The sequence below is a fragment of the Homo sapiens genome, chromosome 3 (genome assembly GCF_000001405.40).
Source record: "Homo sapiens chromosome 3, GRCh38.p14 Primary Assembly".
NCBI lineage: Eukaryota > Metazoa > Chordata > Mammalia > Primates > Hominidae > Homo > Homo sapiens.
The window spans coordinates 166,069,854-166,214,032 of record NC_000003.12 but is presented as its reverse complement, the minus strand read 5'-3'; the positions used below and the strand labels follow the sequence as shown (position 1 = coordinate 166,214,032).

Here is a 144,179-nt window from a genome sequence, read left to right as displayed (position 1 = left end):
GTTACATGAAGCTAGCTTATTACCTACAGATAGTCAGGAAAGAGCAACAGAAGCCAAGGAGTCATTGTGTGCTGGTCTCCCAAGGGTCAGAAAGCAGCACACCTTGAGTTTTATGCCTCAGGATTAATGTGACACAGAGGCCCAAAGTGTTGAAGGACATCCTATTCTAAGTGGACTGGAACAGAGCTTAGGCTGTTACAGTCAATTCCCTCTTATCTCAAGATGTTGCATTTCCAGTAAATTCTACAGTTATTCTTAAGAACTGCAAGCCAGAAGAGGTGAGGAGGAATGAGTTAGTTCAAGGCCACCCAGGGAACTATTCTGCAAAAGTGGCTCAAAAGATTATGAGAAAATGGCTTAAAGGGATGAGTGAGTAATTATTTTCCTTTTAAGTTAGTGCACCATTTTAAGCAAATTGACTAATACTATTAAGAAATTAACAGCATGTTTTCTTTCATTTGAAATTCCCAAAGCTTTTGTTCTTTCTGACAATGTATTTAAGGCAATTAAGTACTGGCAGCTATTCAAATAAGTTTAAAAATATTTTCCAAAAGAAAAGCAATTCTTTCATATGTTGTATCTGCTACTCTTACATCATACAAATGGCCATAACTAACATCTGCCAGTGATACATTTATGGAAATAGGGGCATTACATTTGGCAGGGAAGAATTTCAAGTAGATAAACCAAAACAGAGAGATTTAAAAAAAAAAGTATATCTAGTGTATGTGACATTCCTTTGGGAAACCATCTTTTCTTGGCCAAGCCAATTTATAAAATACAAAATGAGGGTCTTATCATGTTAAAAGACATGAAATATACCTGTGAATGTTATAAACAGAATATTTTTATTTGGCAGTGGTTTGTAAAATTTATGTTTTGAAGTGAAAATTATTCTGAAATTATAGAATAAGCATGTAGTTTTTTTTCAAAGCATAAAAAAATGAGTTCCTGGAAAGGAAGGGAAGCATTGCCACCTGAATATATTTGTCTGAAAAAATAATTGTCTCCTTTTAAGAGTTGACTCTGACATTGGTGGTATGTATGCTAATGGAAACAGGAGTAGTTAACTGTTCAACTGGATCAGAGTATTTAATTCACCGATCAGAAAAATAAACATTTAGTTTGGGGAGACGTCAATCTTAATCTTCATTTTCTAAATACCCTAAGTAAAATTTCTCGATAATGTTGAGGTATTTTTATCCCAATAATATTTACACTAAAATACATTTTGACGTATACCACATGACATGTGATATATAAATGTATGCTGAGAAGCACAGTCCTGATTATATTTATATTTCACTTAACCTTAGAAAACATTTTTAAAAATTCAGATGAAAAAATATTTTGTTGAAAAGAGCATACAAAATTAATTCACGTTTTAATTTTATTTTTTATACTCATGAGCATTAGACTTACGTACTTTTTCTTAAGAATGAAGCCACTTACATTCACATTTAATACATGGTTATTAAGTTTATGCAATTGATATATTATTGATTTGTATTATTCATCAGTATTTTTGATTTTCAACTGATTCAGCTGGTGCATAGTAAATGGCAACTGCCAAAAATGTAAATTAGAAAATAATCACTTTTTCTAACACATTTCACTTAATCAATTTGGTGATGCGTTGATCTACTTTTCTCCTAGTTTTTGTTTAAGACCTTATGTTATAAAACAGTTGTCAGATAACTCAATTACATCCTGTGGTAACACAAAATTGGCCAGAGATTTATAGCATCAAATTAAATTTAGAAATCAAAAACTTGTACATTGATAATTATTTTATGATTGCATTATTGGCATATGATACAAAGCTCTTTATTTTCCAAATGATTATGAAAATAAAATGGCATTCTCAAATAGGTTTAAAATATAACTGAAAAAAAATGAGAGAGCAAAATTTTATACTGGCTTTCAGTTTGTAATCCTTGAAGGAGATAGCTAGACAGGGTAGGCCTGTTGCAACATGGCACACAAGAAGCAGAGAACTACCATGACAGCATAGGGCACTTTGGCTGTAAAAGGACATGAATTAGCTCCACTGCACCTCCCTTGATTCTTGCTGTGGCATGAAAGGTATCTCCATGTTCCCCAAAGCCCCACACAACAAAACATAATAAAACCCAGATTCAGCATCATGCAGGAGAGCCTCCGAAAAGTGGAAACTATCCTAGTCTCTTTGGGATACTATCAAAAATGTCATACAATGGGTGGCTAATAAAGTAAATAAATTTATTTTTTAACAGCTGTGGAGCCTGAGAAGTTAACAGCTGAAGTTTAACAGCTGTGGAGCCTGAGAAGTTTAGAATGCCAGCACATTTGGGGTCTCACATGGTGAAGGAGGTTAGTAAGCTCTCTGTGGTCTCATTCATAAGGCGACTAATCCCATTCATTACGGCTCTACTCTTATGACTTAATCACTTCCCAAAGGCTTTAGCTCCAAATACCATCACATAGGGGATTAGATTTCAATGCTGGAATTTGAGGCGGGACAAAAGCATTGTCTGTAGCAGAGAGATGCCCAATTTTAGAAGCTTTGCAGGGGCTAGGTGGGGGAGATTACCTGCTAAACGGAGGGCAGGTAGAATATGGCTGAAAGGCAAAGGTGTCTATAGCACCTGTGAAGCAAGATCAAAAGAATACGGGAAAGACACTGATCTCTGAAAAAGTCAAACAAAGAGACCATGGGTTCAACACTTGAGACTTCAATAGCAGATGCCAACAAGCCATACCAAAGCCTGAAGAAGTCACTAATGTGAAAGCCAAAGGACAAAGAGGAAAGTAGGTGATCCTTCATGTGTGCATCTCAGGTATTCTCTCTCCCCTTATGCATGCCCTGAGTGAACCAAATGTCTATTTAGGTAGTGAGAAAATTCCAGGAAGATGGATTTTTATCTAAAAGAGCCTATTTAATTTAGGAAAGGCTGACACACTACTGTATTGTAATTAATACCAGAAGCCATAATTTTTAAGATGCAATCCAAATTTAGAGGTGTTGACTTGATTAAAAATGTGATTTAATTAAGATAGAGGAAAAGAGTAATATTGAGAAAAAGACTATTAATAAGTATACATAAAATTTTATTTGCCAACCTCTACCATACCCTAGAATCTATTATTTGTGGCTCTCTTGCCTGAACTAGTAGTTGTAAGTCATATTTGAATGGGACCTCTTAACACATGGAATAATAATCTATAGGTATAATTGCTTATTTAACCAGGCATTATTTCAGCAGTCTAAACAATGTACTTGAAATAAGAAATATATTTAGAGTTCTCTCCAACCTATTCCATTTTTATTTTCTGAAACGCCCTACCTCCCTTACCTCATATATATCTGAAGTCATAGACTAAAGTGAAATTCTATTATCCCACTTTGTTCTAACTGCTTAGAAAAGTGGCTTGGTAAACTCTACTGAGAGTTTTGATATATCCATTAAGTGTATTTTAATGAACACCAGATAATTTCTCAGATAACAATTTGGGTTTGTTATACAATATCAATATGAGTCTAGAATTGCAATATGTGTCAGGGAACAATTAGTTGGTTCTTTATGAAGCATCAACTTTGATATATGAATAAATGCAATTAGAAGATTTTGTATGTTTATATAGTTGGAATGCTAAGATCATTTCCAATTAATTACTGTTTTTCTTAGCTATATTTCTCTTATTTCAATTTTAAAATCATTGGTTCAGTCTCCTTTTATAATTGCAATAGTCAGGAGTACACCTGATGCTCAGGATATTCAACTTTGCTCCCCAGGGGACCCTTTGTGCTCTATTTTGCAAATAGTTTGAAATTTGAATTTCCTCTTCATTATATCATGAAATACTCATCTAGATAGATAGATAGATAGATAGATAGACAGACAGACAGACAGACAGATAGATAGATAAATTTTTTAATATATATATTCTTAGATTCACTTTAAATGACTGAGCTGTTCTCAGGATTATTAATACACTTAAATTGGTGATTTTCATGTGTATTTTTTACTGCCTATTAGAAAGACACTTTTTAGATATTAGTGAGAGTACTTTTGTTTGTCAGAATGGCTGCAAGGACTTCTTACATTCAAGCACAGATGACAAAGGATGCTAAGTGTACCACGTATGCATAAGACTGTCTTACATAGATAACACTTTGCCACTTCCTACAGGAAGCAACTCACAGGATATTGTTCCAGGGATAAACCTTTTTATAAAAAACTTATCACTAGGACTTAACTGTATTTCATATTTGAACAGAAATATTTTTGCATAATTTCACATACACTAACCTGAAAATAAGTAATGAGGAAAGATTATAAGAACAGTTTCATTGTGGTTCCTGTTGGAAATTTTTCCAACAGGAATCTCCCCAAGCTTTTTCTTTCAGGCTGTAGGTGATTTAGTGTACACATTGATCCTGCTATTCTTCTGTGGGTATCTGTGGGCTGTAAGTTTGATTTCCAGCAAATTTGAGCAATGGTTGTTATTCCTGGCCTTAGTTCCAAGTTAGGAAAAACAAAGTTGACTACCTTGCATCAGTTTTTTAGCTAGACCCCAGACAAGTTACTACAGTTATAATTTGTGAATAATTTGTGAAGAAGGTCTGTTCTGCTTTCTTCAAAACCAAAGGTCAAAATTCTACACTGGAAACATGGTCTGTAGCCATTACAAGACTGCTACCATGCTTGGTTATAAATCTTTAACTGTTATCAAGAATTCTGAGAAAGTTGTTTCTGATACTTTCTGCTTTTTAAAAATTTAAAAACATTTTTAAAAATGTTTTCATGTGGGAAAGGAGTTTGTAGCTGCCTACTCCATCATCTTTTTCTGATGTTACTCCTCTACATAATTTTCATATTTCTTTTTAGCAAAAAATAGCAGCCTTATACATAATGACATTTCTGTGGCTAGAAGATGAGCCTAACAACCTTTGATATTTAATATGATTTTACTTTTCTTCATGTATACACCCCAATTCTTTAAACCGTCTTACTTACCTTGTCACATAAAAAAAGTCTTTTTAAAAAAATATTAAAATGTACCACTTTAGGGTTCACAAACTTATTATGAACTTTTATAATATTTTTATATATAGTTATTATATCATTTGTCATTAGGTTTTACTCAGAAAAAAACTGACAAATCCATAGTTATTCACTTTATGCTAAGTACTGATAATGCTTTTCCAATAATTATAGAAGTTAAGTTTAAATGTTATTTAGAACTTCTTTCATTGAATATGTTAAGATTAGTTACATTAGCTACATCTTTACTGAAGAAATATTGCTCATAAAATAATGATTTATTTTTCTGTAATTTGGATATTTCCACATTTTTCTCATGCTAAAAATAAACTTTATTTTTAGTCTTATTTTTGAACCCAACAAAAGAAAAGAAATATGGTGAGTTATTTGACTGTAAAGTACCTGGTTCTTTACCACATCAGTCTAAAAGTATCAAAGGGGCAGGTGTTGGAGTATCATTTCAATAGGAAAAATAAAAATAGAGCCTAAGCCTCTGTAGCAGATGTCAAGCATGCTGACAGCTGTTAAAAGAAAAATCATTTTCCTGATCCAGTGCAAGGAGACAGGCTGTAAGATTAAAGATGTATCTCTTTATCTATGTTTTTGGCAGATCATTTCCACTGAATAGGGCCTGAAAAAATACTTCAGATGAGAAAAGGACTCCAGGAATTTTCATCATCTCAACCACACAAAAGATATAATGAAAAGTCAGAAAGTAAAGAAACATAGAAAAATAGGAACAAAAACCTAAGCTGACCAATATTCCTGTGTAGTCTTAATCTCAAATATTACTAGGATAGTTTATTCTTGTTTAAAATACTCTAAGTACTCCAGTGGTAAAGAAATAAGACACCAAACAGTAAATGGCACATACTAAGAGCTTAATAAATAATTATTAAATGAATGAATCAAATGAACTTGATAATACATAAATATTTGTTTGTAATTCATGGATTACCTTAGTTTATCTTGTCATCCAAAATGATACACAGTATAATGGCTATTACCAAAAAGAAAAATATAGCAAATACTAGTGAAGATGCCGAAAAGGGAAACTCTTATGTGCTATCATTGGAAATGTAAACTAGTACAGCTATTATAGAAAACAGTGTAAAAAATCCTTGTAAAATTAAAATTAAAACTACCACATAATCCAGTAGTCCCTAACTGGGTATATATCCAAAGGAAATAAAATCAGTATGACGAAGAGGCACTTGCACATCCTTTACTGCATCACTATTTATAACAGTTGAATTAGGTTAGAATCAACCTGAATGTCCATCGACAGATGGATAAAGAAAAGATTACACACACACACACACACACACACATGAAGACACATACAAGGTAGTGTTATCATTTTATTCAGCCATTAAAAAAAAGAATAAAATCCTGTCATTTGCCACAACATGGATAAACCTAGAGAACACTGTTAAATGAAATAAGTCAGACACAGAAAGACAAATACCACATGTTCTCACTCATATGTGGAGTCAGAAAAAATTGATTTTATACCACTAAAGAATAGAATAGGAAAAATGATTACCAGAGGCTATAGAGGCTAAAGGGGAGGGATGACTGAGAGAGAGAGAGGTTGGTCAATAGATCCAAAAGTTATAGTTCGACAGAATAAGTATTGGTGTTTTATTACACACTAGTGTTACTATAGCAAATAACAGTGTATTGTATATTCCAAAATATAAGAGATTTTGAATACCGTCATCACAGAAAAATGATGAATGTTTAAAGTGATGGATATAGTAATTACCCCGATTTGATCATTATACTATGCATACATGCATTGAAACATCACATTTTACCCCATAAATATGTGCAATTTTTATGTCAATTATAGAGTTCAAAATTAAATTTTTGAATGTTACTGTTAATTCCTATAAATTGTATTAAATTCTCAATATTTTAATAATTTAAGTTTAGTTACACAAATGATTTTGTGCATATTCACTAGTAAAATTTTTAATATTAGAGTAAGATTAAAGTTGAAAATGTCTTTTAATACCCAATTCAAGACTCTCCTTTCTCTCCTAGTTTATTACATGTGTTGCTCCATTTATAAAAACACTTATATAAGAAATATAGTAGGTAGTACAACAGAGTGTAATGGTTTGTCTGTAAATTACAATGTTTTAAAATGTAAGAGTATATCTTAGCAATGTTTTCATATTAATACACATTGAGCTACACAATTTGCATAGTATTCCATAGCATGGATAAATTAGAGGTTAACTATCTTTTTCCCTGCTGGTAGACATTTAGTATTTATGACATTTTTACTATTGCAAATATTGCTACTATCAATGTTCTTGTATATATTTCCTTGCATTTTCTGAGTGTTCCTTTAAATATAGAAACTGACAAGTAGAATTATCGGGCAAAGAAATACATGTTTTAAATTTAAGTTGAAATTTCCCTCATTTTGTGTAAATGTTGTAATATAATTATTTTGTTATTTTTACTGTTATTAGTGTGTTCACTGATAAGCTGTCCTTACCTCACATGTCTATTCAAATTAGATATATTTTCAGATAAGATGTTAGAAGATAAATAAAATATGTTCATTTCCAAATATCCTTCTTATGTTTTCTCTGGCATAAATTTTCCATTTCAGGAGGAAGTATTATGAATTATACCTTGAAAACTTTTACAAATTTTCCTCCTATGTTAGTGTATGTTCTATGCTCTACTAAACTGCATTATATAGTTTGTTTAGGCTCCATTTAAAATTTCCAGCTTATTTAAAGGTGACTTAATCGCATGATAACATTCTCAGATGTCACCAAGGGTTCAAATCTTTACTTTCTAAATGTCAGACATAGTGCTTTGCATATGATCAATATATTCCAAATAAGTATAGCTTTATAAATATTAATTACACCAAGGCCATCTTTATAAAACTCAAATCAGTTTCCTGGGTTAGTTTCTTCTTATTAGTTTTGCTGTATATGGACCTGAGATATTTAAAAATAAAATACATATTCAGTAGAATTCAAATTCATCTGTTATTTTTGGCAAAACAATATTGAAAATTTTCAGAATATAGACATTAATTATTTTCATAAATAGTTTGTAGAAAAGATATGATGCAGTGTCATAATCATTAATGTCAAAAAGCTTTCTTAGTGTCCAACTTCTCTTTCTGCAATTTAAACCTATTATTTCCTATCTAAATGTGAGTTGGAACTTAGAAGAGCCATCTACAACCACGTATGCTATATTTGAAAATTACTAAATTCTCCCACCATTGTGTCTCTCAGTTCAGTTCTTTGGTTTGTTGTTTGTTTGAGAGAGTTTTGGTCTTGTTGTCCATGCTGCAGTGCAGTGGCGTGGCCTCCCAGGTTCAAGTGATTCTCCTGCCTCAGCCTCCCGAGTAGCTGGGATTACAGGCACACACCATCACTCCCAGCTAATTTTGTGTTTTTAGTCGAGACAGGGTTTCTCCATGTTGGTCAGGCTCGTCTCAAACTCTGGACCTCAGGTGATCCACCCGCCTCGGACTCCCAAAGTGCTGGGATTACAGGTGTGAGCCACTGTGCCCGGCCTCAGTATAGTTTTTTTTTTTTTTAATCTTTCCAGATGGAAACTATTTCCAACGTGACTCTTTAAAGTTTTGCAAACCATATGTACACTACGTAGAGCAAAGTAAATATAATATATTTCAAAGGAAGTTAGCCTTTGAGAGTCACATGCTGCTGTTCTTAAATTCAACAATCATGTTTGCTTTGGTTTTAAGCACGATGACCACTATTAAGTTTTTACTTTGAAAAGGAAATGAAAATGCCCAAAACACAGTTGCTTCCTCCTCTTATAAGCACTGAGTATGATGACCAGAGACAGCCACTGGAAGGAATTGAAAGGATATAAATATATTTTAAAAGTTGTACTTAAAATGTTACATTAATGGAATAGATCTTTGTGCTTGTTTAAGCATTCATTTTTGGATCACAAACATTTACGTATTTGGCAATGGCAATATTCATCAATACTTTGACAACACCCAGAGGAATGAGTATATATCTCTTGAAGAAAAACTATATTGGACTTGGATTTTACCTTTTAGTGTCCCTTTTTGTGTAAAGACATTCCTTGACTGTGTCGTATGTATCTTTATTTGAATCTTTGTAACTTACACAACACCAAACAGTGCCTTATATTCCTTAGGTATGTGTTACAGGCTGACTTGCATACCACCCAAATTTGTATGTCAAAGTCCTCACCTCCAGTCACTAAGAATGTGTCTGCATTTGAAGATAACATTTTTAAAAAAGAAATTATTACATTAAAATTAAGTCATTAGGGTGGGCCTATTCCAATAGAACTGGTGTCCATATAGAAAGAGATTTGCATATAGGCACACACAGAGGGTAGACCATGTGAAGACACAGGGAGAAGACAGCCATTTACAAGTCAAAGAGAAAAGCCTCAGAAGAAACTAAAACCTTGCCACCACCTTGATCTTTGGATTTATAGCCTTCAGAATTGTAAGCAAATATATGCCTGTGTGTAAGCCACCAAATCTGTGATACTTATCATGACATCCCAACAACAACAAAAAAAACAAATATGCAATTTAAAAATTGTGAAATCAACGAAGCTCGCAACAGGTAAAGCAGAATGGTGTAGGGGAAGAATGATTTTACATTAAATGATCTTTTAAAAAATGTATCTTAGCCTTATGATATTCAAAGAACTCTAAGTACTGTAATTAACAGATGCAAAACTTCTTAGGATGTGGCATACTTTTGTCAGAGAAAATTTTAAATAAGGTAATGAATAGTATGCCATTTTACTGTAGATTTGTTCCATATATGGAACAAACTAAGATATGGGTAATTAATATGATAGACTGTGTGTGTTTGACACTTGTACAAGATGAAGACATGAAAACTATACAATATTATATAATGATAATAATCTTAATTAAATCATGATAATCTCTCTCAATATAGAGGAAGAAAATGTATGCTGTATCCTTTTCCTTATGTACTTATTAATATCAGTTTCTAACTAGCATATTATATTCTTATTAAAAATTTTCATTGTGCCTGCCTTTCCCTTAAACAACTGGCCATGCATTGTGCTGACTACAAATTGTTTTAATTCACAGACAGAATTACAGAAATTAAAAGATAATTTTAATACTTTCCCAGCACTACAAATTATTTGTATCTGTACACACACATTAACTCTCCCCTGTAGTATCTCTGGGTGAACCATCCTTGCTCCTAAGAAAACTCTTTTACCCATTTGCTACAATCTATCTATCCTTTTCAACCTGACACTCACATGCTTTGGCAAGTTTCCCTTTTACATCTGTAACATCAGATTGTTTCTCTGCATGGGATCATTCCCATTGTAGTACAAACACACACTAAATTCTCATCTTAGAAAAAAAATCACATAGCTATAAATAAAAATTATCCTCCCTTGACCCTGATATTCTTCCACATCATTCCTAAATGTGTACAGAGAAGTTTTTACATGTAGAGCTTACATTTATTCAGTTCTTATTATCTCTTACACCAATTTTAATCAGGCTTTTATTCCCTCCAAGGAAGCAGCTCATTTCTGTACTGACTACCCACTTCAACTGGGCTTTTTTTTTTTTTTTTTTTCTTAAACAAGCAAGTTTTCAGCATTTCTTACTTGAAAGAACACATTTTGGACAATGAGATACAGCAATGAACTAAACAAAACTAAACAGACTAAACCAAGTGTCCTTTTTCATTGGTATTATAACATGGAAAGCAGTTGAACCACAAAAAAGAATGAAATTATGTCTTTTGCAGCAGAATGTTCAGAACTAGAAGCCACTATGTAAAGTAAGGTAACTCAGAGAAACAGAAAGTCATCCCACATTTTCTCACTGATAAGTGGGAGCTAAATAATGGGTACACATGGATATACAGGATAGACTAATAGACACCAGAGTCCCCAAAAGGTAACAAGATGGGAGGGAGGCGAGGGTTGAAAAATTACCTTTTGGGTACAAGGTAATTGTTTGGGTACTGGGTACACCAAAAACCTACAGTTTACCACTGTGCAATATAGTTACATAAACAAACTGCACTTGTACCTCGTAATTCTATACAAAATTTAAAAAATAATATTTAAAGAAATTAGATAGCAAGAAAAATTAGTTCCTTAGAACTTCCTACTCACAGTATATTCTGGACAACTAGCATTGGCATCATCTAGGAACATGTGAGAAACACAAGCTATCAGGCTCTATGACAAGCCTGTAGAATCAGAATTTCCATTTTACCGAGATCCCCAGGCATTCAAATAAACATTAGAGTTTAATTTAAGAAACAGTGAAAAACTCTTAACAGAAGATACCTACTTGGAAAATATAGACCTCTAATATTTTGTAAATTCGTATTTATGAATTATTTTAATCCATGATTTATTTAATGCTATCTTTGCTTGGTGTTATTTCTGTGGTTTGCATTATAAATTCCTGTTGGTTAAGATTTCACTTAGTTGCGAGAAACAGAATAGCCAGTACCACAGATATAAAATGTTATTGCCATTCTTCCAGCAGCTCAAACAGCATCACCGCTGATATTTCTCTGATTATCTCAAAAATTCAGTAATGTTGCAGGATGGTTTTTACCTTCAAGCTGGAAAAAAAGAGAAGGGATATGCCAAGTATGGTTTCTGTTTTCATCAGAAAAGTAGAAGCTTTCCCCAAAGCATTCTCATCACAAAATGTATCATCTTATTTGTTGTGTGCCAAAAGTGGGTAATTTGGCTACAACTAGTGGCAAGATAGACTAGAAAAGTAACTACATGGCTTTCTAGGTGATATACAAAAATATTATAAGAGCAAATATGATTAGAAATGTCTCTTGGAATAGAAAAGCAGCAGTGTCTGCCACAATATCATAGATACATTAACTGTGTTTTTAAACTATAAATAGACATTTATAATAATTATTTCTCACTACTACTACCACTAGCACATCCATCTCCACACTAATTATCACCAATGTAGATTTTCTCTTAACGGAGAATCTCAGGAACTACTACCTTTACTACTACTCTCATATGGATCCAATGGTTTAGGTCATTCCTAGGATTTAAGTCACACAATATGGGCACAAATAACATACAAAATATATGTTCTTTATGTTAAAAGTAAAAAGAATGAAATATATTTGTGGTGAGCAGATACTGCTTTGCTGTCTTTGAAGAAGTAGGCTCACATGTTTTGAGTTGCCTATGAAGATATGCGCATGGCAAAAACGGTAGAAATCTCTTGCCAGTAGCCACATGAAAACCGAAGCACTCAGTCTGACAGCCTGGAAACTTACCACCTGGGTTGCAGCTTTACAAAATAAGTCACCATGCCATGCCTGGACTCCTCACCCCCAGAACCAGTGAGATCATGAATGGGTGTTGTTTGAAGCTGCATGTTTGTGTTAATTTCTTACACATTGATAGATAACTAGCAACAAATTCAGTTTTTAAATGATATATAATTTGATATCTTTAATTTGTCCATAAATAATCCTTGATGAGACATTTTTATGAAAATACGTGGTGTGTATTTTAAAAATAGAACCTATTGTTACCAAAATATCACTATCAGTGCTTACCATAGCTTTTCTGCACAGAGTATACACCTGTTGCTGCTAGTCTCTAGAAGCGACTTTTATTTTTATCTTTTTTCAGTCATGCAAAAATGTATTTATTTTTGTTTTACCATAATTTAATTTAATTTATATTTCCTGCTCCTATTTTCCAAAATGAAAGAAATGCCATCTTAGTCAATTCAAATTTATCTCAGTTCTAGGTTTAGACATGTGCTATTTTTAAAATCTCTTACATTAGACATTAAAAAGAGGAGATAAATATACTTGGTCATCATTTTTAAACCCAGACATCTTCTGTTGTTTTTTTTTTTTTATTTTTAAACTTTTATTTTAAGTTCAGGGGTACATGTACAGGTTTGTTATATGCTAAACTCATGTCACAATAGTTAGTTGTACAAATTAATTCATAACACAGTTGTTAAGCCTCGTGCCCTGTAGTTATTTCTTCTGATCCTTTTCCTGCTCCCACCCTCTACCCTTAAGTAGATTCCATTGTCTGTTGTTTCCCTCCTTGGGTCCATGTGTTCTCATCATTTAGCTCCCATTTATAAGTGAGAATAGGCAGTATTTGGTTTCTTGTTCCTGCATTAGTTTGCTAAAGCAAAGGGCCTCCTGCTCTATCCATGTTCCTGCAAAGGACATGATCTTGTTCTTTTTAGTGGCTGCGTAATATTCCATGGTGTATATGTGTGAATTTTTTTTTTTAAATCCACTCTACCATTGATGGGCATTTGGATTGATTCCATGTCTTTGCTATTGTAAATAGTGCTGCAATTAACATATGCATGCATGTGTCTTTATGATGGAATGATTTATAGTCCATTGGGCATATACCCAGTAATGGGATTGCTGGCTCAAATGGTAGTTCTGTTTTTAGCTCTTTGAGGAATCACTGCACTGCTTTCCTCATGGCTGAACTAATTTACACTCCCACTGACAGTGTATAAGTGTTCTTTTTTCTTCACAACCTCTCCAGCATCTGTTGTTTTTTGACTTTTTAATGATAGCCATTCTGACTGGTGCAAGATGGTATCTCATTGTGGTTTTGATTTGCATTTCTCTAATCATCAGTAATGCTGAGTTAAAAAGCAACATTTAAAAAGAAACTCACAAATTAGGACACTGAGTGTATGTGTGTTTGGGGCATGTGAAAAGCTTTTTCCAAAGAAAAGCCTGCCATATGGTTCCTTATTTGGATATGCATCATTCTCATGATGTGAATTTTAATTCCAACTTAAAATTAATAGAAATTTAAAAATGTGGACTACATATCTGCTAGTCAAAGAGTAATTTTAAAAGTTATAAATGTTTATCACACCACATAGACCAGAAGAAGTGAGCATTTCCTAGAGGCTTTTGTGCCCCAGTAGTTGTTTCACCAAATTTATGTTTATAGTAGATAATTCTATTTTTAATTGTTCTATTATTACTTTCAATTAGCAAGCCATTACAGTGAACCTGTTATTTTACTTTTTTCCTACTTAAGAGAGAGTTCATTTTTCTGTATCAGGATTCAGACTATCTAAATGGCAAATCCTGCTCTGTTTTTTAATTCATCTATTCTGATTAATTAAATATTTAACATTATCATTATTTACATTTATCCAATAGAAAGAAAATCTTTTCAAAGTAAAGAAGTTTTGTGGCCTCAGGGAAGTGTGAACCATAATGACAATGCCAATAAAAATCAAGAAAATGAACTCTGGACTTGTTATATTGTATCTGTAATAAAAAGGCTATTCTCAGAAAGGAGAAACTAGGATTCTTATATATGGAATATAATTCAGAAAATCATATAGCTCTTCTGGTTTTCCATAGTGTCATTATTTTGTTTAAATTATTACATACTAGGAATTCATTATGTATAACCATGCTAAAGAGCAATAATAATAAATTTTTGAAACATAAGATTTGAATTATGAACCATTTTGTATTGTCCCTTGTATTTACATTGTAGAGTTAGCCGTACTCACCGAAGCTTAAAATGTGATTCTTCTTTTGGCATCATCTTCCTTTATAACTGTAGCACTAAATATTTACCTTAACTAGAACTCAAAACTCTTAGAATTCCTTACCTGATCTCTACTTAACCTTACTGTAAAAGTTTCTTTGAGAACAGCAGTCACAGCTATCATATTTATAGTTGTATTTTTAAACTCAACAAAGTGGGTGCTCAACAAAATATTTGATGAATAGCAGAATTCTTTTAGACCAGTAGGATTTTCATGCTACATTGGCAATTTTATCATAAATTTTAATTCACAAATTGCTAATTTGGAACTTCAGTTAATTATGGTTTCAGGTGTCCAATTTAGCTCCTCAAGAGAGCTTACAAGCTTACATATCATTACACAATTAACACGTAACAATTTTATTCATGAATTTTGAAATTCACACATGCTTTGAACAAGCACAGCAGTATACTAAGGGAATGGGTTGGGAGCAGTTCAAATTATGAATAGCCATTTGGGGCAGCATTGTCAGTAGACAATATAAAAGCAATAATAAACCTACTAAATTTTAGTCTGCTTTGTATTACCACCATGTGTTATCAATTGTAAACAATGTCAGCAATAAAATACTCTTCTTCAAAAGTATGTACCACTTCGACAGTCCCTGCCTTGGTTAAGTCCCTGAAGAAGAAATCACTAAATAAGGATTGCTGCATAATTCATGTATAAAAATCTCATTTGCTTCCTATCCCTAACGAGAAGTGTGAACTCTCAATAAGGAACAAATACGCATAAAGTCACGAACACTTAATTTAGGACACTATGACTAGAAAGGCATAAATTGAATGGGTGGGAGTGAGCAATCAATAAGCAGTCATTTGGGAATGAAGTAATTCCAAATTGAAAAAGAAAGGAAAAGTACAATAGTGTACTAAATGCTAATATAATTATATTTTAATTTGTTTATACAGTATATGCAATAAAATGGCTTGGGAATATTATTAGAATGTAAAAATTAAATCCCTTATTCTTGTTCATAGTTTTCTGTTTATTTTTAATCACTTTTTTACTCTTGATGGTTAGTCAGTGCTCTTTTTCCTTTAATTTGAAAAATATTTTATTAAAAACTAACATATGCTCATAGTAAGACAAAACCACAAAACATTTTACCACATATTAATACTCTTTTAAAACATGTCGATGCATACCCTTCAGACTTGATATACTTATGAATATGTTATAAAAGAATCCAGCAAATGGTTACTATTTCACAAATTGTGTTTTAAAAAACTAATATTTTATACAAAAATTAGCCGGGCGTAGTGGCAGGCACCTGTAGTCCCAGCTACTTGGGAGGCTGAGACAGGAGGATGGTGTGAACCCGGGAGGCAGAGCTTGCAGTGAGCCGAGATCGCGCCACTGCACTCCAGCCTTGGTGACAGAGTGACAATCGGTCTCAAAAAAAAAACTAACATTTTACTTTTCCATTATTGTTCTGTAGGCAATAAAATTCTACAATTACTTTCAATTACTACATGATATTCTATTATAAATATGAACTTTATGTATAAAACATCTCATTAAAATATTATTTTGCTATTATAGATAATAAATATTTGACAATAAGTATATTTATAGACTAACTATTATACTCATTTCTATTGTTTTTTTTAGTAAAGACTCCTACAGGTGGACTTTTCATAGCAAAGGATACGGACAGAGCCACTTAGTATATATTTTATGATCACTTTACACATGTAGGCGCTAATTTTTGTAAGCTTCTGAAGGTATGATGATGATGGTTGATTCAGGAAGTGAAAAATAAATTGGTTTTAAAATGTTTATATAAAGCAACAAAATCAAAATTAATAACTGCCTTACAGGTAATATTGTCAACCTAGTAACATGATTACATTTAATATTGCTAACATTTCTCCTTGCAAAAACAGTTTATAGCTTTTCTTATTTCACAAGAAATTCCAAGTAGGCTTGGTGGTCAAAAAATAAAAGTCAGGCAAGACTTATATATATATTATCATCAGAAGATTGTACCAATTTGTAAGTATTTTAAATAATTTGTTGATACATACAAACCAATGGAATAAATTTCAGTGATTCTTTAGACCCAGATGTCTCCTCTCTTTCCTGATAGAAATTCTGCAGTTGACCTGCATACCAAGGAGTAATGCTTTTTAAAGGTAATACACTATTGATAAGGAAGCAACACATTCTAGTTCAGAGGGATGATGATAGTTATCTATTTAGAATACTAACACTCACTGATTTAAGTGGGCTTTAAAAAATAATGTGCCAGTTCAGATACCAAAGTTAATGAAGACGTAAGGGGAATGGGAGAGAAAGTTTAGCCTGTCAAAATGTGACTCTCCATACAAATTTTTAAAGACGGAAGTAGTCTTTGATTCAACGTACATCAGCATAAGAGAGTTATGACACTAACCCACAAGTAACTGGTTAATTTCTCTTACATTGAATGTTTCTGACTTGTCAATAATTTTCTTTCTTCTTCTATCCATTTCAGATCTGAGGAGCTATAAAAGAGACATCATACCAGACTCTACTCCAGAATGGAAATGTCCAATGCCTAATCAGAAGCCAGGGAGTAGGGTGAATGCGATAGATAAGAGATCATCATCCCAACCTGCAGCCCTCATTACTGCTCGTTCTATGGAGTAGTCATTTTTTGTTTTTGTTGTTTCTTTACTTCTCTAAGAAACTTGCTTTTGCTTAAAAAAAAATAAAAATAAAGGAGATAAGAGAACATCCAATAAAAGAAGGCAAATGTTGTGTGCATAGAGATTACTAGGTTAAGGAAAGCAGGCCAACTAGCATTAAACCAACCCATACCTTTGTTCAACACTTAGAATGAAATCTAAATTTATTTCTCTGGCGTTGAATAAGCCTATGACATCAACCTGAACTACTCTTCTGCTCACAGCATTCCAGACACATTGACTATTTCATGCATCTTTGTCCTTATTGCTATACCTGGAATTCTATCCCCCACCTTCCCCACATAAAGAACACCTTTCTATTACTTCTTCTATTAGTCATTTTTAAACAAAACTCAATATTTCTGTCTATTTTACTGTGTCCAATACATACTTTAGTCAAAGAATCTAGGTCAGGGTTTTCAACGTTAGCGCTACTGACATTTGGGTTTAGAAAAATTTTATTTTGAGGGACTGTTGATTGAGCGGTTTGGAGGGATCGCTCACTGAAGACGGTTAGCCACATCTCAGGACTCTGATCTCTAGCAGGGTAGTAGCATCCCATCAAATTTCAACAAGCAAATATGTCTCCAGATTTTGCCATGTGCCTCAAGGAGGAAAGTCATCTCTGTGGCTGAAATTACTCATTTAAGCCCATTTTTATTGCACTTATTTGCATAGAAGCATAACATTTCTTCTTACAGCATTCTTTCTTGAGAGCAAAAATCACAATGCCTGAGTCATCTCTTTATCACCAAAGCGTATCCCAGGATAAGACTCCTGGAAAACACTTAAGAGGAGTTGTATTCACTACAAGACAATAATATCAAATAAAAGTATACTTAAATCATTTTAATTCTTAAAAATCATTTTAGATATTGAAGGATCAAGGCAATTTCCCCAGAAATTGCCCTGACCAAAGGGAATACCTTTCCCAAGGTTAGTCCCTTTACCTGGGAGCAGCTTGCATCCAGGGACTTGCTGATACAAACACACAAATGCCAAATCCCTGTGGCTCATTTGAGGTAATGCCTGAGAGGTCAACTCCTTATTAGATTGGTTGGCATGGCTGGCATAAGGGCATCAGAGTTCACCTTCTTCCTCTGCCCTGTCTTGTGTCTCTTACACCTTTGTAGGTATTGTTCTCAAGTGCACTCCCTAATGAGGATCCTTAAAATATCTATAGAAAAGTCTATTCTGCACAGAAGGTAGCCTCCTTACCTTGAAATCTTACAGAGTCAGATACCTTTTTGTCTCCTTTTAATTGAACAAAAGGTGTTCAATTAAAACATTAGGAAATACTCCCATTGATTGTCATATCAATGGAAATATATAAAATATCTTTCTTTATAACTTAAGGGTGATTAATAGGGAAACACATTTTCCCCTATTCACACAGTAGTTTGAAATCGTTATTTAGCAGCTTTAGAGCACAATGTTTGCTATATTAATGTACACTTTTTCCCAGTGAAATAATAAGTACATTTTAGTAAAAAAGCAAAAAAGAAAAAAATTCCCAGCCAGGATTCTTAAGTTAAGTAAAATCCCACAACATTAAGATATTTAAAGGAATAAATCTAATTTAGTTTTCACAAATATCATTGACATTTATACTAGCAAACTGTATTATATTTTAATTTTGATCACATATCAGCCTCAATTCTGTTTCTAGCATAACAGTTTACTTCAGTAATATCTTCATTTCTTTTTCTAATTTTGGAGCCATTTTCCTGGTAGTTATGATATTTCATAAATTAACAATGCTTATACTTAAAATTTTAAATCTATCTTCCAGAAGGAAAAAACACTTGATATCTCACCAATGCTAAGCCATATATTTAACATTAAAAAATATCAGAGCAATAACAAAGCTAGAAAATCATATAGAGTTGGGAATCATTAAATGCAATGAAACTTTATAATTAAATATTTCAATTAATTATTATACCAATTAATATTTACTATCCTTCCAAGAGTACTCTCTCACACAACTAAATACAACAAGGGTAGGTATGACACAATCAACATAATAAGGGAATTAGGCATAATTGTTGATGCCACAATTATATAAGGGATTGTATTATCATTTTTGTGATTAGATATTCAACCAGTTTGTTTTGCTTCTATACTACTTCCACACAGATATTTCAGCAAAAAACTGGCTCATTTTCAGACATTATGAGTTTCACCTGTCTTAATTATCATCATCTGCTACCAAGAAACTCAAAACAGAAGGATAAAGTAAATTAAGAGTAAATTTGGTGGCAACATCCACCTGTAGAGTTAGAAATTGAATTTATATAGACAAGAGTTTATTTCTCTTTGAATTTTGGTTTTCAATAATATCCACCTAAAAATCAGAGAAAAATATTACCAAATATGTTGAATACATTTGGGAATCTTTGTAAAAGTTTATATTATAGAAGCATGATTTTGGCACGTTACAGGTGCGTCCTTCAAGGGAAGAGTATAGGTGAAGCTTTTATTGGCGAAAGGGAGAAGTTCACATAACCTGCTGACAAACAGAGTTCATTAGTCCCAGATGCTCAAAGCCAGAATTGTCATCAGTTGATTGGTGGAGATGCTGTTACAGGACAAATGTTATTTTCTGGAGCATCTTATCTGAATTGCTGAAGCCCTAAAGAATGTCTAGTCATAAACCTTGTCACAGAAATATGTGCAGAAGTGTGCACATAACCTGCAAGCCATGAAAAGTGGGAGAACATGAAGAACATGAAGGGACTTCTTGTGGGGCCATTTTCAAGATATTTTTTTCTTTCATCTCAAACAGGTAAGTATGAGGTTTTCTCCTTCATGTTCTCCCAGCCACAATTTGTGTGGGTTTGACTAATGACTTCAAGTTGATAGCTGCAACTTTCACATTTCCCTCTTTTGGTCTAGGTATTTCTTCAAGAGCATCCTATTAATTCATGTTGTAATCAGGTTGTGAGTGCCCCTTGGTGCCAGAATGGACCTGTCCTAGTTAATTGGTCGGGTCCACATCAGGAAAGATAATGAATAGTTGAAAGTCAGTGTCAAGACCCTTTTAATCACTTTTGAGCAACAATGAATACAGAAAGAGAAGCTCTCAGTCTTAGTTAATGTAGATTGCATCATTAAGTTTGATTACTCTTACATGGCACTATCATCTCAAAGCACTGGGCCAAAATTATTTTTTCAGGAGTTGAATTTCTGAAGAGATTTAACAGGAAACAGGCAAAAATTTTAAAAAGAAAAATATAAAGCAAATATAATAGCAATATTACAATTCCAGTTTGCATTATGGTTTTGAGCCATGAACCTAGATTTACAGGCAACCAACTGAACAGATCAAATGACGAAGAGGAACTGGGTAAGACTTTTTATATTCAGATGGCTTATTCTTTTATATGATATAACTGAGCCTCAACTTTCCCAGAGGAATTTATCCAGGTACAGCATGTTGCATTAGCACAGGTACTATTTTACTCAGCTAACAAATGATCAAGAGCAATCCTGTTATCTAAGACTACCCTTACAGTAGAAGCTAACAAATGCTGTTACAAAGCAATAGCCATCACAGCAGAGTCTGCAAGAATTCCTAGGGTAGGAGATAAATTTCTTATTTATTCATTAGTGGCTACACCATACCATGATACAAAAGATCTGGCAAATCCAGAGGCCCACAACTCACCAGGTTACTCATGTTTGACCCTTTGATGTACTGAGAGGGAGCTAATCCATTGGTTATTCCAGTGATTGGTTTCAGATGTCAGTTGTCAATTATGTATCACAAATATGCCAACACTCATTGGCCTTTAAATGCATACACATTTGGGGGCACATTCTGAGATGTGTCACACACAAAAGTAAATATACCCAATAGGAGCTCAGACACTTCTTTCATCTGTGATTTTTCTGTATAAGGTAGAATTGAACCAGGGCCAATTGTATCACTGTAAGCTATAATAACCCCTCATCCTTAAATCAGTTACAATAATTTTTCTACAAATGTTAGGGAGTCTGAATGAACAATTTAGAAGTAACAATTTATTGAAAATCCCCGAGGCAGAATTAGGAGGCCACTAACAAGGTAAGGCAAAGAAGAGGAGTTAAGGGTAAATGAGGAAGCTTCAACAGAAGCTTCATCAGAAGCCTTCAACAGAAGCCTTCAACAGAAGCCTTCAATAGAAGGGTACAACAGTGCAATTTTTACAGGTGGTTTGAGACGAGATCTTAGTGAAATCTGTTATAGGTTGAAGTAGGGAGTTATTAGAGTCATAAACGTGTTGAAGTTTCTGATGGCACATCCAAAAATTATTAAGAATTCCTGGTGGTGACAGACTGGAAAATGTCAATAAGGGCATTTTCCTTTTAGGGGAGAGGGATATAAAATAAATGAGAATCAGAAATTAGAAAAAGATATACAGGCCTGGTCCATCTTGGGAAAAGTCGTCTATTCAGATGCTATCTTCTTCAAATCCCAGGCATTTTTAATTTCAATTTGTTGACAGGAATGCAGGTCCACAAAGAAGCTGATGTTTTCTGTAGATGAGATACATGTATCCAGGAATCAATTACTTTAAGTTTAGTAGCACAGGGGCTAGTCAACAGGTCCTTGTAGGAGCCTTTCCATTGAGGTTGGAGTAAGTCCTTTTGTAAATGTTTCCATCAGACAAAATTTCCTGATTGTATGTTATGGCATTTCAGGTCTCCAGGGGTTGCACTGTGGAAGGATTTTTCTGCCAGAGTATATTTTTCATCCATTGCCTTGATTATACTTTCACAATATTAAATAATTTCACCTTTTATTAATTTTGTGTCAAAATAAGTTTAGGCTAAATGTATAGGTTGTCCAGTAATTATCTGGAATGGTGAGAGATTATGTAATGCAAAGAAATCTCTCTTAAATTCAGAAGCACTAAGGACTTTTGTTTATGTCAAGTGTGAGGTTTCCATAAATGTTTTCAATTATGTCTTTAGAGTACTATTAGTTCATGTACCTAGTCCAAAGGATTGGAGACAATAAGCTCACGGGAATTGCTGTAAGATTAGCCAGATAGCACACACTTGTTTTATAACTTATTCAGTAAAATGAGTCACTGTGGAGCTCCAGGGGTATTCCTCAGGTAGGGATTCTCTTTTATAAAAGGACTTTAGTCACTGCTGAGATATTGGCTCATCTGTAGAAGAATGCTTCAACTCAATGGGAGAACACACAGATGAAGAAAAAACATATTTGTATCCATGCGAGGAAGTAAGCTATATAAAAATCCATTTGCCAACCTCAAATGGCTCATCTTGTAGATTAAAATGCTCATGGGTTGTGTCACTGGCCTTCTAGGATTAAATATAGGACAGGTGGGGCAGGCTAAATAAGCATTTTTGGCCACTTTATTGATGTTGCCTCACCAGTATTACTGCATAAAATTGATAATCTTTTCTGTAGCCCAATAAGTTATATTATCTATGTTAGTTAATGAGGAACATTTCATGGAGTCTAACAAAACAGGTTTTTTTTTTTTTAATCATTCCAAAACCAGAATTCCTCTTTATCACTCAATCAACTGCCACTCTTTATCTAAATTTGTTTTTCAGCTTCTGATGCTCAATTCTGTGCACCTTTAGTAATTGTTTTAGTATTGTCATTGGGAGTCTCTCTAGGAGAAACATGGCAGAGATTTGATTGCTAGGACCTATAAGGGCAGCATCTGTTGCTGCATTATCAGCAAGTTAATTTCTCTAGTTTCCAGAGTATCTAGTTTCAAGTGGCCTGGAACTTTGATAATGGCTAGAGCAGCAAGTAACTTCATAGAATCTAATAATTATTTTATATAAGGGTCATTCTTCATTTTGTCCCCATTGGAAGTGAGGAAATTTACTTGAATCTACAGAATTCCAAAATCATGAACAATTCCAGAAGTTTATCTACTCCCTGTAAAAACATTCACAGTTTTTCCTTATGCAAGGAGATAAACTCAAGCAAGGACAAATAGCTCTGCCTGCTGGGCTGAAGTGGCTAAAGACAAAAGAGCTGCTTCCACAATCTCAAAGGAAGTAGTCATTGCATAGCCTGACAATACTTACCAGAATCATTCTTTAAATATGAGCCATGTGTAAACAAAGACAATGCAGCGTTGTCCAGGGAATTTCCCTGTAGATTCTCCCATTGAGTTAAAAGATCAGAGTTAAGCAGGCATGTGGTGTCTCATCTGAAAGAAAGGGCAGGAGAGTTGTAGAGTTAAGGCTATTGCAGCATTAGAGAAATAAAAAGATGTAGCTCTTAGGAAAAGCTCATTGGAAGTAAGTTGCCTGGCAGAAAACTGTTAAGTGTGATGTGAGAAAGAGGTTGAGTAAGCTTCCCCAGCATGAGAAACAAATACAGTTGGGGGTATCCCATAACAATCTCTTCAGTTGCTTTGACTAATATGGCTGTAGCAGGAACTGCTCTTAGGTGGAGCAAAAATCTTCATGCAGTGGAACCCAATTGTCAACTATAGCATCTTAGAGAACAGAATTGGCCTTCATGCTTTTGGTTTAAAACCCCAAAAGTATTTTCTTTATTTTCATATACAAACAGGGAAAAGGGATTTTATAATCAGGATTAACTAGAACTGGAATATTTACCAATTTCTCCTTTAACTAGTTAAAGGAGAAATTTTTGCTCTTCGGATTCTGTCCAAATAAAAAGGTCACATTTGGTAACTTTAAGTAAAGCAAACAGTGATTCGACCAGAAGAGAAAAGTTACACATTCAGTTATGACAATAACCGGCAAGTTTAAGAAACCAACAAGTTGGCTTTTTTATTTTGACAAAGTGAAAAACTCTTTGAATCTTTTCTAGATCTAAATGACATCAATTTTCTGAAACCAAATGGCCTAAATATTTTACCTGAGGTTTTACTGGGTACAATTATTATGATGATGATGATTTTTAGTGACTTAATGACCTTTAACAGCCAGTTGTTTTAATAGATATACACACTGTCTTTTTCACAGGATACCTGTAAAGGAGAGCAAAGATGGAGGTTATCTACATATTGTAGTAAAGTGGAGCCTCAGGGAAACAAAACACATCCTCCAAGTCTGCCCTTACTATTTGACATAAATAGGAAGGACTTTAAATAAATCCCTAGGACATTACTATTGAAGTGTATTTCTGGCTTTCCCAGGTAAAAGCAAAAAGTTTTTGGATGGGTTGATCTACTGAAATAACGAAGAATGTGCAGATCAATGATTATGAAATGCCTGCTCTCAATGGGCATTGAGTTTAATAATGTATGGGTATTCGGAGACACTAGATGTGTTGTAATAACAATATAGTTTATTGCTTGTAAGTCTTGAACAAACCTCCACCCATGGTTGCTTGCTTTATTAAAATAGGTAAAATCAGGGTATTACAAGGACTAGTACATAGAATAATAAGGCCTTGATTTTTATGTTTGTCTATAATAAGTTTAGTACCTTGAAATGCCATCTGGTTAAGTGAATGTTGTTTAATGTTAGGCAGGAGTTTTGATGGAGCAATCAGGATTTCAGTAGGAGATGCACTATAAATATTGCCACTATTTATTGATAATTTTGCTCATAGGCAAGTATTTGATTCAGTAGTGTAAGTGTGGCATCATTTCTGTTTTCTGAAAAGGAAATGGCATATCAAATGTGGAAATCTGGGGAGTCAGGTGACTCCAAAATTGAGTGAACAGTTTGGTTGCTCAAATCCTGAAATTATTTTTCCCTGTCAGGAAAAAGAAAACCTACCATCATATTTTTTTTTCAGAAAATTACATCCCAAGAAGTGGATGAGGTGATAATTGACAAACAAAACAGAGGGGGTGTCTTGAAGAGGGCCAAGGTAGAAAGGAATAGACTATAAAACAAAAACAGTTAAAGACTCATTGGAAATTCCCACCATTTTTTTTTCCAACTTTTAACTGAAATAAAAGGGGTAAATGTGCAGGATGTGTAGGTTTGTTAAATAGGTAAATGTATGGCATGGAGGTTTGCTGCACAGATAATCCCATCACCCAGGTATTAAATCCAACATTCAACAGCTATTCTTCCTGATGTTATCCCTCCTCTCACCCCTCAGTACTTGACAGGCCCCAGTGTGTGTTATTCCCCATGAAATGTCCACATATTCTCACCATTCAGCTCACACTTATAAGTGACAATACATGGAATTTGGTTTTCTGATCCTGGGTTTTTTGCTAAGGATAATGGTCTCCAGCTCCATCAATGTCCCTGGCAAAAAAACATGATCTCATTTAGTTTTATGCCTGCATAGTGTTCCATGTTGTATATGTACCATATTTCTTTATCCATTCTATCACTGATGGGCATTTGGGTTGATTCCATGTCTTTGCTCTTGTGAACAGTGTTGCAGTAAACATATGTGTGCATGTGTCTTTATATATTCCTTTGGGTATATACCCAGTAACGGGATTGCTGGGTCAAATGGTATTTCTGCCTCTAGGTCTTTGAGGAATTGCCACGCTGTCTTCCACAATAGTTGAATTAATTTACACTCCCACCAACAATGTAAAGTGTTCTCTTTTCTCCACCACCTTACCAGCATCTGTTGTTTTTCATTTTTTAATAACTCTTCTGAATGGTGTGAGATGGTATCTCATTGTAGTTTTGATTTGTATTTCTCTAATGATCAGTGATGTTGAGCCTTTTTCATATGTTTGTTAGTAGCATATATTCTTCTTTTGAGAAGTGTTGGTTCATGTCTTTTGCCTACTTTTTAATGGGGTTGTTTTTTTCTTGTAAATTTGTTTAAGTTCTTATAGATGCTGGATATTAGACCTTTGTCTAATATTGCAAAATTTTATCCCATTCTGTACTTTGTGTGTTTACTCTTTTGATAGTTTTTTTTTTTTTTTTTTTTTTTTTTTTTGGTTTGCAGAAGCTGTTTAGTTTCATTAGAGTTTTTTTTTGGTGTGCAGAAGCTTTTTAGTTTAATTAGATCCAAATTGTCAATTTTTGCTATTGTTGCAATTGCTTTTGTTGTCTTCATCATGAAATCTTTGCCTGTGCCTATGGCATTGCCTAGGTTTTGTTCTAGAGTTTTTATAGTTTCGGGTTTATAGTTAAGTCTTTAATTCATCTTGAGTTAATTTTTGTATGTGGTGTTAGAAAGGAATCCAAGGGAACTTCCACCATTTTTATCTTTTTATTACTCCACAGCAGGAGCTAATTGAGAATGGTGGCATTAAAAACTGATAGTGTTGCTCAAGTATCTGTAAGTGATAGATGCAGGAGGCAGATAAGGTGGAATGTTCCCAGAGAATTTCCAACTGGCCTGCACACTGGGAGGATGGGTGGGGCCATGGGAAATCTGTGCCCTTTGCAGGGGGAAAGAGCTTATCCTCTCCTGTTCCCGGGTGGTTGAGATTCAATCTGTGAGATGGGGGCCTATTAACAGGAACCCCTCTCACTTTGCTGAGAGTCTTTTTCCTTTTTGCCCAATAAATTCTGTAATCCCTCTCCCTTCAAGTGTCAGAGTGCCTAACCTTTTCTGGTCCTGTGACAAGAACTCAATTTTTCCTACAACATAAGCAGAGGTATTCTTACTGCAGAACTGCTTCTAACACTGGATTACATCTGCCCTAAAAAACACATCAGAGAAAAAAATATTTCCAAATACGTTAAATTTATTAGCGAATAAAAATGTAGGATTACAATCTGGCATGAATGGCCATGGCAAGCCACAGGTGCTTCTGCTGAGAGAAGGGTAAACAGAAGCTTTAGTTATCAAAAGAAAGAAATTAAAGTAAGCTGCTTAGACAGAGTTCATTGGTTCTAGAGGCTCAAAGCCAGAGTTATAATAAATTTATTGGTGGAGATGGGTAATTTGTAAATGTCTTTGACCTTTTATTTTGCTAAATCTCAGGCACATAAACATGTAAACATGAGTTTATTTTCTTCATACTTTCTCAGTCCCAATTTGTCTGGATCTGACTAGTGACTTCATCTTGGTATGTGCAACTTTCACAATGAGTTATCCAGGAAAAAAGAATGACAGAAGTGAGTATATTTAGGCTTATTAGAAAGAGGAAAGCTATTAGACTTCCTCCTCTATCCAGAGAGTAATATTTTGTACTAACCCTGACTTTAACCTTGTAACTCTTCCCCTCACACAGATTGACAGGGCTGTGTTAGCTACTGGAGGTGGTCATCATTCAGCACATTTCCATCAGTGCAAGAAAATTCCAAGTAGACTCAAAGTATTTGTTCTCCATAAGCAAATATAAATTTCTCCTGGTCTCTCACATTCTCCAACACATTCTCATTTTCTCTCACACTCACTTTTTATCTCTAACATACATATCCCATTTTGTTTTTCTCCAACTCTCTTTCTCCCTCTTTCTCACTTGCTCTTACACTCAGCCTTTTCAATTCCTTTCTCATACACACTGCCTTTCACTGGCAAGCTGACTCACTTCACATCTTTAAGTATTCTCTTTGCTCTTGTACACTTTCTGTTCTTGCTCAGACCTCCTTCTTTGTCTTCTTTCACTCATTTTCTCCTACTCAACTCTAGCATGCTCTTAACCTATTTCTCTCTGTTTTACTCATTTAGTATTTTTCTTTCTTTCAGCTATTCTGACACTTTCACCTTCACACTTCTTTGTTCCTAAATCCTTTCTTAAACTCTCTTGCTTCCACTCTTACATCTTCTCTCTTTCACTCCCTCAATTCCACACTTTCACACCTTCTCTTCTCACTCTCTCTCTCTTATACCCCTACTCTTTTTCAGGCAACAGAAAGAAGAGACTAATCTGGACTTACTTCCTCCTCCTGCAAAAACTCATCAGCTTTCTCTCTTGGGTGTACAAGAAACTTGTTCTCTCTTAGCAAGATGGTGACAAGAAGACTGTCCTCAGGGGAAGGAAAAAATCTCTTAGGGCTCGAACATTGTAACTTAATTTTACAGGTCAGCTTTAGGGCACAAGACACAGTCAAAATGACACTTGCTCCAAAGTATCTGGATAACCATGTCTTTAGCTGAAATGACTAATAGAATTATTTTAATTCCATTATTACAGTACTCAATCTCGGTGTCCATGAACTGCTCTGCAAAATTTACTCAACAAGGTGAGTCAGGAATTAAAGCCTAAAAAATCTTCTCTTACATTTGAGAAACAACATATCATCAACAGTTGTCCCAGGTTTGCTAAAATTTGGGAGTCAAAACTGCCCCAATGTCCCTTAAAGCTGAGTATTCTCTAAAGAAACCATTGATATGTCAAACATATAATGCCAACAGAAGGCAACCCAAATATTTACTTTCTTTTCAAACTTTGCCAACTTAGATTAGTATTATTCTCTTTGTTCTTGTCAAATAGATTTCTAACATAACTTATTAGTAGATGTTAGTTTCATGTATGTATTATTATTAGTTGATCTCTTGATGACTAAGGCTTTGAATCCTGTCTATATCACCTTAAACACATGATCCATGCATATGGCTTTTCTATGATATCAATAATGATTAAAATTCAAATTTTATAATTTCACAGGAAAGTGATTACAGAGTCATTTTTCTTTAAATCTTTGGATTTATCATTTGCTGAAATCTTCTTCTTTTTTTCATATTTTATTTCAACCTGACGTAGATATTGAGAAGCCTTTAATCTATTTTTAATATAAATATCAAACTTTTATTGTTTCCCTACATGATCTGTAATTCTTCCTCTTTCATTTTTGTTTTTTCAATACCAAACTATTTTAATATTGAGACTATTTTTAACCAAGAAATATAGCAATGCTGTGGAATTTTTCAAGTATTTACAACAGTCTTTCAAAATCAGTGTGGCTAAGTAGGCGTTCAAGACCACTTTTACACTGGTGAAAAAATCTGAGGTTTGCTATAATAGTAATGATGTCACTTAAATTTAACATAATTTAGATGTAAATTCTGACTAACTTTCCTACCTTATTGCTGGGCACCTTTGACACATTGAACACATGCTAATTACAGTCATAAAGAGAATACATAATTCCTTAAATAATATGTCCAGCTCTTTAATACCACTATGATCTTTCTTAGACTATCACAATTTTTAGAAAAACTATACACTCGAAAGCTTGAAAATTTTTATTATTTTTTTTTAAATCTCAAAATATACTTAATCTTGAAGCTTTCCAAGATAACTACAAGGATACTTTTTCTGTACTCTCATAGCGCGTTGTTCGTAACTCTGGAAAATTACAGCTATAATGCTTATACTAAAATAACAGATACAGTATATTGAATGCTTACTATTTGTTTAGCACAAAAAGAAGTATCTTGTTTTATTTTAATGATAACATTATTTAATAGGTATAATTATTATATTTGGAACTGGTAGAGCTACAATTTAAATCTAGGTTTATCTGATATTTAAGAACGTTCCATTTTTCCTATGTATTTCACATAGACTATTATTTCAAAACATTGTCTCATTTCTGGCTTCCCTTAAAATAGACTAAAGTAAACCAAAATCCTACAGCAGAAGCCTTACCTATTATTGTTGACCGCTAGTGTCTAGAGTACTGCCTGGCTCACATTTAAAAAATGAAAGCACAATATAATTGTTTTCAGTACTGCCAAATAAAGTATTGAGTGTTCCATGCTGAGAGTTTATTCCAGAAAGGCACATTCACAGAAGCTTTTGTTCTAAAATCAAAATGTGCACATTATCTTAGTGTTCATTCTAAGATATAAAATTCTATATTAATATACAAAATGAAAGGTATTAACTTAGGTTATCAATTTCTGACTATCAAAAATTTGTTATTTAGACCATGACTTATTTCAGTTACTAAATCAGAATATTATAGTAACAGTGCATGTTTTGTAATGTAAAATTAAGGCCTTAACTATCCATGATCCTTGATATATTTCATAGAAAATATAAAAACAGTTTCAAAAGCCTGCATATATTCTAATGTGTGACATTTTCTTCTCCTCAGTGAAGTTTCTCCTGAACTTTCAAATCTTCAAATGGAATTTCTTCCTGTGCTCAGCTGTGGAGAAATTTGCAGTGTGGCATTATACAGCTGTCAAATTCTACCCATGGGACCTGATTGGGCAGTTTACACAAGCGAAGCTTCTACTGACTCTAGGGACACTTACCATTTTTAGCATTTGTTGAGAATAAAAGGTAAGAATTGCTTCGTTTGAGAAAAACTTCTTAGAAACTATTTTACACACAAAAAGGAGAAAATATACAAAGAATAAACTGAGCTTTTAAAAATGTGTTTTAAAAAATCAAAACCCAAAACATAGCTTTCTTTTAATTTTAAAAATTCATAGAAATGTAAAAGGCATGTCCATTTTATATCTTATTTTCTAGACAAAAAAAATGACCGTCTTATAACATGTTCCAATATTTGAGATGTAGAAACAAAATAGGCAAAAAAATCAAACAAACAAGCAAGAAGAACAGCAGAGTGTGATCAAACTCAATAAATTTAAAGCGAGTCATGAAACAAAGCACAATCAAAAATACATTCAGCAGAAAGGGTTAAAAAATAAAGGACAAAAAGCCTATAGCAAGATTTTAAAAGAGGAAACAATCTCTCCTCAAACTTATTACCAATCTTTACATTCAAAACAATTTAAATCATGTTTAGCAAGCTAAAAGTTGACAACTGGAGAAATAAGTTTTCAAGATAAAAGCCTCCTAGGTAAGTCTCAATTCTGAAATGCAGAAGTCGAGGTCTTTCACACAACAGTAGAGAGACAATGTGCTAAGGTAAAAATGTACTGAGGGAAATACACTGATAGAGGGTGAGAATGTCAGAAATTTTCTCCTATTTCCTCTATCTTGGTAAAGTAGTAAATTAGGCTCCACACTGAAACAGGACCCGTCATATCTAATGATATTAAACAATATGCTAAGAAGATTGCCAGCATATTGCCAATGACAATAGACTTTGCCAGTGCGTGTGCATCCTGTAGGGGAAGAGTGGAAGGGCAGACAGCTGGCTTACATTCAACCAGCACCCCATTCAGTGAGATCTCTGGTCGAGATACTCCACCCACATCCCTGCAGCCAGTAGGCAGCCTTTCCTTTCAATAAAGTACACTTAAATAACTTGTAGCAATTAAACATTATCCTTGTAATTGGAACACAAATCCAAGAAGTGTCAGACATTAAAGGATAGTCAGGAAAAAATTCCATATTGAAAACAAAATTCCACTGGGACCTTTATTAACTGCTTGGCCAGTTCCCTTTACTGTGGATAAACTGGGCTCATACATTCCCAAATCCAACTCCTGCTATCTCAACCTTGATCTCATCGTTCTGATACGTTCAGAGACTTTGCTCTCCAATGTATCTCTTTTCTCTAATAAATTATTACTGTTTTCCCTCAGTTACATTAGTCCTGTATACAAACATACTATAATACATTTTATGGGAAGACAAAAGGAAACCTCGCTTGACCTTTTATCCGTCTAACTTCCATACAAATGTTAAGCTCCAATATAGAGCCCAACTTCTAAGGAAGCAGGTTTGCTTCTTGTTCTCTGGACATCCAGCCCAATCAGGCTTTTACTTCACTTCAGCCATTTATTGAAGATCACCAACTGGCTCTACAATTCCCGACCCAAAAGTCAATTTAAACTTGGAGGCTGGGAGCACTCTAGCCAGTAGCTGACACTGATCATCTGCCCACTGACAGAAAGGGAAAGTAGTGACCGAAATTATGCCCTGTCCTACATGGGGCTTTCTGCGCGGCTTCCTGTTGGTGTTGGTGATGGGGGAGTTGCTACAGCTCTTGCCATCTCCACGGAAGAGATAATCCCTTTGTCAATTACTGCAGCTAGAGTGCATAAGGAGAGAAAGCATTTCTGGGAGCAAGAAGTTCTTTGACATCCGTACTATACTGGGTTTACTATTCATTAAGCAGAAATGTATCTGTATTTGTGTACATCGTGTATGACAACAAGGATGTCATCTACAAAGATGTCATCACCAAACTGTAGCTGAGAACTCTTCAGAAAATGCCTGAGATGGCTACTCTGAAAATGAATATGATTATTTTGCAGAAGAGTAAGTTTCAGTCTGCAAAGAAAATGAGAAAAAGATAATAGTTTAATAACATCAGTTTTAGACAATAAGTAATGGATGAAGTGATCAAAGTATAAATAAATTAAATATTAAACTTCAATCTAGAAACAAATTGAATTAAAAAATGTTGTATTCACCGAATGGAAGGAAGCTGCATAAAATGAGGACAAAAGTGGTAACACTGCATGCCCAGCATGATGGATCTCTCATCCAGATAAAGCAGAAAAGTGACATTACAGATGCTGCCTTAAAACCATGCAGGCATCATGCAAGGTTGAAAAGATGAAATATTTATCAGTCTTCATATTTACATTCCTACTAATAGCTGTGGGATTTTTTCATCTATGGATATAATAAAGTTTATATTTAAATACATTTCTGGATATTTTTACTAAAAAAATCTCTTTTTCTCATTTCAAAGTTTAATTCTGCTTTCACTTTTATGAATATTATTTTAATTTTATGCACATAATGGATACATGACCAGTGTAAATATGTCATGAACATAATAACAGTCCCTTTATCTTTTCTTCTGTGGTTGACTTTCTAATGCTGAATGTTGCTAGACAATGTCCATTCAGGTGAATGATAAATGTAACCTAACCTATGGTACACATCCACAGTAAATGCTTTCATTATATTCTACAATGTAGAATAATTTGCATGTATAGCTCTTGGGTGCTCCATTTAAAAGGCACAATACCTTCATTACATGAATCAATCAAACTAAACAAGAACAACAAATCCTCTTTACCTGTGCCCTAAATTATCAGCTATTCTTTGAACCACTTATTTGGTTTCAGAATATTCTGTAGTTGGTTGATGTGCTAATAATAATACAGCAGGGCTTATGCACCAAAGCACTTTCCTTACCATTATCCTAGTAAATTATTCTTTTGATTGCTTTTCATGTGCCTTCCAAAAATTAAAAGAAAAATCATGTTGCGTAATGAATGTTATGATATAATGGAGAATTTTACCGCTTTTAGAACACAAAATTTTTTTTCTGTGCCTTTCATTTTAGAGATGCACTAATTGTCCACGTGTGGCATCATCTACCAGGATACTTAACTGATATTGCCAGATAGCTAGACATAATATCAAACATTAGGGACATCAGACAAAATGTCTGCAAAAATAACAACTTTGGTTCTGGCTAATAAGGATATCGGCCATAGCTTAACACTCAAAATATACCTTGCTAATCAAAAATTAAAAATAAAAAAACACTGACATATATCTGAAACAGAATATCGAGTGAGTAAAATATTTATATTTCCATTTTATCCAGAAGTCATCCTTCTAGACTCTTTTGCTGTCCTACCTTTTCCTCTCCCCCCACTCACTCACCATCCTTTATCTTCAGTAAACACTTACACACTTACTGCTCCATTAATAAACATACGCTGTTTCTGTGCATGGTTAGTTCTTTATTAGATGTACTAATTTTTATTTTGGGGCTAGTTTTTTATTTAATTTCAGATTGGTTTCTTGTTTGATATATAGCAAAATTAAAATCTGAATGTATTCATTTTTTTCTTTCATTATACAAAGTGTCTCTGTTGAGAAGTTACAAGTTTAAGGAGACAAACCAGAAATGTTGCTGGAATTTGTATCTGAACACCTTAAAACCAAACTCCTTGATGATCATCAGAAGGTATGGTTGCATTAGTTTGGTGGCACAGAGTGGAATCCATTTTCTTCCAAGTGATTACTCGGGCACCTCTTAATGCCCCACTGTCTGATTTTGACAGTAAATAGACAACTTCAGCAGTTATAACTTGAGAATTGCATAATTGGCAATGGTTAACATCCTTCAGGAATGAGGGTTTGGGTTTCTTGCATGAAATAAGACACCCAGGACAACAGAAGTACTAGCTGAGGATAATGGGAATCTAAAATAGAAATAAAAATAGAGGAAGAAAAAGTCAAGTATTAATTGTGTTCTCAAGATCAGCTGCAATGACAGACGCTGTGATTTGTCCCACTAACTTTTTACTGATATTTTTCCCCAGGAAGAAAAGCCCATGAGAATTCTGCAGTTTCTGCTTCCAGAACTTCTTATAAAAATCTGTGTCTAAGCACTTAAAGATGACAGCCATTGATTTTGCGATATACTCTTCCAGTCTCCCTTTATAATTATATAGATTTATTCCCCCATATACTGCAGTATTCCAGACTGACTGTCCTATACCTTTTCTGATATTTTCCTTAGCTGAAGAGAGATATCTAACTCTTGGCCATGTCTCTTCCCAGGGGAAACCTCATCAAATGACTGCTTGATGTGGTCAGTCAACACAGAAAATTATCCTGTTAGAACTAAATAACTTTTCTCTGGGTTTTAGTGCATTAGCAAACTACAAAGTTAAGAGTTTAAAATTTGAATGTGAGAAATACAGCCTATCTCTCCAATCAAAAAATTCAACATCTGTGGATTATAGGCTCCTTATAATATGTTACCTGAGAAGATTTCATACAAATATTCAATATAATGATATATAAATTTTAAAAATATAAGTACATTTTAACTCCAGACCTATTAAGCTTCCCCCACTTCTCTCACAAGATTGCTTCACAATATCTAACTTCAAAAGAAAGAAATTCTAGAATAGAACTCTGTCCTGGTTAATTGTCTTTTCTTTAACTGGTATAATATTAGTATTTATTATCTTTGTTTTATATAGGGTCATGGTTATGTTGGATTATTTTTTAAAATCTTGTTGTTAAGTCTCACGACTTTAATGGCATCATTAAAGTTTATTGGGAAGAAAAGCTGAAAAAGAAATTCTGTCAGATTAATTGAGCAAGTACAGTTCAGGGATAGCAAGGGATAATCTCATATATATTCACCTGTCACCTGAGAAGGAAAAAAAATTGAGCCTCCACTTAGGTGGCAAGCAACCCCACAGGCAAGGTGAAGATAGCAAGTTCAGGTACTTGAATGCAATGCAAAGTTAAGTCAATCTATATGTGACAACCATTGATTTCTCAATTTTTACTTTTCAGTAAAATTTTTAAAAGAAGTTAAAGGAGAATGTTTACAAGAACTAAGTTATTTGAGTATGCCATATTTTTTATTAGAATGTAGTCCAAACTCAATATAAAGAATAATAACATATTAGAGATAACAGACAAAATGAACAATAGCTCAGTAAAATAAATATTAATTAAGGTCATCTAAAGCTACATCTAAAGACCTTTTATTTATTAGAGGTTTTCTATAATTATATACATGAGATCTGGGCTATAAGTTTTTCTATGGGTGAAAATATAAAATATATCTTATAACAAAAGTTATTTTTCTATTTTATTCTCTATATTCCCTTATTACTCCAAATGATTTAAAATTCATTTGTTGTATAAATTTTAAATTGAAGTTGCATAAGAATGTATGAAAATGTTTTCTTTCTCAAATTACTTCAGCCATCATGCAGAAACATAACAGAGCATGGTATTAGAAACAAATACATTAAAAGAATATAGCAATTGGCGCGTGCTCTCGTCACAGAACTGAAAAATATATAGTTCACCACTTCATTCAAAACTCCCTTAAAATAGATGTATTTGTCTATAAAATTGTGAAGGTTTTGGTTGTACCTAGTGATATGATGTATTTTAATAAATTGTTAAATAAATTTCCGTGTAGGGTCATGATTATGTTTATTTTTAAATGGAATTTAAAGGTTGCAGTAACCAGTTGGTATACACAAAATATATGAGGGATTTAGTGTTCTCAAATATCTATTCACCCTTTCTTCCTGTCTTTCACTCTGATTTTTATTGGGGTACATTGCCTTCAGCCAATGACAACATCTTTCAGCCTCCCTTGTAGCTGTCTGTGTCCATGTGATTAAATTTGGGTCAATAGAACTGAACAAAAGCGAAGTGTGCAATTTCTGAGTCACATCCTTAACAAAAAAGTTAGTTGCCTCCACTCTCTTTTTCTCTTTCTTGATCTCTGAAAAACTGGCCAGCACAGAAACAATTTCTTTAACTGAAAAGAATATGGTTTCATATTATTATGTTACTTTTATTATGTTATTTTTTGTGAGGAGCATCCATTACGTTTTTCGTCTGCCACACCTTTTTTTTTTAACAATCTTGCTGTATTAGAGGAATTTGTGGCTTATGAATTTGAAGCCTCCTCCTCAGTCTTATTTGCAGTCAAAGCACAGGCATGTTACTTAGATTTCAAATGGGATTCATTCACATGGCATTTAGATTTGCAAGACAGCAGCTTGGAGCAGGAGCATCTGTACACTGTCAAGGCAAGGTGACAGAGGTGCGGCCACCACAAGAATGCACACCAGATCTCCAACTCTGGGGAGTATAATTAACCACAAGGCTCAACTGCTGTCCTCTGAGAGCCACCTGCACTGAGGCCATACTCCCACATGGCTGCTCAATGAGTGTTGCAAGATACCAAGGAAGGGCCTATTCCTGTCCTCACAACTGACTTCAGCTGGAAGACACCCTGATGGACCTTCCTGAATAATCCTTAGACTGCAAAGCAGCCAGTACACCTCCACCTACCCTAACTCCCTTTTTCTGAGCTCAGACTTGGTTGGATGTCTGATGGTTCTCCCTGCTATTCTAGCATGCTGTCATTTACTCTCACGCAGATATTTTCCCTTAAAAATCCTTGCATGTTCCGTTCTACATAGGTGTCTGCTTCTAGGAGGACCGGGATCAGTGCAAGAGGCATTTAGCTTTGAAGGAAGTCAATGGCTGCAAGATGAGTCCCTAGCACCAGAGTAGTAACAAAAAGGGAACAATAGACACTGGGGTCTACTTGGGAGTGGAAAGTGTGAGGCAAGAGAGGAGCAGAAAAGATCACTATTGGGTACTGGGCTTAATACCTGAGTGATGAAATAATTTGTACAACAAAGCCCTGTGACACGAGTTCACCTAGGTAACAAACCTTTACAGGTAGCCCCGAACCTAAAACAAAAGTCAAAAAAATAAAAATAAAGAAGCTCCCGTAAGTGAAGGAGAGAGCTAGATAGTGAGCTGTGAGACTATGCTTCTAGGGGAAATTTCCCAGTCTATATGTTAGAACTTCCCTGATAAGGAAACATCTACCAAAGCCCTCACCAGGAACTGATACCAGGACCTTGACTTTTCTGCAACTCATCACGGAAATATATTAAAGGTGGCAGATGTTCCTGTGAGTTTATATTAGTAAGACTAATAGGGAAGTGGATTACAAGAGCTTTAAAAGTTCTCTTTTCAAGCAGAAAAGATCCCTGTATTATAGAAACACATATATTTGATAAACAAATATCATAAATTTTCATATATTTCTTTAATTGTGATACATTAATTTCCTTTTGAAAATGAATGGATTGATAAGAAAATCAAAGCCACACATTTGTATAAACTGGTGATTCCACAGATTTGTGAAAAATTCTAGTGGAAAAGCCAAGTCCACTGCACTGACAAGAAAACAGTCTAAATGCTTAAGGAGTGATCCCAAAACTAAAATTTGAAATGCTGTGGAAATGTTGATTTAAGGGATAGCTTAGTCCAGGAGCTTGGCAATTTTCCTCAATGGTTTCCATTTTCCAGCCTATACAACTCAATTAAAGATTTATGCTTCAAAAGATCCAAAGATTCAAAAGTAATCATTCAATTTGGATCATGGAACCAAACACAGTAGAAGGCATTTTGCAGTTTTCCCTTGTTTCACCTGTGGAAATATTTCTTCTAAGTTTAAATAATAATGTTTTCACATGGAGAACTTCGAATGGCATCAGTAAAAATCTGTGAACACTTATTTTTAGAAGGAAAGTGAATTATTTATAAGTTTTTTCTTACTTTCAAGTCAAGTCATGAATCATTGTGTATGCCAGATCTGTTCTGTTTCACTTCATGCCTCGTTCTTCCATAATCACTCCTACATACAGCAGCTCTAGTAGAAGATGTGAATCTGTATCTGTACATTTAATTACTGTTAAGCATATTTTATAAAATTTTGCATGCCCGATTATCTAGATAGGATCGGAAACTTTTCACATTATAAATTATGATGAATTATTAACATCAGGCATAGTAGTTTAATTTTTAAATGAACTGAAGAATTATTGTTAAAATATAGGGAACAAGAAAGTATAATAAAGATGTAGTGCAATAAAAGTGATTATCTCTGAGTAAGGACAATGGATATCTTACAATGAACAATTGATTATCTCTGAGTAAGGACAATGGGTATCTTACAATGAACTCATTGCACCACTAAGTGCTATGTAAAAATGAAAGGAATGGCAGTTCCTGGATTTTTTTCCTTTCTGTAACTGAGATGGTACTGAGAACATGTGCTTATTAAAAATAAATAAATCCTTTGTAATGAAACATAGATTTTATCTGTGACATCAATAGCAATCTCGCAGAATTTCAATTAAAATTAAAATAAGTTGTATACAGAATTGTTCTGTATATAGAGCATTGTACATTTTATTCTCACTAGCATGTAGTATTTACTCTTGTTAACAGAATTTTCCTCACCTGACATTATTCAATCTTCACAACTCTAAAGAAAAAAAAATACATGTTCCCCCATGTTTGCAAAATTTCTTAATAACTTGGCTCTATTATTTTTTACTTTTATAGGGCTTATAATTAGGGTATCTGTGAATTATACAGGTTTGTCAAAATCATGGCTTCTACCGCAATGGATTCTCCATCTCACACTTAAGGGAAAGTTTGGTCGCGTATAATTGATTTACTTTAATGTTGCCCATTCTTTGGTCCTCCAGATCCATTGTCTACTCAGACTCTGCCATTCTCTACTTTCCTGGTGTCATGTATCACCCGGGTTTCCTTGCCTTCTGTCTTTTGGTTAAAGTTGGTCAAACAGAGGTACCAGCAGAAAAGTCAACGGAAGGAAGAAAGGTCAGCTCTTTTCTCAGCTTTCCTATTCCAGAAAGTACTTTTTTCGGTGATTGGATTATTTCACATTCAGCTATATCTCCTGGTAGGAAATGACTTTCGTGACTATAGCTCATATTAGTTGCTGTTAAACCACCCTCTGCCTTTGGTCCTGTGGTCCTAGGGGTAATAATGACTTCCTACTTTTGATAGTCCCTGATCTCGCCATCCATTACTGGTTCTCATAAATTTGTTAATATTATTTTGTGGTTCCTACGTGAAGTTCTCCTCAACTAACATCTCTGAGTGTATCATCTGTTACCTACTAGGAACCTGATTGATACAATAATCTATACCCATCAATACTCTATCAGTTCAAAGACACAGATACTCTTAAGGAAGCGGCCAGATTCCTTTGAGAATGAATTCTGCAATGCAAACACTAAATGTACACTCTAATTCTTCCTTTTAGCCTAAGCTACCACAAAAGGGAACGTTGGCCATACATTAAGTTTTCTCTTTACTCTGAAAAGTGAAATACATCCTTCTGTCTCAGAACTGATACTATCTTGTATTTCCTAGGAAACCAAAATGCTACTAAGGTCTTTTAATTAGAGAGAGGCTAAAGGAATTTAGGTGACAGAGAGAGTCTTAATCTCAGTACTTAATCTCAGTCACAAAGGTTTTGGTGAGACTGCAGACATATACTGCAGTTATTTCCTCAGCTTCAAAACACAGAATGATTTAATGGATTTAGTGCTCTCTCTCTCTCTGTCTCCCTCTGTGTGTGTGTGTGTGTGTGTATGTGTGCGTGTGTGTGTGTGTTTGTGTGTGTGTGCGTGTAATGAGAGGCACCTCACAAAACATAGTTAGGGCTAATTTGTAGGCCAGGCAAAGTAGAACTACCTCTCACCCCTTACTAAAATAATAACCGAAGCCATATTCTATATCTGAGAAAATTGAAGATGTTAGCGCAGAAGCCTGAATGTTGCTAGGATGCTCATTCTTATCACATTTCTATTTAATTATCCTACTTGACCAGTGCCAAAATCTGATGGGTCCGAGAGATTAGATGTGGACTATTATAAACTTATACAGTGGTGACACTAATCATACCTGTTAATTCCAGATGTGATTTATGATAATTATTGCAAATCAACACATTCCCTGTTTTTCAACTAATGAATTAGCAAAGGCTTTCAGTTAATTCAAGAGCCAAGAATAGAAATCCTCCAAGCCCTGGCCTAGGTGATAGTTTTGATTACAAGGAGACTAATGGAGACAAGTAAGAGTATACTTAGAATTCAAGACAATTTCTGGGCTGCCTTTTGCTATTTTTGTTCTGTTAAAGAACACCAAGTAAAACTTTCCAACACACCAAGGGCTGGCTAAAAGTAAGGGGCACATGGAATGCTGCTAGAAGGACTCTGCGATTATCATCTTAGGTTTTAAGACAAAGGACAGATGTGGGGTTTGCAGCACTAATTATTTTTTATTATCTCCTGATTTTCCCTGCTTCTTTACTTGAAAACTACTGGGAATGATTGAATTAAAATCCTCCTTAAATGACACAAAGGCTTATGAGAGGTTTACATTTTCTCTTGGTTGTTGAGTTGATTTGCTTTCTACGTAAACAAAGGATAAGCATAGATTTTTTGCCCCTCAACTCTACCTGCTGTTAATCTCTGATCTTCTCTGTTTTCTGGGAGTTTCCCCTCTATGAACCTTATTATCCAGGCTTCCTTTTACCCTCTAATGTCTGGTTGGTTTTGACCAAGCGGAGGCACAAGGATGAAATTAAAGGGAGGAAGGAGGTAGAGCTAATAGTATTTCTCCACCTCCATTTCTTTCTACCTGGCCACTGCTTTTGCCCCGGCCTTCTCTTCTTTCTATGGTTACATCTCTTACTGAGAAGACCTCCCTCAGTGCTAAAGCTCCTGTTACCATCCAAGATGAAGTGACAATGAGAGGAAATTTTGATAAAAAAAAATTTGGATATTTCTTATCAGAGTGTGTTTGACCATCCCTTGTGGGTTCCCTTAATTTTGACTACAACAGGTCAACTTTGCCAGAACACTGACTGATGCAACATTAAGTTGAAAACAGCATTTCATTTAGAGGCTATAATGTACGATGTTCAAGGACTCTTTGAGGAGATTCAGATAAGGCATTGTAAAAAAATGTGACATAGAGGTGGTGATTTTAGAGTGACACTGACAAATATATAAAATGATCTCTGTTCAAAAAATGGAAGAAAATATAAAAATACATTTTCCTATAAAGTTTTCCAATATCATTTTCAATGTTAATTTAATTACTTTGGAAAAACCTTCAACATGAAAATTTTAGAACACGTTTTAGGAAATAAATAAGTAAATTTAAAAAATTCATAATAAAACAAAAAAGCCTAATTTCTAGTACGTGTAGTAATCAAGGCTCCATACAAATTTTTTAATTAGTTTTGATGATTCAATATTAATTCAATGTCCCTAAAGAATGTATAGCTCTTCCTCATAAATGTACCAGAAAACAAATAAACCCTCCTGGCAATACTAAGCATGACTATATAACAACCTCGCAGTAAAAAGTAAATAATACAGACACACAATTTTGTCCTGTATCTTCAACAAACTCTGTTTTTAAATTTAATCTTGACAAATTCCATTTTGTAATTTTTCTGTGACATAAGGGTAGCCGAATTTACTTGACAATTTTTTCTTCTCTAAAGTTTCGTGAATAATTATTATGAAACTTTTGTACATGTAATCACTCAAGGAGCTAGTTTAAAATACCACTTCCTGGGCTTCACCCCAAGAAAATCTGATGGAATGGATACTGAAATTTTGAAAATCTGCCTCTAACACTAGGTAGTTTATTCCCACGAAAAAACATTGCTATAGTCAGCAAATTAAATATTTAGGATAAAATGTAAAATGTCATACAAATTCTAAGAATAGGTAAGAAGTAGATAAACAAAAGGTAAGAAGAAAGAATTGGTCACAGACATCCAGTATATACAGATTTTGAGAGTTGGAGATTTACTATCCTTGAATATTGTCCTGCGTACACATAGAAGCACAGACTGTATTTATATAGCCATTCCCCAGTTTGTCTACTTGGTTCCATAATTTCTATCATGGGAAACATAATTACTGGTTTTAATAGATTCTAATGTATTATAATCTCCCTCCATAATCGGTTCCTAAAAATATCTTTTTTCTGAAGTTTAGTGTCAACTTTTTGTTTTATTAAAATTTAACTTTGTAACTCTTAGACAAAAATAGCTACATTTGTAACAACACAATCATTATGCTTTTACGATATATTTCCTTCGCTGTTTAAAAAGCACTTTTATGCACACTATCCCATTTGATACTAATATGTACTTGCTTATTAATCATCCACCGACACACAATTACATAATTATTATAAATAAATCTTATTGTTCCAGTGGCTAAGCAAGAATGAAAGAAGTAAGACAAACAAATATAAAACTCTAAAGGAGACAGTAACAGATCAATTTTTAGTCATTTGCCTTTCCTAAGTTTATGAAAAAGATATGTGATGTGTATATACATATAAACACATTTGTATAATTTAATTCTTTCAATAGGAGTTGAAAGAATGCAGTTGCTGCCTACAGAGGAGAATTTACAAAATGATCAGAAAAAGTATCCTGAAAAATGCTGTTTATGTCTCTAAGAATTGTTTATCCTTCCAATATTGGCAGAACACCTACAGCTTAGAGACTGCTTTTAATAATTTTGTACACTTATAGGCTGTCAAAAAAAGAGGAAAAATCAATCTCTTCAAAAAGTTTTATAAAATGGTCACTTGCTTTTTGAAATAGAATACAAAACAACAACAAAAAGTAGGCCTTACTTTCTAGCCAGGGCAATCAATGGCAATAAATGAAGCAAAACACAAAAATGTGATAATTCTCATTCTGAGAATAGAGAGAAGTTTGATGAAGTATGGATTCATTCAGGAGGGATGAATTAAGAAAATAATCATTGAAGTATAGAGTCTAAATTTAAAGATGCAGGTAGAAATTTAATAAAGGAAACTAAGGTATATCCTTCAGGATGAAATAAATTGTATGAACAAAATAAAATCAAATAGAAAGTAAAAAGGAAATAAGGAAATACTTTAAAGAAGAACAATGTAATACATAGTTACAAAGAGAGAATATACATTGCTTTTCATAAAGAATTTATTCAGTTTATGAGTTGCAAAGACAACAAAGTCTTATTTCAAGTGAACACTTATTATGTATGTATCAGATTTCTATGGCAAAATTCCCCACAACTTAGAGTGTTCAAACTATTATATATTATTCCCTACGATTTTGTAGGTCGAGAACTCATTCATGCATCAGCTGGGTAGTTCTGCCTTAAATGGTTAATTCTCAGGCCATACATGGAGCTGCATTCAACTTGAAACTTGACTGGAGCTGGGTTTCCAAGAAGACCTCATTCATATGACTGGAAGTTGATGACAGCTGTGAACTTTAATTTTCCTCTGCATCATCTCTTTTTCTCTAGTGGTATATAGGTGGCTGTCCAATGGAAGTGACGAGGTCGCATAGGAGCTAGGCAAACAACAGGTGAACTGTCACTTCTACCAATTTTAATGGTCAAAGCAAATTCAATACAGGTATAAGAAAATTAGAAACCAACTCCTTTAAGCATAGTGGGGAGAGAAATCTTTAGCAGCTGCCTTTGGAGAATATTTACCATGGCACCTTAGAAATAGTGTGTTATAGATCTACTAGATCCAGTAGATAATCTTCTTTTTCTAAAAACTCTGAAATGATGCAAATCCCAAATTTGTTTAAAAATCCATCTGTAGTTGCATAAACTAAAAATTGGCAGGCGAAAAAATTGAATGCTATAAATACACTACTGCCATATGACTCCAGTCAACTTCAGCTGGTAACATAAAATAGCAACCAAACTATGTAAATTTAGTTGGAAACAGGTTGCTGTTTATGTGGATTGGAATTTCTGCCACAACTTTAGCAAATGTTTTACTGTTATTTTAATATTCTTCTTATAAGTTAAAATCTTCTTTCTACTCTATAGTAGCAATTCACTAATCTAATGCTGAAAATACACCCCCAAATTTATAAACTTTAGAATATGTCAGATGTGATAATATATTATAAACAGGGTCAATTATTATTATATCAGAGAATGTGAATGACAATGTAGACATTTTTAATAAAATGAAAAGTGACTATAAATTTTTTAAAAATCTTCTGCAATAGTTTAGGATTTATAAACTAAGGACACTCTCCTTTTCCGACTTTTCCTTACATACTTTAGTTTTATTTTTGTGGAAAATTTGATTCAAAATAGAGTAACCATGTTTCTTTTGTACATGCATGTGAATACCCTGTATTATAACAGAAGGAAAAACTTAAAACCACAGTCTGGTCAGCCAATGTCAAATACAAGAATATTCCATTTTCTAATTTTTTTCTTATGTTGCCTTATCATGCAAGATAAGTGTATTTAATGAATATGAAGTAGAGCCCCACATAAAATGGATAAACCTCAGGAATAAGTATGTAAATACATCAATAAATAATTTTCACTTTTTGGGTGAACACACTAGGGATAAATGAGTTAGCAGTTCAGAAGCACACATATACAAGAAGATTCAATTCAGTGGTCATGCAAACATTGTGACATTGTGTGTTAATTTGATACACTGAACTCAGACTACACACAACTATTTACTTAAAACTACACAAAACAAAACAAAAACACCTAACCAGTCAAGGCATAGTCTAAAAGAGTTCCTTAATATTATAAGTATTGCCATTTATATCTGGAAGCAGAAAACTAGACTGTGAAATCACTGAATCTCAGAAACAAAGGTAACAGATTTGAGAGGCAATAATGAGAGGAAGTAACATGCCTTCCTTTATGTTCATTATATGGAGACAAATCTGTTTTTCTGTGAAAAACCTCTTTTAGAGTAAACTTGATCAGCATACTTGCAACAGATTATACAATAGTCAAATAAAGACTTCTCAGGCTATGTTAAAGAGATAAGACTTTTATCCTGAAGGTGGTGTGGAGACTTTAAAGGTTTTTACAAGAAAAGTGACAAGATTTAAAAGGTAACAGTGGCAGTAGTGTGAATAAAAATAGATAAAGTAGTTCCAGGATATTACAGTAAAAATTCATCACAAAAGTTACAGAGAAATAGAAAGAAATGAATGGAAGTGATAATAGAAGAGATGAAAAAGAATAAATTAATCTGAGATTTATATGGTAGGATTTTAAAAATCAATGGTTTATTTAATTAGAAAAGAGAGAGAGAAGGAGAAGAGTCCAGTTTGTTACATTTGGATGAAAATGTCATTAATCAAGATTCATAAAAAAGGAGAAAAAATACTAGCAGGTGGATGAGTCCATTTTTGAAAATAGAGAATATTTTGAAAAGAGAAATAAGTTATCTTAATTTTCTTTTTAACAACAAAAATAAGTTTTTATTCTAAATAAATATCAAAACATAAGATCAGAATCATTACATTTTATTTCAATGTTTATTGTGGGGGGATTAATTTATTCACATAATAACACATACTGAATAGTGCACTATGTATTTCTACTGACTTATATTTCTACCATTATATAATTGGCATAATTTCAGCTGATTCTAAGAAGTTATTACTACTCTTTGACTTGTTTATTTCTACAACCTAGAACAAATAAATTGCTAACTCTAACATATTTGTTTCTAAACATAATATGAATTTTATTTCTTCAGCCAACGAAAGCTGTAATTGAAAAAATAAATGTACTCACTCATTTTGTTCTGTGTTTCATTGAATATGTTCTCATTGATCTTGTTTAAAATAAACTTACTAGTATATAAAATGCATAATTATTCTAGATAGTAAAAAATAACACAGGCTACCATAGAAAAGAAGTGATAAAAATTGGGGAATCAATAAATTACTCAAAATGAAAATTGAGAGAAAAATAAAAAGTTTGATAAATAGCCAAAAGCATTCTTATACATTTTGCAGCTTGTCTTCAAGGACATGTATAACATATTGCCTGATTTTCTCATCACTAAAAATAAAAATTTTACTACTATGGTAATAAGCTTGTCATAAAATAGAATGAAAATCTACTATTCTGTACTTTCTAAATGAGAATGTTCCTTTATTAAAATTTGCTCTTGAAATTTTGAGGTTACATAAAAATTAATTTTGAGTTTTGAACCACCATGTTTTGTATGAATTATGTCTTATTAAAATTTTCTAAATTGCTAAATTTAAACATATATAAATATTGTATGAATTTTTGCAGTAGCAAGTCTTCAAATTACATATTTAGAGTTTCAAGAGCATCTTTTTTCAGATGTATATTAGTTTCGACTTTTTAAATGTATACTTATTTTTCAAAGATAGATTGTACTCTTATGGAACATTATTTTTTAAATAATTTGATATTGTTTTAAACACTGTGATAGCTGCTGGATATAACAGTGTACGAAGAAGCAATGGTTTCTACCTCCAGAGATTAATGTTTTAATAACAAAACTGCATGTTTCTATGTAAGTGCCTAGAATGGAGATTCTATATGAAAATCCTCTCAGATGGAGTGATGCTGAAGCTAATATAGGACAAATGAGATAGAACACTAGAAGAAAAGAGAGGTGAGGTTTATTTTTATGCAAGAGAAAGATATACAAAAGCTTAGAGATAAGTAAGAACATCGTGGATTCAAAAACAAAAAAGAACAGGGCATGAGCTCACATGCCTGTAGACCCAGCTGTTAAGGAGGCTGAGCCAAGAGAATCATTTGAGCCCAGAGGCTGCAGTGAGCTATGATTGCCCCACTATACTCCAGTCTGAGATCCCAAATCTTAAAAAAAAAAATACATTAAAAAAAGAAAAAATATTTTCTACATAGCTAGGGCTTGGAATGTAAGAGGAAGAATATCAAAATAGAAGAAAAAACATGAAGAGGAATTAGATATTAAACTGCCTCCTAAAATAGGTAAATGGGCTTAATCTTTACAGTAAAAGCAATCAAAACTCATCAAAAATGTTCAAACAGGAAAAAATAATTTTATATTTGCATAAAAATGAGATAACTTGCTGCAGTGTAGAAGACAACCACAAGCAAAAATAGGAGTACCAGAGTCTAATTCAAAGACCCTTTTAGTGGACAGAAATTGGAAGATTGTGGCAGAAACAGCATAGAGAAAAGTAAATGATTTAAATTAAGGATAAAATGTGAAAAATAAACAGAGTCAATTTTATAGTTGTAGTACTCAAGGCTGAGATTTTTCTTTATTCTGGATCTCTTCCTGTAAGAATACAAATAAACCACTTCTATCATGGATGACAGATTTATGTAACTTAAAATTTGCAAAAGTCAAACTTACTCTTGAGCCCCATTCCCACTATAGAAAGAAAAACATTTCTCAAGAAAATCAATCTACCCAGAGTTTTATCTAATATTAGAAAAAATTAGTACTTTTATTAAAAATGTTTATTTACCAGGAATTACCAATAAAATATAAATAAGAGCTGATCTCTCAGCAGAAACAATGCAAATAATGAGAGCGTAATAATATCATCATGATACTCAAAGAAAAAAATAAACTGCTGAACAAGAATACTGTATTCATCCAAGGTACCTTCAAAAATAAAAGCAAAATACTTTCCCGGAGAAATAAAAATGGAGAGAATTTGTCGTTAGCAGAATTGCCTTACATAAAATACTAAAGGATATTCTTCAGACTGAAAGCACATGATCCCAGGTAGTAGTTAGAACCTACATTAATAAACAAAGAGTGTTGCTAAAGTCATTTTTTAATTATAAAAGACACTATAAATACTCTTTATTCTCCTTTCTTCTATTAACCTATCTGAACAGTAATTGTATAGAAAAATATGTATATGTGCTATTGGACTTATAATATACAGAAATGTAATTCACATGTAATATATTTGCCAATAAAAGAACAAAGGAGTTGGGTGGGAACAACACTTTAATGAGCTAAAAACTGATTACAATTGGTAAAATAATTATAAAAATATATTGTTAGGCTTGTAACATTAATGAATATGGTATGTATAACAATAATATTACAAAAATGGGGAAAGGGAATAGAGCTATATTTTTATACCTTTTTCTGTTATTAATCTAGTATAAATCTAAAGTTCATAAGAATATCTTGAGATATATATTAAAAAACCCTACAGCAAGCTCTAGAAGTAAAAATATATAGAAAACTATAGTGAAGAAATCATTAATGAAATTTAAATGTTACATTAGAAAATATTCACTTAACACAAAACAAAGCAGTAAAAGATTAACAGAGGAGCAAAAAAGACATGAGACATGGAGCAAAGAAATAATAAAATGCAAATATAAATCCAACCATATTAATATTATTGTTACATTTGAATGGATTTAAAATTCCATTCAAAAGGCACAGATTGTCAGACTGGATAATATCAATGACCCAGCTATATGTTGTCTATAAATGACACACTTTAGATTCAAGGACATAGCTAGACTGAAATAAAAAGAAGGAAAGCAAAGCATAGCAAGCTAGCAGTAAACATAGGAGGCTAAAGTGTCTTCACTAAGATCACATGAAATAGACTTTAACAAAAAATGATAGTAGATATAAAAAGGGGTATTTTATAATGATAAAAAGGGTCAATTCATCAGAAAACTATAACAACTATAAGTATACATGCACCAAATAACAGAGTACCGAAATGCATGCAGCCAGACAGATAGAAATAAAGGGGAAAATAGGCAAGTAAAAAAATAATACTCGGAGACCAAAACACTTCACTTCCAATAATGGATAGAACACTAGACAAAAGATGAGCAAGAAATACAATACCTATACAACACTATAAACTAACAATAGCTAACAGATATTTATAGAACACTTAACTGAGAATTAGAATATATATTCCTTAAATAGTATGGGATATTTCCAGGATAGACAATATGGTACTTTATAAAACAGCTTCATTAAATAATTTAAAAATACAAGTGTGTTCTCTGATTGGAATAAAAGAAAAATAGAAATTAATGACATAAAAAATGGAAGAAACTCACACGCATTTAAAAATTAAACAACATACTCCTGAATAACTATTAGGTCAAAGAATAAAGAAAATGAGAAATCAAAAATGCATTGAAATGAATTAAAAGTAAGAAAAATCATACCAAAATTATGGAACACGACTACAACAGAGCTTTAAGAAAAATGTACAGCAATAAACAACTATATTAAGAAATAATAAATATCTTAACTCAATATCTTAACTTTCCACTATAAGACATTGACAATATAGCAAATTTTACCCAAAGCAAGGAAAATAAATTAAAAAATAAAGGTTTGAGCAGAAATTGAAGTAGAAAATATAAAACAATCAATGAATCCAAAACTTATTTTAAAAAATTAACAAAATTAACAAACCTCTAACTAAATTGACCAAGGATAAAAGAATATTTACATTACTAGAACAGGAAATGAAAGAAGAGACTACTACTGATATTACAGAAATGCAAAGAAAAATAAAAATAATGATATAAGAATAAAAATTGGATACCATACATGAAATGAGAAATTTCATAAGAAGACACAAACTACCAAAGCAGACTCAAGAAGAAATAAGCAATCAGAATAGTACTATAACAATTGAAGTGATTTAGTTAGTGATCAACAAACGATCTACAACAAAAGACCCAGGTAAACATGGCTTTATCTCTGAATTCTAACAAATGTTTAAAAAATAATGCAGACCAACTTTTTACTCATTCTTTAAAAAATGGAAAGAAAACAAAAACCTTTATAATTCACTCTATAAATCCAGCATTACCCAGATATCAATACCAAACACACACAACCCAAGAAAGGCAAATTAGAGACCAATGTCTGTTATGAATATGAATGCAAAAATTCTCAATAACATCCTAGCAAATCAAATACAGAAATGAGTGAAAACAATTTTATACCACGACCGAGTAGGATTTATCTCAAGGAGGTTTTGTAATATCTGAAAAATTAATTAATACATTATTTTAACAGAATAAAAACAAAACTTACATAATTGTCTCAACAAACGCAGAAATAATATTTGAAAAAGTTGACCACTTTTTCATAATTAAAAAAAACCTCTTAGCTAACAAAGAGTATAAGGAAATTCCCTCAAACTGAAAAAAGTCATATATGGAAAGTTCTTAGATGTTATCACAGATAATGATAAGAGACAAAATGCTCTTTTCCTAAGATCAGGAGCAAAAAAAGAATGTTTATTCTTGCCATTTATGTTCAACATTCAGCTGATAGTAAAAAAAAATGAAATAAAAGACATCTAGATTTGACATGAAGAAGTAAAACTATCACTATTTGCAGATAACGTGATCTTGTATGTCGGGAAACCTAATTAATACACTAAAAACTATTAGAATTAATGAGTTCAGCAACATTTCACAAGACTAATACATAAAATTCAGTTGTATTTTATACACTTGCAGTGAGTAATCTAGAAATAAATTAAGAAAACATGCCTTTTGAAGTAGACTATAAAAGAATAAAGTACTTAGAAATAAACTTAGCAAAAGAAGTGCAAAACTTATACCCTGAAAATATAAAACAGTGTTTAAATAATTAAAGAAGATCTAAGTAAATTGGAAAATATCCCATGTTCATGGATGAAAGCCTTAACATTGTTAACACGGCAATATTCCCCAAGATAATATATAGATACAACAAATCTCTATTTAAATATAATAACTACTTTGTAAAGATTGATAAGCTGATTCTAAAACTCAGCTTATTGTAATTGCAAAGGATGCAAATTAGCCAAATCAACTCTGAAAAAGAAACAGGTAGGAGAATCTATACTTACCAATTTTATGACTTAGTACAAAGCAGTGGTAACTGAGAGTGTGGTAGAGCACAAGTGTAAACATACAGATCAATCAAATAAAATCGTGAGTCTAAAAAGGCTCATACACCTGACATTTAAAACATGTGGCAAGACCATTCAATGGGGAAATAATAGTCTGTTAAACAAATAGTCATGGGACGACTGGATAGACAGTTGCAAAAGAATGAAGTGGGATTCCCATCTCACACTCTTTATAAAACATGAACTCAAAATGTACCAAAGATCTAAATAAGTGTAAAAAATAAAAATTTGGAAGAAAATACAGGTGCTATTCTTTATGACAAGCAGAAAGACGAGCCTGATAAATTAAACCTTAACAAAATAAAAATTTTTTGTTCTTCAAAGAACATCAAGAAGATGAAAAGGCAGGCCATAGAGTGGGAGAAAATATGTTTAAGTTATATATGTATTAAGGGATTTGTATCCAGAATAAAGAACTCTTTAAAGTCGATATTAGGTAAATAAAGATGTTAAAAATAAGCACAAGTTCTGAATAGATATTTTTCCAAGGAAGATGTAAAAATGGCCAATAAGCACATGAAAAGATGCTTGCCATCTTTAGTCATCAGGGAAATGAAAGTCAAAACCACAATGAATTGTCACTTTACACACACTGCAATGGCTAGAATCAACAAGGTAGAGAACAACCGTTGTCAAGGATGTGCAGAAATTGCAACCCTCATATACTTCTGGTGGTATTTGAAGATGGTGCAGATAGCTGCACCATCTTGATGAAACAGGGTGTCAGTTTCTTTCTCTTCAGTCGCTCTCATTATTCTTATCCTACTGACCATTCTTGAATTCTCCATAGCCCTTATTGAGGCTTATGTCTTCACACTACTAGTAAGCCTTTATCTGTATGATAATACATAATGACCCACCAAACACATGCCTACCATGTAGTCAAACCCAGCCCCTGAGCACTAACAGGAGCCCTCTCAGCCCTCCTAATAATATCTGACCTGGCCATGTGATTTCACTTTAACTCTATTACTCTTTTCACCCTAGGCCTACTAACCAACACACTGACTATATACCAATAATGATGTGACATTATCCGAGAAAGTACATTTCAAGGCCACCATACAACAATTGTCCAGAAAGGCCTCTGGTATGGAATAATTCTGTCTGTTATCTCAGGAGTATTATTCTTTGCTGGTTTCTTCTGTGAATTCTACCACTCTAGTCTAACCCCAACTCTAGAATTAGGGGGACATTGACCCCCAACAGGCATTTTTCCCCTTAACCCCTTAGAAGTATCTCTCCTGAATACATCTGTATTACTTGCATCAGGAGCTTCAATTATTTGGATTCACCACACCACAGAAGGTAGTCAAAAGCAGATAATTCAAGCAGTATCCAACACAATTACCTTAGGTATTTACTTCACCCTCCTACAAATCTCAGAATGCTTCCAGGCCCCCTTTACTACCTCTGATGGAATCTATGGCTCAACATTCTTCATAGCCACAGGCTTTCATGGACTTCACGTTATTATTGGATCAACATTTCTCACTGTCTGCCACCTCCGCCAACTAAAATTCCATTTTACATCCAACCACCACTTTGGCTTTGAAGCCACCTCCCGATATTGACACTTTGTTGATGTAGCATGACTATTCTTATACGTCTCTGTCTATTGATGAGGAGCCTACTCTTTTAGTATAAACAGTACCATTGACTTCCAATCAATTAGTTTTGCTAATATCTGAAAGAGAGTAATTAACCTGACACTAGCCCTAGTAACCAATACCTTACTGGTCTTATTACTAACAATAATTACATTTTGACTCCCACAACTTAATATTTATATAGAAAAATCCAGCCCCTACGAATGCGGATTTGACCAAATAACCTCCCCCCACCTCCCCTTTTTGATAAAATTCTTCCCAGTAGCCATCACATTTCTCCTCTTCAACTTGGAAATCGCCCTACTACTACCCTGCCATGAGCCCTTCAAACAAACAACTCGACACTAATAATCAACATAGCCCTTATACTAGTTACCATTTTAATCCTAGGCTTGACTTATCAATGAGCCCAAAAAAGGAGTAGATTGAGTTGAACTGGTAAATCATTTAAGTCAAAATAAATGATTTCAACTCATTAGATTATGATAGACCACATTTACCAAATGCCCTCTATTTACATCAATATTATATTAGCATACACCATATCACTGCTGGGAATATTAGCCTACTGATCCCACCTAATATCATCCCTATTATGCCTAGAAGCCATAATACTATCAATATTCATCATAAAATACCCTTAAAACTTTAAACATATATTTTGCTCTAGTATCCATAATACCCATCATCCTTCTAGTATTTGCTGCCTGCAAAGCCACAGTGGGCCTTGCCTTACTAGTTTTAATCTCCAACACATATGGCCTAGATTATGTACAAAATCTAAATTTATTTCAATGCTAAAAATTATTATATGTACCCTAGAAATTAAAGTATAATAAATATATATACATAAATTATTCCAACAATTATACTATTACCAATGACATGATTCTCTAAAAATTATATAATCTGAATCCACATGACTAACTACAGCCTACTCATCAGCCTCATTACCCTACTATTTTTTAACCAATTCAATGATAACTCACCTAACTTCTCATTAATCTTCTCTTCTGATCCAGAAGATAAACCCTTTACTCCCTATATTTGCTAATCACAACACAACGAGGAACACTTGTATATTACATTAATAATATTAAACCTTCTTTTACACGAGAAGATACATTAATACTTATACATTTTGCACCTATCTTCCTATTATCCTTAAACCCTAAAATTATTATGGGGTTTGCATGCTATAGCTATAGTTTAACAAAAACATTAGATTGTGGATCTAATAATAGAAACCCGCAACTTCTTATCTACCAAGAAAGTGTGTAAGAACTGCTAACTCATGCCCCTATGGGCAGGAGTTACCTAGGCAAACAGGATGTCAGTTTCTTAAATGAATAAACTTAGAGATACTGTATGACTCAATATTTTTACTCTCTACATATGCACCCAACTGCAATGTAAATATGTGTTCACATAGAAAGTTGTATATGAATGTTTGTAGCAATGTTACTCATACTAGCCATATGTTAGAAACAATCCAAATGACTACTAGAAAATGAATAGATTAACAAAATTGGTACAGTTACCAAAGAAACCACATATTATATAATTCCATTTATATGAAAACCCAGAATATGAAAATATATAGAAACAGTAGATTAGTAGTTGTTTAAGGTTGAATGTGAGGACAAGGATTACGATACTGGAAGTGGGGTTGATAGTTAAAGGATATAAGGTTTCATTTGAGGTGATGAAAATATTTTAAAATTGACTGTAGTGATAGTTGCACTTATCTATGAATATACAAAGAACCATTGAATTGTATACCCTAAATGAGTAAACTCTACAGTACATGAATTATATTCAATAAAACTTTAAAAAATGAAAAAAAAATCAAGCTAACAGAGTTTTAAAATCTATGATTATCCCAATAAATACAAAGTTTTTGTAATTCAATATCTATTCTTGATAATAAATCTCAGTAAACTAGAAGTAGAGAACTTCCTCAATCTGGTAAGGAAAAGCTATGGAAAAGTTTTACTACTGTGGTATTTAATGGCTATATCCTAAGCACTTTCTCCTTACTATTAGATATAAGGCAAGCATATATACTTTCACCACTTCTCTTTCACATTTTCCTGGAGTATTAGCCTTAAGAGTAATTCAAAAAAATAATTTTAAATATACATGGAAAGATAAGAAAGGAAGAAGTGAAACTGTCTCTATTTTCAAATGACATGATTGTTTACATAAAAATGTAAAGCATTTTTTAAAAGTATTACATTTAATGTGATTTTAAACAAGATTATGAGTTGCAAGATCAATATAAACAAATAGAACATATTTTTATATATTAGCAAACAACTGAAATATTTTTAAATCTATGTATAATAGCATTAAAATATAAAATACTGAGGACATCATAACAATGACATAATTATAACAATGCATAAAACTTCTACTGTGAAAACTATAAAACATTGATAAGTTAAAGAAGACCAATTTATTAAGTCAGTTGAAGAATATTACGTTGTTAAAATGTTGCTCTCTCTAAATTGATGCACAGATCCAATAAAATTTCAATAATAATTTCAGGAGATTTTAAAAATAGATACTGACAAATGGATCCTAAAATTTATAAGGAGTAGAAAAAAAAATCCTATTTTAGCCAAAACTATTTTTGAAAAGAAAAAGATTAGAGAATTTATATTACATGACTTGAAAACTTATTTAAAAAAAAACTACTATAATGAAGACTGTGGTATTGTCATAAAGATAGAAAAATAGAACAATAGAATAGAATTTTAAAAATAGAATTAGGGACATGTACATGTGTCATTTATAAAGACAGTGTTAAAACAGTTCCATAGAAAATTGAAAGACTTTCTACAAATGGGACTGAAAACCACTGTACATTATTACAGGTAAAAAGAGCCTTATTAGTTTCAGAAATTGATTCAAATGGATGGAATATGGATCTAACCCTAATGGTTAAATTATAAACCTTTCAAAATACAAATGTCTTCGTGACCAAGCAGGTGCCTTAGTAAGCTCAGGCTGCTATAACAAGGCATAGACTAGGTGGCTTATAAACAACAGAAATTTATTTCTTATAAATCTAGAGGCAGGAAGCCCTAGGTAAGGGTGCCAGCATGGTAGGGTTTGGGTGAGCGCCCTCTTCCAAGGTGCAGACTGCCATCTTCTCCTTGTATCTTCATGTGGTAGAAAGACAATGAAAGAGCTCTCTGAGTATCTTTTCATAAGGCCACTTAATACCATTCATGAGCGTTCCAGCTTCATGATGTAATTACCTCCCAAAAAAGCTACTTCCTAATTCAGTCATATTGTGGGGCTAAGATTTAAATATATGAGTGGTGAGAGAGGGCATCCCTGTCTTGTGCCAGTTTTCAAAGGGAATGCTTCCAGTTTTTGCCCATTCAGTATGATATTGGCTGTGGGTTTGTCATAAATAGCTCATCACCACTCCTATTCTACATAGTGTTGGAAGTTCTGACCAGGGCAATCAGGCAGGAGAAAGAAATAAAGGGTATTCAATTAGGAAAAGAGGAAGTCAAATTGTCCCTGTTTGCAGATGACATGATTGTATATCTAGAAAACTCCATCATCTCAGCCCAAAATCTCCTTAAGCTGATAAGCAACTTCAGCAAAGTCTCAGGATACAAAATCAATGTGCAAAAATCACAAGCATTCTTATACACCAATAACAGACAGAGAGCCAAATCATGAGTGAACTCCCATTCACAATTGCTTCAAAGAGAATAAAATACCTAGGAATCCAACTTAAAAGGGATGTGAAGGACCTCTTCAAGGAGAACTACAAACCACTGCTCAACGAAAGAAAAGAGGACACAAACAAATGGAAGAACATTCCATGCTTATGGATAGGAAGAATCAATATCGTGAAAATGGCCATACTGCCCAAGGTAATTTATAGATTCAATGCCATCCCCATCAAGCTACCAATGACTTTCTTCACAGAATTGGGAAAAACTACTTTAAAGTTCATATGGAACCAAAAAAGAGCCCACATTTCCAAGACAATCCTAAGCCAAAAGAACAAAGCTGGAGGCATCACACTACCTGACTTCAAACTGTACTACAAGGCTACAGTAACCAAAACAGCATGGTACTGGTACCAAAACAGGGATATAGACCAATGGAACAGAACAGAGCCCTCAGAAATAATACCACACATCTACAACCATCTGATCTTTGACAAACCTGACAAAAACAAGAAATGGGGAAAGGATTCCCTATTTAATAAATGGTGCTGGGAAAACTGGCTAGCCATATGTAGAAAACTGAAACTGGATCCCTTCCTTACACCTTATACAAAAATTAATTCAAGATAGATTAAAGACTTAAATGTTAGACTGAAAACCATAAAAACCCTAGAAGAAAACCTAGGCAATACCATTCAGGACATAGGCATGGGCAAGGACTTCATGTCTAAAACACCAAAAGCAATGGCAACAAAAGCCAAAATTCACAAATGGGATCTAATTAAACTAAGGAGTTTCTGCACAGCAAAAGAAACTACCATCAGAGTGAACAGGCAACCTACAGAATGGGAGAAAAATTTTGCAATCAACTCATCTGACAAAAGGCGAATATCCAGAATCTACCAAGAACTCAAACAAATTTACAAGAAAAAACAAACAACTCCATCAACAAGTGGGCAAAGGATATGAATAGAAACTTCCGTAAAGAAGACATTTATGCAGCCAACAGTCATGTGAAAAAATGCTCATCATCATTGGCCATCAGAGAAATGCAAATCAAAACCACAATGAGATCCCATCTCACACCAGTTAGAATGGCGATCATTAAAAAGTCAGGAAACAACAGGTGCTGGAGAGGAAGTGGAGAAATAGAAACAATTTTTCACTGTTGGTGGGACTGTAAACTAGTTCAACCATTGTGGAAGAGAGTGTGGCGATTCCTCAAGGATCTAGAACTAGAAATACCATTGGACCCAGCCATCCCATTACTGGGTATATACCCAAAGGAGTATATATCATGCTGCTATAAAGGCACATGCACACATATGTTTATTGCGGCACTATTCACAATAGCAAAGACTTGGAACCAACCCAAATGTCTATCAATGATAGACTGGATTAAGAAAATGTGGCACATATGCACCATGGAATACTATGCAGCCATAAAAAAGGATGAGTTCATGTCCTTTGTTGGGACATGGATGAAGCTGGACACCATCATTCTTAGCAAACTATCGCAAGGACAAAAAACCAAACACCGCATGTTCTCACTCATAGGTGGGAATTGAACAATGAGAACACTTGGACACAGGAAGGAAAACATCACACACTGGGGCCTGTTGTAGGGTGGGGGAGGGGGGATGGAAAGTATTAGGAGATATACCTAATGTAAATGACGAGTTAATGGGTGCAGCACACTAACATGGCACATGTATACATATGTAACAAAGCTGCACGTTGTGCACATGTACCCTAGAACTTAAAGTATAATTAAAAAAAAAAAGATTTAAATATATGAGGAGGGTCTTTCCTTCTTTCTTTCTGCATCTTTCTTTCTTTCTTTCTTTCTTTCTTTCTTTCTTTCTTTCTTTCTTTCTTTCTTTCTTGTTGTTTTGTTTTGTTTTTAGATGGAGTCTTGCTCTGTCACACAGGCTGGAGTGCAGTGGCACGATCTCGGTTCACTGCAACTTCTGCCTCCCAGGAGGCCTCAGCCTTCCTAGTAGCTGGGATTACAGGTGCCTGCCACCACACCCGGCTAATTTTTTAATTATATTTAGTAGAGTCAGGTTTTGTCATGTTGGCCACACAAGTCTCAAACTTCTAACCTCAAGTGATCTGCCCACTTTGGCCTCCCAAAGTGCTAGGATTACAGGCGTGAGCCACGAAGCCCGGCCTAAATGTATGAGTTTTGAGGGGACGCAAATAGTGAGTAAGAATTTATTAGACAGGACACATAAAGCAATAATCATAAAAAAAGAATTAAACTTATTGAAATTAAATCTTCATTGAAGGACATCACTGAGAAAATGGATAAAAATATAAAAATATATCTGATAAAGAACTAGTATGAGGAATGTATAAAAAAATCCTACACATAAATTTTAAAAAGGAAATAGTTGTACAAAAAGCTTGACATTTCACAAACGATAATACAAATAAGTCCGATAATCAATTAAAAAGTGCTTTTTATCATTATTAGTCATCAGGAAAATGCAAATATAAAATTATAATGAGATATTATACACTACTAGTAGAATGACTCAAATTAAAATGATTATAAATAAAAATATTAAGGATGTAGAATAACCATAATCCTTACACATTGCTGATTGAAAGTTTAAACTCTATAACCACTTTAGAGAATCTTTTGGCAGTTTCTTATAAAGTTAAGCTTGCACCTACTCTTTGACTCAGCAATTCTACTTCTGGATATCCAAGAAAAATAAATACCTATATAGACAAAATGATGTGTATAGAAATAGTCATATGTTCATAACTGGAAATAACTCAAATAAATATCAATAGGGCAAATGCATAAACAATATTTATTATATCCAGGCAATAGAATACTACTGAGTACTTAAAAAATACTGATACACAACCTCATGAATGAATCTCATAAACATTATGCTCATGACAGGATATGATTGTATCTTTATTCAGATCTAAAATGAAAAAAATTAGTCTATGATAAAAACTAAATCAGAGTTGTGGTTTTTTCTGGTAGAGGACTTTACTACGAAGAAACTTAAAAAATATTTCTGAGAGAGGAAGAAAATGTGTGTGTGTGTTTGTGTGTGTGTGTGTGTTGTATATCTTAAGAAGATTAATTTTATTTGTCTAAATTCACTAAATTGTATATTTTGTATTTGCTTTTACACATATGCAAATTTACTGCAAACATATAATTTCAAATAACCAAAAAAATTAATAACTATATTTTAGGGTTTTTATGAAAATTAAAAAATTATTACCTCTAAAGCTTTTGGTAGAATAAACAAAACATAGTAAACTTGACAGATTTTAAATGAAGAGGAAAGATTAGAGTTACTTGCCTTTTAAAACTTTTCATTTAAACTTAGAATTCAGTGAAAAAGATTATTTTCCCTGAAGGACACGCAAGTCAGCAAAAAACTATAATAAAGTAAAAACATCTAAAAATTCAAGTCAAATATATAGACAACATAAATCTCTTAGGCTATGTCTATTCTGTATTCCTCTCTGGAGTCCTTCCATAGACAAAGCTAGTTATTTTAGAAATGCTAAATAAATTATTAATGCTTTATTATTTTCAATTAACAGGCTTTATATATTTTACAATGAAGTATAATATAAATTCCAATTTAAGCTTTAACCAAATACAAACACTGAAGACACTGCTTAACTATGTCTAAAAGTGATTTTTTATAGAATTGAAGTCATCAATGTTGTTTTTTGAAAAACAAATTTTCCTAACTATATTTCAAAATATGTCTTTGTTGAAACCAATTATTTCTAATTTTTTCAATATATACCACATATAGATACACAGATCCCCTATAACAAGAACATATATTCAAAGGAATATGTTATGTCACTATTCTTGGATGTTTAGCTTAAAACATATGGCTATACACTATGAAAAAAAACATAGCTGCAAGCTGTAAAAGTATAACAAATATTTTAGATGTTTCAGTGCAAAAATGACCAAAATAAAATTACTGTGTGATTGTTAAGATAAATGTAGTTAACCCCACACTATATCTTAATAAACGGAAAACAATAACGCCACAAATTTCATTTCAAACTTTACAAATTGCTGTCTCTATATTGTAGAAAAAGTACCTTTTCATTGTCATGACATACCATGCTTTATGTACAAAACTGAAGAAGCCATCAGCAAGGGAACATGTCTATTAAAAAAACTTCCTTAAAATACCCTAACACGCTTAACTTACATTATAAGAGTAATCAGAAGTAATGTTCTTGCATGAATTAACACACTTTATTACAATTTATAATAAAAATAATAAAATGGAAGGAAAAGGCATAAAGAGATATGATTCACATAAAACTACAAGGCACAGAAAATAACAACATTTTCTAGGTTTGACGCAGAGTTTTGAATTTCATTAGTACCATTCAAAAAATTTTATATCTAGCAGATTTTAAATAAGAAAAAGAAATACTGTTGTCATTTACAATTAGGCATTACAGCCTCTTTAAAACAGAATTCTGTGACAGGTGGACTATTATCAATAAATTTTCAGCAGACTGTGAACATCTACACAATTGTAAAGGTTTAAAAATTAACTAAATAAAGGACAAATACTTTCAAAGTCATAGATAAAAATAATTTTGTAAAGTTTCTTTAATTTCTTTAACAAAAACTGAAAACAAAAATTAATGTTAACTTTTAAGAGTTATCAAGACAAATATTAAATAATTGAGACAACTTATCTGCATAAGAATACCAAATCAGTTAATTATAAATTTGCCAAAATTATTCCTTTAAATGAAGTGAGAAATGAATTATAGAAATCACTTTAGTAGCTGGAGGGAGACAAGTTTGTCAAATCAAAACTCTAACCTTCATGAAATACCAGTGTTTCTTTAGCTGACACCTCTGACCTAACACAGTATCTGTTCTATTTCTCTTGTATTATTCATCCTCTATATCTCACTCTTTAAGACAGCCTTTGGATAGTCTACAGGAGACTAATCTCCAAATCATCTTTTGCAGGTAACAGCTGCTCTGGCAATCCAAACAGCTGTAGAAAGTGTAAACAATTGTCATCAAGTTGGGTTAATGAGAGTTTATAGCAATGTTCTAGAGAGTTACCAGCTGCAGCTTTTCGAGTTTTCTAATATCTCTTCATCACCAACCATTTTCTTGTGATGTGATCTCATTTATAAGATTTTTTTCTATGAATTCCTCTGAATTATAATATCTTTTAAAAACTCTTTCACTTAGATGTATAAAAAGACAGAATATTCTATATTTTCCAGTATTCTTCCCTTCTCCACAATAAGATCTCCAAATATTATAATCAACAAGGTGTTATTTTTGAAATAGAAAATAATGAATGAAAGTATGTCTCATGACACACACACACACACACACACACACACACACACACACACAAACTTTACTGTCCAATATCTATTTCTCATAAAAGCTCAGACTCAGAGGCAATGGAAAACAGTGGTATCTTCTTGTACATCTTTCCATACCACCTTTAAATATTAAATATTTCCTCAATTTAAATATTAGAAGCTTTATAATCTCTGTTATTTTTAGACAGGGTCTCAGTTTCTCACTTAGGCAGGTGTGCAGTTGTGCTATAACAGCTCACTGGATCCTTGACCTCTCGAACTCGAGCAATTCTGCCACCTCGGCCTCCCAATTAGCTGGGACCACAGGTGTGTGCCACCAAGCCCAGCTAATTTTTTTATTATTATTTTTACAGAAATAGCATCTCACTATGTTGTCCAGGCTGGACTCAAACTCCTAGGCTCAAAGAAGCTTCCTGCTACAGCCTCTTGAAGTGTTGGGATTATAGGTGTGAGCCACTACTCCAGTCTTTATGTTCTCTTATGCACAAATTTACATGTCTATTTTCCCACCTAAATTGCACTTGCATTTGCAATAAACTTGGCTAAATTTTAGCTGTTTCTTTAAATCTAATGTTACTATTATTTGATTTCTATTCAAAACCAGTAGAAATATAGCACCATTCTGATAATCTGTTTGCATTCATTTACCGTTGAATGAGTCACAATACGAGGTCCTATATTACTCAAGCATTTAGATTGCATATGCCTTGCATTATATTAATAGATAGTCAACATAAGTGACTATTGTATAGTATGACTTCCCAAACTAAAAGAAATAATCAGTGTCATATTGTACTTTAATTATAGTCTCTCTGGGGGCCTTTGCACTTGTCACAGGGAAAATACATTAGAGTAACAAAACTAAATGTCAAATGGTAGAGATCACTTTTCAGTAGGAAATGACACTTTGTTCTCTACAACAAAAGTTGTAAAGCGGAATTTTGGGTAACCAAAGATATATGGGGACCCAGTAGCCATTTACGTGTCTCATTTTGATGTTACAGAAACACTCACCTTCAGTTTTGATATTGAACATCATATTGATTCAAGTACTAGAGTACTAGTGCAAGTTAAAAGATTGAAAATCTATGAACAGTGAAATGAGGAATGTGGGAGGGTGGGAGAAAAATTGATGAGCAGTGCAGCAGAGAATTACAATACAATTTCCTATGGAAAAATTATTTGAGCTTAAAGGGATAAAGAGCTTTGTAAAAGTAAATGTTGAAAAAGAACGTTGCTTCTGCACATACAGACTTCTTCAAAAACTTCATTTCTGTTGGCTGGCAAAAACATTTATTTTGTGCTTTTGTAAAAACAAATCAACATTAAATGAATATTTCTTTCATAATAAGATTATACTCAGACAATGACCTTTCTGTCTGTCATTCTGTAACTAAGGTTGTGTGTACACCAGGAAGAGCTCAGAGCATATATTAGATGAAAAACCAAGAAATATACAGTGTTTGATATCACAGGAGGAATTTAACAGATACATAAGTATATATATATAATATATACTTATGTGTATATATATATAATATACTTACGTATATATACATAATATATACTTATGTATATATATACTAATATATATATTATATATATACATATATATAATTTTTCAGTGTTTGCCTGCAATTAGAACCTTCAATTTAGGAAAAGAGATATGTAATATGTAGTGTATAAAAAAATCACATATAAAAGATTTAAAATTGAAAAGAATTCGGGGGTATGCCAGTGATTTAAGGTACAATAGATTTAATTTCATAATTGAAGATTATTTTCTAGATTCATTTATGTAACTGAAATATCAGTTTACCTTTAGTCCAAAATAGTAAATTGAGTTATTTGCATTATTAAACACCTATTATTAAACATATCTTTAGCTTTTTATCATAAACATCATCATCCACTGATTACAGATGAGGCTATTTTATAGTTGGCACAGAACAATATCCAGAAGCCTCTGCTTATAAGTGCTTTTGCATTTTAATAAGGAAGAAAAGTAATTCAGATAAGGGTAGATTCTGTCCTAGGCATTCGTCATTACATATTTCCAGTTCTTATATCATTATACTGCATCATTCACCAGAGAACATTATTCTACATGCTAAATTGAGTGATGCACTAAAATGACAAAATTTTAATCTCCACTAAAATTTTAAGACATACAGCTATATTTGGCTGAGGAAGCTGTCAATGATTCATTTACAGATTTTTTCCCCAGCTGCAGTAAAGTTGTAGCCATTCCTTCAAGCCTATCATACATTAAAAAGAACAGTGCTTCAATTAATTCAATTTCCAGGAGAAGGAGCTGGAAATAAAATTATTTGAACAGTATGTGGTTTGGTAAGTTAAGGGAAAAACTACCTTTTTATATTCAAAAATAAAACATTATTTTTATTTAAAATAAAAGGAATCTAATGATGCCATGTGTAGTGAAGTGTTATATCGATTTAGAAGTCAAAATATCAAATGTCACATGCATGGGAATTAGAAAGTACTAGTCCCAATGGTAATGGGGCATTTAGAATTGTACAAAACGTAAGTCATCTCTGTATTCATAATGACAAAGAAAAAAATGATACTTTTGTATATCCTTCTAAAGTTTTAATGCCATATCCATTCACTCCAGTCTTTATTGAATCCCCTCATGTGTATAATCTACTGCTTTCGAACCACTGAAGAATATTCATTTCTAAATTAGATGCAGAGCTTACTGTGTTTAAAATCAATTTAGAGAGACATATTCATTATTTTAGGTAGGTATGTCTTAACTCAAAGGAATACTATAAAGGTCAGGAAATAAGAGACTAATGTCAGCCATTTGAGTCTAGAAAAAAATCAGTAGCCAGAAACCTTTTATTGGAAGCTGATGGCTATGTATATCAGTTGATATAAAGGCTAAAGGGTGAAACCACTTCAGATTGAGTGAGAACAGAAATAATTATTTTGAGTTGAGGATAAGCATGATATATTAAGGCAAAATTAGACTACTGCCTTTCTGAAATAAATAATATGTGTTAAAGAACAGTGGGAAATGAGATGGGAGAATTAGGGGTTTGAATATGAGTAATATAAATAAATACTGTATTTCCTATATGATGATCAAATACATTACAAAGCATTATATACATGTTTTTGATTTTTAATTTTTATGGGTACACAGTAGATGAATATATTTATGGGATACATGAGATGTTTTGATACAGGCATGTAATGTGAGATAAGCACATCATGGAGAATGAAATATCCATCCCTTCAGGAATGTATCCTTTGTGTTACAAACAATCCAATTATAATGTTGTAGTTATTTTAAAATGTACAATGAAATTGTTTTTTAAGTATACTCACCCTATTATGCTAGCAAATACTAGGTCTTACTCATTCTTTCTGACTATATTTTTGTACTCACAAATCATCCTCATTTTCCCCCACTCCCACTGCCATTCCCGGGCTCTGGTAACCATCATTCTATTCTCTATCTTTGTGAGTTCAATTGTTTTAATTTTTAGTACACACAAATAAGTTAGAACATGCAAAACTTGTCATTCTGTGTCTGGCTTATTTTACTTAACATAATGACCCCCAATTCCATCCATGCTGTTGCAAATGACAGGATTTCATTCTGCTTTGTGGATGAATAGTACTCCATTGTGTATATGTACCACATTTTCTTCATCCTTTCACCTGCTGATGAACATTTAGATTGCTTCCAAATCTTGGCTGTTGTGAATAGTGCAGCAATAACATAGAACATATATCTCTGCAATATACTGGTTTCCTTTCTTTTGAGTACATAGCTAAGAATGAGATTAATGGATTATATGTTAGCTCTATTTTCAGTGTTTTAATTTAATTTAATTTTTTAAATTTTTCCCTCAAGTAGAGATTTTTTTTTTTTTTTGGAGCCTCCAAACTGTTCTCCATGGTGGTTGTACTTATTTACATTCCAACTAACAGTCTATGAGTGTTCTCTTTCCTCCACATCCTCCCAAATTTTATTATTGCTTATCCCTTGTATAAAAGTCAATTTAGCTAGGGTGAGATAAAATCTCATGGTAATTTTGATTTGCATTTCTCTAATAATAACTGATTTTAAGAACTTTTTCATATACCTGTTTTCCATTTGTATGTTTTCTTCTAACAATTAACTTTTCTGATCTTTTGCTCATTTTATTCAGATTATGAAATATTTCCTATTGAGTATTCGAGCTCCTTAAACACACAGGTTATTAATCCCTGGTCATATGGATAATTTTAAAATATTTTATTCCATTCTGTGAGTTGTCTCTTCACTATGTTGATTATTTCCTTTGTTATTTAGACGTTTTTTCACTTGACGTGTTTCCATTTGTCCATTTTTTGCTTTGGTTGCTTGTACTTCTGGGGTATTACTCAAGAAATCTTGGCCTAGTCCAATGTGCTGGAGAGATTCCTCGAAGTTTTCTCTCAGCAGCTTAATAGTTTGAGGTCTTAAATTTAAGTCTTTTGATTTGACTTTTGTATGTGGTGAGAGATAATGGTCTATTTTCATTCTTCTGCTTATGGATATCCAGTTTACCCAGCACCATTTATTGAAGAGATTATCCTTTATCCAATGTACTCTCTTGGCCTCTTAGTCAAAAATGAGTTCACTGTAGATATGTGGATTTATATCTGGGTTCTCTATTGTATTTTACTAGTCTATGTGTACAACTTGAACCTGGGAGGCTGCGGTTGCAGTGAGCCAAGATCACACCATTGCACTCCAGCCTGGGTGACAAGAGAGAAACTTCACCTCAAAAAACATTTATTGGGTACCTATTATATGTTATGCATTGTACTAGGATTTGGAGATACAAGCGTATTTGGAAGAGTCAAGGACACTCCTTCAAAGATTTGGTATTGTGGTAAGTGTTACAAAGGGGGAATTATATCAAGTTATCTTATGGGTTAGGCCTGTGATCAGAGGACTGCATATATACTTTTAAAATAACAATTTAGATTATTTTCTTCTAAGACTAAGCTATTATTTGCCAGTTTCACATGCCTTGAACAAATATGGGTGGCATACACAGAATAACTGAAAAAAGAACCAATAAAATATGAAATCTGCTGGTTTGACTTTTGGTTTTAATGCTTGAAATAAAAGAATATCCAGGAGGTGAGAAAAATAATTATATAATATAAATTTCATAGATCTCTAAAGCATGCATACAATTGTTTTATAGAACTGAATTCATAATCATGAAGGTGCTCTGCATCATATGAATAGTTATTTTTAAAAAGTTACTATCATCACTACATCTGAAAACTATTCAGCCTAACAATGTTAAGGTTTTAAAATTTACTAGTGTTTAAAATTTAAAGTAATTGCATATTTGTCTCACAAAGAGAAATGCTTGGCTTGTTAATTTCCAAAAAACAAATGTTCAAATGTGTCCAATCAACATCATAGAGGAATATTTCCACATAATAGTGAATGTAACCATCTCAATTATTTTATTACAGAAATATTAAAAAAGAGGAGCCAAAATGTTAAGTAACTTTAAAATGTGACTCGCCAAGTTTGATTATATTTAACCTGTTGAGTTAACAGAATACAGTAGGATTTAATTACAATAGCCAATCTTTTTTTTTTTTTTTAACTTTTATTTTAGGTTGAGGAGTGCATGTGCAGGTTTGTTACATGGGTAAATTGTGTGTCAGCAGCTTTGGTATACAGATTATTTTGTCACCCAGGTAATAAGCATAGTGACCAATAGGTAGTTTATCGATCTTTACCCTCCTCTCACCCTCCACCCTAAAGCAGGGTCCAGAGTCTGTTATTGCTTTCTTTGTGTTCATGTGTACTCAGTATTTAGCTCCCGCTTATAAGAGAGAACATGCAGTATTTGGTTTTCTGTTCTTCAATTAGTTATCTTAGGATAATGACCTCCAGCTCCATCCATGTTTCTGCAAAGAACGTGATCTCATTCTTTTCTATGGCTGCATAGTAGAATAGCCTATCTTACACAGCAAAAACTCTTAGATATAAATAGCACTATCATTATCAAATTCGATCTATTGTTAACAATTTACTCCATTAGGAAAATAAATATATTAAAATGCATACTTTAAATATTATCTTTTTAATTAAATCTTAATAGGTGCTCAACATTTTAAACACTCTCTATATCATCAACATTAAAATCCAATTATAATGCCACCTTACATTACAAAGTTTAAAAAGTGAAACGAAGCAAAACAAAGATTTAAGAATATGTTTTTTTAGTTATTTCTTCAACTAGCTTCCCTAGGCCACTTATAACTTATCTCAGCTTCTTCAATTTTCCTACTAAATTTTAATTCACAAGTTTATATTTATAGTTTATATTCCAGACAGCATTTTGTGCAGAGATGGAAACTTCTAGAATACTCATATTATTATTACTATTTTGTTTAAACTATTGTTCTCATACAGCAGTAGTCCTTCTCCTAAAGGGCTTTTATATGTGTATTTTCCACATGCTTTTTCTTTTGCTGGAAAATCCCCTGAAGTGTGCTATTTTAATTAGCCTCAAATTCTGCTGCTGTGATATGTTAAACCAGGGGTGGTTAAACTACAGCTCGATAACCTGATTTGGTACAGCCTATGAGCTAAAATGATGTTTACGTGTTGGAAAAGAATTTTATAAAATAACTATTTTGTGGCATGTGAAAATTCTAGTCTCTAGAAAGTTTCATTGTAACATAGCCAAATGGATTAATTATGTATTGTCTATTTCTTTGCTTAGCAAAGCAACAACAGCTGGGAGCTGGTTACTAGTCTTTGCTCTACTATGGCATAGTTAGATCATTGTAAATACACTAAATGGCCTCCAAAATCTGAACTATTTTCAATCTGATTCTTCCCAAAGAGAAAAAGCAAGCCATGATATTTAGAACTTATTCTATCTAGTTGAGATTTTTCAGCCTTCAACTTGTTATTATCTCCAGGAGAGGTTCTCCTGGTATCAGGGAACAGGAAAGACCACTTAAAATCCTGGGGGATCATATTCTATTTGAATCCTCCAGAGAACAACGGGGGAGCAAACACAAGCTCTGTCACTGGAGAGTCAACCAATATATGTAGAGCATGCTCTGTCTTTAAAAGAAATACTATATGTAATACATTATAAACTGAAATTATAACATATATGTATATTATAAAGTCTGTTAAATCCACTTCAGTCTATCCTAATTTTCTTATTTCAGGGCTCCCAGTATTAATCCATAAAAAGGGGTAAAAATCTTTGTGTTCTCCCTCATTTGGAAATTAAGCAGAACCCAAGAACATGTGCGTACATCTAGGTCCCGGCTGTTGCTTTGCTAATGGCTGTTGCTTTGCTAAGCCAAGAAAGAGAGTAGACAAAAAAGGCAAGAGCCACATAGTCAAACTCAAGGTGTCAGTTTCTAAATTCTACCTTTGCATACCACTGAAGATACACACACACACACACACATACACACACACACACACGTTATATATTTGTCTACCAAGGAGAATAAAAACAATAACCTTGACAAGGTGAGATAGAAGACACAGAATTCTCTCTACCACCCTTATCCCTCCTACTTTTCTATTCACAATTATGCCTTTCTCTTTATTCTTCAGGGCACATGTTGCTCACAATATGGTTAGCAGTTGCACATACATTCTGGAAGAGACAATTTTCACCAACAGCCTAACTCAGATTTCCACTTTGGGCTTTTCTAGAACATTAAGCTAGAAACACAAAAATGTCAATGATCTGAAATTCAGTAAAAACTAAATTTGTTTTTGGAGTAAATCATGGATGAACATGTCTAGACTTCTGAAGTCTCTCATATATTTTTTTGAATTCTGCTTAAATTTGGGGAAGACAGGATGTTAAAAAATGAATAATTTTATTTTTAAAAGCTCTACTGGATATTAATAATAAATATCAACATTGGCAGATACAGCAGCATGGACCTGAACACTTTACCAGAGGTGGGAAGTCATCTAATAATGATATTTCATCACTAAAGTGATATCGCAAGCTTTGGTGTAGATATTAACTAAGGAACCTGAAAATGTGTGTATGTATGTCACATTGTAGCCTAAAGAAATATTTTAGAGTAAACATGAGAGCTCTCTCTAAAGTCTCTCAGGATGAGGAGGTTTGTAAAATATTTGTAAAATAGTAGACAAATATTTTGAAGTCTTATAAATAACTGGACGCTGAATTAAAGAGATCCCACTGGTTTTGCTGTATAATAATATTCTTACCCCTATGGCAAAACAGCAAAGTTAGAAAAAAAATACCAAAAGAGCAAGAAAACAATTTTATAATACTGTTTTTGTTTTCATTTATTTTCAAACGTATCTGTTAAGGCAGTAGATATAAATGGATGTTAGTTTTAATCTAAGCCTTTGAGGAAGGTTGTGGCCCTAATGAGAAATACAACTCCAAAGGGTTTCAATGACCATGCACTAGAAGCAGCAAATACATTTCAGCTATCTGTACCATCAGGACAATGAAAGTCCAAATTAAACTCTTACTGGTAATATTTGTAGTGTTGGCTGGAAATATTTTGCAGTCATTCCCATAAGGATGTAAAGACCTCTTCAGGCTTTTTAAATCCAAAATGATACATACGGTGCTCCAGTTATATACTGCTAATGTATCAGTCTCATATATGACCTTCTCTGAATTACTGGAGTTGAAAGTCTGCAAACATTTCCAAAACTCCTTAGTTAGGTTTGTCCAGAAGAAAGTATGGTGTTTGGAAGATGAGACTATCCAATGATGGGCATATAGATGTAAGATATTCTTTTCTTTATCTTTATCTCTCTCTCTATATATATATATTTTTTTTTTCTTACTTCCCAGTAGCACTTCTGGAAGCGGCTATGTTTGTAAGACCCTCCTTTGTGATTCCAACAACATGCAAAGAACAACTCAGCAGTTTGTTCAGTAGCGAATATACTCCAGGGCTCTGATACTTCTCCGTTTTGGTTTACTCCAGCCCTAGTGATTATAGCCTTTGGTAACTGCTATTTATAAGCACTTATCTCTGTGAATAAATCTTTTTTCAATTTTCCTTGCAGTATCATTCTGTCTTCCTTTTGCTCTTCTACCATTTATAATATATACATAACCAATTTCTAACATAAAATTATCTGTTTAAAATAGAATCACGTTTCTGTTTTTCTGACTCTACCCTGACTGATAGACCAGGACTGTATCCTTGATGTGCTTATCCAGCCATTGAGTCCAGAGGGTCCTTGATCAATTGACTCCAACTAGATATGTAGCTAAATCCTAATAGTAATAGTTGATTGCAGGTACCCTAAGTGAACCTTTTTGGAAGATAATATTGGCACCTGTGGTAGTTAACTTTATGGGTTACTTGGCTAGTCTATGGTGCCCAGTTTTTGGGTCAAACACTAGTCTGAATGGTGCTAAGAGGATATTTTGTAGACATGATTAACATTTCCAATCATTTGACTTTAAGTAAAACTATGTCAATAATGTAGGTGGGCCTCACCCAATTAGTTGAAGTGCTTTAAGAGTAAAAACTGACGTTTCCAAGATGAGAAGGAATTCTGACTTAAGAAAGACAATAATATGCAAATATTGCCTGAGTTTCCAGCCTGCTGGCTTCCCTACAGATTTTAATCTTGCCAGCCCTCATAGAGCATGAGCCAAATTCTTCACGTATGTCTTACGTATATGTATATGGTGTCTTTGATGATGCAAACAAGGCTAGGGGGCATGGGAAGTTGTGACTGGAGGCAAGAATGGTATCACTGGAAGCTGTAGAGTGGGGAAAGAAACAGCTATAGCAGGATCCTGAAGATATGATTAGACATTCTGAGTTTTTTCTTAGGAACCAACAGTGGAAAATGATAGATGGTTTTTGAACCTAGAAATGCAAACATGGAATTTATGTTTTAAGGTATTCCTTCCAACTTCTTGATGGAAAAAATTGGGATAAAGAGATGCTGCAGAATACTGCAGAATGGAAAATAACAATGACTTGTCCTGGAGATGATTAGTTTCTGAAAAGATACACATATGCATGTATGCATGCATACAAATACACATGTGCACATGTGCACACACCCACACATACACACAAACACATATACACAGAAATCTTGGAAATTTTAAGGAGAAAAACACAAAGGGACTTCTGGAAATCATGAAACCTGAATTCTGGTCCTTACTTTGCATTTATTAGCCACATGTCTTTGGAGAAATAAACCCATTTATGAAAAGAAAAACAAGAATTAGGTGAATATTAATAAGGCCTCTTCTAGTTCTACCACTAAAGACAATTTAATTTTTGAAGGATTTATTTTTTAGCCTGAAATTTTAAAAGGTCGACTAACTAAAGTTCTCCAGGGAAATCTACCACGAATACAAACATTTTCATGGTAATGGAGAATAAAAGTGTGTTCCATTCTGAGCAATACTGAGCTTTAAGACATGCAGCGGTTTGCTAATTAATAGATCATAGAAAAGAGATTTGAAAGCATAAAAGTTTAAACACATAAAAAACTACACACTTGGAATTTTTATAAAAGCTCTCACAAATAAATATTAAATAAAAAGTAAACTGATTTCTTTTCAAAAAATAAGAACGTATATAACATTTTATATATAAATATGAAATGCATCCAAAACGTAATGATATAAGGCAAAGTCAGAATAGATAGTTGTATACATTATGATTTGGGTTTTTTTTTTTTAGAGGAAGAATTGCATTATATTGGTCTAATTGTTGCTCTCATAGCCGGTAACTGAACTAGGAACAAAGTAGAATATACATTCATTGAAGGTAGGCTACCTGCAGAACTTTTTGGAATTTATTCCTGATTGGCATTTCTTTTTTAACCCATTTGCTGCCAAAAAATCTTAATTAAAGAAAGTCCACTCATCTGTAATTCTTATAAATAAAGCATAAGTCTCTGATTTACTTCAGGATTCTATACATTTTCCAGTAACTGTCAAAGAATTTTACAGACCCCTTTCAATCTAGAAAGTCACTGGCAGTTAATCTTCTTTTACAATTCTATGTAGAATATTACTATTAGATAACTGATAAAAATATTCAGAAAGGTACATGGTGGCTTAGTGAAATTTTATTAATTTTAAATTTCACTACCCAAGAAAGAAAAAAAGTGACATTTGGCATTCAGAAGCCGACTTGGAAATCACAAATAATCAGTGCATTCTCATGTTCAGCATTTTTAAAAATACAGAATATTAGAAAATTAATATCAGAGAAGCAACAGTAACCAAGAGCAAGACTACCTCATAATCTTGTCTGAGCGCAAAGAAACACAAGAACATTGTCCAAACCACAAAAATCATGAAACTAGCTAATGTAAATGGCTCCTGCTTCTTTATCATGACAACTTTAGTTTTTCTGACTTCTTGATCAAAATTTGGAATTCTCTCTAGTTCTTGACAGTATACAACATGTAGCAAACCTCCATTTTTATAAATGCTCATGAAAATTGCCTCACCAAAGCACAAGTTCAAATATTTGTCCTCTTACTGAGAAACACTATGGTTCTCTATGATGTGCAGTCTCCCACTTTCCAATAATACAATAAACTCAATTTTATCTGACTACAGGTATGTTCCTAGTGGTTTTTGAGAGAAGTAAAAGTTCCATCAATACGTCATTGCCATAGCTCAAGACCAATAACAGCATAAACATCTATAATCTAAGTGTTTCTTCCCAAATGACGCCACCATTCTTATAGTTGTATGGTCAACTTATAATGAATTTAGCATCAGTATTTTGGATTTATTTTGTTTTGTTTGTTTACAAAGAAATAAAGTCTTCTGTGACTTTTTTTCATCTGATCAGATCTCTACTGTTTATTAAAGACTTTTTCTCTAGTATTCCAATATCTGTTCCTATGGTTTGATCACTTGTCTTTTGTCTTGGGTGTTTTTATTTCTTGTTTGTTTTGTATTTTTTTAATCTATACATGGAAAAGGTGACAGAACAGATATAAAGATGATCAACTGTCTTGAAGCAGTCTTGGGATTGAGGAGTTCATGGATTCTCCTTAGAACAGACACCAGAAAATTTTGTCTTCTGTTCACCATTTGAAACCATATAAAATGCTTCTTTCTGAGTTTTGTCTTTAAGTCTCTGAAAATTTAGTTCTGTTTTTTTTTGTTTTGTTTTTTTTTTTTCTGCTCAGCATCAGGTCTTTTATTGGTCTTTGGTTAGGTTCCAGGGGCACAAGTTTGCATAAACATCATCCTTACCAACTATTGCAGTTCTTATTTGCCTTCTTAATGTGTTTCTTCCAGACCAATTACCTCCTTTTCCACATATTCTTGAAATAATGCTAAATTATATAAATTGTAATTTTTTTCTAATTGGCACAACTTCACCAGGACAATGTAAGATCGAACTAGCCACTTGATGAAATTTTAAGGTGAACAGAAATTTTACTGAGAAGCTCTCACAATAAACAGGGGAGAACTCCTCTAAAGGAAATAAAAACATTTCGTTTAGCACAGGAGATGCTCCACTTGTTTCTATTTGAGAAATTAATGAGTATTGATTTACTAATCATATAGTTTGTTGCATTCTTCAAGTACCCAGGTTATTTCAACCACACATTCTTTTTTGTTATTCATGCCAAAATGTCTTTTACTACATTTAAACTATCTGCCTTCTCCTAACAAAAAAATAATATTAGCTTTCTATAGTGATAGCTTCATGTATGTATGAAGCTGGCTCCATCTCACTTTTTTTTTTGTTTCACTTCTTGGCTTCCTTTTTTTCACTTTAAAGTTTTTAAAGATTGATGAGAAAGAAATAATTGCACTGTAATGTGCATACTCTAGGAGTATCTAATCTAGAAAAGATATTCAAAATATCTAAGAGAAAGAAGAGTTAATAAAGTATTTGTTTCCTTTGGTGACTTTAAAAAGTACTTGCACAACAGCTTTCATTCATGCTTACTACAAAGAAAAGGTTCCAATACAGAGTAAGAGTTCTCTTGGGATGATTTATATAATCTCTAAAATTTAATTTATCATTTAAAAAGTCAGCATAATATTTGGTTTATACAAGATTAGAATTAAATATCTCATGATTTATGGTTAAGCTACCTGAATTTCCAGCATTGTGTTTGTGAATTAGGAAAATTAATAGGTGTTAATAGGTGTTTATATATATATATATATAATTAATAGTTGTATATATACATATATATACACATACTAAACAGAATGGCAATGTCTGATATTTCTTTATAGAGTTCATTTTATACAAAATGATTATATTCACTGTTACATAATCTTTAGATGGCAGGACAATTTTTAAGTGGAAATAGAAGCAAAACAATGGTCAGCAATCATAATTCGTCTTATGTATTTGAATGGCTAAAGTTAAGAAAACATGGCTGGGCGCTGTGGCTCACGCCTGTAATCCCAGCACTTTGGGAGGCTGAGGCAGGTGGATTACCTGAGATCAGGAGTTTGAGACCAGCCTGACCAACATAGTGAAATCCCGTCTGTACTAAAAAAAAAAAAAAAAAAAATTAGCCAGGCATGGTTGTGGGCACCTGTAATCTCAGCTACTTGAGAGGCTGAGGCAGGAGAATCACTTGAACCCAGGAAGCAGAGGATGCAATGAGACGAGATTGTGCCACTGCACTCCAGAGCCTGGGCATGACAGAGCGAGACTACCTCAAAAAAAAAAAAAAAAAAAGGAGAAAATATGCAAATGCCTTTGCTAATATTATATGTATACATTTACTATTTTTCATTTCAAAATTGTTAAGATAAGTTCTTATTAAGAAAAAATAGCTAGACAGTTTTCACTGTTTATTTATTTTTATTTGAAGGTTATTATCGGTATTTTTTTCCTCATGTCTGAAAAAATATTAATTAATTACAGTGGTCCCCATTACTGAAGGGTATACATTCCAAGACAGTGTATGACTGAATTATTGATAGTACCAAACTGTACATATACTATGTTTTTCTGTTATACATACCCATGATAAAGTTTAATTTATCAGTGATGTCGGTAAGAAATTTACAACAATAAGATAAAATAGAATAATTACAACAGTATACTGTAATAAAAGTTATGGTAAATGTGGTCTAGCTTTCTTTCTTTCTCTGTTTCTCAAGATAGCAATACTTTCAGATCATGGTTAACCAGGGATAAGAAGAAACTATTATGTTTGATAAAATTAATTTAAGTAACCATTATTGGGTTTAAATCACTATTTTAAAATTGATGATTAATATAATGTACAACCAGAATAAGTATAATAATTATGGGAAGTATAAATATGTGTAGAAGATAATGGCTATGATTTTCTTTTTATTAAAAACATTCTTATGGTTTATCAAAATAATGTAATGATACATTGTTTTATTTAATATAATGACTAGATTTAATAATGTATTATGAAAATTAATGTTATCTTTTAACACTTTTGTTAAAATCTTTACATTTATTGTCTTTTTAAATTTTCATATTTTTAAAAAATTTTTTTGAAGACAGGGTCTGGCTCTGTCTCACAGGCTGGAGGGCAATGGCCCGACCTCAGCTCACTGCAACCTCCACCCCCAGGCTCAAGCAATTCTCCCACCTCGGCCTGCCAAGTATCTGGGACTACAGGCATGTGCCACCACACTTGGCTATATTTTTGTATTTTTAGTAGAGACAGGATTTTGCCATGTTGCCCAGGCTGATCTCAAACTCCTGAGCTCAGGCAATCCACCCAACTTGGCCTCCCAAAGTGCTGGGATTACAGACGTAAGCCACTGTGCCCAGCCCATTTATTGCCTATTTGTGCATTTTTATACATTTATGCCTAAATACAGATATATACATGTGTATTAATAATTAACTTAATGCAGGGGTTTGGAGAAAGACGGCCAAATAGAAGGGTCCACTGATTATCTCCTCTGCAAGCAGACCAATTTAACAACCATCTACACATAGACAAAAATAACCTCATCAGAACCAACAATCAGGTAAGCACTCACAGTACCTGGTTTTAACTTCATATTTCTGAAAGAGACACTGGAAGAGGGTAGGAAAGACAATCTCAACTCACCAACACCACCCGTCCCCAGGCCCCTGGCAGCAGCCACATGGGAGAGGGAAGGCACAGGGATTGTGAGACATTGCATTGTACTCATTGCTGCCCTGTCACAGTAGAAAGCAAAACCAGGCTGAAGTCAGCTGATGCTCACCCATGGAGAGAGTATTTAAACTAGCCCTAGCCAGAGGGGAATGACCCATCTCAGCAGTCAGAACCTGAGTTCCGGAAAGCTTCACAATTGTGGGCTAAAGTGCTCTGGCACCTTAAATTTGCAAGGCAGTGTAGGAAATCAGGACTACAACCCCTGGCTGAGAACTAGTGCTGATATCCTTTAAGAGCCAGTGGTTTGGGGGCACATGACTTAACTGAGACACCACAGGGTAGTTAAAGGAAGTGCTTGCACCACCATTTCCCCAAACCCAGGCTACACAGCTCTCAGTTTCCAAAGAGACTCCTCCATTCCCACTTGAGAAGTAGAGAGGGAAAAGTGAAGAGGACTTTGTCCTATCCCTTGGATATTAGCTCAGCCACAGCATGTTAGGCCACCTGTCAAAGTTGTGAAGCCCCCTTTCAAGAACCTAGCTCCTAGACATCATTTCTAGACACATGGTGGTACAGAAGAGAACTCACTGCCTTGAAGGAAAGGATCCAGTCCTGGCAGGACCCAACACCTGCTTTCCCATCACCTTGGGATCTGGAAAACCAGCAGTGATACACAGATAGTATGCAAAGGGCCTTGGGTGAGACTTTTGAGACTTGCTGGCTTCGAGTGAGACTCAGCCCATTCCCAGCCCTAGTGGGCATGGGGAAAGACTCCCACTGATTGAGGAAAGTGAACAGAAAAGTAACAGGAACTTCACCTTGCACCTGAGGTGTCTGTGCTAAATCACAGGGGGATAGAGCACCAAGTGGGCTCTTGGGATCCCTGATTTCAGGCCTTGGCTCTTGGATGACATTCCTGGACCTACCCTGGGCACAAGGAGCCCAGTGCCTTGAAAGGTGAGTCCCAGACCAGGAAGCACTCACCATTTGACTGAAGAAATCTTGGGTCTTAAGGGAACATCAGCGATGCTTCCTATGGGCTTGTGGTGGTGGTGACCACAGAAGGAGGATCATCTGCCTGTGGAAAGGGGAAGGAGGAATGAGGACTGTGTTTCGTGGTTTGAGTGCCAGCTCAGCAGGAATACAATAGAACAACAGGTAGAATGCTAAGGCTTTTGACTCCAGACCCTGGATCCTAGCTAGCACCTCTGAACCAGCCTGGGGTCTGGGAGAACCCACTGCTCTGAAGGGAAGGACAAAAGCCTAGCTGGTTTCACCACTTGTTGATTATATAGCCGTAGGGCCTTGAGGGAATATAGATGGTAGCAAGGTAGCAGTTACAGTGGGCCTTCGGTGAGACCTAGTGTTCTGCCAGCTTCAGGGCTGACCTACCAGAGTCCCAGTAGTATTGACCACAGTAGTGCTTGTGTCACCCACTTCCAGCTCCAGGTGGGTCAGAACAGAGGAGAGATATTTTATCTGTCTAGAAGAGAGTATGTGAAGAAAACAAGAGCTTCCACCTGGTAATCCAGAGAATTCTACCAGATCTTGTCTGAGACCATCAAGGCTTTACCTCTATGACTCTGCAAGAACCAAAGTACTACTTGGCTTGGAGTACCCGTTAAAGCAGAAACAGCTTAGATTACAACATCCAAGTAATTTCAAATAGCTGGAAAGCCTTCCCAAGAAGGACAGCTATAAATAAGCTCAGGCAGTCAAAACAACAATAAATACCAAACTCTTCAATGTCCAGACACCAAAGAACATCTACTCGCATCAACAGTATCCAAGAAAACATGACCTCACCAAGTGAACTGGGCTCTAGGGACCAATCCTATAGAAATAGATATATGTAACCTTTCACAGAGAAAATTCAAAATGTTGAGGAAACTCAAAAACATTCAAGATAATACAGAGAAGCAATTTAAAATTCTATCAGATAAATTTAACAGAGAGATTAAAATAATTAGAAAGAATTAACCAAAATTCTGTACCTTAAAATGCTATTTGCTTATGGATGAATGCATCAGAGTCCTTTAAGCAAATAAAATAAAATAAAATAAAATAAAATAAAATAAAATAAAATAAAATAAAATAAAATAAAATAAAAAGAATTAGTGAGCTTGAAGACAGGCTATTTGTAAATACACAGTCAGAGGAGACAAAAAAAGAATAAGACAATAAAGCATGTCTACAAGAGCTAGAAAATAATTTCAAAAGGGAAATTCTAGGCATTGTTGGCTTTAAAGAGGAGGTAGAGAAAGAGATGGGGTAGAATGTTTATTCAAAGAGATAATAATAGAGAACTTTCCTAATCTAGAGAAAGACAGCAATATCCAAGTACAAGAAGGTTATAGAACACCAAGCAGATTCAACTCAAAGAAAAAACCTCAAGGCATTTAATGATTAAACTCTCAAAGCTCAAGGATAAAGAAATAATTCTAAAAACAGCAAGAGAAAAGAAACAAATAAAACACAATGGAGCTCCAATACGTCTGGCAGCAGACTTTTCAGTGGAAATTTCACAGGCCAGGAGAGAGTGGCATATTTAAAGTGCTGAAGGAAAAATAATTGTTACCCTGGAGTAGTGTATCTGGTCGAAGTGTTCTTCAAATATGAAGGAGAAATAAAGACTTGTGCAGACAAACAAAAGCTGAGAGATTTCATCAATACCAGAATTTTCCTACAAGAAATGCTGAAGGCAATAATTCACTCAGAAAGAAAAGGACATTAATGAGCAATAAATAATCATCAGAACGCACAAAACTTACTGATAATAGTAGGTACATAGAAAAACATGGACTATTTTACCACTGTAACTGTGGTGTGTAGTCTTATCCTAATTATAAATACTAAACGATGAACCAGTCAAAAATAATAACTACAACAACTTTACAAGACATAGTCCATACAATAAGAAATAAAGAGAAACAACAAAAACTTAAAAACTTGGAACACAAGGTTAAGGTGAGTATCTATTACATTTCTTCCGCTTGTTTTCTTGAGTTTGTGTGGGCAAATAATGTTATTTTGTTATCAAGTTAAAATAATGGGTTACAAGGGTTATTTGAAAGCCTCATGGTAATCTCAACCTGAAAAACATAGAGTGGATACAAAAAAAATTAAAAAGCAAGGAACTAAATTATAGCACCAGAGAAAATTACCTTCACTAATGGAAGACAAGAAGGAAAGAAAGAATAGAAAACCAAAAAGCAACCAGAAAACAAATAGCAAAATAGCAAGACTTAAGTCCTTACTTATTGATAATTACATTAAAGGTAAATTAACTAAACTCTCCTATCAAAAGACATAAACCGGCTGAATGGATTGGAAATAAGACCCATTGATCTATTGCCTGCAAGAAATGTATTTGAACTATGAAAACATACATAGACTAAAAATAATGGGATGGGAAAAGATATCCCATGCTAATGGAAACTAAAACAGACCAGAATTCGCTGTACATATAACAGACAAATTATATTTTAAGACAAAAACTGTAAGAAAAGACAGTCACTATTTAATGATAAAGGGGTCAATTCAGCAAGAGGATATAACAGTGTTAAATATATATGCACACAACATGGGAGAATCCAGACATATAAAGAAAATATTATTAGGGCTAAAGAGAAAAATAGGTCCCAATAGAGTATTAGCTGGAGACTTTAATAGCCCACTTTCAGCACTGAGCAGATCTTTCAGGCAGAAAAACAACAACAAAAAAATCAGACTTAACCTACACTATAGATCAAAATGGATCTAATAGGTATTTACAGAACTTTTCATCAAAGAGCTGCAGAATACACATTTTTTATTCATTCAAGAGCTGCAGAATAGACATTAAACAATATCATCCTGAATGACCAGTGTATCAATGAAGAAATTAAAAATGAAACTGAAAAATATTTTGAAACAAATGATAATGGAAACACAACATATCAAAACTTATGGGATACAGCAAAAGCAGTACTAAGAGGGAAGTTTATAGCTGTGTCTACATCAAAAAAGAGAAAAAACTTCAAATAAACAACCTTATGATGCATCTTAAAGAAATAGGAAAGCAAGAGCAAAGCAGACCCAAAATTAGTACAAGAAATTATAAAAGAGCAGAAATAAGTAAAGTTGAAAGGAAAAAAGCAATATAAAAGATCAATGAAACAAAAATTTATTTTTTGAAAATATAAGAAAATTGACAAACCTTTAGCCAGACTAGGTAAAAAGAGACATATACATAAATACAATCAGAAATGAAAAAGGAGACAGTACAACTGATACTACAGAAATTCAAAGAATCATTAGTGGCTACTATGAGCAACTACATACCAATAAATTGGAAAATCTAGAAGAAATGAACAAATTCCTAGATGGATACAACCTCTAAAGATTGATCCAGGAAGAAATCCAAAACCTGAACAGACCACTAACAAGTAAGAAGAAACGAGATCAAAGCCATGATAAAAAGTCTCCCAGTAATGTAAAGCCCAGGACATGATGGCCCACTGCTGAATTCCCCCAAACATTTAAAGAAGAACTAATACCAATCCTACTTAAACTATTCGGAAAGATAGAGAAGGAGGGAATACTTCCAAAATCATTCTATGTGGCCAGTATTACCGTAATACCAAAACCAGACAAATGCACGTAACAAAAAACTACAGGCCAATATCTCTGATGAATATTGATGGTCATCGACAAAATGCTAGCAAACCGAATTCAACAATACATTAGAAGGATCATTCATCATGACCAAGTAGGACCTATCCCTGGGATATAAGCATGGTTCAACATACACAAATCAATTAATTTGATGCATCATTACAACATAATGAAAGATAAAATCCATATGATTTTTCAATTGATGCTGAAAAAACATTTAATAAAATTCACTACCCTGTCATTATAAAATCCTTCAATAAACTGGAGAGAGAAGGACCATACCTCAAAATAAGAAAAGCTGTATGCAACAGAACCACAGCTAGTATTATATTGGATAGGGAAAATAAGTCCTTTTCTCCAAGATCTGGAACACAATAACAATGCGCACTTTCACCACTGTTATTGAACATAGTACTGCAAGAACCACATGGAACAATCAGAAAAGAGAAAGATATAAATGACATCCAAATTGGAAAAGAAGTCAAATTATCCTTGTTTGGAGATGATATGATCTTATATTTGGAAAAACCTAAAGACTCCACAAGAAAACTATTATAACTGATAAAAAAAAAATTCAGTAAAGTTGCAGGATACAAAATCAACATACAAAAACCAATAGCATTTTTCTATTCTAACAGTGAACAATGTGAAAAAGAAACAAAAGTAATATCATTTACAATAGCTACACAAAATAAATTAAATTATTTAAAGGAGTAAAAGATCTCTATAATGAAAACTCTAAAACACTGATGAAAGAACTTGAAGAGAAGACCAAAAAATGAAAATATATCCCATGTCCATGGAGTGGAAAAATCAATATTGTTAAAATGTCCATATTGCCCAAAGCAATCTACAGATTCAATGCAATCCCTATCAATATACTAATGACATTCTTCAAAGAAATAGAAAAAAATTATAAAATATATATGGAAGCACAAAAGACCCAGAATGGCCAAAGCTTTCCCAAACAAAAAGAACAAAACTGGAGGAATCACCTTACCTGACTTTAAATTATACTACAGAATTATAATATCCAAACAGTATGGTACTGGCATAAAAATAGACACATAATCCAGTGAAGCAGAAAAAAAGGAACCGACGAATGAATCCATAGACCTACAGTGAACTCATTTTCACAAAATGTGCCAAGAATATACAGTGGAGAAAAGATGATCTTTTCAATAAATGATCCTGGGAAAACTAAATATCCATATGCAGAAAAATGAAACTAGACTCCTATCTCTAGTCATACACAAAAATCAAATCAAGATGAATTAAAGACTTAAATCCAATACCTCGAACCATGAAACTACTACAAGAAAACATTGGTGAAAATCTCCAGGACATTGGTTGGTCTGTTCAAAAATTTCTTGAAAAATTTCTCCACAAGCACAGGCAATCAAAGCAAAAATAGACAAATGATTACATCAAGTTAAAAAGCTTCTGCCCAGCAAAGGATACAATCGAAAAAGTAAAGAGACAACCCACAGAATGGGAGAAAATATTTGCAAACTATCCCTCTGACAAAGGATTAATAACAAGAATATAAAAGGAGCTCAAATATCTCTATAAGAAAACGTCTAACAATCCAGTCAAAGAATGTGCAAGATATATGAATAGACAGTTCTCAAAAGAAGACATACAAATGGCAAACAGACATAAGAAAAGGTGCTCAACATCACTGATCATCAGAGAAATGCAAATCAAAACTACAATGAACTATATTCTAAGCACAGTTAAAATGTTTTCTATACAAAAGATAGGAAATAACAAATGCTGGGGAGCATGTGGAGAAAAGTGAACCTCGTTGTACACTGTTGACGGTAATGTAAAATAGTAAAACCACTATGGAGAACCACTTGGAGTTTCCTCAAAACACTAAAAATTGAGCTACCAAATAACGCAGCAATACCACTATGGGGTATACACCCGAAAGAAAGGACATCAGTACACTGAAGATATATTTGTACTCCTATGTTTGTTGCAGCACGTTTACAATAGCTAAAATTTGGAAGCAACCTAAGTGTCCATCAGCAGATGAATGGATAGAGAAAATGTGGTACATATGCACAATGGAGTAAATTCAGTTATAAAAAAGAATGAGATCCAGTCATTTGCAACAACAACATGGATGGAACTGCAGATCATTTTTATGTTAAGTGAAATAAGCCAGACCAAGAAAGACAAGCATCCTATGTTCTCACTTATTTGTGAGATCTAAAAATCAAAGCAATTGAAGTCATAGACATAGAGAGTGGAGGGATGGTTACTAGAGGCTGGGTGAAGTAGTGGGGGCCTGGAGGGCAGGGAGTTAAAATTGGTTAATTGGCACAAAAAAAAGTTAGAAAGAATGAATAATTCCTACCATTTGATAACACATCAGGGTGACCATAGTCAATAATAACTGTACATTTTTTAAAAAGTTAAATAATGTAATTGGATTGTTTGCAACTCAATGGATAAATGCTTGAGTGGATGGATACCCCATTCTTTATGATGCACCTTATTTCACATTGCATATCTGAATCAAAACATCTCTTGTATCCCAGGAAAAAAAAAATATATATACACACACACACACACATATATACACACACATACATACATATACATATATATGTATATATATACATGTACCATGTGCCCATGAAAATTAAAAAATTTTAAAAATTAAAAATAAAATAACTAGAAAGTCCACTGTCCTTATCACCACAAAGCTCAGGAACTGTAAAGGTAAATAATGGAATCCTACCATTATAAATATCAAGGATCTTATAAGCCTAACCCTTACATGCCCCAAATTATTGCCTATATCCTTGATGGTGCTAAGATAATGTGCCTAGGCCCCCCGTGTCATCTCCTGAGTTAGTAACAGTCTGTTCCGAGCATTTGGAAGTTTTGAGATTTTACTCTATTACTGACTAATGTGACTAAATACTGCCAGAGACCCATATAAAATCTTCAGCTTTACTACAAACACATTCAAATTGCATATTCAAAATTATCACCTGAAAGGCTCCCGCATGATTTGAAACAGGAAAATTTGGTCTTCTGGAGAAGGTATCAAGAAAGTATGTTCTTGAATACAATGAAAAAAACCCTAACCATTATTGTTAATAACTGACACAAAACCACACAATGCTTATCCTTTGACTTATGATTTCCAACTAAAAATTCAAATGTAAGATTTTCCTGATTACTGACTAAGTCTATACAGAAATGTCAAACTTAGGATTTTTAGAAATTCACCAGGAAAACACTGTAGAAGTAGACTTTCACCATAGATATCAAAGCAAGCTAAAGATTGCAAAAGCAGACAGATTCTGAGCAAGATGAGAAAACAACATTAATTATCTGATTCATCAGTACTCTCTTTCTTCTTTTTGTTTGATCAGTAATCTTGCCTATCATTGTATTTTGACATGATCTTTTGATTAACAAAGCATTTTCTCAGTATGTTCATTCTTACCATAATCTTGTTACTTTTAAACACTAAGATCTTTTCCCATTGCCCTCAATTTAACCAATTGATGGGTCTCTCATCTTTTACCTAACACTCCTGGAAAAATATCTAAAAGCCATTTCATAAAACATTTATTTTATTTTAACTTATTTTATTTTATTTTTATTTTTATTTTTGAGACAGAATTTCACCACTCACTGCAACCTCTGCCTCTTGGTTTCAATTGATTCTCTGTCCTCAGCCTCCGAAGTAGCTTGGATTACAGGCATCCACACCATACCTGGCTAATTTTGTATTTTTAGTCGAGATGGAGTTTTACCATGTTGTTCAGGCTGGTCTCGAGCTCCTGACCTCAAGTGATGTATCCGCCTCAGCCTCCCAAAGTGCTGGGATTACAGGTGTGAGCCACTGCACCCAGTTCATTAAATATTTTAGAAGATAAAAATCCTTTAAAGTTCTCTTACTTAAGTTTTTAATCACAAAATTGATGCTAAAATTCAGTCTTGTTACATATTGAATTTTCACCCATATCAACAAAATATTTGTGTGGAAGAATTACAACTCTACCAGAAAAATTTAGCTCACCCAGAATGGGAAGTGATGTTGGGTTTATCTTTGGTTCAAGAGTTAGCCTCTGTTATTTAGAGACATTCCAGTCTGCTTTGCAGAGACTGTCTCCATTCAAAGAATATGACCTTTGAATATTCTTAAGGGATCAATAACTAATTCACTTCTGATAAGGGATCAATAACTAATTCACTTCTGATAAGATAAGTAATATTATATTCCCAATAGCTACTATGTCCTTCTTATTAGGACACACTTTCCGCTCTGGAACCCAAATGAACCAATTTAAACTTGAATTTATTAGCCAAAATTGTCATGGATAAATGCATAGCCTTTTATTTTGTTTATCTACCCAAGAAGGAAATAATTCTATAGCAAACACTTCTCATTGCACGTGTATAAATACTGTAGGTCACACAGAATAGTAGTTGTCTTTTGCTGGAGGACATCAACAGACATTTAGCAGGAAAGACAATAGAAAGTTTAATGATGTGACTGACATAATTACTAAAATAAACGTGTTTATATTTTGGTTTATAAAAGTATAACATGCCTACTGTGTCGAACCTGAGAAAATTAAAATTCCTTAATCCTACTATAATTCTAAAAAAAAAACATTTAACATGCCCAGCTGTATCCGTACAGAACCTGCCATTATCTACAACACCTGCTACCGTTCTTAGAAAAGTCCAAAAGACTGCCTAAATAAAAGGAATTTTTACATTACCCCTTCTTATTTTAATAATAGTTAAATTACATAAAACTTATATACATATAAATGCATAGGATATATTTTGATATTTAAGAAAACAACTATAGCATTTGTAGAAAGTTGTTCATCAACATGGGACTCCATTTGATAACAAAATAGTTATACACTCAGTCAGTTGCTGAAGGCTCACATACGGCATTATCATATAGCGTATGTTTAAAATATTATTAAAATTGTTTTCAAAATAAATACACTGCAAATAAATAAACATACAAATCAATATGGTTTGGATCTGTATCCCCACCAAATCTCATGTCGAATTGTAATCCCTAATGTTGGAGGTTGGGCTGGTGGAAGGTGGTTGGATCTTGGGGGCAAATTTCTCATGAATGATTTAGCAACATCTCTCTTGACACTGTACTCGCGATCCTGAGTGAGTTTCCGTGAAATCTGGTAGTTTAAAAGTGTGTGGCATCTCTCCCCTCTCTCTCTCGCTCCTACTAGTGCCATGTGAGACGTCTTGCTCTCGCTTTGTCTTCCACCATGATTGGAAGCTTCCTGAGGCCTCCCCAGAAGCAGAAGCCCCGTGCTTTCTGTATACTCTGCAGAACCATGCACCAATGAAAACTCTTTTTTTTTTTTCTTTGTGGTGCAGTCTTGATCTGTCACCCAGGCTGAGTGCAGTGGCGCGATCGCACCTCACTGCCTCATATCTAGTAGCTGGGATTACAGGTGTGCACCACCAGGTCAGGCTTTTTTTTTTTTTTTTTTTTTTTTTTTAGTAGAGATGGGGTTTTATCATGTTGGCCCGGCTGATCTTCAACTGCAAATGATCCGCCCACCGCGGCCTCCCAAAGTGCTAGGATTACAGGCATGAGTTATCACGTCGGAACCTCTTCTATTTTTAAATTACTCATTCTCAGGTATTTCTTTATAGCAATGCAAGACCGGACTAATACATAAAATATTCTGAAAAATACAGCTATTTAATGGCAAAGCAAAGGTATGTTATTAAACTATGTCTGAAATTATTAATGAACAGAAGTAAAAATCAACATATCTTTGTGTATCTATTATGTGCAAGATATTACTAAGCAATATCTGGAAATTAGTTGAAGATAATGTCAAAAAATATTTAATAGATAAAAATGATACAAATTCTTCTTTTTGTAAAAATTTCCTACTACGGAAATAAAATGCTTTTGTCAATAGTTCTCTGAATTGTAACACTGAAAATACATTTTTCTTGAATTTGTATATTAGTAAATATAAAATATATTTTTAAATGAGATAACTATTTTATATAAAACTAGGGAAATGCTTCATTTGAAGAGAAGTGAGATCACATTAATAAATGCAAGAAATCTTCAGAAGCAAATATTTTGGTTGGTCAAAGTGCTTTAGAGAAGACAAAATTAATAAAAACTCCCATAGCATCTCAGCTGACATAAGTCTGTGGGAATTCTTTTCTTGGATTTATTAAGCTTCTACAGATGGATAAATAGCAACATATATTTGCTAAAATCATTCTTCAAAGCCTTTAATCTCCAGAGTAAGGATGTGATATAAATTGTTGAATTTTCTTGAAAATGACAAGTCATTTTCATCCATTTAGCAAACAGATCCTTAAAAATAAGATAAAGGAGAAACAGAGAATACTAGTAATAAAATCCTTGAAACAATTGCTAATTTAAAAGTAGATGAGCATATTGGGCTTCGCTTCTTGGAGATGAGGTAGGCATACTTTTTCCTATTCCTTCCATTAAGCACAATTATTAACTTCGTGCATTACACATAAAGCAAACATAACAAAACTCTGAAAGGTAAAGAGAAAACGAGAGACCGGCTAATGAGCTCAGGACCCAAAGAGCAACAAGGTGGTGATTCCCGAGGGCTTTCCTTTGCCTTCTTATATTTCAAACAGGGAAACAGGCACAGATTAACTAAGATCCAAATAAAGCATGGTCTCAGTAGCTTTTCATGCCAGGAAAAAGAGAACTTACCAAGAAATAAACTTTTTAGGCAATAAACACTATTTATCCAAACACACACACACACACACACACACACGGTGCCACTGTAGCTCCACCTCTCTCCATGCCAGTAAAGGCCAATTGACGATTCCAGACTTTCTCTACCTCCAGGCTGTAACTAGGCTTCCCCAAATCCTCTCTAGGGTGGTATCAAAAAATCAGAGGAAGTTAGGACCTTCACCTCCACTAGGTGATAACAAGATCTCTCTTTTCCCTCTGCATTATCACTGGAGACCACTGGGGAGCCTGGTCTTACACAACACCCAGCAGTAAGGTGGTGCTGTGCCCTCTCTTCCTTGGGGATTCAGAAAAGACATAGTGGAGTGTAAGGACATTCACTACCACTCAGTCTTCATGGGATCACCTCACCTCTTGCTCTGGTTATGTCTGAGAAACAGTCATAGTCAAAAGTAAAGAGGAGCCAAAGGAGATGAAATGTAATATGGTATCCTGGATAAAATAGTGGAACAGACACAAGACATTCTAATGTAATCTATATAAACTATGGGCTGTAGTTGCTAATAACTGTCAATATTGGTTCATAATTATAATAATGTACACACCAATGTAATATATTAACGATTGGGGAAACTGAGTGCAGAGTATATGTTAAATCTCTGTACTGGCTTCTCAATTTTTCAATAAACCTAAAACTGTTCTAAAAAATAACATCTATAAAACACATACAGGTCCACATGCATATTAATATATACACAATCACCTTAAAGTGAAAAGGGAAAATTCTGAGTAGAAGATATTTGTAATGCACACATTCAATATAAGTCCCATATGCAAATGTATGAAGAAGTCTTACAAATCAATAAGAAACAGATAAATTATGTAATTTATTAAATGGTCAAGAGATGTCCAAACACTTTTTAAAAACAAGAATAACCAAATGGCAATAAACACAGGAAATAGTACTTAACCTTATTTATCACCAGTAAATGCAAAATAAATCCACAATATGATATTATGACACTCCAACAAAAATGACAATCAATGATACAGAAGAAACAAAAGTGTCAGAAAAGGGATGTAACAACTAGTATTTTTATGCACTGCTAGTTCAATGATTAAGTTGTATAAACATTTCGAAAAACAGTTTGACATTATCTACTACAGCTGAACAAATGAATATCCCAAGTCCTCATACGTCTACTCCAACAGAAATGTAAATGTGTGTTGACCGGTGAGGTGACTTATGCCTGTAGGCCTAGCACTTTGGGAGGCCGAGGCTGGCAGACCGCTTGAGGCCAGGAGTTAGAGACCAGCCTGGCAAACACTGCGAAACCCCATTTCTACAAAAAATACAAAAATTAGTCAGGGGTTGTGGTGTGTGCCTGTAGTCCCGTCTACTCAGGAGGCTGAGTTGGGAGGATGGCTTTAGACCAAGAGTTTGAGGTTGCAGTGAACCAAGATCACAGCCACTGGACTCCAGCTTGGGTGACAGAGTGAGATCTTGCCACAAAAAAGAAAAAAAGGAAGAAAGAAATATAAATGTGTGTGTGTGTATGTCTGTATCTATATGTGTATACATATGTATACATACTTACGTGTGTATATATGATATGCATATATTGACATACACAAATGTGTTCATAGTAGCATAGTGTTATTACCAAACAGGAAACTACCCAAATAGCCATTAAAAGTAGATCTTATAAATAAATTATGCCACAATCACACAAAAGAGTACTAAACTGTAATGAGAATGTCTACAGTGATACATGATAATGGTAATGAATTACACAAACATAAAATTGAACAAAAGAAGCCTAATGCATAATAATATAAATTTCAAAAGAAGGGGTTTTGCCTGTAGGGCTCAGACTATAAAGAAGCTTGGGCAAGTGAGATTCCTGAAGCATTGCTAACTTCCTGAAGCATTGCTAACTTTCTGTTTCTTGATCATGGTTCCAGAGCTTGCTTTGTGGACATTCATCTAGCTGTGCATCTATATGTTCATGTTTCTATATGCACATTATAGCTAAGTAAACCTTTAGAAACATAAAATGAGTTAGTTCCATATATTCTGACACAAACTTCCATAATACATTATGAAGGGAAAGAGTACATTGTGATATAGTATATTACATGATAAACCATACAGAAGGGAAAATAATGCTTTGCTATTGTGTTAGCATTCTCTTAATGATCACACATTTTTGTCATTAAAAATACTTTTTAGTTAATCATTTTTTTTTACTTATCTGTGCTCACATATGTCTACTTTATTACTGCAATATTATATAACTCTGTAAAGCTTTTTGAGGAGGAACCAGAATTACAAGTAAATAATGCATGCATTGTGAAAGAGGAAAACATTCCAGAGAATGCTTACTTTCTGCTCAATCAAGCATCTTATCCTGGTGTTATTATGCCAAAAATACACTTTTGAGACTTTGACAACTACTGCTTTTTTTGCATTATTCTTTTGGCCAAGTCAAACTGGCTGACTGATTCCCTCCCTACTTTCCTGTCTTACATATTTGCTCTCTCTACTTATTTGGGGAAAAAATTCCTTCCTTTATCACTTCTACATCCACCTGTTTATATTCTTTCAGTTTAAACTGAAATTGCTTCAGTTTAAAAATTATGAATAACATTCTCTCTGATTGTACTCTTTTCTTACGTAGTATGGGGAAAAATAATAATTTTCATTGAAGATATCTTCCAAATAAAGAATAGACAGCCACCTCAAGTTTTAACATAATTCTTTCCTGGAAATGTGATCTTCTCAAGGGAATATATTTGTTGACTGTTGTGATAATTTAATTCAGATAATAGAATTATTGTATTCTTTATGAGTATTTTACTTTTCACTCTTAAAAAAGGTTTTATGTACTTTTTTAGAATTTCATTTTCATGTCGCTTTATTTGATCTATTTATTAGTTTTTTTATTTTTCATGTTTTGGCTTATTTTTTGAAAGCTAAACTGGAATTGCCTGTATTTGAGTCAGAGCTTTATGCAATGGTTTTTTATAACCACTGTGAATTCATTATAATTTTCTTGAGAATTTTCTACTTGAATAAAAACATATTGTTCCCCATATACCTTGGATTTTTCCACTGTTTCCTAAGCCTAAAATATCCTTCTAACATGTTTTTTCTGCCTAACAAAATTCTGCAAGTTTCAATTCAAAGGTCATTTCTCCATTAAATTTTGATCTTTCAATCAAAATTGATGACTTCTAGAATGAAGGAATTCTAGATGCTCCCCCATAGCAACCTGTCAACTGCTTTTATACAATAGATTGTCAGTCATTTGAAAGTCTCCTGTATGTTCTACCTTAACCCTACCCCCATTCACCACATACATATATACATATATGTACATACACATTTACATATACACACATATACTACAATATTACCGTAATGCTTGGTAAGTCATAATATTCACTCTGTGTTTTTTTATTGTATTTCAGTTGTTCAGATCATCTCATGTACTAAAAATTAAGTACATAAAAAATAATGCTCAGCAAAATTTTTCTTGATATACCTATCAAGATAAAATGCTTTTCATAGCATTTCCGGAACAACATGAAATAAGAAATCATTAAGATTTAGATTAATTTGTATTGATTAAAATAGTCTTTTTTAAAGGCACAATTAGATATCTACGTTTCTTCTGACCCAACTCTATTATTGCTTATTACAATATTTATTGTTATGTAGGAAATCATTAAGAAAAACTTGAGTATTTCCGAATTTATCATTTTTATTAGACTTCAATTGATGTATAAAATAATAGTGCACAAAAATATTAAATCAATTCAATTTGAATCTAAGATTGGTTTATGTTATCCATGATATCACTAACTACATAATTAGAAAAAATCAGCTAGAGTGTCTCAAAGAAATTCAATCCCACTTTTATCTTTAAATTAATCCAATTTTTATTTAGTACAATACCAACTCATAATTATTTTAAATGAATATTATAAGTTCATAGATAAGGGAATATCAAATAACTTCCCTGGAGTGGTAAGTTTAAAAGAAGGCTCATCTGGACTTCTTTTAAACTTTTATAAGTGACTGTATATATAAAGTGATTTAACAAATAATTTAAAGGTATAACAAATTAAAAGCAAGCTTTTCTTATGTACACGCATTATTGGGCAGTTTGAGTAATTTTTATGTATAGCAACACTTTCTATCAAGTCTTCTGTGTAATGTTGTCAATATTAATGAAAATGTGTCCTAAAACAAAACAAATAAAATATGATAAATCAAACCCATGGATAGAAAATAGCACATTTTAACAATATTAGCCACAAATATACATATATATATATGTATATAGCTAGGTATTTGAACAAATCGAGAGATTTTGTATATTAATTATGTGCCTGAATTACTCTATCATCTGATTTCTAAAGGAAAGTAACTTTCTGTATTTTAGAATTTGTTGTGTCAAAATTAATAACTATACAAAAAATTTGTACTTTGCTTTTTAAGTAAACCATCACTGACCAATAATACATGGCAAAATAAATTGAGAATACAAAAGAAAGAATGAATGGTATTCCCCCTGAGTAGAAATTATTATTTTTGCAATATGATTAATGATCTGTATAGAAGAAAAAAAGATTTACCTTTTCATCCAAATGGAAATTTTAATGGCTTATAGCTGCAATTACATGTATAGTGTATGATACTTTTGTATTCTTGGGTCACCATACCAAATGTTAAATAAATAAAAGTTTCTGAACTTTCATTAAATGCAGAAAATTTTTTGCCTGAGTTAGTGAGCTCCTTCTGATTTCTAGTAAACTATTTTTCTTCAGTTTCACAAGTTTATTCAATATATCATTTTCAAGTAAATTCACCTCCATTGCAATAGAGTATCTTCTCTTTTATCAAAATCCTTCTTTCAAAGTTTTCCATGTTTTCAGATTTTGGGGAGGACAGAAAATTAAATTATCTTATTGATAAATAAATGATAATGTTTATAATTGTATAATAGATATCTATCTAAACTCAAATATTATATTAAGTGGCGATCTCTGTATCTTAACCCTTAGAAATGACTAATGATGGAAATTTAGTGACAGAATGAAGATGAAAATATTTGGTAGAATGCCTATTCAAACCTAGGCTTAATTAATACAGCTAGGCAAATGACTCACCTTATCACTCCAAATAAGTTATTTGATTGTTTCCTTATCTATTAAACTGTAATAGTCATTTAAAAATAATTGTTAATTGGTATTGTACTAAACAAAAATTGGGTTTATTTAAATGTAAAAGTACCAGTGAAAAATATCAGATTTAGATTTGAAGTGAAATAATTGAGTTGAAGATAAAGACTTGTAAATACACATTTTTTTTCTTTTTGTCCTTTGCATCATTTGTGATCAATGCTCTGCTAAGCTGAGTTAATCTCTGTTTTGCACTTTGCATTTTATGTGTAAACAGTAACAGCTGATGTCCAGACTAATTCACATGAGGGTATTTGACCTATTCACAAATAACACAACAGCATTTCGGTACACATAAAACACTCTCCCATTGCATTTATAAAGTAATATAGAAAAGTTGAGATTGCATGACAAACACATATTTACAGGCACACCTCAGTTCCAGATCACCAAAGAAAGCCAAGATTATAAAGCAAGTTACAAAAATTATTTGTTTTCCCAGTACATATAAAAGTTACGTTTATACTGTACTGTAATCCATTAAGTATACAGTAGCACTATGTCTAATAAAAGTGCATACCTTAATTAAATAATACTTTGTTGCTAAAAAATGCTAATGATCATCTGGGCCTTCAGTAAAACACAGTATTTATTCTGGTGGGGGCATCTTGCCTTAATGTTGATGGCTGGTTTTTTGACTGATTAGGGTAGTGGTTACTGAAGGCTGTGGTGGCTGTGGCAGTTTCTTAAAATAAGACAATAGTGATGTTTGCTCCATTGAGTAACTTTTTTTCACAAAAGGTTTTCTGTAATATGTAATGCTCTTTGATAGCATTTTACTCACAGCAGAACCTCATTCTAAATTGTAGTCAACCCTCTGAAACCCTGGCACTTCTTCATTAACTAAGTTTATGTAATATTCTAAATCATTTCCACAAGGTATGCAGCCTCTTCACAAGGAATAGATTCCATTTCAAGAAACTGCTCTATTTGTTATATTTCTTTAACTATGAGAAACCACTCTTTATCTGTTTGATCATGATATTGCAGCAATTCGGTCACATCTTCAGGCTCCACTTCTAATTTGAGTTTCCTTGCTATTTTTACCATGCCTACAATTACTTCCTCCATTGAATTCTTGAACCATTCAGTCATCCAGGAGGGCTAATATTAATTTCTTTCAAACTCTTGTTATGTTGATGTTATCTGACAGGAATCACAGTTTTTGTAATGGCATCTAGAACGATAAATCCTTCCAGGTTTTCTATTTACTTTACTCAGATCCATCAGTGGGATTACTACTATCTATGGCAGCTATAGCCTTACAAAATGTATTTCTTAAAAAATAAGACTTAAAAGTCAACAAGACTCCCTGATCCATGGACAGAAGAGATGCTGTGTTATCAGGCATGAAAACAAATTAATTACCTTGTACATCTTCATCAATATTCTTCAGTCACCAGGTGCATTTCCAATGAATGGTAGTATTTTGAGGGAAATATTTTTGTCTGAGTAGTAGGTCTCAATAGTGGGCTTAAAATATTCGGTAAACAATGCTGTAAACAGAGGTGCTGTCATCCAGGCTTTGTTCTTCCATTTATAGAGTACAGACAGAAAAGACACTTTTATACTCTTGGGTCACCATACCAAATACAAAATGAATAAAATAATTAGCATAATTCTTAAGCATGCTAGAATTTTTTAAATACTAAATGAGCTTTGGCTTCAAGTCAGAGTCACCAGGTCCATTAGACCCTAAAAAGAGTCACCCTGAACTTTGATGCTTTGAAACAGGCATTGATTTCATCTCTAGAGTTCTGAAAGTTCTAAATGGCATCTTCTAATATAAAGCAGTTTAATCTACATGGAAAATCTGAGATTTTTTTAGTGTAGTAGCTGCCTTTGTCCATTATCTTAGCTAGATCTTCTGCATAACTTGTTACAGCTTCTCCTTCAGTACCTGCTGCTTCATCTTGTACTTTTATGTAACGTAGGTAGGTAGCTGCTTTCCTTCAGCCTCATGAACCAACCTTTGTTAGATCCAAACGTTTCTTCTGCAGCTTCCTCACCTTTCTCTGCCTTCATAGAAGTGATGAGAGTTAGAACCTTGCTCTGGATTCATCTTTGGCCGAAGGGAATGTCATGGCTAGTTTGATCTTTTATCCAGAACACTCAAATTTTCTCCATATCAGCAATTTCAGTGTTTTGCTTCCTTTTCATTTGGGTGTTCATCAGAGTAGCACTTTTAATTTCCTCCAAGAACTTTTCCTTTGTATTCACAGTTGGCTAATTGTTTGGTGTAACAGGCTTACCTTTTGGCTATCTCAGCTTTCAACATGTCTTCCTCATTAAGCTTAATATTTCCAACTTTTGAATTAAAGTGAAAGACATACAAGTCTTGTTTCACTTGGACACTTAGAGGGCATTGTGGGTTTATTAATTGGCCTAATTTTAACATTGTTGTGTCTCAGGGAATACAGAGGCCCAAGAAGAGCATGAGAGGCTGAGAAATGCTTGTTGGTAGAGCAATCAGAGCACATACAACATCTGTATTAAGTTTTCCCTCTTATATGAGCACAGTTCTTGCAGCCCCAAAACAATTATAATAGTAATGTCACAAATTACTGATCACAGATCATAATAACAGATATAATAATAACTTAAACATTTGAAATATTGCAAAAACCACCAAAACATGACAGAGACACAAAGTGAGCACACGCTGTTGGAAAACTAGCACCAATAGAATTGGTTGACACAAGGTTATTACAAACCTCCATTTTATATAAAGTGCAATAGCAGTGAAAAGCAATAAAGCAAAGCACAATAAAACAAGACACATCTGTACTTTAAAACAATGTTTCAGAAAACAGTATGGAAATTCTATAAAATGGTGTATATATCTGCATGCCTGTGTTAAAACATCTCATGTACCACATAAATACACCTACTATGTATCCACAAAAAATTAAAAGTTAAAAAAATTAAAAATCTATAAACATTTAAACCATAAAGGAGGGCAAAAATTTTGCATTAGTTTTAAACATTAAAGAAAAGTGTTATATGAGTCTAAAAATAAAATACAAACTGTGATGGAACTATATTCACAAATGTATTACAAAAAGACAACTTGTCTATTATTTTTTCATTATTTATGCTTTTTATAAAAGAATATCTATGAAAACATTGAAACAGTTATGTAATATTTAATCTTTCAATCCCATTCATATTCTCTATAACTCTTCATGACATTATTCAACTACTGTTAACTATGAGAATTTAAATAATCCTTTAGAGGTAGCTTAGGTAACAGAAAGTATCTATAATAAACTCCAAGAAGTAATATATTGGATTTCTAAATTATAACTTTAAGGAATCTAGTGGTGCACTAAGAATAAAATAATTATAGATTATACATTATCTACTAAATTTGTTATAAAAATGTTATATGCCTTTATCTGTCATTTACCACTGGCTCTTCTTTTGTCACTTATAATATTTCAAGGAAATTTACCACTAATTCTGTATGATCTAAGCACAGTACTTTATTTACATAAAATACTTATCACAAAACTATAAACTAAAACATATATTTTAATGTGAAAAATGAAAAACTGACTTCCAAATTTTCTAAGTAAAAAAAATTTATTTTACCTTACTGAAAAATGAATTTGCTTTAACGTGCTTATAAAACTAAAACAATAGTGAGAGAGAGAAAGAGAGAGAGAGGGATGAAAAAGAAAAACCAAAACCAAAATAAAAAATTCTGCTGGTGATTTATATTTCATTATACTAACTATAAAATTGAGAAGGGTGTGAGCATGACCACCAAAATCAAACTTTGTTATCATTCCCAATAAATCCCTGTGCATCTTTATAGACACTCCATCTCCTGGTAACTACAGATGTTTTGCGACCTTATTTTATTACCTTTTCTAGAATGTTATAGAAATGAAATCATACTATATGTAGCCTTTCAAATATGGCTGCTTTCATTTAACATAAGGCATTTGATACTAACCGATGTTATTGCATTCATTAGTAGTTTATTCGTTTTCATTCCATTATATAAATACAATTATTTGCTTATCCATTTGTCAACTAAAAGACATTTGAGTAGTTTATAGTTTTGTAAATTGTAAATAAAGCCATTACAAACACTTGCATAGTTATTTTTTTGTTGTCATATCATTTGCATACTTTGCTAAAAATAAAATTGCTAAATGGTATATGAATGTTTATCTTTAAGAAACTTCCAAACTGTTTTAAAATGTTGCTCTACCTTTATGATACATAATTACTCTTTATAATAAGCAGTACTTGGTATTGTCAGTACTTTTATCCTGTTTTTTTGTATTACTATTTTAATGAGGTCTTTAGTGGTAACTCCTAGTGGTTTTAATTTGAATTCATAAGTCTTGTATGCTATAGTGTCTGTTGAAATAATTCTGCCATCTTTTAATGGGATTGCTATTACCTTTCGGTCATGTTTTTTTATGTTCAGGATAAAAGTTCTGGATGAGATTTTTAATTTGTAATTATTTTTCTCATTTTCTCACTTGTATTAATAGTACGTTTAACTAACAGAAGTCCTTAAATCTGATAAATTCCAATTTGTCATTTTCTAATTTTATGGAATGTGCTTTTGGTTATACCTGAGGAATTTTTGCCTCACCCATGGAAAAAATCAGTTTTCTTCTTTTTTTTGCTTTCTAAAAATTTTATAGTATCATATTTTACATTTAGGTTGGTAATACACATTCAGTTAATTTTTGTAAATGATGACATGTACAAAATGATATTACTTTTGTATATTAAACTGATTTATTACAATTTGTGGAAAAGACTATCTTTTCTTCATTGAATTACATTTGAATATTTGTTGAAAATCAATTTCAACTTGTTGAAAAATCATACACTTGTCAGTTTAATGCTGTACTCTTAATTACGTTTCTTTAATGCCGTAGTTTCATAACTAGTTTTAGAACAAATCTTTGAATTGAGTCATCTGAGTCAAATAACTTTGCTCTTTTCCAATAACCTTTTGTTATTATGTTTTCTTTGTCTATCAATGTAAATTTTAGTGTCAGCTTTTCAATTTCTATAAAACGACTGCTAGAATTTTGGTTGAAATTGCATTGAATCTGTAAGTCTTTCGAAGAAAGTTGACATTTTGAGTTTCTCAAACCATGAATTTGGTATCACTCTTCATTTATTTAGATCTTCGACTTTTTCATCAGTGTTTTAAAATCTTAGTTTACATAATCTGCATGTATTTTATTATTATTATTGTTATTTATACCCAGGTGTGGTGGCTCATGCCTGTAATCCCAACACTTTGGGAGGCCGAGGTGAGCGGACTGCTTGAGCTCAGGAGTTGAAGACAAGGGGCAACACAGGGAAACTCCATCTCTAACTAAAAAAACAAAAAGTAGCTGTGCATGGTGGCACACACCTGTGGTACCAGCTACTAGGGAGGCTGAGATGGGAGGATCCCTTCAGCCCCGGTGGCACAGGTTTCAGTGAGCCAAGATCAAGCCACTACACAGAAGTCTGGGTAACAGAGTGAGACCCTGTGTCAAAATAAATAAATAAATAATACAATTTAAAAATTGAAAATTAAAAAAATAAATAAAAGACCCTGGCAGATTGCTTGAGTCTCTCAATATGTAATATTCCTGCTGTCCCTTTGCTTTCTGCCATGAGTGAAAGCTTCCTGAGACCTCATCAGAAGCCATGCAGGTATAAGTGCCATGCTTGAGAAACCTGCAGGACCATGAGTCATATAAACCTCTTTTCTTTATAAAGTACTCAGTCTCAGGAATTCCTTTATAGTAACACAGAACAGACTAACATGAGGTATAAACAGTGCAGCTATATTGGAAGGTAGAAAAATGCAACTGCTTCATTTTTTTTCCTGTGATTTTTTTTAATGGACATATAAAGACTTTTTTTTTTCAACTTTCTTTTAAATGCAAGGGTATATGTGCATGTTTGTTATGTAGGTAAATTGTGTTATGGGGTTTGGTGTACAGATTATTTTGCCACCCAGGTAATAACCATAGTATTTGATAGGTAGATTTTAGATCCTCACCCTCCTACTATTATTAATTTTGATGCAACTATAGATGTTCCTTTTTGGTAAATTTTATTTCCAATTGGTCACAGATGATATTTAGAAATGTGATGAACTTTCAGATATTGACCTTGTACGTTTTTACCTTGCTAAGTCATTTATGAGTTCTAATATCTTTGGTTATTTAGAATTCTCTGTGTAGCAATCACATTGTCTGCAAATAGTTATAGTTTACTTCTTTTTTTTTTCTCATTTTGTAGTAGCTTGACTTTTGGCACAATGTAGAATAAGAGTGGTGAGAAAGGCTATGCTTCATTGTTTCTGATAGTAGAGGGTGAATATTTAGACTTTCAGCATGGCTAAATATAGGATTTTGTATACACCTTTATCTGGTAAAGGAAGTTCCCCTATTGTCCTAGTATTTTGAATGTAGTTATTATAAATAACTATTGAATTTTATAAAATGTTTTGCTTCTTCTGTTGAGATGATAATGAGTCTTCATCTTTAATTTGTTGATGTTGTGAATTGCATTGATTGAATTTGAATGCTGAACCATTCCTAAGATAATGATATTCCTAGGATAATTTCCATTTGCATTATATTTTGGATGAATAATTTCCATTTGCATTTTATTTTGGACACATGATTATATTCAAAATCTAGTATATGTTGTATGTTTGAGAATTTACGCTCATGGGGTACATTGGTTTGTAATTGTAGTTTCTTGAATTGTCTTTACTTTGTTGTCAAGTCAGATTAATTGCTTTGTTCCATAAAATGAGTTTGGAAGTTTTGTCACTTATATATTATGGAAGAGTTTGTGTACGATCAGTGTAACTTTTTCATTAAATGTTTGGTAGTGTTTGTAAGTAAACACAATGTAGTTTCAAATTGTCCTTATTTAAATGTTTTAACTACAAATTTTATTTAATGTCTGAAACATGTATGAAGTATTTATGTTTTCTGTTTTTTCTTGATGTATTTTGGAAGTTTTTGTCTTTCAACAATGCCACCATTTTATCTAGGTGGTCAAGTGTGTAGTGCATTGCTATAAAACTGTTTGTAGAGTAGTGATCTTTTAGTAACTTTCAAAATATTTGTACCAAATTTGATTTCTGATACTTGTATATTGTATCTTCTCTCTTCCCACTGCCTCTCCCCTCAACAAACCTTGGTCAATCTGGCTAGTGCTTTATTACATTTATTGATCTTTTCAAAGAACTAATTTTTGGTTCCATTTTTTCATGATTATTTTTCCATTCTTCATTTTATTGCTTGCTGCTCTTATCTTTATTTTTTTATTCTCCTGCTTTTTGTTTAATTTATGTTTTGTTTTTTACTATGCTAATGTATAAAATTAGATAACTGATTTGAGACTTTCTTCTTGTCTTCTTTTCCTGCATTGCTATAAATTGCAATGTGAGCACCTCTTTAGCTGTTCCTTACAAATTGTGTTCTTATTTTCACTGCATCCAAATATTCTCTAATTTTTCTGTGACTACCTATTTAACCAGTGGGTTATTGCAGCATACAACTGTAATTGTGTTTTTGTGTATTTGTTAATGTAATTGTATGATTTATGCTTAATATTATAATTTATGATTAATATAATTTATGCTTAATTTTAAAACTCATTCGTTAGGTGTGTATACATTTAAATTTGTTATTTTTTTGTGAATTGTATCCTTTATCTCTACGTAATATCTTACTTTATCTCTGGCATTATTACTTCTAAATATCCTTTGTCTAATACTAATATAACCACTCCAAGTTTCTCTTGATTCATGCTTGCATGTTTTATTCACCTGCAGCCTTTTACTTTTAACTTATCTATGTTGTTCTATTTAAAGTTCATTTTTGTAAATACATAATTGTTTGATTTTGCTTATTTGATATATTCTTATACCCTGTGTTCTTTATTTGGTATACTTAGGCTGTAACTACAGTTACATTGTATTAGAATCTGCTATCTATGTAGTTATTTCTTTATTTATCCCAATTGTTTTTTTGTTTCTTTTTTCCCTCTTTTTCAGCCATTTTGGGAGTAATAGATTTTTTCCTCAGTCCATTTTATATTTATTTTTGGTTGATTTTTATACTTCTTAAAATATTAAATATATAATATATATTTTTAACTAATGGCAATCTTATTTAAAATATTGTCTCATTTTGTATTTAGTTTAAGGATCTAATTTGTATTCTAGTTAAGCAAGAAATTTTAGCTGAATTCTTCTAACTGGTTTTGTTGGTATCTGGCATTGTATTTAGTTTAAGGATCTGAAAATTGTGTATTCTCAATTGCCCCACCATCTTTTGTGCAACTTTTGTTATGACTTTACTTTTACAAAGTTATAAACACAAACTTAATTGCTATTATTTCTCCTTTAATCTTTTTTTTAATTTAATATAAAGACAGGCTTGGTGGCACACACCTGCAGTTTCAGTTACTGGGGAGGCTGAAGCGGGAGAATAGCCTGGGACTAAGAGTTCAGTGCTGTAGCATACCATGATCCCACCTGTAAATAGTCACTACACTGTAGGCTTTGCAACAAATATAGCAAGACCCTGTCTCTAAAATAAATAAATAAATAAATAAATAAATAAATAAATAAATAAATCTTTAAAAAAATACTTCGCATTTACCTTAATTGATGACAGTTTTAGAGCTCTTAGTTTCTTCATATAAATCCAAGTTTTTTTTCTGTATCATATTCCTTTTGCCTGAAGCAGTTGTTTTAATATATCTTGTAAGAAGTCTGCTATCTTCTCACAGCTTTTGTATTTCTGAGAAAATCATGACTTACCCTTCACTTTTGAAAATGAGTACGGGATTCTTCATTAATCATTTTTTTTCTGTTGAATATCTTCAAGAATATCAGTCTTGCCTTGTGGATCATACAGTTTCTGATGATAAATTGGTACTTCTCATTTTGATCCTCTGTATGTAATGAATTTGTTTCTCTTGATTCTTTAAGATTTTCAACTTCTCATTAATTTTTAGCTCTTTGAATATTATGAGCTAAGGGTGTTTGTTTCTTCATTTGTTTTATCCTTTCTAATGTTATCTGAGCTTGTTGGATCTTTGTTTGGATGGCTTTTAATAATTTTTATAAATCCCAAACATTATATCTTCATATTTATTCTTTTTCTCTTCTCAAGTTTCAAATTTAGTTACACCATTTAAAATGCATTTTCCATGGCTTTGTTTTTTTTCTCACTTTTAATTTCATTTTGCTTCAGTTGAGTACTTTCCATTGGTCTATCCGTCAGTGTCCCTGTTTCCTCAATTGTGTTGATTTGAGAGTCAACTCAAAGGCATTTTTTATCCTTTTTACTGTGTTTACATTTATATCATATTCATGTCCTTCTTATTATCCTCGAGTCTCAGCTGATAGTAGTCATTTCTTTATGCATGTTGTTCATCTTCACTGTAACATTTAACACAAAAATTATATCTATATTGAATCCCCGGTTTAATAATTCCAACACCTGGATCATTTCTGAATCTGATTCTTTTGATTGCTCTATTTCTTGACAGAGTGTGTTTTAATGCTTGATCCTCCACAGTTTAATTATTATTGGCTGACTGTCAGATTTCTTTTGTTTGACAGTAGAAATTATAGTATATATTTTTTATTCCTGAAAATAGACATTCATTTTTTTTTTCTAGTGTGGGATGTTTATTCAAGGAAACCTGATCTAGGTTTCAGATTTTTTGTTGCTGCAGTTACTCTTAGGGAACAACGGGCTTTAAATTTCTCTACTGTTACCTGGTAGTTAGATTACAGCAGATTTTCTATTGGGTTTTCCTCAACGTTTTCTCCATGCTCAGTTTAGTATTCTCTTTACACCGATGATTACAAAATTGTCTCTGCTTTCTCCCCTCCCCTCCTCCAGCAGTCAATTGCAGTTTTCGTTTGTTTCATTTTTCTTAAGTCGTGCTAACCTTTTCTTGGACATGCTGTTTTGTTGTTATTGCTCAGCATGTTTTGTCTTGTGGATAAGACTTGCTCATTCATCTTCTTGCCCCTCCTCCCATCAGTAGATGGTTCTTAATTATCTAAGGCTTTCTCCTGATTGCAACAGGTCTATACCTGTGTTCTGTGGGTGAGGAGGTTTGACACCCTTCCCACTGTGGCTTAAGGCCTTTTTTGTCATATGGGAGGTAGAGGAAAAGGGGCTGTGTGAGGCTTCATGCTATCTCCACAGCCGTTGCTGTTGTTCTCCCTGAGGCTTGAACCACAAGGGTAGATTTTGCTCATCTCTGGCATTGACGCTCATCTTTCTGGCGTGCTCCTAGAGATATTTTTAGAGAAAAGCCTGAGTAGGTGTATGGACACCCCTTTGGTATGCAGCTAGTAAATGTTCCACTCTCATACTAATCCAAATAAATACTGTCTTCAGCAATTGGCTAGAAATTTTAGCTGAATTTTTCTAACTAGTTTTGTTGGTATGTGGCATAAATAGCCTGTACATACCTTCCTATGGTTGAAATAAACTAAAAGTTATCTGTTTCCACCTTGTCATTTAGTAATCAGGGTTCTGAAGTTTACAATGATACATTGATGTAATTCTAAAATGTAGGTCTAGCTATTGTTACCTATGTCCAATATTCTTTCAATTTTTTCCATGTTAGAGACGTTTCCTAAGGAAAATGTGTCTGTCTTTTTTCATCATTGTACCTTTAGTCTCTCGAAGTATGTCATGCATAAAGTGGATGCTCAGTTAACATTTATTTAACGAATGCTTCATTCTGCCAAATACTCTTATCTCATCATTAAATCTAAATCCCTTTAATAATGATTTATGAGGGCAGGTGCGGTGGCCTATGCCTGTAATCCCAGCACTTTGGGAGGCCAAGGAGGGTGGATCACGAGGTCAGGAGATTGAGACCATCCTGGCTAACACGGTAAAACCCCATCTTTACTAAAAAAATACAAAAAAAAAAAAAAAAAAAAAAAAAGCCGGGCATGGTGGTGGACGCCTGTAGTCCCAACTACTCCGGATGCTGAGGCAGAAGAATGGCTTGAACTTGGGAGGCGGAGTTTGCAGTGAGTCGAGATCGGGCCACTGCACTGCAGCCTGGGTGACAGAGCAAGACTCCATCTCAAAAAAAAAAAAAAAAATAGATTTATGAATCTCAGTGAATAAAGTATAACAAATTAAAACAAAAGGGGAAACACAATAGATATGATTATCTTACTTATAGGCAGAGCAAGATAGTTTTCTACATGTGTGAGTAGTTGAAGTACTTTTGCCCCATCTCCAAAGCATCTGCTAATATCTCCATTCCATGAATGGACATTTTTGTTTGTTTGTTTTAATATATTTCTTCAAACATATTAAACAAAAACATCCCCTAGAGCAGAATAAATCATAAAAAAATTAAGTTACATTAATTAAGTTTATGGATCCAGTAGAAAAAAACAAAGTGAAGGATATTAGGAAACTTTCCCCAAAATATGGCACCCTGGTATGCTATTTTTAAATTAAATATCCTTGAATGTTATCTGATGCTGAGCAAGGCTCTACTCTATTATGTTATCTACCTTAAGACTAGTGCCTGCCAAACAGAATACAATTGCCTTCCATACACTCCCTAAAATCTTATCTATCTATCTAACTATCTATCATCTATCTATCTATCTATCTATCTATCTATCTATCTATCTATCTATCTGTGTGTGTGTCTGTCTGTCTGTCTGTCTATCAATCTATCTATATTTAGAAAAAGAAGACTAAGGAATGGAACTACCCCTGGGCAGACATTTTCACAAGATAATATCTGCCCCTTGGATTCATTCAAATTCCAAAGGGAATCATTCAAAAGTTAATTTCTGTCTCTGGGCCCATTTCTTCTTCAGAATAATCACTATTTTTCAAAATAATTACTTACATTCCCCATCTCCCTCCTCCCTTATGAAGAAGGGTATATAAGCTTCGTACCTCATTGGGTTATTGGATAATCATCCTTATGCAGTTACCCCATTCTTTTGCACATTAAATCAATCTGTATGCGTTTTCCCCTCTTTATCTACTGTCAGTTTGTTTTTAAGAAACTTTGAGAGGGCAGAGAGGATGCTTTTCTTTGGTTCCCACATAATCAATAGTAACAGAAGAGTATTGTCAGTTATTGGGATTGAGGATTGGAGTGAAACATGAATGAACTTTTATTGACTATGTAGGATATATAAGTGCAACTTTTAATGTATTTCTTTAGTGTTAAAAAAAATAAATTAATTCCATAGTCATGCTTTTTATAAATGAAAGAATTTCGTCCTCAGAAATGTTTGGCAATTTGCCCTAGTTACTACATGGAGTGAATGAGTAAACCAAAATTCATAGCTGCTTCAATCATCTTGTACTTTTCCACTAGCTAAAATGTCTGAGATTAGCAAAATAAAAATATAGAAAGGAAAGTAAACAGATGAGATTTCGAATATTGCTCTCTGTCACTGGGCTACAAGAAAAATGATGATGTAAGGATACACTTTTAGATACTGACAGGTTGAGGGTTTTTGTCATTCTCTTTAGACCCATTTGAAGTAGAACAGTGAGAAGCAGGTTATCATCACTTTATTTAAGCTTCATGACGTACTTTAAAAAGAAAACTTACTGGAAAATGGCTTCAACAAATAAGCAATCACTTCCATTTTTATGTGTTAATTCCTTGTGGCTACAGAATAATTTTGACTGGCCATTTGGAGGTTTTGGAGACCTTCGTCTAGCACCAACTGAATTTTTAAGAAATTCAATTCTTATTTCCTTCATACATAGTCATAGAAAAAGAAGAAACTACTTACAAAAGGGATTTTTAAAAATATATCTGAGAATAATAGACTTTTCTTTTGATCTTTTGAATAAGTAAGCTTGTTACCCTCTTCCCTTTCACGTAAAAAAAGTGAAGTACTGTATTGTTAATCATTTCATGGACTGTGACTACTAACATTCTTTAATTATCTTGTTAATCAGTGTAAATGTCACTGGTTAAAATATTCATACACTGAATCTATGTCATCCATTAGTCCAATTAATTAAACACTTGAAGTTATTTATTGATTCATAAAAATAAGTGGATACAGTTCATATACTTCTATAAAATTTACTGAATTAAAATTTTGTATACGAGCTATATTTATCTTCCCTTCACTTTTTCACCTTCAAATCAGAATATTTCAAATTTTTTGATGTTTCCATTCCCTTTATTTTACTTTACTAGTCATCATTATAAAAACTGAAATCAATTTTTACTTTTTTTTTTTTTTTTTTTGAGACAGAGTTTTGCTCTTGTTGCCCAGACTAGAGTGCAATGGCGCCATCTTGGCTCACTGCAACCTCTGCCGTCAGGGTTCAAGTGATTCTCCTGCCTCAGCCTCACGAGTAACTGGGATTACAGGCTCCCACCACCATGCCCAGCAAATCTTTGTATTTTTTCTTCTTTTTTCAGTAGTGGCGGGATTTCACCATGTTGGCCAGGCTGGTCTGGAACTCCTGATCTCAGGTGATCCACCCGCCTCAGCCTCCCAAAGTGCTGGGATTACAGGCATGAGACACTGTTTTTACTTTTGAAGTTAAACAAAACAGGAGCAACTGTGGAAAAAAAAAAAAAAAAAAAAAAAGTCTTGCCTTTACAGAGCTTGCTTTTTAATGAAGGAAGGCAAACTGTACATTATAAAGAGGGCAAACAAGTAGATTATACAGTATGTTAGAAGTTAGTAAGTGATATGGGAAAATAGAGATCAGGATGAGGAGGAAAACAATTTAAGTAATTTAAATGAAATGGTCAGGAAAGACCTCATTAAGAAATAGGGAAAGGACCAAAAACTGCTATTGCCTTCACAGATTTCCTCGGAACCGAACTCCTTTCAGTTTCCAAACACTCCTCAATATCTCCTGAATCCTTGCTGAACAGAATTTCTTCCATACTTTCAGGCTTTTAGAAAGGATATAGAGGCTCGACTCTAGGATGACTGGCTAAAATCCACAAGGCAACGAGCTGTAATCTCTTGTAAGTGAACTAATGAAAGAGGAGAACTATGGAGAGAAAACACGAAGTAATATTTCAACTAATAATTGGAAATCAAAGTTTTTTACTCCCGAAAGTGAATAAATTTAACTTAATAAACACATACAGTGATAGTTACCATTGACACAATTATTCATTAATGTGGAAGAAAACTGTAGGCTTTAGCATGTCATTTTATATAGTATGTATTGGGCCAGCAATAAATTGTCAATTATTCTGATTTTATATACTTTTCAATTTCAAAGGATCAAGAAGAAATAGTGTACATTAATATCCTGTGGAGTCCTCCAAAGATTCAATTTTAAAGTTGTTTTCTCTGCAAACTAGTGTCCTGCCCTAAATAATAGACAAACCATTTAAATAATTTGAACTTTAGCTTTTTTAATATAGTTATAAACTACTTTCTCATATTTTACCTGATATTGAAAATAATGTAATTTACAAAATCATATTTTATTTTCAAAACACACCCTATCGCTCAGAATACAATTTTAAAACTTCTTTCAAATGTACAAAACAAATGCATTTTTATTTGTAAAATAATATATCAAATACATCATCATACAATTTCATCCAAACCCTAGTATTCAAATAAGCAAATATCTTTACTATGATAATTTATTACCTATTTCCCCTTAAATTCACCCGAGGAACAGTTTTATTTTTAAGAAATTAAGAGAGAAATAATTATATATTAGCTCTATTTTTATATTGATAATATTTTCCGTTATTTGAAAAACTTTGAATTGCATGAATCCATATTATATCATTTTAATAGTTAAATAGCTAAAACTAATAGAATTTTATATTTCCAGAATATGAATAAAATAGAAATTTTGACTGTTTAAGTTTGTTCTAGTAGTCCATCATTACTAAAATAGACAACTTCATTTAAAAATATGTATTTATATATCACCAGTACCATAAAACTTATTCTAAATTATGCTACAGCTATGTAAACAAGTTAGACATCAATTGTATCTTTTATTTTTTGTGAGGAGGGACAGTGTGTGAGTACTAAAAATCCTCTTTGGACTTCTTGTTTTTCTGTATTTCTTGCTGAGTATGCTAAGAATACAAGGCCCTGACCACTTTTCACCTCTGCCATTTTGTAGGGTGTGTGTGCAGTAACCTTGGGAGATGATGTATTACCAGACAAAGAGTATGTTTGCTTACTGCTTGATATGAAAGGAGTAGATCCCCTAGGTCAGTGTTTTCCCTCAGCTGTGAAGCAAACCCATTGTAAATGCAATATCCACCCAGGCTGCTTCACATGGCCCTTGTGAGACTTGGGGACAAAGAGAATGGATAGAAATATGTTCATGATGACTATAGATGCTTTGTGTTCTGGAATCAATAAAATCTCTTAACTCTAACTCAGGAGTCTCTTGTCTTCTGCCAGCATATGTAACAGCCGCAGGTTAACATATTAAGTAGTAAGTAGGATCAAACTAAATCCCAGATCCAACAAAGAGCAATATATTAGATTGGTGCAAAAGTAATCTTCATTACAAAAACTGCAATTACTTAAATAACTGAGTTATTCGAAAAAGATTAGGTAGAAAATATAGTTCCTTTCCAAAATTTATTCATTCATATAACACACATATTCACGAATACAAATACACTGAGGAGATGCCAGAATTCTGTCTAACATAAAAATGTCTCTTTAATTTAGAATTCCATAAAGTGTTTTATTTTTCAGATACATTATATCATGTTTTTATACAAAATGAATAAGTCACAGTTTTAGAAATCTGTTTTCTTGTATAAAATAGAGTTCAATTCAGTAATTCCATAGCATCTGAGAAATCATTCTGTATAAAGAAAGCAGTGTTTGGCAGTATGAACTTATGATAATTCACATGGTCAATCTAATGTAAATTCTTAGTCAATATATTTTTTTTAATGACAGTGTCTTACTTCCTAGGCAGAAAAAAAAATGAAGTCCAGTTCTTTACTTCAAAATAATTACAATGAATTGTTGTCAAAATAAATCGAAATAATCACTTTGGTCTGCTGTTTGATATATGTGAGCTAAAGTAGGCCTTTAGTTAAAAAAAAGGAAAATTAAGTTTATTTTTACAAAAGGTATCTTAAAACACTTAATTTTTTTCTTAATCCTTTATTATATTCTTTCTAAGATGCACTGAGCTGTTTCAAATGGAAGACAGCACACAGAGGGAGCTTGCGTAAATTCCAGCTTTTTCATTCAGCTGAATTGATTTTGGTTTTTATAACAAGGACCCATAATATTAGCCACCATGGACTGGCTTTTATGTTTTTTTATAGTTACTATGGTATTTTCATTTTCTGTAATAATGATAAATATGGCAAAACCCACTTTTAACACTTTATGGGACAGAGGGAACTGTTACAAAAGTAGGAAAGAATAAAAAGAAATAAACAAGCATGTTGCCTAAGAACTTTAGTAGCCTGGTAATAATAACATGTACTAAAATTGCAACTCATATTTTTAATAAGCAAAAGTATAAACTCTTAAACTGTAAAACTACCACAAGAGTAAGCAGGCATCGTCTAGCAAGGATATTTATACTTTTATGCCGATACTACAGCTAGAGGACAATTGAGTAACAAAAATCAACTATAGAAGAAAATGCTCTTGCTCAATAAAATAAGTAATTGAGTAATAATCGAGCAACAAAGTTAACCATAGAAGAAAATACACTTGCTCAATAAAAATAATCAGCAATTCAGCCAGAAAATGTTCATACTGCCCACATAAATTGCAAGAGGCCTGTGAAATCATACTCCACCTGTCATTTAGAACTTAGAACTTAGCATGTTTTACTGGAATTTTCTCTGCTAAATGATAGAGGCAGAAATAAATTCTGAGTACAAGTCTAGGTCATTAAGTAGCAAAAGCAGAAATGATAAGTTGATACAGAACTTAGATGAGAACCAGAAGCATTTAAAATAAATCAGATAGCCTGGAATTCCAGTTATAGTGTACAGTTTATATATTGACATTTTAATAGCAGAGACAAAAATGCCCAATAACCAAATCACTTCTGATATTTCCATCAAAGTATGAAAGAGTATGTATGGGGTGTGAATGTTCACATAAGTAACTGGTGAGAAGTGGGACCAGGAGAGAAATGGTAGGGCTGGTAGTAAATAGTGAGTGAGAAAAAAAAGAAGGGTTATGGCAATAATGACCGAACACCCTTTTGGAATGCCGTGTTAGATTCTTAACTAGCTAATATTTTCTTAAACTCATGACAAGCTCCTCATATTTTTGGTGAATTTCTGAAGACATCTGAAAGCAGAGGTAACTTTCTAGAGTGACTTTATATTTGAGACAAATTATATTTGTTACAAAATTCAAGCATATCTCAAGATATACCTAAAGCAATATAAATGCAATTAATAAAGTATGCATAATAAATATACAAATTATAAGTATTTATGACTACACTTGCCAGCTAAATAATTTCTGCAACTGTTGCATCACTTAGATTACGAGTATGATATTTCATTGTGGTGTGTGTGCCTCTTACTACAGTTGTAAATTTAAAAATATATTGTTTTAGGCCAGGCGCGGTGGCTCACGCCTGTAATCCCAGCACTTTGGGAGGCCGAGGCGGGCAGATCACGAGGTCAGGAGATGGAGACCATCCTGGCTAACACGATGAAACCCCGTCTCTACTAAAAATACAAAAAATTAGCTGGGCGTGGTGGCGGGCGCCTGTAGTCCCAGCTACTGAGGAGGCTGAGGCAGGAGAATAGCATGAACCTGGGAGGCAGAGGTTGCAGTGAGCTGAGATCATGCCACTGCACTCCAGCCTGGATGACAAAGCGAGACTCCGTCTCAAAAAAAAAATTGTTTTAATGTATGTTAAACATACATATAGACTCACTGACTCTGTGATAACACTGTTGTTATTACATAGAAGGTTCAGAAAGTATTTGTAAAATGAATGTTGAGAAATGGATCTGGGTAGAGTGATAAAATGTATAGGGGACCACTGTGAGAGAGCATTTGCAGAACTAGAAAATAAAGACCTAGCTGCGGGCTACGCCCGTCCAAGTGGCTATCAATACCTTAGTATGGAAAGCATATGAAAATTCTCCAAGGAGCTTTTTGCTTTATGTGGCAGTAACTCATTTTATTTCCACATCTTAGATTTTTTTTAACAAATTGTGCTAGTTTCTATTGCTTCATTCATTTTGTACTATAGTTCTTTTCACTAAAGCATCATTGACTTGTTAATAGAACTCCCACTGGAATTTTAGGAATTAACTTTGTTGAAGTTTGGTAAAATTTCATATGGACAGTATAGTGTTAGTAGTTAAGAACATCAGTTTTGAAGCTACATTGTCTGGGTTCAAATGCCTTTCTGGTTTTTTCCTAAGTATGTGAATATGCATATTAAAATAGCAGCTACCATATAGGATTATACTCAGGATTATATAAGTTAATAAATGCAAATATTTGGCAGATTCTAAAAAATCAGCGAAGGTAAAAGTTCCTTATAGTTGCCATTATTTAATAATGTTATAAGAGAGTATATTGGCTTAAGTCCAGTACAAAATATATTCGTCCCTAACATATGCTTAATAGCTCAAAATTTGCTTTAATAGTTGCTTTTCATTTAGTTAATCTCAGCATATTCATTATATAATAAAAAAGAAACTAAATTATTATGAATTTAGTTCTACAGCTAAAATCTAGGAACTGCTCATGAACTTTATAATTCTATGGTAATTGAAACCCTCCAATATCCCAGAGGAAAGAATCTTTGATATTACCAAATAGAGGTAGCTGAGCAGTTTAGCTCTCCTAAGGTCCATGATGACATTCTAACGACGTCAACAGTTTTCCAAACTGCCTGACCAGACATCATATGGCTACCAATGTTCTACTTGAATAAACAAACAAATAAAATGAGTCTTGGGTCATGACAGCTTTCTAATAATTGTAAATTCCAATATTTAAAAATAAACACAACTTTTGAATAAGATCAACAGCTCTCCACTCATGGCCATGAAAATTGTCCATAAAATTGTACAGCATTGTATTTTCCCCTTCAGCTTACCTAAGCAGCTAGCTACTTGCTGAGTTTCCAAGCATTATCCCTCTAAGAATTTTTCCTTGTTGGGGACTCTTCAGTCTTCAAATAGTGACTCCCAAACTTATGAAGTTGAACATCAGTACTTGCGATAGGCTGAAGAAATACCTCCCAAAGATATCCATTTCCTAATCCTTAGAACATTTGACTGATACCTTATATGGTAAAAGGGACTTTGCAGATAAGATGAAATTAATGATATTGAGATGGAAATATTACCTGAGTGGGCCTGATATAATCATCATGGTCCTTTTAAGAAATAGGTTGAATATCAGAGAGAAAAAAAGATACTGTGATAATAAACAGATCTGAGTCATATAGCCAGAAGCCAAGGATTGCTGGTAGCCTCAAGAATCTGTAAGAAGCAAGGAACTCTTTCTGATAAACCTTAATTCTAACTCCATGAGATATGCACTAGACAACTGATCTACAGAAGAGTAAGAGAGTAAGTTTGTGTGTTTTAAGCCGCTAAATTTGTGGTAATTTTTCATGTCAGCAATTGAAAACAAATACAATATTTTTCTTTATATATATTTGAAGAGAGCAAATGGGGTAAATTTAAGAAGGAAAATGAAGTGCCTCAAATGTTTGTGAGGTTAAACTTGTATTTCTAATCTATGAACTTTAGGAAGGGCTTCAAAATGTAAATTTCAGTTCTCAAAAAAGGCTTTGTCTAGAACATAAGTGATTTTCATAATTTTTCACATTCTGTAGTCCCGTAGTCTCACATTCTATAATGCATTATGAAGATGATCTAAAACAAAATCTTTTTACCTTTGAATATCCTTACAGAGGCAATTATCATAGTTGTTAATATAGAATCACCTAATTTTGAATGACTCACAAATCTTTTAAATTGGCATAGTAGTTACTGTAGTAGCTCAATATCCTACAGACATTTGTACAGAAGAGATTTCTGCAGAAAAAGCAGTATTGCTATGTGTATGCTGTAAATACCTTAAAAACCACAATGTACTCAGCTTATGTACGGATCTTTTTAAATTTCAGGGTTAACTTCCCATCTGAAACAGAAACATTTATCAAACATGAAAAGTGAGTATAAATTGTATGAAGCATAATGCAAAATTTAAGAATTGAGCATGTATAATCTTTTAGAAAAATAATCTTTTAGAAAATATAAATCTTTTATAATCTTTTAGAAAAATAAGTATTTATAATATTTTGGTAAATAATATTAAATATTGCCAAATAAATTAATTGCCTCAGTACATAGAATATGGGGCTTATGACCACATTAAAGTATGGTTCAAATATTTTCTTGTTTCTTTATAACTTTTAGAGAGGAAGAATCTTTCCAACATAGAATACTAATAATCTAGTTTCAGATCTGAAACTGAATACAGAATCAATCTTTTTACCTTAGAAGGAACTACTACTGCAAGATACGTCAGTTTTAAGTTGAAACATAAAGTATGTCATGGCTTGGGTCATCTTAATAGTATTAACATTTATTGTGGAATAAAAGTACTAAGCATAGTTGTATATACTTATTCCAGTCATGCATGTTTATCTACCTTTACATTAAAATATGTTTTTCTTCCTCATTTCCCCTAAAGTGTAATTTTATGGTAAGCAGTATCATAAATCAAATGAAGGTTGGATTCTAAGTGAATAAGAAATCATTACTAAGATGGGTTAGAAGAAGGAAACTGTAGGAGAATGTCTGTCTAATCTCTCAAAAGACCTAGGTTCTAGACTTTGATCCATTACTTTTGCACTATGTCAACTTGGGTTAATCAAGTTTGTTGTACAGATGCTACTGTCTCTACTCATAAGTGTATTTAATAATAACTACATTAGGTCAAAAGATACATCAATTGATGTATATTAAAAGATATTTTAACATTTCACTTACTATATCAATTTTCAAAGTTAAATAAATCCATTTGAAATCCCCATCAAAAGAATATTCATCCTGGGCCATATTATAAACCATGATTATTTGTATTCCTTTACTTCTCACCATATATATTTTTCTATAGTACTTTCTTGTCAGTGGTAGCACAGTAGGCTTTAATGATCAGATCAGGCATTGAATGTGTCAAATATTACAAATTTTTATTTAAATTTAAATAAAAGTGTTGTGCTCAGCATGTAGCAATTTATTACATATGTGTAACAGATTGTTTCAAATATACCAGCTTAAAAACATCCATTTATTATCTCACAGTTTCTATAAGTCAGAAGTATAGGCATAGTTTAGCTGTGTTCCCTTCTCTGATCCTACTGTAATCAAGGTGTCAGCTGGAGCTGCAGTTCTCATCTGAGGCTCAAAGTACTCCTCCATACTTATGTGGATGTTGGCAGAATTTATTTCCTGATGTTATAAAACCAAGGTCCTCAGCTCATGAAGTCACCTCACTCTATATGCAGTTCACAAATGGTTGTCTGCTTTCCTTAAGGTCACCATTGTAATGTCTCTTATGCTTCATCTTCTTTTAAAAGACTTCACCCAGTTATGGGAGGCACACCAAGAATTATACCTCTTTTGATTAACTTAATGTCAACTGATTAGGCCCTTTAATTACATCTGAAAAACATCTTTACTCTTGCCATGTAATCTAATCATGAAAATAATATTCATCATATTATCAGATCCCACCTACACTCAAGGATATTGCATTATACAGCGAATGTACACCAGCCATGTATACATGGCTCTTGGGGGCTGTCTTAGAATTCTGGCTACCACAATTATGCAAATGCAATAAACTTCAAGCAAAATCTTCTAACTTTTCTCTGCAACCACTTCTCAAATCACTTCCATTTCCAACAATATTGTCTTTTGGAACACACAATCCCAGTATAGAAATTCTGGAGGTGCAACTGCTATCACCCTGATGATAACTTTCCTCCAAGTCAGGGTTTCTCAACCTTATTTTTAAATTATCACCACCCTGTGGAGTCACTTTAGTCATTTATTTTCCCTAATCGCTCCTGTATAAAATTTTAATACTATAATACATAGCTAGGTAAAGAACGTACAGGGATCTCCCTGAAGTGAGAAAATATAGATCAACCTCCATATCACCATATGTAAAACTTTAATATTATATATGTACATGTATATCTGTAAATAGGCATATCTGTATTTTATACATAAAAAGAGTAAACTTTTTTTTCTATTTACAAACCAATTTGTACTCCTGTCATCTTTTTTTTATTTCTTATTTTTTGCAGGTACATAGAAGGTGTATAAATTTATGATGTACATGAGATATTTTGATACAGGCATACAATGTGTAATAATTATGTCAGGTGAAATGGGGTATGCATCACCTGAAGAACTTATCCATTCTTTGTTAAAAAGAATCCAAATATAATATTTTAGCTATTTTAAAATGTTCTATAAATTATTGTTGACTGTACTAATCCTGCTGTGCTATCAAATACTAGATCTTATTCATTCTATGTAAGTATATTTTTGTTCTCATTAACCATCTCCTCTTACCACCCCCTACTACCATTCCAAGGCACTGGTAATCAATGTTTTACACTCTATCTCCATTAGTCTCATTGTTTTAATTGTTAGCTTTCATAAGTAAGTGAGAACATGCAAGGTTTGTCTTTCTCTGACTGGTTTATTTCACTTAATGTCCTCCAGTTCCATCTATGCTATTGCAAATGACAGGATCTCAAATTTTTTTAGGGCTCAATGGTACTTCATTGTGTATATTGTGAATAGTGCTGCAATAAACATGAGAGTGCAGATAGATAATCTTTTCTATATACTGATTTTCTTTATTTTAGATATGTAGCTAGCAGCAGGCTTGCCTGATCATATGGTGGCTCTAATTTTAGTCTTTTGAGGAATCTCCAAACTCTTCCCTATAGTGATTGCACTAATTTACATTCCCACCAACAGTGTATGAGGGTTCCCTTTTCCTCAGTCCTCACTAGCATGTTAATATCTTTTAGACACAAAGTATCTTAACTGGGGTAAGGCTATATCTGAGGAGAGTTTTGATTTACTTTTACTGATGATCATTGATTTTGAGCACCTTTTCATATAACTGTTTGCTATATCTACATCTTCTGAGAAATGTCCATTTAGATATGCCCATTTTTTAGTTGGATTATTATTTTTTTTTTCTGCAGAGTTGTTTGAGCTTCTCATATATACTGGTTATTAATTATTTGTCAGATGAATAGCTTGCAAACATTTCCTCTCATCCTGTGGGTTTTCACTTCACTTTGTTGAAGATTTCTTTATTGTAGAGAAGCTTTTTAACTTGATGCGATCCCATTCGTCTGTATTTGTTTTGGTTTCCTGTACTTGTGCTCAATAAATTGCTAAAGAAATCTTGGCCCAGTCAGATTTCTTGGAGAGTTTCCCCAGTGGGTTTTCTTTTGGTAGTTTCACAGTTTGAGGTCTTAGATTTGTTGTTTGTCTATTTGGATTTGATTTTGTATATGGCAAGAGAGAGAAGTGTAGTTTCATTCTTCTGCATATTTTCTATCTAGTTTTGCCAGCACCACTTAATGAAGAAACTGTCCTTTCTTCAATGTATGGTCTTGGCATCTTTGTGAAAAATAAGTTCACTGTAGATGAATGGATTTATTTCTGGGTTCTCTATTATTTTCTATTAGGCTATGTATCTGTTTTTATACCAGTCCGGTAATGGTTTGATTACTATAGCTTTGTGGAATAATTCCAAGTCAGGTAATGTGATTTTTTCTAGTTTTGTTCTTTTTGCTCAGAATAGCTTTGGCTATTCTGCATTTTTTGTGGTTCCATATAAAGTTATGCCCTACTCTTCATGGTATCAATTTACTGTATTAGTTTATTTTCACACTACTATAAAGATACTACATGAGACCGGGTAATTTATAAAGGAAAGTAGTTTAATTGACTCACAGTTCCATATGGCTGGGAAAGCTTCAGGAAACTTACAATCATGGCAGAAGGGGAAGCAAGCACCTTCTTTACAAGGCAGCAAAAGAGAGAACAAGTGAAGAGGGAAGAGCCCCTTATAAAACCAACCGATCTCATGAGAACTCACTCACTATCACAAGAACAGCATGCCGGGAACTACCCCTATGATCCAATCACCTCTCACTGGGTTCCTCCCTTGACACATGGGGATTACATTTTGAGATGAGATTTGAGTGGGGACCCAGAGCCAAACCATATCATCAACTTTTTGTTTTGTTGATCTTTTTCATTATTTTCTTTGTTTTAATTTTGTTTATTCTCAGATCTTTACTATTTCTTTGCTTCTACTATTTTGGGTTTTGTTTGCTCTTGCTTTTCTATCTTTCTTTTTGTATCATTAAGTTGTTTATTTGAAGTTTTTCTACTTTTTTTGAGGTAGGCAATCATACCTCTAAACTTTTCTGTTAGTACTGATTTTGCTATATCTCATAGGTTTTTATATGTTATGTTTTAATTATTATTAGTTTCATTTTGGGGGGAATTTTCTTCTTAATCTCTTCATGACCCACTGGTAATTCAGGAGCATATTGTTTAATTTGCATGTATGGAAATTATGGAAATCCATCTATGGAAACTATACATATGTATAGAATACACATATGTATAGTTTCCAGTATACTATAGTTTATAGTATACACATATGTATAGTGTACACATATGTATTACTTTGTAATTTTTATTTACTTCTAGTTTTATTCTATTGCAGTCAGAGAAGATACATGCTATACTTTCAATTTTTTTGAATTTTTAACACTTGGTATGTGGTCTCACATATCATCTATTCTTGAGCGTGATCCATATGCTGAGGAGATAAATGTATATTCTGCAGTCATTGAATGAAACATTCTGTAAATACCTATTAGGTCCATTTAATCTAACGTGCAGATAAAATGTCATCTTTCTTTGCCTTTTTAGTGCCTATCTTAGCTCTAATAATAATTCCTTTATATATGTGGGTGCTCCAGGCTTGGGTACATATGTGTTTAAAATTATTATATCCTCTTGATGAACTTACACTTTACCATTATATAAAGACTACCTTTGTCATCTTGTATACAATTTGTGTTAATGTCTTATATACATATACACTCTTTCTCTTTTTTGATTTCCATTTGCATGAAATATCATTTTCCATTCCTTTATTTTCAATGTATGTGTTTTTACACATAAAATGTTTTTCTTATAAACAATGTATAATTGGGTCTTTTTAAAAAAATTTATTCATCCACTTTATTTCTCTTGATTGGAGAATTTAGTATATTTAAATTCAGTGTTTTTATTGATGAGTAGAGACCTCTTATTTCTGCCTTTTTGTTATTATTTTTCTGATTACTTTGTTGTCTTCCCTTTCTTCTTTCCTTTCTGTCTTTCTTGTAGTGAAGATGATTTTCTCTGGTGTGTTTTAATTTCTTGCTTTTCTTTTTTTTGTAAATTTGTCTCATATTCTTTAATTTGACATTACCACATGGCTTGTAAATAATATCTATGACCCATTATTTTAAACTAATGACAACTTAACACTTGTTGCATAAACAAACTAACAAGCAAAGAAAAATCTAATTAAAACTGTGTACTTTAACTTCATTCCCTCACTTCTTATTTTTTTAATCTTTTATTTTAGGTTCAGGTATACATGTGCATTTTTTCTTGTTTCTGTTTGTATGTTATTATACTGTCTATGTCTTGAAAAGTTGTTGTAGTTATTATTTTTTATTGGTTCAAAATGTAGTCTTTCTACTCCTGATATGAGTAGTTTACACACCACAATTAAAGTGTTATTATTTTTAAGGGGTACTTACTGTTACCAATGATTTGCTCCTTCCGATGATTTCTTAGTCCTTTTCTTTCAGATTAAAAAGCTTCCTTTATCATTTTCTGTAAGACAGATCTGGTATTAATGAAATCCCTCAGCTTTTGCTTGTCTGGGAAAGTCTATATTTCTCCTTTATGTTTGGAAGATATTTTCAACAGATATACTATTCTAGGGCAAGAATTTTTTTCCCTCAACATTAAAAATTTTATGCCACTCTCTCCTGGCCTGTAAGATTTCTACTGAAAAGCCTGCTGCCTGACATATTGAAGCTGTCTTGTATGTTGTTTTTATGTTGTTGTTGTTGGTGGTGGTGGTGGTGGTGGTGGTGGTGGTGTTTTTCTTTTGCTGCTTTTAGGATCCTTTCTTTATCCTTGACCTCTGGAAGACTGATGATTAAATGTCTTGAAGTAGCCTTCTTTCTTTTAAATCTGCAAGGTGTTCTATACCCTTCTTGTATTTGATATTGATATATTTCTCTAGGTTTGGGAATTTCTCTGTTATTATTACTTTGAATAAATTTTCTGCCCCCAATCTCTCCCTCTGCCTCCTTTATAAGGCCAATAACTGTTAGATTTTCTTTTTTGAGGATAGTTTATAAATCTTGTAGACATACTTTATTCTTTTTCATTCTTTTTGTCTCTTGTCTCCTCTGACTGTGTATTTTCTGTAGCCTCTTTTTAAGCTCACTAATTCCTAGGCTTATTTGAATTCATTTCTGGGCTCTCTATTTTTTTTCCACTTGTCTACATGTCTCTTTTTGTGCCAGTATAATATGGTTTTGATTACCATAACTTTGTAATATAATTTTAAATCACAAAGTGTGATGTTTCCAACTTTTTTTTTCTCAGAATTGTTTTGGCAATCTGGGTTTCTTTATGGTTCCTTATGAATTTTAGTATTTTTTTCCATTTTTGTGATGAACACTATTTAAATTTTCATAATAGCTATATTGAATCTGTATATTGTTTGGGTAACATAGATATTTTAACAATATTAATTCCTTCAATCCATGAAAATAAAACATTTTTCCATTTATTTTTGTCTTTCTCAGTTTAACAAACTTCCTTGACAAAAACTATCAACCATTTCAATATAGAAAGTTACTAAGGATAATAAAGGCCATTTATGATAAAAACACAACTAACATTATAATCAATGGAGAAAAAAATGAAAACCTTTCCACTAAGATTTGGTACAAGGCAAAGATGCCCACTCTGGCCACATCTATTCAATATAGTACCAGAAATATTAGCAAGAGCAATCAGACCAGAAAAATAAATAACTAAAAGAAATCCAAATTGGAAATAAAAATGTATAATTATCTCTATTTGCAAATGTCATGATCCCATATGTAACAAAACTCAAAAATTCTGTTTAAGAAACTGTGAATTAATATACAAATACAATAAAGTTGAATAATACCAAAATAATCTACAAAACTCAGTGGCATTTTTACACGCAAATATTGACCTAATTGAGTAAGAAATCAAGAAAACAATTCCATTTAAGACAGTATTAAATAAATAAAATACCTAGCTATAAATTTAGCCAATGAGTTGAAAGAACTATACAATGAAACTTATAAATCCTTATGTTCTTTCTTTTGGGAGGGACTCTTCTAGGTGTTGGATAGAAAATGATGAATAACCTTGATATGTTTAGAATCTTATACAATACTTCTAAAAACTTAGTGTGTATGTATATATATATATATATATGAATATATATATATATATATATATATATATATGAATCTTCTTGAGAGCTTATTAAAACACAGATTCCTGGACACATCAGAGCTTCTATTTCTGTAAGTTTGGGAATGAGGCCCAAGATTCTATATTTCTAACAAGTGTCCAGAGCTGATGTGGCTGGTCTGCACACCACAATTTTATGAGAATTTATTGATACTGTTGCATAAGCCATTTTTTGTAGCAAGTTTATATTCTGCTGAATAGATTCTAGGCATACTTCTTCATTCTACTCAGATTCCTCATATATCCCATTATTTCTACTACTTCTCCTTTCCTTACAATTGCTTCTAGAATGTTTGCTTTCATATACCCAAATCCTGGGATGGCTTGAAATAAAAATATATCTTTCCTCAATAGGAATTCCCTTTCTCTGACAGCTTTTAAAATACCTTATTTTCCTTAATATGCTTATTACCAAAAAGAAAAGGCAGTATTCTTATGTGAAAATGTTGGAAAATAAATCATGCAAGATTCATTTATATGGAAAGTGATATAATTTAGCTCTGTGTCTCCACAAAGTAAGTCAATTAAACCCCTTTCCTTTATAAATGACCCAGTATCAGGTTGTATCTTTATAGCAGTGTGAGAACAAACTAATACAGTAAATTGACACAGCAGAGAGTGGGGTACTGCTGAAAGATAACCTGAAAATGTGGAAGCAACTTTGGAACTGGGTAACAGGCAGAAGTTGAAACAGTTTGGAGGGCTCAAAAGAAGACAGGAAAATGTGGGAAAGTTTGGAACTACCTAGAGACCTGTTGAATGGTTTTAGCCAGAATGCTGATAATGATTTGAATGTTTTGGACAATGAAGTCCAGGCTGAGGTGGTCTCAGATGGAGATGAAGAACATATTGGGAACTGGAGCAAAGGTCACTCTTTCTTGCTTTAACAAAGAGGCTGGCAGCCTTTTGCCCCTGCCCTAGAGATCTGCAGAAATTTGAACTTGAGAGAGATGATTTAGTGTATCTGGCAGAAGAAATTTATAAGCAGCAAAGTAGTTAAGATATAATCTGGTTGTTCCTAAAAGTGTAAGCTCATATGTGTGAAGAAAGAGATGTTCTTAAATTGGAACTTATATTTAAAAGGAAACCAGAGCATAAAAGTTAAAAAAATTTGCAATCTGACCATGAGGTAGAATAGAAAAATCAATTTTCCAGGGAGAAATTCAAGCTGCAGAAATTTGCATAACTAATGAGGAGTTGAATGTTAATTGCCAAGACAATGGGGAAAGTGTCTCCAGGGTATTTTAGAGATCTTCACAGCAGCCCCTTCCATCACAGGTCCAGAGGCCTAGGGTTGAAAAATGAATTCATGGGCCAGGCCCAGGGCCCTGCTGTTTTGTGCAGCCTTGGAATATGGCATCTTGCATCCCAGCTGCTCCAGCTATAGCTGTGGCTAAAAGGGGTCAAGATACAGCTTGGGCAGTGGCTTCAGAGGGTGCAAACCCCAAGCCCTGGCAGCTTCCATGAGGTGTTGGGCCTGCATGTACACAAAAGGCAAGAATTGAGGTTCGGGAACCTCCACCTAGATTTCAGAGGATGTATGGAAACTCCTGGATGTCCAGGCAGATGTCTGCTTCAGGGGCAGACCCCTCAAGGAGAACCTCTCCTAGGGCAGTACAGAAGGGAAATGTGGGATTGGAACCCCCACACGGTTCCCAATGGGATACTGCCTAGTAGAGCCATAAGAGGATCACTGTACTCCAGACCCCAGAATGGTAGATACACTTATAGCTTGCACCTGGAAAAGGCACAGGCACTCAATGCAAGCCAGTGAAAGCAGCCCTGGGGGCTGTACCTTGTAGACCATAGGGGTGGAGCGGCCCAAGGGCCTCAGAGCCCTCCTCTTGCATCAGTGTGCCGTGGATGTGAGACATGGGGTCAAAGGAGATTATTTTGGCACATTAAGATTTAATGACTGCCTTGCTGGATTTCAGACTTGCATGGGGCCTGTAGCCTCTTTGGTTTGTCCAGTTGCTCCCATTTGGAGCAGGAGCGTTTACCCAATGCCTATACCCCATTATATCTTGGAAGTACTAACTTTTAATTTTTTTTATAGGCTCATAGGCTGAAGGGACTTGCCTTGTCTCAGATAAGACTTTGGACTTGGACTTTTGAGTTAATGCTAAAATGAGTTAAGACTTTGGTGGGGGTCCTGTTGGGATGGCATGATTGATTTTGCAATGTGAGACAGACAGGAGATTAGGGAGGGGCCAGGAGTGGAGTGATATGGTTTGGTTCAGTGTCCCTACCCAAATTGCATGTCAAATTATAATACCCACATGTCAGAGGAGGGATCTGGAGACAGGTGATTTGATCATGGGGATGGATTGCCCCCATGCTGTTCTCATGATAGTGAGTCAGTTCTCATGATATCTAATGGTTTAAAAGTGTGGCACTTCCCCCTTCACTCTCCCTTTCCTGCCATCACGTGAGACATGTCTCGCTTCCCCTTTACCTTCCTCCATGATTGTAAGTTTCCTGAGGCCTCCCAGCCATGAAGAACTGTGAGTCCATTGAACCTCTTTTCTTTATTAACACCTCAGTCTCAGGTAGTTCTTTATAGCAGTGTGGAAATGGATTTATACAGAGAGCAAAATTTAGTCAGAATAAGAATCCATTATTTACATTCTATTTATGTGAATAGCAGCAACTTTTTCTTGTAAATACCTAATTGAGTACTGTAAGTAAGCAAAATTTGTATCCAAAATAATCTGACTTACTAATATATTTAATTATTTTCATGACATATAATGTTTACACATGGATACAAGGTATTATGTTTGAAATGATAAAGCTAGGCCAGTATTTTTTTCTTCCATAATCAACGTGTTAGTTCCCTACAATCTATAAATAACATCAATTCAATGCATTTTCTAACAATGTGCATAACTTAATATTTCTCTCTTACTCATGCATTAGAGAGGGACACATTCATGCATAATACATTTATATGTCTGGGCTTCCTTCTCCTAGTCGTCTTTGATAGAACACATCTCATTTTTTTTCCGAGCATGTATTATATCTGTTTGTGTCTGTGTCTAAGAAAGAGGCATGGGGATGACTACAGTATGCTGAAAGGCATGAACCTAATCTTTTTTGATATAATATGCAGGAACCAGAGTGGAAAAAGAAAGCAAAAAGAGAACAATTTTTAAATGAAGCCATGTATTTTGTTCACAAAGTAGCAGATCTCCATTCATTCAGTAAATCAGAATTAAATGTGTGATCAATTCACTTCTTTATGCAATTTTTAAATGTCTAATGGCCCTTGTTTACCACATATTCATTGTAAGTATACTTTTATGGGTTAAGGGTCATAATACAGGTAGAATTCATTTTTCACAGATATTTCTGTTGATACAAGTATTTATGAATCATTCAAAACCTATGGTCAATTGTCATTAATGAGTCAATAATGAAATGCATAATTAATGGATTTTCATGATAGGTGGCAGTGAGTAAAGAATCCATAATGATAATTGTGCCTCTTGTGTCTCTACTGAAGGACAGATTACATGATGCATTTTAACTACCATAATAAACAGTGATCAGGTATTTTTTAAATGAATTTATGCCACAGTTTAGATTTAAGAAAAGAGAAATTAATCATGCATTGAAATTAGCACTGAACAGGTTCATGTAATACCCAAATATTTAAAATATTTTTTCTTTTTGAAGACTGAACACACACACAAACATACAATAACTTGAAATTATCAAGGTTTACTTTTTTTTTTTTTAGTCCAAAGTCCCTCAATCTAAAGCTAATTGTTACTACTGTTTGAGTTTCATATATCTCTAAGAAAATCAAAGCATTGACAAGGTCTTCAGCGCTGACTTCAAACTTTCAAAAGCCCCATATGAATATATTTAGAAATAATAAGCCATTGTACAATCCTTCATTACACTTTTATTTTACCTACCATAAAAGACATCAAAATTGTTCATTCTTTATACAGATAAAAATGGGAACTACTAATCCATTAAATGCAACTTTGAATTTAATGCAGCAGTACACAGGTGAGCAGATATTTCAACTTCAACTAAATGCATTAGCTCTTTCTAATGCTAGGCCTCTCTTTTATCTCATTTGGCCATGTATTCAAAAAATTAGCACCAAAAGCAGGTGTTTAGCTTCTCACAGGATTTTCTATAACAGAGTGTGATTTATTAAATAATGACCACAGTAACACCTGATATTGAATAAAAGACTTAGAAGCCTATCCCTTTCTTTAGCAGGGACTGAGGTAGGGTTTACCTCCAGGTACCTGGGTGATCAGTTCTCAGTGTTTGCTTCCAAAACTCCCTCCTGTACAGAGCCAAATCAAGATTCTGTATGTCTTCAAAAACTAAAATAGCCTCAAGCCATATTTTCAATAAACCTAATCTCCCGAATTACGTCCAATAGACTTGACATTATTTTTGACATCATCTGAATCATAGTTCCCAACTCATAAAAAACAAGAACAAATGTACATAATTTTAATTGACATTTCGGAATGTTCAATACATGATTGGAAAATAAAAAACATGAACAATAGTAACAAAAGGAATAGGAAATAATAGAACGTGCACAAGAAGTTTAGTAAGCACAGTAAATACTTTCAATTCAATTCATTTATTATAATAAAATAATTGCAGAGATTCTTTTGATTTGGTATTTGGTATTATTTTATTATTTTCTGTAAATGTTTTTGTAATCTACTGGATGGTTTGAATAACCAAGCCAAGGATAATTATATGCAAATGATTAAGAGGTCAGTAGCAGATAAACTTGGAAAATAAAATAAAATCAAACACATTTTAAAAGTGAGCATAAAACAATATATAATTTATTTGTAAGGGGTTTTTGGAGTGTCAAATTATGCATAAAATTAAAAAAAATTCTCTATATGTCAGTGAGATGAAAATATTAAAAGTCTCCCAAATATGTGGAAATATTTAATTGGTTCTAAAAAACTATTTTATTATGCTATTCACATTTCTAGATGTGATTCAAGAAAGTAAAATGTTGAGTCAGGGCTAGAGCTATATATAGAGGTAAAATAAAAATCAGTCACCAAACAAATAAAGTATATTATTTCTCCTTTTCCCAGAAGAAAAAAAAAAATAGCCTCACCTGGGGAGAGGCCTGACTACTTGAAAGAAATTTTACATAACACATTATCCACAAGAGAACTAGTGCAGATGATTCATGAAGCACGCGAGAGTTACAAAGGACACTGAGACATAAATATATGAGCAAGTAGAAGATAGTCATGAATATGAAAACAGGAGAAGGTGAATGGGAGAATGCCTTTCATTATGTACCACCAGTTATAATTTAATAAAAATCCGGTGCAAGATTTTTTAGATCAGAGTAGTTAAAAACACAATTTAAGACTTATAAAAAATAACTACTTAGGATTGGAAGAGAAGGATTCCCGAGAGGCCATTGCTAGTGCATAACTTCAGATTTTATTTTATGGTCATTAGAATATAAATTTGTAATTACAGGAGGAGACACATAAGCCAATAGCAAGATGTCATGTTTAATTTAGAACTTTTATATTACACAGACTTACTCTAACTGTAAGCTGTTTTCCAGGAATTGTTTTATTTCTTCACATACGAATTCTTTGTATTTGTTGTAATATTTGACCATTTTTCAAAAATAAAGAAGCACTGCTGCTACCACTAAGTGGCTAAAGATAAAATGGTTTGACTTATCTTTTTAAGTAGGTAAATAAACAACATTGAAACGTACTTCAAATGATAAAAAAGGATTAGATTTGAAAAATATAAAAGGATATCCAGAAAATCTGACTAGTAGATTCATTTATAATACATGCCTTAGTTAATTGATGAATATGCTTATGTAACATGAAGGACCATGAATTACACAAAGAAAATGTGCATTTCCAAATGTTCTAAATTCTCTTAACATTTCCAATGTACTTTATTTTTATTTCTTACCCTGATTCCGCAGGCCATTTAAAGTGACAAAGTAACTCTTTGAAAATATTGTCCATCTGACTTCTACACATCACACCATAGTGGAAATCATCCATTCTATGATCAGTAGAAGGTCATATGAATGCTGATGCCTAAGTTTCTGCTAGCTCCCAAGTGAGAGCTACAAATTACCCCAGCTCAGAGACTTCCAGAAGAGCTGCTGAGATATGTTCCAAACATTATAGAGGACAATGCAGATGTGATGGCTGCTAGCTACAAAGAAACTCAGCCACATGTTACCCTAGTGTAGGACTAATCAAAGTCTCAGGGAGGTTTGCATGAGGCTCTGACAGTGGTGAGGCAGCAGCAGTAGTCTCTCAGTCACCAAAACCCCAAAACAAGAGGCAATTTGAAAGAGTGGAGGAAACTTTTAGCAACCAATGTTCCCAAAACACATAGATCTTTGACAGAAAGGTAGGTTTGCTACCAAAGTAAAACGCTAGTTAGTAAGACCAGTAGCAGAGGAAAGAAGGCCAGATTGTTGGAGCTCAGAAAATTCCTGCAAGAATACATGTGCTTTATGGATGACAGTTAGGGGACTGATAAAATCAAATGGACCAGCAGAACTCACAGAGATGTAGAAGAAAAGCACAACCAAACAGATGATACAATGCAAAAACCCAGAATGGGCTTGTCTGTTCTGTCTAGCAAATATTACAAAAGTCAATTTCTGGACTTTGAAGAATTAACATGATAAACAAGTCAGGGACAAGAACAAGAACAAAGTCAGAGAACATATCACTTCTCTTTTCCTGGGAGGTGCTTTAAACATTCCAGAACAAGCTAGATTTTGGAGCTAACATTTCTCTTCAGTTATTTTTGTATCTTGCTTATCCTTCTTTTTTTTTTTCTGTTAAGCTGTAAAATTGTATAATGTTCTAAGTGATGAATTGCATAGACATGTTGCTTGGCTATTGGCATTAGTCTCTGCTTTTGGCTACGATGAAAGTTAAAACTCATGATATCAAATTATCTATACTCATAAATTCTTTTAAAATTGCACAATTCTAATAATGTCTCATCCCAGAAGAAAAAAAAGTAATAAGTCTTGTTATGGCTTGAATTGTGTCTCACCCAAACTTATATTTTGAAGTCCTAAACCGCAGTGACTCAGAATGTAACTCTATCTGGAAATGGGATCTTTACAGAAGTAATAAAGTTGAAATGATATCATCAGGATGGGCCCTAATCTAATATAATCAATGTCCTTTTAAAAGGGAGAAATTTGGCATATTAATAGTTACAAACATAGAAGAATATCATGTGAAGATGAATTTGTGGTGCTTCCATAAGCCAAGGGATGCCAAAGATTACCAGCAACCACAAGTAGCTAGACAATAGGCTGAAACAGATGCTTTCTCACAGCCTTCAGAAGGAACCAACCCTGCCAGCACCTGAATGTTTGTCTTCTAGCCTTCACAATTGTGAGACAATACATTTCTGTTAAATTTAAGCGACCACCTGTTGTACTTTCGTACAGCAGCTCTAACAGGAAAATATAGATCTTCACACATAAAGTGTATTATAGGAAGAATCTATATGACTATGTGCAATTCTGTTTCCAGTTTTCAGAGCTCTGCCTGACCAGTAAAAATCCCATTGTGGACTACAAAGTTTAAACAAGAGAGTAGCCTCCACAGTTCCCTTGCAATTGGACAACAAAATAGCATTACTACCATGACTGGCTTTTGGCAAGTAGCCATGGATATTGGTAATCTTTTGTTTCTTGTATTATTCTGTGATGAAAACTGAAACCAATTTGCCTTCATCCAACAAGGAATAGTATATAACCCTACTATTCTGAATTCATCAGTAATATATCATCAAAATAATGGATAAACTCAAGTACAATGTGAAATGCTCATGGGTAGTCAGGCAATCTTGTAAACTGATGTCTTTATTTGAGAAAAGAGTGGTATTTTTTCCTAATATAAGTGTATGAAGAAACAAATGTAAATACTTTAGAGGCTCCCACAAAATTCAGCATATTTTGGTTTTAGAAAATTTTAGTTCTGAAGAATTTCCTTTGTATTTTCTTCTATGATCCATGAATTAATTAAAGGTCTGTTGCTTAATTATTTGGAGATTTTCTAGATACCTCGTTGTTATAGTTTACAAAATTCCATTGATTGTGGTAAAGAAACATACTCTGCATGATTTCAATAAGTTGAAATTTGATGAAAAAGTTCAGTGGCCCAGCATATGATGTATCTTGGAAAATGTTCCAGGTGAATTTGAAAAAAAATTGTATAATTTGAATGTCAGGTGAAGAACTCTGTAATGTCAGCTGGGTTAAATAGATTAATAGTGTTCACGTTTCTACTAAAATGTCTGAAGTTTCTATTTCTCTTAATTTTAATCATTGGTGCGATGTATATTTTGAAACTCTGTTATTAAATCCATACATATTTAGGCTTCTTATGCCTTTTTGATGTATTGATCATTTTATAAACATAGTATGTTCCTCTTTATCTTTAAACATATTCCTTGTCTCAAACTCTACATTATCTGATATTAATACAGCCACTCTAGCTTTTTTTATAACTTGTGTTAAGCATTTTATCTTTACATCTTCTCATTTTCAACTCATGTGTGTCCTTACATTTGAAGTTCATATTTTGTCATTAGCATAACATTTCATTTATCTCAAAATGTCTTCTCTCACTTTAATTTTTAAGTATATGTTCGCTGACTAGAGTATTCTTCATTGATAGTTTTTGTTTTTATTTTTTCTTTCAGCACTTTATGCTATTTTATTTTGGCTTCCATTGTTTCTGATTAGTCTGCTCTTTGTCTTGATATTCTATACTTAATATGACTTTTTATCTTGGGTTATTTTTGAGATTTCTATTATTTATAGTTTTTAGAAGTTTGAGCAAAGTGTGACTAGACATGGTTTTCTTTGTATTTAATCTATTTTGTGTTTTGTGAGATTCCTGAATCTGTGGATTGTTTCTGAGCAGTTACAGCTGTCCTGTTACTGCACCATAATAGAAGAGAAATCAACTTATTGAAAGAAAAGTCATGACTCAATCATTCTCATTCTGCAGTAGGTCCTTGCAAAACTAAGTGGACAAGATTCAGATAGTTCTATTGTTAAATTGAAATAATAGCTCCAATTAAAGATGAACATGCACCCAAGACCGTAAACCAGTAACTGCTTCCAGTTAGACACAAGAAAGGCTTTTCTATAGTAATAATAATATTTAAAAAAGACTTAATAAGGCATTGCTTATAATACTTGACACTTAAATTGATAGCGTACTTGACTTTAAACAGCCCACCTCTGGACTGTGATAAAGCAAAGAGAATATTATAGCTATCCATCATAATGACGATAAATTGCTGCTGTCTCAATCTATTAAGTGTATTTTTTCTTATAGTATTCATAATTACAGTGTAAGATTTCTTGAGTCAGCACCGTTGATATTTTGGAACAAATAATTGTTTCATTGGGGGACTATTATGGGCATTGTAGAATGTTTAGTACCATCCCTGGCCTCTACTTATGAGGTGCCAATAACATCCCTTTTCATTGCCAATTGTGACTATCAACAATGTTTCCAGACATTGCCACCTATCCCTTACAGGCAAAATAACTCCCAGTTGAGAACCACGGCTATAGAGCAGGGGTCCCTAACCTCCGGGCCACTGAACAATACTGGCCTTTGGCCTGTTAGGAACTGGGCTGCACAACAGGAGGTGAGTAGCCTGTGAATGAGCATTACCACCTGAGCTCTGCCTTCTGTCAATTCAGTGGCAGCACTAGATCCTCATAGGAGCACAAACCCTATTGGGAACTGTGCACTTGAGGGATCTAGGTTGTACAGTCCTTATGAGAATCTAACTAATGTGTGATAATCTGAGGTTTAACAGTTCATCCCAAAACCCTGTCCCACCCTGTCCGTGGAAAAATTTTCTTCCACAAAACCTGTCCCTGGTGCCAATAAGGTTGGGGACTGCTGCTATAGAGCATACCTCCTTGAAAGTGACTAAAAAAATATATATCATTTACTACTTTTTCAGTTTTGTTTCTGGAGGTGTTGGGGGATACCTTTACTAATCACTTGTCTGCATAAGATTATTGGTCTACCCAAGCTGATATGGCACAGTACTTGGTTTCTTTCCTTTGGATGCACATGGAAGAATATATTCATGAATTTGGTCTTCATATTGTACTTGCAAATGCCTATATGAAGTAATATGGCTAAAGAAAAAATATTAGACTTAGAAAGCCAGTAAAGCATGTTACCCATCATGTCCTCCATAGATTATTAAAGCCATGTTGTAACCCGTCATGATAATGGAACCACCAAAAGGACTGAAATGACTAACCTAATTTTTTTCTGACTTATGTAATTGCCAACTCTGCCAACCTTCCCAATATTCACCTCTATAGGACCACTTGTCACATTTTAGTTAGCCATTTAAAGATACCTATGAACATACATGCTTAGCTAATTTTTTATGCACCCAAGAGTGGAAGGAAACAGATATTGTGAAAGCAAATAGAAAGTACTAAAGAAACTTTTTAGTGCCTCTGTTTTAACTTCAGTAGATAGGTAGCTAATATTGCTCAGATGGTGGACACTAGGATAAACATCAACAAAAATATAAACTTTGCCTTAGGTGATTCTACAGCCACCATACTCTGCCTTTAGATGTTATGCATGGTGAAAAAATGATAATAATTCGATTTACATGGAACTCATTACTCCAGAAAAGGAAAAGGGGCAGTCTTGCTCATGCATGAGAGGGCATGACATCCAATCCTGAAAAAAAATTAGGAAAGCAGAGGAAGGTAGGCAATAGTTCTCTTGTTTTCTTAGCGATGGGAACAAGAAGCTCCAATCAACTTTCTATGGTTTTCTCAGGTGGAAGCTCATCAAATTACTTTTTTGCAATGTTGTCTATGTCCCTTCTCATCTGATCCACCTGCATGAGATCTTATTGATTCTCACATTCCAGGAAATATTTCAAATACCTCTATGGCCTGAAATGACACAGAATCGAAGGGGAGACATGTAATAATCCTGTAAAAACTGACGTTCACACTAAGGAGAGAGGGTTCTGGATTGTCCTGGAGGCTCATTTTGTCTCCTCTTTTGGTAGACTAGTAAAGAGCTGACTAGCAGGTCAGAGCTGGCCCCATGGAAGAACAGAATGATATCAGCCACTGATCATGGGACTTGCCACCTTCTATCAGTCCACCTTTTTAAGCCAGAGAACTATTTTTACATGTTTGCATAACTGTCCCTACCTTTTGATCTAAATCATTATATATTATACAAATCATGTATAATGGAGTGGGAACTTCTCTACCGAGAAGTTGGCCATAGTGGGAGCCGTTCATCTATATTAGCCTAGCTTTGAGCTCAGGAATAACTTTTTGAGAATGTGATATTCTTCTACATAAATTTCATGTATGTTTTTCCCCAACAAAGCTTATTTTATATATCTACAGTATGCGTGATTAGCGTTATCTGTCTATAACCCTTCATACCATAGTTTTATCTTAAAATATCCTGCAATGCTCATAATTCTTATCAAATAATATATTTTAAAAAATATTTACTATGCTACCACTATTTTATATAGTTAATGTGTTGAAACTCTCTAAAATGTCATTAAGACAATCAATGGAACTTTAAAATCTCTTCTATAACCACATTTATGCTAATGAAAAATCTATTTCATGATATTTCAATTAACTCTCAAAATACTCATAAACCTTAATACTGCCATTATTATTAAAAGCTTTTAGCTTTGGAGAAAAAGTAAGATTGATTTTACAATATATTATTGATAAGATTCTGCACAATAAAAAAAACTTTGGAAAATTAAATTTCATCAACACATGAGTTTAAATTCAAATTGTGAAAAATGTACATATTTTTTAATGAAATAATATTATTCCCCAAATTATTTTTGTAACCAGCATAATTTAGCATATCTTGTTTTGAAACAGTTTTAAACATTTTTTTTTTAATATGCAGTGTCTTGGTAATGGAATATAATGAATTTCAATGAAATTTCTATGTATTTATTATCATAGTGAAAGTCATAGAGTGTAATTAAAATGCAACAAACGATGACATGGATAAAAAGCCTTATTCAAAAGGATACACATTGTATTATTTCATGAATATAAAGTTTTAGAATGGGTAAAAATATCAGAACAGTGGCTGCCACTGGAAGGTTGGAACTGGGATTGATTAGAAAGGAATATAAATTTGCTTTATCAGATAATGGTAATATTTTATATATGAATAGAGGATTTGGTTATACAGGTAAAATCATTTGCCAAAAGTTAGATAATATGCACTTAATATTTATGGATTCTATATTATTTGAAAAGAAGAAAAGGAAATGTTGAGTTCTAATTAATAACACGAATGCTTTAGTATTTAGAGGAAAATTTGCTGATGTCTGCAGTTTATCTTAAAATGCATCCAAAAATAAGATGAACTGATAGACGGGCATATTAATGATAGAATGTAGATGGTGGGTATATAGATGTTCACTTCAAAATTCTTTTGAGTTTGCTATATTTGTGAGAGTTTTTATTATAAAAATGTTATGAAGTAAATATAATACACTTTTAGAAGTATAATTAAATTATAACAAAATAATATAAATGTGAAGATAATATAAATATAACAATGTAATGAAATAAAACAAGTAACATATAAATTAGAATTGCCAGCTAAGTACAAAACATATTGACAATTAAAAATAATATTTAACAATAAAAAATCTCCACTTGGACCATATAAGTCAAGAAAATATTGTTAATGCGTTACAGAATGAATAGATAGGGTGTAATTGATATAAACAATATGGAAAATGTTATAATAATGAGAAAAATCTAAGGTGAAAAGAGCTAAGATTGGCATTATATATAAATTTTTCTTGTACAAAACTTTCTTCAAAGGAAATATATAGGAAGACAATTTTTTAAAGCATTGTGCAGAATACTACTAATGTAACAAAAATTATTAATGTGAAATATAAAAGGACATAGAATAAATGTAATATTAACTTTCTAAAAGCCAATTTACCCCTTTTCCAATTTTCTTTAAAAGATCGTTATATCCTTTTTATGGAAAGTATTCAGAAGATCCTTGAAAAATTTCAGCAATATAATGAAATGGCTATTCCAACACAAAACATAATGTTGAACAAGATACATTCTCAAGATTCTAACTCTAAAGGCTTCTCATTTCAATTCATGGTTATTCCTTTCTCTAAAATGACAATGTTGTATTGTTTAGGAGTTACACTTTCTATTTAACAAAATAATCAAAATATCTCATATAAATATATTTTTTACATATCCCTTCACATTCAGCTTTTTTATCCCTTAATCAACTAAAGTAACCAACTTTTATGCCTTAATTTCAGTCTGTGTCCAAAGTATTTATTTGGGACCGCAGAGTATATACTTACCTAATTTTTAAAATTGAGACTAAAACTCTCTACCAATATACTTGTCTTCTTTTATAGACTTTTTTCCCTCTAGTTCTTTATAAATTGAATGATCTTTATTCAACTCTAATTTCTTTATACATGTTCATCTTCTTATGTATAATAATACTGAATCACAGGAACACAAATTTGGATAAACAGCAATCAGTTATCACTTGGAAACTATTAAATCTGATTAATGAGTCTTATTCATTGAGATTATCTTTTAATAATTTTCATTTGAGGGACCAATTTATTTATTTATTTATTTTGATTTTTCACACAATTTTATTTTTAAATTATTTGAACTTTTAATTAAATCTGATATATGCTTACTATTAGAAAGTAATCCAGTAATATAGAAGTCTGTGTAAGATAAAAAGTATTAGCCTCTCCTTATAATTCTTTCATAGTTCTATTTTTTTATTGACTTCTTTTATCCATTTGTTTCTTTTTTTCACATGTTTTCATGTAGTGTGAGGCAGCATTTCATTTATAGCATTCCAAATGGATCATCTATCTGGAAATCCTGTTGTTTTTGGATTGTGGGTCATTTCCTGGATATGACGCATCCCATCTGATTATCAGTAAACTGAATCCACCTGCTCACATGGAGCCTTACCTCCAGGTTCCAAGCACTGCATAGTACACCATGCTTGGCTATCTTCTTCCTCAGTACTATTTAGGTCAAAATTCCACAGCTAGAGGCTAGAATTCACAGGTTATTTCTTTTATTCGCTTGGTTTGCAATAGCTCCACATCAGCTCACTGTTCTGCCACATCTCCGTTTTGTGGCTGCCATAGCATTTCTTTTTTAAAAAAAACTTTTTTAAATTAAACTTTAAGTTCTAGAGCACATGTGCACAATGGGCAGGTTTGTTACACATGTATACATGTGCCATGTTGGTGTGCTGCACCCATTAACTTGTCATTTACATTAGGTATATCTCCTAATGCTATCCCTCCCTGCTCCCCCCAACCCCATGACAGGCCCTGGTGTGTGATGTTCCCATTCCTGTGTCCAAGGGTTCTCATGGTTCAGTTCCCACCTACGAGTGAGAACATGCAGTGTTTGGTTTTCTGTCCGTGCGACAGTTTGCTCAGAATGATGGTTTCCAGCTTCATCCATGTCCCTACAAAGGACAAGAACTCATCCTTTTTTATGGCTGCATAGTATTCCAAGGTGTATATGTGCCACATTTTCTTCATCCAGTCTATCATTGATGGACATTTGGGTTGGTTCCAAGTCTTTGCTATTGTGAATAGTGCCACAGTAAACATACATGTGCATGTGTCTTTATAGCAGCATGATTTATAATCCTTTGGGTATATACCCAGTAATGGGATGGCTGGGTCCAATGGTATTTCTAGCTCTAGATCCTTGAGGAATTGCCACACTGTCTTCCACAATGGTTGAACTAGTCTACAGTCCCACCAACAGTGTAAAAGTGTTCCTATTTCTCCACATCCTCTCCAGCACCTGTTGTTTCCTGACTTTTTAATGACTGCCATTCTAACTGGTGTGAGATGGGATCTCATTGTGGTTTTGATTTGCATTTCTCTTATGGCCAGTGATGATGAGCATTTTTTCATGTGTCTGTTGGCTGCATAAATGTCTCCTTTTTAGAAGTGTCTGTTCATATCCTTCGCCCACTTGTTGATGGGGTTGTTTTTTTCTTGTAAATTTGTTTGAGTTCTTTATATTTTAAACATGCATTCTGGGTAATTCTAAAATTTGAGAAATATTGTTTTAAATAAGTGTTCCAAAACAATTTCATCCCAGTTTTCTTATCTAAGTTCTTGCAAATGCTTGTAGTGATAGTCTCATTGGCTCGATAATATATAATTTTCAATACCCTAATTTAGAAAAGATCGTCAACTAAATAACTTTTATATTATGGTTTTCATTTGTTGAAATGATTGGAAATAGATCAGATAGAAGTTATTGTCTCCCAAAAATTTACAGACTACAGATATTAGCACCCTGCATTTTCTTAAGTCAAACAGTCTCAAAATTCTTAAATAATACTGAAGCTAAATAGGTGTTTGTGCCAGGAGTGACTAGGAAAGAGGCTAGAATTTATTAAGCAATGATGACAGAGGTTTGGAGTCACATTAACTTGGATAATCACTCCAGCTAAAAGATATCTATACTCCGGGTAGATAAAAGAAGTCATTATATGTAAAAGATACTTGGACACACATGTTTATAGCAGCATAATGTCCAATTGCAAAATCATGGAACCAACGCAAATGCCCATCAATCAACGAGTGGATAAAGAAACTGTGGTATATACATATGATGGACTACTTCTCAGCCATAAAAAGGAATGAATTAACAGCATTTGCAGCAACCTGGATGAGACTGGAGACTATTATTCTAAGTGAAGTAACTCAGGAGTGGAAAACCAAACATCGTATGTTCTCACTGATAGGTGGGAGCTAAGCTCTGAGGACGCAAAGGCATAAGAATGATACAATGGACTTTGGGGACTTGAGGGGAAGGGTGGGAGGGGGCAAGAGATAAAAGACTACGAATAGGGTGCAGTGCAGTGTGTACTGCTCGGGTGATGGGTGCACCAAAATCTCACAAATTACCACTAAAGAATTTACACATGTAACCAACACCACCTGTACCCCAATAACCTATGGAAAAATAATAAAAAAGATACCTTTACTAATCACTGCCTGAAATATCAAAAATTCTGATATTGTACCTGTTGATATGTATTTGATTTAGTATTTTAAAACTACCTTCAAAATATATCAAAATAAGAATTCCAATGCACCATATGTAGTTACAACTACCTAGGGTTAGATTTCCTCAAGAACAAGCATAGGAAGAGTTTAGGAGAATCAAGAAAGGAGACCTAATTTTGTGGCTGGAGTCACTCCAAAAGATAGAGTTTTACTATAAGAATATCATGAAAAACAAATCATGAAACTAAATTTTTGGGCATGATCAAAGAGCCAAAAGTAGGAAGAAAACAAAATGGATAATTTGGGGGTTGAGGAGTCAAACAGTGGATCAAGTAAGGTTAATCATGCAAAGTATCAAGAACCATAGTAGAACAAGAGCACATTAAATTACAGTCAGGTCTGGAAAAAAATTTGAGGAAATCAGTTTATCTAACATAATGTCTCTTTTTGTCTTTTCCCCACCCCCCTGAAACCCTAAAATCTTTTCATTGCTGTAATTCTCTCCACCTTAGGGACGATTAGTTTTATGGTCTCAAAAATTTCTTTCAGATTTCTGGAAAAATAATAGTTTTGTTGTATCTTGAGTTCAGTAGGTCATTGGACACAATTTCGCATGTTATCTTTGTGAAAATAATTAGGTAATAGAAATTTGACAATAAATAGGTGCAATTAGAACTCTCTATGTAACTACATTTTTAAAAGTTGATTATTCAAGTAAGGTCAATCTAATTGGAAGATGCTATATTGGAATTAGCCAACAAATGGAATGAAAGAATTAATACAGCCAATATCTTTATTAAATAGAAAACTAATATGAAATGAGTAATAAAATTATGAATATAAACTTAAATATAATACCTTTCATCTAGTATGAAATAATGAGTTGATTAATTTTACAATTCCTTAGCCATGTTGGAAAATAGTTCATGTAAAAAAGTTATCTTAATTATTATCTCACCATAAGACAAATATATTCATATGACCTCAAAATAGACAATCTGAATCATTCTCTTTGTATGAGACTTACCATAATTGTGTGTGTGCATAGCACAATTTAATGAGTTTGCTAAAATATTGTACTAAATGCTGAAATAAAACAGGTGGTGTAGAATGGTGAAAAAATTATAAACTCTGTCATACAAATAAAGATTGTTGGAATTAGATATCTTTAGCAAAGAGAAAAGAAGACCTGGAGGGTGAGATAGGGACATCATCAGTCTTAATATTTTCCTACTGCTTAAGTTCATTGCTATTCAATGCAACAATAACCACTTCTTTAATTATTTGACAACACATGCAGTATTTCTGTTCAAGTTGTCTAAGAATCATTGATCCCAACATCAAAGTGTAGATGGCTTTGAAGGGCTGTCATGTGAAAGAAGAAGAAGATTTCTCATTTTATGCTGAAGGGCAAAAGTAGAATAAAAGGTTAAATGAATCAATGAGATAAATTTTAACTTATATATTAAATTAATACCTAACAATTTAGTCCATTATCTGTTATATTTAACCAAAGGTTATCTAAATAAATACTTTCAATCACACAATATAAAGTAGAATTTTGTTTAGGTAGAAGTAGTTTCACTAATATCCGTTAGTGCTCATTTCAAATTACAGCTTAAGGCTGTAATATTTTAATTTTTAAGAAAAAACAATTTGCCAAAGGTTTTGTCTACATTAAAATATCCCATTAATTATATAATTACTTTAATGGGCTTTCTATCAAATCTGAGATGCAGATTAAACAGAAAATAAACATCAATTAATCGATATCCATTGATTTCTATTTCCTTATATTTTGTTTAATCTGTGTATCATTCAGCGGGCAGTTACCATTAAAATTGATATTATTACTCTGAGTTATCAATACTTGTTTCATAGCATTCACTGGCTCAAATTACTCTATTAAATTAGAGATGACAAAAGAAACTTCACACCCTCAAAAGTAACTTGTAATTCTGGAATTCTTATCACTAGCATTATTTTAAATAAAGTACTTCTTAAACAATAATGATAAAGTGCCTATTTGATCCAGAAAGAGAAGTACATAAACTCATTATTCATTAATTAATTCATCATATAGCAGGAATTAGGGCCTGGAAGAAGTTAAATTTGAGGAGTCTAAAGTAGGATGCACTATCTCACAGAGCAGATTCAGACATGGCGATGATGTTGGGGCCGTCAAACTGGCTAGGGTGTTGTTAAAGATACAGATGAAGTAGAGAAAATTGGGGTAAACAGTTTTCTCCACAATTTTGCTCCAGCTATGTTTGTAAACAATTTTTTAATAATTTAATAATTTTTTTCTATAGTAATAACACTTAACATGAGATCTACCCTCTTAGTGAATTTTTAGGTGTACCATACAGTATTGTTAACTACATGCACAATTTTGTACAAAACATCTCTAAAATAAAGAAATTAATCTTGTGTAACTAAAACTTTATACCCACTGAACATCAGTTCCTTCTGATATGGTTTGGATATCTGCCCTTCTCCAGATCTCATATTGAAATGTGACTTCCAGTGTTGGAAGTAAGCTTAATGGGAGGTATTTAGGCCTAGTGGGAGGGCGGGTTCCCTCATAAATGGTTTAATGTCCTCCGTGTGGTAATGAATGAGTTCTTGCTCTGTTGGTTCACAAGAGAGCTGGTTTTTCAAAAAGCCTGGAACCTCTTCCCTCACAGCCTCATACTCCCTCATACTCCCTATCTCTTAACCCTCTTTTGCCTTGTGACATGCCTGCTCCTGCTTTAACTTCCACCACTAGTAAAAGCTTCCTGAGGCCTTAGCAGAAGGCAAGCAGATGCCAGCGCTATGCCTCCTGTACAGCCTGCAGAACCACAAGCCAGTTAAACCTCTTTTGTTTATAAATTACCTAGTCTCAAGTATTTCTTTATAGCAATGTAAAAATGGACTAACACAGAAAATTGGTACAGAGGAGTGGTGCATTGCTATAAAGGTACCTGAAGATATGGAAGAGGTTTTGGAACTGGGTAACAGGCAGATGTTGGAAGACTTTAGAGGGCTCAGAAGAAAACAGGAAGATGAGGGAAAGCTTGGAACTTCATAGATACTGGTAAGATGGTTGTGATAAAAATGCTGATAGAAATATGGGCAGTGATGTTCATGCCGATGAAGTGTAATAGTCCATTTTCTCGTTTCTATGAAGAAACACCTGAGACTGAGTAACTTATAAGGAATATAAGTGTAATTGGCTCGTGGTTCACAGGCTGTACAGAAAGCATAGTGGTTGCTGCTTCTCTGGAGGCCTCAGGAGGCTTCCTTTCATAGCAGAAGGCAAAGGTGTGAGGAGGTGTCTCACAGGGTGGGAGTAGGAGCAAGAGAGATAGAACCCATGAGGTGTCACACACTTGTAAACAACCAGATCTTGCAAGAATTCACTCACTATCGTGAGGACAGCACCAAGGGGATGGTGTTAAACCACTCATGAGAAATTCACCCTATGATCCAATAACTTCCCACCATGCCCCACTTCCAACACTGAAGATTACAAATTAACATGGGATTTGGGTGGGACATCCAAACCATGTCATTCCACCTCTGGCCCCCAAAATCTCATGTCCTTCTCACATTGCAAGATGCAATCATGCCTTCTCAATAGTCCCCCGAAGACTTAACTCATTTCAGCATTAGCTCAAAGTCCCAAATCCCAAATCACATCTGGAGATGAATTCCTTCTGCCTATGAGCCTATACAATCAAAACAAGTTATTTACTTTCAACATACAATGAGGGTACCACCATTGGGTAAATATTCTCATTAAAAAAGAGAGAAATGAGCCAAAAGAAAGGGGCAACAGGCCCTACGCAAGTTCAAAACCCAGCAGAGCTGTTATTAAAAGAGCTCCAAAATAACCTCATGTGACTCCATGTTCCAAACCCAGGGCACACTGGTGTGAGGGTTGGGCTCCCAATGCCTGGGCAGATCCATCCCTGTGAGTTTGCAGCGTTCAGTCTCTGAGGCTTCTCTCACATGCTTGTATTGAGTGCCTATGGCTTTTCCAAGTGTAGGGTGAAAGCTGTTGTTGGATCTACCGTTCTGAGATCTAGATAATCGTGGCCTTATTCTCACAGCTTCACTAGGCAGTGCCCCTGTAGGGACTCTGTATGGGAGCTACAACTCCATTTATCACCTCTGCACTGGCCTAATAGAAGTTTTCCTCAAGGGCTCTGCCCCTGTAACTGGCTTCTACCTGGACATCCAGGCTTTTCATACATCCTCTAAAATCTAGGTGGAGGCTCACAAGCCTCAACTCTTGTACACTGTATATCTGCAAGTTTAAAATCACATGGAGTTACCAAGGCTTAGGGCTTGTATTCTCTGAAGCAGTGGCTTGAGCTGTACCTGAGCCACTTTGAGCCATAGCTAGAACTGGAGTAGCCAGGTTGCAGGGAGCAGGGTCCCAAGGCTGCACAAGGTAGCTGGGCCCTGCATCTGACCCAGGAAATAATTCTGCCCTCCTAGGCCTCTGGGTCTGTAATGGGAAGAGCTGTGTCTTAGGTCTCTGAATAGGCCTTTTTCCCATTGTCTTGGCTGTGGTTACCTGCCTCCTTTTTAGCTATGCAAATTTCTGCAGCCTGCTTGAATTCCTCCTCTGGAAATGGGCTTTTCTTTTCTTTCACATGGCCAGGCTGCAAGTTTTCCAAACATTTATGCTCTACTTTCCTTTTTAATATAAGTTCCAACTTATTATTTGCTCCTGCATCTGAGCATAGGTTATTAGAAATAGCCATATCACTTCTTGAACACTTTGCTGCTTTGAAATGTTTTTACTCTTTGGAAGATCTACCATTCTGGAGTCTGGAATGCAGTGTCCCCCTTCTCATGAGTGTTCCCCATATCCCACCTGCTCCAGCTACAGCCACTGCTCAAAGAGCTCCAGGTACAACTAGGGGACACAAGCTGTAAGCCTTAGTGGCTTCCACATGTGCTAACTCTGCAGGCACACAGAATGCAAACATTAAAAAGGCTGGCAGCTTCCCCCTAGATTTCAGAGGATGCACTGGAAAACCTGGTGCACAGGTAGAAACTTGGTGTAAGGGCAGAGGCCCAAAGAGAGACTCTACTAGGGTAGTGCTGAGGGGAAATGTGGGGATGGACACCACACATAAAGCCCTACCCAAGGCACTGCCTAGTAGAGCTGTGAGAAGTGGGCTGCTGTTCTCTAGATCTGAGGATAGTAGACCCACTGGAAGCTTACGCCCTGCACCTGAAAAAGCCACAGGCATTAAACTCCAACCCTTGAGAGCACCATAGGGGTGCACCCTGCAAAGACATGGGGAGGGGCTACCAGAGGCTTTGGGGATCCACTCTTTTCACCAGTGTGCCCTGGATGCAGGATATGGAGTCAAGGAAGATGATTTTGGAGCTTTAAAATGTTAATGTCTTCCCTGTTGGGTTTCAGACTTGTTTGGGGCCTGTAGTCCCTTTCTTTTAGTTGATTTCTTGCTTTTTAAATGGCAATATTTACACAATGCCTGTACCACCATTGTATCTTAGAAGTAAATAACTTGTTTTTTTTTTTTATTTTTATTTTCCAGGCTTATAGGTTGAAAAAACTTGTCTTGAGTCACAGAGATGTAATTGGACTTTGGATTTTTGAGTTGATACTGGAAGGAGTGAAAACTTTAAGGGACTATTGGGAAGGGATAATTGTATTTTGCAATGTGAGAAGAACATGAGATTTGGAGAGTCTGGGAAAGAATGATATGGTTTGGATGTTTGTCACCTTTCCAAATCTTACGTTGAAACATGACCTCCGATGTTGGAACTGGACCTAGTGTGGGGTGTTTTGGTCAAGAAGCAGATCCCTCAAGAACAGCTTGGTGCCTGCCTCATGGTAATGAGTAAGTTCTTGCTCTGTTGTTTCACATGAGAGCTGGTTGTTCAAAGAGCCTGGGACCTCCCTCCTCATCTCTTGCTCCCTCTCTTGCTATGTGACATGGCTGCTCCTGCTTCACCTTCTATCATGAGTAAAAATTCCCTGACACCCTAACAGAAACCAAGCAGACACTGATGCCATGCCTCCTCTATAGCCTGCAGAACAGTGAGACAATTAAACCTCTTATCTTTATAAATTATTCAGTCTCAAGTATTCCTTCATAGCAATGCAAAACAGAGCTAACACACCCCCATTTCCCGCTCCTCCTGGCCCTTGGCTACCATCATTCTACCTTCTATTTCTTTTTTTCTTTTTCTTTCTTTTTTTTTTTTTTTTTTTTTTTTTGAGACGTAGTTTCGCTCTTGTTGCCCAGGCTGGAGTGCAATGGTGCGATCTCGGCTCACCACAACCTCCGCCTCCCAGGTTCAAGTGATTCTCCTGCCTCACCCTCCCTAGTAGATGGGATTACAGGCATGTGCCACCACGCCCAGCTAATTTTGTATTTTTAGTAGAGACCGGGTTTCTCCATATTGGTCAGGCTGGTCTCAAACACCCGACCTCAGGTGATCCGCCTGCCTTGGCCTCCCAAAGTGCTAGGATTGCAGGCGTCAGCCACGGTACCCAGCCTCTACCTTCTATTTCTATAAATTTGACTATTTTAGATATAATGTATGAGTGTAATCATGCATTATTTTTCTCCTGTGAGTGCAATCATGCATTATTTGTTCTAGAATAGTGTCCTCCATGTTCATACATGTTGTTGCATATGGCAGGATGTCTTTATTTTTTAAATCTTC

The 144,179-nt window shown here is 33.6% G+C and overlaps 1 long non-coding RNA gene and 5 pseudogenes across 1 annotated transcript, besides 1 other annotated feature; 5 read left to right on the top strand and 1 right to left on the bottom strand.

Moving 5' to 3' along the window:
* Positions 4,045-4,245: a silencer, noted in NCBI's record as "peak4903 fragment used in MPRA reporter construct". NCBI's record gives its function as "represses an SCP1 promoter by STARR-seq MPRAs in K562 erythroleukemia cells {active_cell/tissue: K562}" and the evidence as "EXISTENCE:reporter gene assay evidence [ECO:0000049][PMID:32103011]".
* On the top strand, positions 32,063-32,722 carry MCUR1P2 (MCUR1 pseudogene 2; annotated as a pseudogene).
* Positions 43,434-112,505, bottom strand: LOC124909497 (uncharacterized). The gene is made up of 2 exons (XR_007096287.1): positions 112,470-112,505; positions 43,434-43,829 (listed from the first exon to the last, which is right to left on the bottom strand). It is a non-coding gene; the product is annotated as an uncharacterized LOC124909497 (long non-coding RNA).
* Positions 52,065-52,830, top strand: MTCO3P38 (MT-CO3 pseudogene 38; annotated as a pseudogene).
* Positions 52,919-53,260, top strand: MTND3P7 (MT-ND3 pseudogene 7; annotated as a pseudogene).
* Positions 53,329-53,619, top strand: MTND4LP10 (MT-ND4L pseudogene 10; annotated as a pseudogene).
* On the top strand, positions 53,858-54,019 carry MTND4P17 (MT-ND4 pseudogene 17; annotated as a pseudogene).
* Positions 112,506-144,179: the final 31,674 nt, after the last annotated feature.